This window comes from Sorghum bicolor, chromosome 6 (assembly GCF_000003195.3).
Source record: "Sorghum bicolor cultivar BTx623 chromosome 6, Sorghum_bicolor_NCBIv3, whole genome shotgun sequence".
NCBI lineage: Eukaryota > Viridiplantae > Streptophyta > Magnoliopsida > Poales > Poaceae > Sorghum > Sorghum bicolor.
Genome location: NC_012875.2, coordinates 757,664 through 896,050, shown reverse-complemented (window position 1 = coordinate 896,050; position 138,387 = coordinate 757,664). Strand labels below are relative to the sequence as shown.

Sequence of the window (138,387 nt, the reverse complement as noted above, 5' to 3'; positions counted from 1 at the left end):
CCATGTGATATGGAATTTTCATCTGCTTCTTGGTTCCCTCCAATATTTGATTAGTCATCTCTTAACAAAGTACACACAAGGTTGTGACATGAAATAAAGAGGACCAGATCCAGTGAAGGATCATGTACACACAAGGTAATGCTACAAGCACTCCCTCTCCTCTATAAAACCTAGTTTTAGCTGCTCCATCCTCTCCACTGCAAATTACGTCGACTCCAAATCCACTGTCCCATAATCCCATTGCAGCATGGTACTGGACCATGTCCTGGCCGGCTAACTGCTTATAACAAACAAACATGTCCATTAACCAAAAGGATGATTGCTCTAATGTAAGTAAAAAAAGCTAGGCATCGTTCTAGTTAGACCGTATGCATGCTCTGGCTAGACCTTGTGTCCAGTCCGGATTGCTGCTGTGACTGTGACTAGTGAAGCTGGTGGAATATTTGCACATCCTCTGCTTCCCTCTCCTTGTCGTCTTGGATTTGAATATTTGATCAGCTAGGGACGCATGAAGTGCAAGCTAGCTAGGAATAGAACACAGAGTAGGTCTTCCATCAACACCAACATTCCACCAAAGGGCTGCCTGCGCTGCAATGCATCCCTTTGGTGTGTGATTCTTGTGATTCTAGCATTATTTCTAGCTCCCACACTTCATCTAGCTAGTTGGGTACTTTCTAGCTAGTTAGCATGGAGGTCACTAGCAATTGCAGACACCAACATGCACTGAACTAACAACAATTGAGATGGCTACTGCCAATAGCATACCATTATCCCATGCCGCATCTGTAATTTTTGCTTCCATCATCAGCAAATAAACATCCTTTGTTTTTTGTTGCATTACAGCGGTCGCAAAGGAGCACACAAATTGTGCTTCCGTCTATGGGAAATTCGATCATGCCACTGAAAAGGAGTAATATAATAATAGTTGACTAAGAAACAAATAAAACTAACGCTGAGTTTAGAATGACCACTATGGGAACATATCTAGTGGAAACCACAACTTTCGTGAAAACTCGTGCAAACCACAGCAAACAAATTATCTAAATTCATCAAAAAAATCACACATATAGATGATATGATTATACACAACCTTGTAAAATATCTTGTCCAAATTCGAATTCGTTTGTGAGATATAAAAATAACAAATTTCAAGCCAGAAAGTTGTCCACAGGATCTGTTAGAAATTTGTTATTTTTATATCTCACAAACGATTTCGAGTTTGGACAAGATATTTTACAGTGTTATGTATCATCATATCATCTATACGTGTGATTTTTTTGGTGAATTTAGACGACTTTTTTTGTTGTGGTTTGCACGGGTTTTTACGAAGGTTGTGGTTTCCACTAGATACGTTTCCGACCACTATATGTACATGTGAGGGAACATATGCGTCCATGTCTCACAGTCTCTTCATTTTTAATTAATTTATAAATTTTTTCTAAAGAAATAAAAACAAGATTTTATACTAACAAAAACGTCGATGATTTTATGGATTTCACATCGATTAGTATCGATGCTGCCAGCAACTTCCTCTCTTTCTAGCTAGCTAATATTCTCTTTAGCGTATGTTGTGTCGATAGACATGCATATGCATCAACTCTTTTCGTTTTATTGCAGATCATCATGATCACTATGCCAGACGTGTGAGGGGACAAGCATGCATGTGCCTTGCCTTCAGATATTTTGCTAGAGAAAAACATAATAATGTAGGACATGATCCTACCGAGATTTTATATATATTGACCAAAATATAAGAGCAATTTAATGGCTTTCGCAGGTCTTTTTCACTTTTTATTGATATAGATATTGTTTATCCGTAATTGTGCCACTGCTTAATACACAATGCCACATGCAAGCTAGCACACAAAGCTTGCGAAATACGAAGATGTGTGTGCCCTCCCATCCCATTCATCCCTTTGGCATGCATTTTGGATCAATCGAGGGAGTGTAAGCTTTGTGGCCAGATAGCCGGCATCTTCTCTGCACAATGGTGCGGCCAAGTCATGCATCAACATCACGAAAAGAAAAGCTACCAAAAGCAAGGGAGACATATTGCAATGGTGCGCACGTACTGGCCGTCATTTCCTCTTTGCCAGAACATGTCTATGATCCTAGCATATCTTGTTCATACTTGGTTTGTTTGGGACTTTGATTTCTAACATGGACATTGGATACCTAGTAATCGTTACAAGCGAGCACATGGAGGTAGTTTGATGCTTGGTTTACACTGACCATTGCTAAACAATCATTAATGCACTACAGAGATCTGATAAAACCGTAATATATATATATATATATATATATATATATATATATATATATATATATATATATATATATATATACACTGCTGCATGATCGGGCATTAGCACCGGTCGGGAAGGGCTGTTGCCCCGGTTCCCGAGCCGGTGCTGCCCTTCCGGGACTAAAGGCCCACCCTTTAGTCCCGGATAGGGCAACCGGGGCTAAAGCCCCCCCCCTTTAACACCGGTTGGTAATACCAACTGGTGTTAAAGGGTCCTGCCAGGGCTGCCACGTTGCAGGACCCTTTAACACCGGTTGGTATTACCAACCGGTGTTAAAGGGTTTCTTTTTCTTTTTTTTGGTTTACTTCTTCGGTTCTGTTTATTGTTTATATATAATATATAATAATAAGTTTTTCAATACATGTTTTGCTGATACAATAATATATTTATATTACACGCATATTAAGCATATATAAATGAAAATTATAGGCTTAGCTTAATAATTAAGCTTTGCCTATAATAAAATGAATAGACCACATCAAAAATTAAATAGATATGTAAAAAGATTTATATATATATATAGTTTTATATGTACAAAATTTGTAACACATATATACATCGAGTTTTTTCTCCCAATGTCTACAAACGATACAAATGATCATCGTTGTTTGGAATAAGAGTTTCGTTGTCGTTGAAGTGAAACTCGCCGTTTGGATTGATCACTTGGTCGCGGAGAAATCCTGCTATCGTCTCTTGGATAGCTTTGATTCGGTCTTGTTGTAGGACCTTTTCCCTCAGCCATTCTGTCTTTAATTTGAAATAAATAAAAAAGGTATTAGTTATCTAAGTTATTCAATATAATTCAGGAGATAATGAAAAGAGACATGTAACGTACTCTGAGCGTCTCTGTGGGTGTTTGATTGACTTGTGCCATCATGAATTTGCACAACGTAATATGCACATAGATTGTTCCCCCTTCTTGTCTTAAACACCACTGTACGATATATATATATATATATATATATATATATATATAAAAATATTCACGACCACGACAATAAGAAGGCTAAAAGTTAGCGAAAGTTTGTTAGCTAGTAGAACTTACTTGTGGGTGTATTATGTTAAGCGGCGCTTTACATCCACTGAAATGTTCACGGTCAATGAATCTTTCCCAAACCCTATACACAGCCATTGTCTACGAAAGCTAGTCGGCAGTCTACCTTGGGGTATACCCACGGTAGTAGTTTATCGGTAGACGGTGCGCAAACTACGAACTCGATGGTGACGCAAGACACGGACAAGCTTTTTATCCAGGTTCGGCCGCCGAGTTGGCGTAATACCTACGTCCTGCGTCTGGTTGTATTGATTTGTGCTGAGAGAATATGATGTGTGACCTGTCCTCTAGGGGACCCCTGCCCCTCCTTATATATCATGAAGGGACAGAGTTACAAGCAAAGTATCCTATTTGGTACAAAATCTTGTAGTCTTGCGGTGCACGCCAACCAGTCGTGCGCCGCACGTCTTCATCTTGTGGGCCGAGCCACCTCTGATGGTGCGGCCCATATAGGCCCATGAGGGTATAGGGGTTTATACCCCCACAGCTAGTCCCCGAGCACCATGTATTGTGATGTAACACGCCGTCTTGAGCTTCTTCGATCAGCGAGGCTTGACGTCTTCAATAAACAGGAAAGTCGCCCAAACAGTTGCAACGGTATTTTGACCAACTCAAAAGACAGTTGATCAACATTGACATCAAAGAAGCAGGTTGTTCGAAGAATGCATGGTGCTCCAAATTAAAAAAGATTTCTTTCCTGGTGAAGTGTGCCCACTTTACTTTTCTGAAAAGTATAGTCTTTCAAAAAGCAAGCACATTCACCGCAAGGTGAAGTGTGCCCACTTAGTCCCCGAGCCTGGTAGTAGGTGACGTAGGCACGTGGTGCCAGGGTCAAAAGAAAAGTCCTCAAAGAAATTCTGAAACTGAGATGCATCGCCAGATGCATCGTACCGATGTAGTCCCCGAGCTTGCTGGAAGGCGAAGTATGAGCCTTGTAGCAAGGTCTAAAAAATTGAATTTACCAGTCCCCAAGCATATCATGCTCGTATGCAATTGAATAGACTAATCGACCAGTCCCCGAGCATAGAACGCTCGGTGGTCGGTATAGTCCCCGAATTCTCAAATTGGTGGGCTGGTCGACCAGTCCCCGAGCGTATAGTGCTCGGTGGTCGGTACAGTCCCCAAGCTCTTAAATTGGTGGGCTGGTCGACCAGTCCCCGAGCGTATAGTGCTCGGTGGTCGGTGCAGTCCCCGAGCACGGCGTAGGGACCGATGGACAAGTCCCCGAGCGTGCTCGGTGGTCGGCACAGTCTTCGAGCATAGCATAGAGAGTAGTCGACAAGTCCCCGAGCGTGGTTGGGAACGTAAGCGTGCTCGGTGGTCGGAGCAGTCCCCGGGCACAGCGTAGGGAATAGTCGACGAGTCCCCGAGCGTAGCTTGTCGACTGGGCCAAACCCCTGAAAAATAAATATAAAGAATAGGTAGTACATGATGTATAAATAAACTTTAGATAAAAATCAGTACTGAGATAAGTTTTAGATTTTTTGTTATAAAATTAGCACAAGTAGTTAATTCATCCTAGAGCTTGTACCAGCTCTGGTCTAGCCAACAATCAGCATGAGGTGCGGAACCTAGGCATGCGTAGGATTGTCAGCCACGTCAGAGAGTACTGCCGACCACCCGGAACGCAGAGGGCGGATCTCGTGCACGTGTAGGGAGGAGTCGGAGACAGTACCGGCTCTGGAAAGCTCGTGTAGGAGAAAAAACTAGTGTGGCTAAACAAAAAGTTTTTTTGAATGATAATAAAAAATATTATGCCAAAAATAAATAAGATTTTAGAAGTGTACTTATCTTTGGATGAAAGTCTAGTCGGTGACGACAAAATTGTCCGGCCCTCGAGCTTTTCGACTTGTCATGACGGTGGTCGCTGTTGTCGTAGCGTCGTTCTTCGCGGCGATTATTATTGCGACTGGTGGTCAGAGCAAGTAGGCTAAACAATTTGGTCGATGGCCCGAGCAGGTCGGTGTTGTCGATCTGCCTCTCTTTGTAGCAGGGAAGCGGGTGACGCGTTGTCGGCGTGGTCGGAGACGTTGCTGGAGTAGTCGGAGTCGTAGCCAGCGTGGTTGAAGCCGCCGCCGACGTCGATGAAGAAGTGGTTGGCGCAGATCGGATCTACACCTCCTCCGTGGTCATGGCGGTGAAGTTGTTGAAGCTGACGGTGAACGTGAAGTCGCCCGCCATGGCCGCGAAGTCGGGGATGATGGCCATCTTGTTCGTCGGGAGAGCTGTACGCACACCCCCTACCTGGCGCGCCACTGTCGACGAAAGCTAGTCGGCAGTCTACCTTGGGGTATACCCACGGTAGTAGTTTATCGGTAGACGGTGCGCAAACTACGAACTCGATGGTGACGCAAGACACGGACAAGCTTTTTATCCAGGTTCGGCCGCCGAGTTGGCGTAATACCTACGTCCTGCGTCTGGTTGTATTGATTTGTGCTGAGAGAATATGATGTGTGACCTGTCCTCTAGGGGACCCCTGCCCCTCCTTATATATCATGAAGGGACAGAGTTACAAGCAAAGTATCCTATTTGGTACAAAATCTTGTAGTCTTGCGGTGCACGCCAACCAGTCGTGCGCCGCACGTCTTCATCTTGTGGGCCGAGCCACCTCTGATGGTGCGGCCCATATAGGCCCATGAGGGTATAGGGGTTTATACCCCCACAGTGAACTAATAATTATAGAGTCATATTATGATATTTTTGTAGCTGAGATCGACATTATGTACCTTTGAATAATGTTTACCATTTGTTGATAATTTTCTTGTGGTTTTCTCATTGAGTCAAAGATTATCAACCGGTTCTTGGGAAATTCAATGACCATGAGTATCCAGTGAAAGCTGTTTACACACATATATATATAGTCAGTCCTATAATGTAAAATAAAATATGCATGCACTTAATAACTATATAACTCACTCGAAGTTGAAGGGGAAGAGTATTTTTTGTTTTTCTTTTTGGTTCACAAAGAACCTCATAAGATTGGTGCAGACTTCTATCTCATGATCTGCTGTCCACACTGCCTGCGGAGCCTTGAAAACAATATAAGGGTCAACGAACCCAATACTATTGTCATTTCTCATTCTGAGCTCTCTCATTTGGTGCCTGCATATATACATACAAATTCTAAGTGTGTAAGGATTATATACATGTAATTAAAGAAGTTAGAAGTATAATAAAAAGAAAAAAAATACTTACAGACAAAAGCAGCTGACATCTTGTCAAGAGCGTCGAGGTGGCATAATTGGTGCAATTCTTCGAACTGCACGTATATGAGGTCATCTCCACGGAAGTAGTGATGTTGTCTAATACGAACAGAAATCCAATTCTCTCCCCTTTTAGACGCCTCAATGCGCCATTTGTTTATTGCAAACATTTGTGTGCCGAGCTCGTGTAAACGCTTAGGGTCGAATAGACTCCTGCTCGGTTCATATCTTGCCCTCCATTGATCAACTACCTCGGCTTTTTCAAATGTTTGGCATCCAAGAATGGCTGCAATTTCTTCCATATTTAAACCGCTCTGTCCAAAGTAACGCTCAAGCGAGTCTAGCTCAGATAACGCTAAGGATTTCTTTGGCATCAAGTCTTCATTTGAGTCGTATTGATTTGGCACAATCAAAGGGGGCACCGGTTTTGATACTTCTCCGAGCTGTGGGACCCCCTTTCCTACTCTCTTCTTAGTAGGCTGTGAAGACTTGACCAGAGACCGCTCATAGTCCGAAAGTGCTGGCTTTTTCTGAGCTTCGCGTTGCTTCTTTTGATGGTCCGCCACCTTCTGCCTCAGTTCCGATGGCTTCACATAAAAATACGGCTTTTCTGGGTTAAGCCGTTTTTTCCTATCCTCCTTTATTTTATCAAAAAATTGTTGGACCTCAGCTTTGGATGTAGCAATTACCTCCTCTTCACTCTTTTCGTAAGTTATTTTTTCTGGCGTCTTAGCTCTCTTTGCCGAGGCAGCCTTCTTTGGAGGTGGGACCGATGACTTCGGTCCTTCTTGGGCGGACCGCTTCTTACTACCTCGCTTTGGAGGCGAGGGGACCGACCGTGCACTCTTTGGAGAGGGCGGTGCAGGCGGTGGAGGTGGTGGGGCCGATCTTTTTGGCGTTGGAGACCTCGGTGGAGGAGGTGGAGACCGTGGTGGAGGCGGTGGCGGGGTCGGTGTGGCCACTGCGGGTGTTGGAGGAGATCCAGCATTGTCACTGCCCGCAGCACTATGATGCGCTGGGGAGAGAACTGGACTTAGGTTCGAGGAGTCCCTGCAAAGAAAACAATTACAAGTTTTGTGAGCAAACTTTTTTAATTTCAATACATAATAAATAATATAAGAAGTTAAATCACACACAAACCTATGCTAAGGAATAATTATGAAGCGCTTGCGCCAACAAATAAATGCCTTCTCAGCTTCACCTAAGGTCTTCTCTCCGTCTCCCCCTTCTATGTCTAGTGGCACATTGCCACAACCTTTCTCAACCCTATCAACCGAGACGCTAGCATATCTACTAGGTACTGGTCAATTATGGATTCTTGGAGTTCTCGTTCGGTCGATAGGGTTGACAACAGCGATAGCCACCTTTTTGGTGGCATTCCCATCTGGTACATGCAGCTCACAGGTAGTAAAAGCCTCTGTGACATCATCCACGGGGAAGTGTAGCTTCGTGTTATCCTGAATGGTTGGTACTTCCGTGGATGCGCAGCTGCTTTTCAACTGGCCTGGGGGGCTAACATTGACCTCAGGCTGTGATGTACCTTGCCCTTTCGTCATTTGACTAAGTGCTGCTTGCATTTGCCTTTGAATCTCTGCCTGCATCCATTCTTCACGAGCTTTCTCGCGCTCTTGTGACTGCAGAACAAAAGCTTCCAGGCGGTGGATCCGCTCTGCCTCCTCATCCTTCTTTCTCTGGCGGCTTTTGTAGGTATCTTGATCGGCTTGGAATGATTGCAGCCACGGAACTGCCCCATAGCCTCTCGTACGCCCACCGTGCTCAGGATTTTCAAGCGCATAGGTGAGTTCATCCTTCTCCCTGTTAGGCCTGAACTCACCAGACTGAACCGCCTCTCGTGCACGGACTAGTCTCTCTGCTGCTCTAGAGATTTCTTGGCCCCAAACTAGCGCCCCGGTGTCTGGGTCCACGCTTCCCCCATGACCGTAGAACCAATGCTTGGAGCGCTCGCTCCAATTCTTTGCTATTGTCTCGGGTGTGACCCCCCTAGCAAGCATCTCCTGTTCCATTCGGTCCCACTTGAGAACAGCACTCTTATAACCACCTGATCCCATATGATGGTGGTATGTCTTTTTACTGGCATTCTCTTTGTTTCTATTGGCTCGTTCCTCGCCCTCTTCTGATGTTTTGTACTGCACAAAGTCATCCCAGAAGGCCCTCAGCTTTACATATTGCTTGAGGTTGAAATTTGGAGTCTCGTTTTTCTTGACATATTTATTGTACAAAGACTTCTTCCAATTCTAGAAGAGTACTGCCATCTTCTTCATAGTCCAGTCATAAATTCGCACCTTCAACTCTTCATCGTTGGTGTCGAAAGTGAAAACGTCTGTGACGGCTTTCCAAACTAACTCCTTGTCACGATCAGAGACAAAACTGATCTCAGGAGCACCTCGCTTCTCTCTCCATTCACGAGCACTGATCGGTATTTGATCTCTCACAAGATATCCACAGTGACTAACATATTTATTTGCATGCTCACCAAGTGGTCTGTCTGTAGCTATCTCAAACTCAGAGATTACATAGCGGCCCTCCAACGGCTTCTTTGGCCCTCGTGGAGGTACGCTTCTCCCCGTAGAGGTCAATCCAGAAGGCTACACGTAGATATAGAAACAAAAATACTAAATTAATAACCAAGTAATAAGTCTAAAACCTAATGTAAGAGATGCATTAATTATATATGTTTACATTTACAAACCTCGCCAGTATTTTCTTCTTGTTGCACGACAAGTTGTTGCTCAGGGGCATTGCCCTCTTGTTTCTCACTAGGATTGCCTTGCATGATGTCGTGGTAATCAACAAAGTACTGACTACCGTCGTCGATCATATTTTGAATGGCATCTTCCATATAATCAGGATCATCATGAGGACGGTCAACCATTTCTATGTCTGCAACCATACATATATATATATATTCTATATAAGATAAGAAATACACTAATACTACTACAAATGAAAGTGTTGGAGTGCTCTAAAAATAATACTAGGATCTTTTAAGCCAAGTAATACATTAGAATAAAAAACAATACTAGAATAATATATAGTACAAACAATAATATATACGAAACCCTACTAGACTAGAATTTGGTGGGTAAACACTATTAGAATATATTAAGCCAAGTAATAGACTAGAATTCATAAAGTATATACTAAAATATAATACTACAAAATAATACAAGAATAATATTAATATACTACAAATATACTATAATTTATAACAATTCAAAACACTACACATGTATACTAGCTAGGAGTGCTCTAAAAATTAATACTAGAATCTTTTAAGCCAAGTAATACACTAGAATAATATAGTACAAACAATAATATATACAAAACACTAGAAAATAAAATATGATACAAGAATAATATACAACAAATATACATACATACAAAAAATAATATATATGTGTGTATATATGTGTGTACATACAAAATAATATACATACATAAAAAAAATAATACATATATATATACAAAAAATAAAACATACATACATACTATATATATATATACTAGAATAATATATTAAAAAAATAATACATACATACATACAAACAATTATAATTCATACATACAAACTATATATATGTGTGTATATATGTACATACAAAATAATATACATACATAAAAAAAATAATACATATATATATATAAAAAAAATAAAACATACATACATACTATAAAGGCCTATTTTTTTAGTTTAGGGTTTTTCAATTGTTTTATATACTAGCAAAAATGCCCGTGCGTTGCAACGGGAGATATACAATTTATTGATCCGTACTCATGCTAATTATCACAACCAAAGACACGAAATTAATCAGGCTTAAATATCTTTTTATTCCACTTTAAGATGCTTCACAAAATATACAATCATTCTTGCTTATACAATTATGTTTGGTACGTCAGCCATTAGAGTACTCAATCCATCCCAAATTATAAGTCGTTTGACTTTTTTAATATCAAGTTTGACCACTCGTCTTATTCAAAGTTTTGTTCAATATATCACTTTTTTTTTGTTGTGTATTGGTTTATTAATAAAAGTTCTTCAACAATGACTTAAATATGACTATATTTGCACAAATTTTTTGAATAAGACGAGTGGTTAAACTTGGAGTAAAAAAAGTCAAACGACTTACAATTTAAGATGGAAGGAGTATATAATAAGTTTCACCTCCCTTATCTGACTTGTCCAAAATAAATAGCCAAGCACGTGCACACTCGCAAAACAATATGCATATTAGACCTAGAATTTACAAATACATGATCATCTAGTAAGGAATATTACATTTGAGATTAATTTAAGAATGGACCATTATGAGTTACTAATTGCAGCATAAATGACTAACGGGTGTTCCATAGTATATAGTTTCTGAATTAGTTTGGTCATGTCAGGAACTCTATTTTCAGTAGTAATCATAAAAGGTACATTTAAGATCTTGTATCGTTCATTAAACTGAAAATTAGGATATGAAACAACCCATTAGGAACATCACGACCAGATTTATTGGACTCATCATTGTCCACAAGCTCTAGACCAGGGCTTGATATCACCTCCTGCATGAAACCCTCAACGTGGCTATCAGGTTGTCCTGATCCAAGGAAGCATGCAGGTATCCCATGATTTGCAAGTTTCAGGCACTAAACATGCATTAACTAATCAAGGGTGATATGACCACCATGATCTTTGTTGTTAGTGTAGCTAGGATCTAAAAACAAAGGGACTTTCCTGCCAGTAGAGTTATCCATGTGAGAAAAGGAGGCCAAAACTCCTATTCATGTGGGGGAAAAATAATAAACTACAAAATATAAAAAGGGCATTACAGAAAACACACCTACCTATTCCTGTCACTGCTAGGACGAGACAATCCCTATGAACAAACCAGGCATCGACTTCCTTTATCCCGTACGGCAAGGCCAAAACATGGTCTCTCTCTGAGTACTCGCTAGCTCCGGCGTTGTCGATGTTGCCATGGTTATGCTACCGCTCCGACGATTTGACGTCGAGTAGTACACCCAGCCGTCCGATGCGTGAGAACATGACTCCGGTGGCCTGCATGTTGCCCGCAACTGGAAGCCCCAAACGATGGTTCTTCCTCCACGGCTGCCGGCGGTCGTCCGTTCTTTCTTTGCTTGGAGCTCCTCGGCCCTCTGCGCAAATGAGAGGAGTGGTGGTGAGGCTCCGCACGGACAGGAGGAGCGGCGACCTCGCCACTATGCGCGGACGGGAGGAGTGGCGGCGCTGTGGGCGGATGGTAAGGGGATGTCTCGCGTGCAGCGCCAGCGCGGGACGGCAGCGCGAGATAGGAGTGGTGATGGCGTGGGAAGGAAACGTTGCGGTGGCCTTGGAAGGAAATAAAGAATAGACATACTCATGGCGGACAGATACCTGGTGGCAGAAGAAAGTTTTGGGCAAACTGAAATTTTCACAATTTAGTAGTAGGTATAGATACAGTTTATATTATAAATTGTATAGTAAATTAAATATTTTGCATAATGTTTTTTAAACAGTGACATATATTGTAATTTGTTTTAATGTACACATAAAAATTTTTAAACTTAAATATCTTATTGTATTTTTATAATTTGCAATGATTTTGTAAGAAATTTTTAGTATTTTGTTAATGCAAAAATATATTATACCAATAAATTTACAAAAACTATATCCAATGAACTGGAAATTTATTTTCACATCATATTGACGTAAAACTTTTTATTTTTGTTATTTATTACTAGGAATGCTAGTTGGGTATAATTTTTATCAAATAAAAAATCATATAAAAATATATATCTTGATGAACACACCCTTTGACCGAACCCTAGATTGTCCCAAATGGAAAAGTCATGAATACAAAGTTTTTTACACTCATCAAGTTCTACATTTTGTCTAATGGTCAAATTTTCATTTGGAAAAGTTTGAACCACTGAATTTTGAATTTTCATAGAACTCATAGCCACGCAGCGGTTTCGGAACTCTAGATGGTCTCGAATGGAAAAGTCATGAATATCAATATTGTTCCACTCATCAAAATCTACATTTCATATATAGACCATTTTTGCATTTGACAAAGTTTTGGGAAGCTGTAGTTGAAAATCCACAATTGACACATATAGTTTCATATCGTTTGTGTGGGATACAAGATTTGGTGGGTATTGTTAACTTAGACTTTCTCAAATGGAAAAGTTGTGTATATAAAAAGTTTAGATCTTGATGATATCTAACAACTTGGTATTCAAAAGTTTTTCATTTGAAGTAATTTAGTTTGTCATTTGACCAAGTTTGACCAAAACCCATCTTGGATTTTATAGAAATGTAATTAGGATTGGCTCAAAATTATCCAAATGGAAAAATGGACAATATATAAAATATAGATCTTGATGATCTCTAACAACTTTGTATTCAAACTTTTTTCATTTGAAGTCATCAAATGGGCCATTTGACCAAGTTTGACCAAAGTCAAAGCATTGGTTTTTACAAACACACCCTTTGACCGAACCCTAGATTGTCCCAAATGGAAAAGTCATGAATACAAAGTTTGCTACACTCATCAAGTTCTACATTTTGACTAATGGTCAACTTTTCATTTGGAAAAGTTTGAACCGCTGAATTTTGAATTTGCATAGAACTCATAGCCACGCAGCGGTTTCGGAACCCTAGATGGTCTCGAATGGAAAAGTCATGAATACCAATATTGTTCCACTCATCAAAATCTACATTTCATATATATACCATTTTTGCATTTGACAAAGTTTTGGGAAGCTGTAGTTGAAAATCCACAATTGACACATATAGTCATGACAATTTTTGCATTTGATGATCTCTAACAATTGGAAAAGTCATGAATACAAAGTAATGAATACAAAGTTTGTTACACACATCAAAATTCACAATTCTCAAATATAGTTTCATACAAAGTCAAGCCGACACAACAGTGAACTTCTTCTTGACGTATGACCCTTGGTTATGATCCTGCCGTAACCATGGAGTATCCTCATTGTTTAACAGAATGCTTGGGTCTTTGTTGACTATGAAGGGCGGAATTCGATCATCCCTTTCATAATCGCCTGACATGTCTGACTTGTCCTCAATTCTGACAATGTTTCTTTTTCTAGAAAGGACAATGTGGCGCTTTGGCTCATTGATGATTGAGTGGTCATCATTTTTTCCTCTCTTTGGTTTCGTAGACATATCTTTGACATAGAACACCTGACTCACGTCTGCAGCAAGGACGAATGGTTCGTCTTTGAACGCACTATTGTTAAGGTCCACGGTTGTCATCCCATACTCCTTGTCGACTATTACCCCACCTCCGGTCATCTTCACCCATTGGCACCGGAACAAAGGAACTTTAAAATTAGCTGCATAGACTAGTTCCCATATGTCTTCTATGCGTCCATAATATGTTTGTCTGTTCCCATTTGGATCCGTGGCATCCACGCGTACACCACTATTTTGGTTGGTGCTCCTTTTATCTTGGCCAACTGTGTAAAATGTGTTACCATTTATCTCGTACCCTTTGTATGTGAGGACATGCCATGATGGTTGCCTGGCCAACAAATATAGCTGCTCATCAATGTTTTCATCACCTTAACATTTTTTGCGCAACCAATCGCCAAAAGTTTCCATGTGCTGACGCATTATCCAAGATTCATTCTTCCCGGGCCACTGGGACCGTAGGAAATCTTTGTGTACCTCAACATATGGTTCCACCAATGAGGAGTTCTGGAGAACTGTGTAGTGTGCTTTATTGAAGTAATCGTCTTCCGTACCAATATATGTTTTCTTCCCAAGTGTTCCCTTTCCGCTGAGTCTGCCCTCGTGTCGAGATTCAGGAATGCCAATTGGGTCAAGGTCTGGAATAAAGTCAACACAGAACTCTATGACCTCCTCTGTTCCGTAGCCCTTGGCAATGCTTCCTTCTGGCCGGGAACGACTATGGACATATTTCTTTAGGACACCCATGAATCTCTCGAAGGGGAACATGTTGTGTAGGAACACAGGACCGAGAATACGAATCTCTTTGACCAGATGAACTAGGAGGTGTGTCATGATATCGAAGAAGGATGGAGGGAACACCAACTCAAAGCTGACGAGACATTGAACGACATCATTCTGTAGAGTAGCTAGTTGCTCTGGATTGATTGCCTTCTGAGAAATTGCATTGAGGAATGCACATAGCTTTACGGTGGCTAGACGTACGTGTGGAGGTAGAATTCCTCTTAAAACGACCGGCAGCAATTGCGTCATTAGAACGTGACAGTCATGGGACTTCAAGTTCAGGAATTTCTTCTCTGGCACATTAATTATTCCCTTGATATTGGAGGAGAATCCAGATGGGACCTTGATGCTGCTAAGACATTCAAACATGCTTTCCTTCTCTTCTTTGCTCAGAGTGTAGCTAGCAGGGCTTAAGTAATGACGTCCATCATCTGTCTTTTCTGGATGCAGGTTGTCTCGTTCTTTCATGCGCTGCAAGTCTTGTCGTGCTTCAAGTGAATCCTTAGACTTCCCGTAGACACCCATGAATCCGAGCAAGTTCACACAAAGATTCTTTGTCAGGTGCATCACGTCGATCGCATTGCGGACCTCTAGGACATTCCAGTAAGGTAGCTCCCAAAATATGGATTTCTTCTTCCACATGGGTACGTGTCCCTTAGCATCCTTGGGAATAGGTTCGCTGCCTCGTCCCTTTCCAAATACCACTTTTATATCCTTGACCATTTCGAGTACATCATCCCCGGTTCGATTGAGAGGTTTGGTCTGGTGGTCTGCCTTGCCTTTAAAATGCTTGCCTTTCTTTCGTACTGGTGGTTCACAGGAAGAAACCGACGGTGGCCAAGGTACACGACCTTTCGACATTTTTTCAAAAATACACAGTCAAGGTCTTCATAACAATGTGTGCATGCATTATATCTCTTGTTTGACTGGCCTGAAAGATTACTCAGAGCTGGCCAATCATTGATTGTTACAAACAGCAATGCTCGCAGGTCAAAGTGCTCTTGTTTGTACTCATCCCACACGCGAACTCCTGGTTTGCTCCATAAAAGTTGAAGTTCCTTAACTAATGGCCTTAGGTAGACATCTATGTCATTGCCAGGTTGCTTCGGTCCTTGGATAAGCACCGGCATCATAATAAACTTCCGCTTCATGCATAGCCATGGAGGAAGGTTGTAGATACATAGAGTAACTGGCCAAGTGCTGTGACTACTGCTCTGCTCACCGAAAGGATTCATACCATCTGTACTTAAGGCGAACCGCAAGTTTCTAGCATCATCTGCAAAATCTGGGAATTCTCTGTCTATCGCTCTCCACTGGGATCCATCGGCAGGGTGTCTCAGCATATTGTCTATCTTACGGTCTTCTTTATGCCACCGCAACAACTTTGCATTGTCCTTATTTCTGAACAGACGTTTTAATCGTGGTATTATAGGAGCATACCACATAACCTTGGCTGAAATTTTCTTCCTATGACGTTCTTCACCCTCAACATCGCCAGGATCATCTCGTCTAATCTTATACCGTGATGCCTTACATACTGGACATGCATCCAAATTCTCGTATTCCTCCCCACGGTAGAGGATGCAGTCATTAGGACATGCGTGTATCTTCTGGATTTCTAATCCCAAAGGACAGACAACCTGTTTTGCTTCATACGTAGTGGTGGGCAATTCGTTGTCTTTCGGAAGCATCTTTTTTATGATCTTCAATAACTGCCCAAATGCCTTGTTAGATGTACCATTCTTTGCCTTCCATTGCAGCAATTCTAGTGTGGTACCCAGCTTTTTTTGCCCCTCTTCAGCGGTGGGATATAGCGATTTCCTGTGGTCCTCTAGCATGCGCTCGAACTTGGCTTTCTCTTTATCACTTTCACATTCTCTTTGTGCATCATGGATGGCATCACCAAAAGCATCATCGCCCCGATCATCTTCTGCCGCCACCTCTTCTTCATTATCTCCCCCCATTGCAACATCATTGAAGCCACCGTACTGAGCAATAATATTGGCATGGTCCAATTCTTCTTCTTCTTCTTCACCTTCATCCATTATAATCCCGCTTTCTCCATGTTTGGTCCAACAAATGTAGTTTGGTATGAAACCTGACTTTAATAAGTGTGAATGAAGAGTTCTTGAGTTAGAATATTTCGTCAAATTCTTGCACACGGCACATGTACTTGGCTTCCTCCCAGTACCAACCTGTACATCCGCCGGTACCGTCCCACTGAAATTAAAAGAGAGAATCAAAAGTTTAATTAATAACATTTAAAAAAATATGCATATATATAAGAAAATGTCTGGAAATAACTCACATTACGATCTGGACACTTGTAGAATATACGACCCTTGTTTACTCCCTCTTTTGACACTTTGTACTCCATCAAAATCTTCTGCCCACACTTGCCACAAGTAATGAGAGGGAGTTCCGGACGGTATCGCTTTTGAACCGAAGACCCGGTCACGGTTGCCATCTACTATCCATACTCAATTTTTAAACAATTATAAATTCCACAGTTACTAGTAAACATGTATGAAACAATGGACATTATATGTAGTAATAAAAATAAATCAAGTGATATTAACAAACCAATTAATTTGAACTATCCTACTTTCTAAGATCATAAAAATATACTATAATTCATTCTTGCAAACTACATTAATACTAAATCAACCATGAAATATGATATATATATATATATGGATACTAATTCATGTGAATGATTCAAAATAACAACGTGGATTTGAGCTAAAAATAATGCGAACATCACAAGCCAAAAACAACATGAAAAGACAAGAAAGACAAAAGTTAGTCACCTCCAAGCACGAAGAGACGATGACGGAGTCGAAGAAGATCAACGATGAGCGTTGGAGATGAAGAACAAATGAAGAACAAGCAAGAAGAAGCTCCAAGAACAACAATGGTGCTCTCGGTTTCACATGGGCAGAGGGGAGGAGGGACCGGCCTATAAACCGGAACTTTAGCACCGGTTCAGGGAAAAAACCGGTTCTAAAGGGTTACCCTTTAGCACCGGTTTGTGTTACGAACCGGTGCTAAAGGGTTTACCTCGGCCCGTGGCTCTGGCCGGTGCTAAAGGGTCCCTGCCCCGACAACATCTGTCAGTAGCCGTTGGGCAGGACCCTTTAGCACCGGTTCGTGTTACGAACCGGTGTTAAATGGGTCTTTAACCCCGGGCCGCAAAAAGGCCGAGGTTTTTGGCCATTTTGGGCATCGACCAATGCCTCATTCTGTAGTAGTGATATATATAATATATATGTCACTAATATTTTCATGTTTACTTAGTCTTCATGGTGGAGTCAAACAATTATGTTTACTTTAATTTAACAGCACTAGATCTGGTATATAGAAAATAGTACTATATAACATACTTTATGATTATACATTTTTTTGTCTTTAATAGCTTATATTGATAATTAAGACATATATTTGAGATATATTTTTCTTTTTAATTAAAAGCTTAGGTTTGTGTTTAGATGCAAATAACATGGGTCACTTTATATTGACGATGAAGATTGGAGTATATCAAATTAATAGCTAAATGATTATTGTGAAAACTTTTAGGATTTATTTTTTTCTTAGCATGTGTCTCAATATAATTAACGTGGACGATATATTGTGGAGCTCAATAAGTTATATTATTAGAAGTGCCACCATTTTCACAAAACAAAACAAAACTGAAAATACACTAAATCCCATGTCTAAAGCGGCGGTGCCCAAGCCCTTCTTGATCCCTTCAGCGTGCTCGAGCCTGCAGGAGCCCGCTCATCTTGAGCCCGCCGAATTTTACAAGCTGGATAAACAAAGAAAGCAAAGTACATCTTGCAAATAAAATAAGGAGACTAGTAGTGATGTCGACATTATTACATATTAATATAAAAAGTTAGGGTCCATAAGTTGCTTCAAGGTAGCTAGGAGATTACTACTAGTTGTCCACTAATTAATACAACACAACAATTACATGCATAGATACAATACATAGTCCCACAGACTACTGGCTGCTAATATCACGACAGAGCTAATCGATCGCATTGCATGCAGTTAATACAGATCACATACTTCCGTGATTGTCTTGGTAGGCTCTTCACGCTGGGTAAATAGGAACCAAGGGAGTACAGCACAACAATTACATGCATAGATATAATATATATAGTACCACAGACTACTTGTGCTCGATCGATCAGCTTCCTCTGTTGTCAGGTGCAGCAGCTTACACAGAGGACTGCAAACATATATGAATCCAAATTAAAGCACAAGTTGTTGCATTGTTGGGATTTGAATTTGAAGTGAATATGTTATACTAAATGGTTGCGTTCAAGAGAATTAAAAAAGATGTATGTGCCATTAATTAATTTTACCGTGTAGTTATAATAAGGGTGGCTCAGCCAGTAAGCATAATCTGGCGTAGTTCTGCCGCCATACCTCATCACCATTCCTGTTGTTGACCACCAAGCAATATTTATTCATTTTATATTGAACAAAACAAAAATGCTGCTAATCCTGAACAATACTTTTTTTAACATAAAATCCAGAATTATACTAGCTAGCATATATCTTTCTCTGTATAGTAGGACAGCATTATTATATAATATATATTACTAGTACCTCCGAGCGTAAGATTATTAAGGGTGCCGCGGCCAAGATGGCTTTTGCGACGATGTTGGTAATCTTGCCGGCGTAGGTGCCGCCATAGGTGGAATGGAGGAGGAAGAGAGGGCTGCTCTGAAGAGTTGGTATCTCCCCAGTGAGCACCCTGAGGAGCTCGAGGATGTCCGCGGCCGCCTCCGAGAACGTCTGGGGGACGCCCCGCCTCATGATGTTGCCATCCTCCTCATAGCTGTAGCCGGTGCCCACTGGAGTGTCCTGCAGTACGTGCATACAATAATGGAGGCATTTCAGGTACATAGAATCACAGGACACAGCCACACACCGGCCAGACAGGGTGACAAGCAATGGGGGAAGCATGGAATTAGAACAAGCAACGTACCACGAACAGAAGGTTTGCCTTATTCAGCCACGTCGAGTTGTGAGGTTGCTGGTTGAGGTCCAGCGGCCCAATCCCTTTGAAGTTGCCATGCCCGGAGCTTGCAGGCGCCGTCTGATGACGCAAATCAACACAATTAGACAACACAAGTACACGTGATTGCCGTGACCCATGAGAGAGATGCATGATAGATTATGGTAGCCGTCATATACGCATACCGTGTACAAGACGGTCGGCCATGGCTTCCCCGGCGACGGCACACCCTGGGGACTCTTGTAGTAGTACCAAAAAAGGTACGCACCTGCAATGCAACGGTGAGCTTGCTTCAAATTTCAATTCAGCGCAAGAACAAGCAGCAACAACAAAGTGTCCATATAATTAATAACATTGATGCATGCATGTTATATTACATACCCTTGCGGACTTGCACATATCCCCAGAGCTGTGCACCGTCGGAGCTCCGGTGGGTGAAACTTTCAGCCGCAGAGTCCACAACAATGCAGCACAGCAGGATGCACAGGACTGCGAGCTGCAGGCGAGAGCGAGCCATCCTACCGATCGATCGAGACAGCAGGCACTAGTGTTTCTTGCGGACAGGCAGGCGCTGGTGCTTTTAATTGCAACTGGCCGGTAGGCGATAGCGAGATGGAAGGGTAGCAGCACGCCTGCTGTCCCTTATATAATGTGGAAACCTAGCAAAGCGACGGAGAGAGACAGACAGAGATACGCGACGTATCGACAAGCTGCGTGGGTCTCTCATCTCATCCTCCACGCCACTCCCATCCAAACTCTGTAGCTTAGTAGCCAGATTAAACTCAGGCCGCGTTCAGACTCTAAATCCCCTGTTAATTAGCGCGCGCGCGTCTAGACCGTCCCAACACGCGAGCGAGCGAGCATGTTGTCTGTGAAGCGCATATAGGCCCCCGTTTGGTTACTTCTGCTAAAATTCACATAAGATGTTTAGACACATATATAAACACATATATAAAGTACTAAATATAGATTACTTATAAAACTAAAAATATAGTTAGAGACTAATCTTTAGGATGATTGTTTTAAGTCTGATTAGTCTACGATTAGATACTAACTACTACAGTGACACATATGCTATTGATGGATTAATTAGGCTTAATAAATTCATCTCGCAGGTACCTATAATTTATTTTTCTATTAGTATCCAAATACCCCCCATGGACCACCCCATGTAATATCTAATGTGACACCTATTAAACTTTAGCCCCCACAACTAAACATCCCCTTAATTATGTGCTTGCTCCCTCTTCATTCCAAATTATAAGTTGTTTTGTCTTTTCGTAGTTTTTTATCTGCACCTAGATTTGTTATAGATAATGGAAATAAAAGTTCTGGCTTCATCGTTCCTGAGAGAGCAAGATTCAGACCAATTATTATAAACTCACTCTTAAAATAAAACCAGGATATACCAATCCTAACAGAATATTACTCCTATGCCCCCCTTAAAACTCATGTCTACTTTCTTGGCTCTGAAAATTTTCAACTTACCTATTTATTAGTCTCCAATCTAACTTATCATTCCATATTTGGTCTCTCCGTCAATTTGATGTTGTAACGGTGTAGATGGAAGGCAAAAAGTCGATTTTACCCCTAAGCGTGAAAGCATCGTTTTCCATAGTTTAGATTTCGTTTTTTTTAATATTTTATAGTTTAAATTGTGTATTGTAAATTGCATATATTTTCTAGCATTGTTTTAGATTCTTCTCGTAAATTACAGGTAAATTGTGCATTATATTTAGTTATTTTTATCTATATTTATTGCTCTATGCATATGCCGCAATATTCGATGTGACGGGAATCTTGAAAAGTTTTGGATTTTTGGTGTAACTAAACAAGGCCTAAATTGAGTTCACACATAGTGAGTACATATAAAAATTAGTTGTCACATACACACGCTAGTGCGACACACATGAGAGATCACACGCTAAGCCTTCTCTTACTTCTTGTACTCATTGCCGGGCTAGGCCGAGAAGTTTTGTTTCGTGTGCCCATTGCGGGGCTGTCAAGTATCACCTCTGGTTTCTTTACCTCCTCTTTGCCAAACAATTTAATTTTGAGCAAGAATCTTGTGCCTTGATCGAACCTATTAGTCGAAACAATCGGACATAAGTACGCAAACTTGATTTTTGCATGTCTGCTACTGCAAATGACAAAAATTTAGACTCACCCTTCGAGCAAAATAGTCCCAGATATCCGGTCTCTACACCCAGGAGTGTAGAAAGCCCATTATTACAAAGATTTGAGGATATGTAAAGAGAAAACCATAGTCTCAAAGATCGATCAGGGACGCTAATTCAAACAATACAAATGTTTTCATCCTTTATTGGATATATCTCTAAAGCAATGATTTCTAATTTCTTACTCATCGCGGAGAGCGTAACCAGTACGCTGTCTCATCACGCTGCAGCTCGGCCCAAGAGCGTAACCAGTACGCTCCTCTAAAAATTACCTGCATCATAGAGTTAGATTTTATTTGATTAAAAACAACGTCATTACGGCATCTCTAGATAGCCCAAAACATGGCAGCAACCCCCACCCAAATCAAATTCCTAATCCGTTTGTTCTGATTAGTTAGCCAACTACCAAACATGTGGGAGATTGATCTTGGTTGGATCAGATTAGTAGCAAAGAAGATGATCCTCCAAATCATTTTTGGTAAGGGGACAATGAAGGAACAAATGATTGATGTTTTCATTCCCATTACAGCTAATGCACTTCTGGTTTCCCTTCCAATTTTTCTTGGCGAGGTTGTCTTTGGTTAAGACGATATCCCTTTGCAAGAACCAAAGAAAAAATTTGATTTTTAGTGGGATTCTTATCTTCCAGATCTTCTTGTGCCGAAAAGGTGTTCGTGTATCTATAACATAGAGATACAAATAGCAGATGGAGAATAACCCAGATTTGGTTAAGCTCTATCTTAAGTAATCTAAACCTTCGACCAATTCAATATTAGAAATCCGTGCTACTAAACTAAGCCATTCTGTAAGTTTATAATCCACCAGGGCCCTTCTAAAAGAGATGTTTAGGGGGCTAATAGACATTATTTTTGAGACTATCACATGAGGATCCCGCACTATGTTGTATAATGCTAGATATTTAAACTTCAGAGGCCTATACCCTACCCATGTATCATCCCAAAACCTAGCACTGGTTCCACTTATGATATCGAAAGAACCTTTAGCCAGCACCTCCTCTTTAATACGCATTAGGCCTCTCCAAAAGTGAGAGTCATTGGATTTGGCTGTCACCTGAGTAAGGCTCTTGGACCTTAGGTATTTATTTCTTAGTAAAGATTGCCACATGCCTTCAGTGTTTAGCAAATTAACCAGCCATTTTGCTAGAAAGCATTTATTTTGCAACTCTAAATTTATAATACATAATCCACCTTGGTCCTTAGGACGACAAATGATGTCCCATCTGGTAAGTCGATATCTATGTTTATCTGAAGAGCCTTGCCAGACACTACTACACAACTGTTAACCGTGACGGGTATTTTACATTTACCGCATCGGGCATTGGCGTCCGCCACGAATGAAAGGTCTGAAAGCCCTAGTTTGGTATTGGATAATTGATGAAACCCTAGTACTAACCTCTATACTAAGTGTGTGTAGACTTAATGAGGTTGGTACATGCCAAGTGATGGAGCAAGATATGATCATGGTGATGACCACAAGATGATCAAGTGCTCAACTTGGAAAAGAAGAAAGAGAAAAACAAAACCCTATGGAGATCAAGGCAAAGATATTGCTTAGGGTTTTGGTTTTGGTGATCAAGACACCATAGAGGGTGTGATCACATTTAGGATAGATAGCCGTACTATAAAGAGAGAAATTCTTTGGCTCAAGTGCCACTAGGTGTCATTGTTCATCTGCATGCATTTAGAACCTAGTGAGCTAACTTAACTACTTTGAAAAAAATGATTGTGAAAATACTAACACAACGTTCACAAACAACACCTTAACATAAGCTAATGAATTCTTTTGATCTACCAGGTGATGACCTCCTAGCCGCGAAGTAACCATGTTAACATTGCATTTAACCTACACTTTATACTCCTCACACATTGCACACTAATTTATAGTGAGACCACCCCCTTCCTTACTCTTTGTAGGTACGTGTGATATAACAATCCACCACCCTATGATGGTTTCATATATATATATATATATATATATATATGTATATATGTATCTCCAAGCAAACTAGGCATGTACCAAACATGATGACTATGAATATCGCGTATAATAATCTGTGTGAATAGTTACCCTGTCTGCAATACTTTGTACATACTCACATTCCATATTCATTACTAGGGATGAAAACGGATCGGATACGGACGGATGTCACTGATATCATATTTGTTTTCATATTTTTGGTCGGATTCGGATTCGAATACGGATAATATCAACTATGTCGGATAAGATATGATTGGATGTCGACATCACAAATATACGATTTAAGTATTCGAATACGGATACGGTATCGGATGTTGAATATTCGGACTCGGATACGGACAGATCTAAACCTCTCTAAACGAATTCGGTCTCGAATACGGTCAGAAAATATCCGTACCGTTTTCATCCCTATTCATTACGTACAGTCCCATGTACATGTATATCCACACACATAACATCTATATTATTTTCAGGCAAACGTCATCAGACCCGTACTGATCGCGCGCGCAGGGGCATGCATTTCTTACTAGTAGACACACACGCATTTCTTACTAGTAGACACACACGCATTTCTTACTAGTAGACACACATAAGAAGGGAGTTCGTGAGAAATTTCTGAAACAATTCCAAAAAAAAAAAACCCTAGTCCCTAGTGGATAGGGTTCCATCAATGAACCACAGTCCCATTGACACTCGTGGCAGCTTTGAATCAAGGTTGACATAGTTCCTCATCCTCAAGAGTTTTTTTTTTTTTTGAAAGAAAAAAGATGACCGCATTGATTTTTAAAAAGACTTGGGGCGTTTTCTCTCTTCTTTTTGCAAACTATTGGCTATATTCGTTAATAAATAAATAAATAAATAAATAAATAAATATAAAAGAAGCGGTTTCATCATCAAAAAAAATAAATTAAAAGAAGCTTGAGTTCACTGGGATAAAAAAGTAAGTTTAGCCCAATTTGTCCCACGACGATCTTCTGATCTACTATATCTGAATCCGGCCCATACATGAGCACAGCCAATGAATTGGAACCAAGGAACTGGGCCCTCGATCTGGTCTCCCCAAGCCCAATACATCCATCCATCCATCCATCCATCTGGTCTGGAGGGAGAAACCAGAAAGCCGCAGAAGCTTCCGGAACATCCGCACCGCAGCGATGGGTTGTCTTGTCCCCTGCCGCCCCACCGCCACAGAGACATGAGATGAGGCGAAGGCTCCCGAAGAGCCGCCGGGAAAGCTTGCGAAGACACTGGAACACCTGCGAACTCTCTCCCTCTTCTTGCAGGCGATCCATCCACTGCTTGCTCTCATATAAAGCAAGCAAGCAAGCAAGCAAGCAATCTCCATCGGCGTGTCAGGAAACAAAGCAAGCAAGCAAGCATCGCACGAACGATCCATCCATTCATCGCCTCTCTCTGTCTCTCTTTCAGCAACAAGAAAGTCTCGTAGGTAGAGATCAGAGCAAGCACAAGCAGAAGCAGGGCAATCAATCATGGCGTCTGCGGACGTGCACATGGCCGGCGGCGGCGCGGAGACGGAGACCTTCGCGTTCCAGGCCGAGATCAACCAGCTGCTCTCCCTCATCATCAACACTTTCTACTCCAACAAGGAGATCTTCCTCAGGGAGCTCATCTCCAACGCATCAGATGTATGTATAGTATAGTATAGTATAGTCCATCCATCCTCTGTTTTTATTATTATTTCAATCTCATTCAGCCTGCTCTGTTTCGCGAAATGCTCTGCTGCTTCACTCGGATGAACCAACACCAATCTCATCAATGGCAATGGGCAATGGCCATTGCAGGCGCTTGACAAGATCCGGTTCGAGAGCCTGACGGACAAGTCGAAGCTGGACGCGCAGCCGGAGCTCTTCATCCGGCTGGTCCCAGACAAGGCAACCAAGACGCTGTCCATCATCGACTCCGGCGTGGGGATGACCAAATCCGACCTCGTCAACAACCTGGGCACCATCGCGCGGTCAGGCACCAAGGAGTTCATGGAGGCGCTGGCGGCGGGCGCCACCGACGTGTCCATGATCGGCCAGTTCGGGGTCGGCTTCTACTCCGCCTACCTCGTCGCCGACAAGGTCGTCGTCACCACCAAGCACAACGACGACGACCAGTACGTCTGGGAGTCTCAGGCCGGTGGCTCCTTCACCGTCACGCTCGACACCACCGGGGAACGGCTTGGTCGCGGCACCAAGATCACGCTGTTTCTCAAGGACGATCAGCTCGAGTACCTCGAGGAGCGACGCCTCAAGGATCTCGTCAAGAAGCACTCGGAGTTCATCAGCTACCCCATCTACCTCTGGACCGAGAAGACCACCGAGAAGGAGATCAGCGACGACGAGGATGACGAGGACAAGAAGGAGGGCGACGTCGAGGAGGTTGACGACGACGACGGCGACAAGGACGACAAGGACTCCAAGACGACGAAGAAGAAGAAGAAGGTGAAGGAGGTGACGCACGAGTGGGTGCAGATCAACAAGCAGAAGCCCATCTGGCTGCGAAAGCCCGAGGAGATCACGCGCGAGGAGTACGCCTCCTTCTACAAGTCGCTGACCAACGACTGGGAGGACCACCTCGCCGTGAAGCACTTCGCCGTGGAAGGGCAGCTGGAGTTCAAGGCCATCCTGTTCGTGCCCCGCCGCGCGCCATTCGACCTCTTCGACACCCGCAAGAAGCTCAACAACATCAAGCTCTACGTCCGCCGCGTCTTCATCATGGACAACTGCGAGGAGCTCATCCCGGAGTGGCTGGGCTTCGTCAAGGGCGTCGTCGACTCCGACGACCTGCCGCTCAACATCTCCCGCGAGACGCTGCAGCAGAACAAGATCCTCAAGGTGATCCGCAAGAACCTCGTCAAGAAGTGCATCGAGATGTTCTTCGAGATCGCCGAGAACAAGGACGACTACGCCAAGTTCTACGACGCCTTCTCCAAGAACATCAAGCTGGGCATCCATGAGGACTCGCAGAACCGCGCCAAGCTCGCCGACCTGCTCCGCTACCACTCCACCAAGAGCGGCGACGAGATGACGAGCCTCAAGGACTACGTCACGCGCATGAAGGAAGGGCAGAAGGACATCTACTACATCACCGGCGAGAGCAAGAAAGCCGTCGAGAACTCGCCGTTCCTGGAGCGGCTCAAGAAGAAAGGATACGAGGTGCTCTTCATGGTGGACGCCATCGACGAGTACGCCGTCGGGCAGCTCAAGGAGTACGACGGCAAGAAGCTGGTGTCGGCCACCAAGGAGGGTCTCAAGCTCGACGACGACGACGAGGAGGCCAAGAAGCGCCGGGAGGAGCGCAAGAAGCAGTTCGAGGATCTCTGCAAGGTGATCAAGGACATCCTTGGTGACCGCGTCGAGAAGGTGGTGGTGTCGGACCGCATCGTCGACTCGCCGTGCTGCCTCGTCACCGGCGAGTACGGCTGGACGGCCAACATGGAGCGGATCATGAAGGCGCAGGCGCTGCGGGACAGCAGCATGAGCGCCTACATGTCCTCCAAGAAGACCATGGAGATCAACCCGGACAACGGCATCATGGAGGAGCTCCGGAAACGCGCCGAGGCCGACCGGAACGACAAGTCCGTCAAGGACCTCGTGCTGCTGCTCTTCGAGACGGCGCTGCTCACCTCCGGGTTCAGCCTCGACGACCCCAACACGTTCGCCGCGAGGATCCATAGGATGCTCAAGCTCGGCCTCAACATTGACGAGGATGCTGCTGCCGACGAGGACGCTGACATGCCTGCGCTTGAAGAGGGCGCCGCCGAGGAGAGCAAGATGGAGGAGGTCGACTGATGAGGGGTCTGTCCGTTTGAGGTAGATCCTTCATCCATCCTGCCAAAATCGATCGATCGATGAGGGTGATGCCTCTGCTTTGTGTGTCTCTGCGTGTGGGTCCATCAAGTGTCACTGTTGGTACAGCAGGTCACAGTATTCAGTAGTAGTAGCTTACCATGTCTTGTGTCTTGTTCGTGTCACATTTCGGATCCGCTGTGTCATGCCAATGCTGTGGAACATAATATAATAATAATATACTCCTGTGAGTTCTCTGCTTCCTTGTTGCTTTCTGATTCTGGATCACAGCTTGTAGAAGCCATGTCTTGCTAGGATATGCAATCCAATGATGGACTTTTGAATTAAAAATTGAAGCATAAGCTTACTGCAGATTTGAAACGTCTCAGACCCTGAAGAAATCAAGCAGCTGTCTATATTCCTGCTAGTTCTTGTTTATTAGATGAAGAAAACAAGGCCTCAGTATAATAGGTATGGTTTACTAAGATCTTGTTTAGATGAGAAAAGTTTTTTAGATTTTGGTACGGTAGTACTTTCATTTGTTTGTGGCAAATATTGTTCAATCATAGACTAACTAGGATTAAAAGACTCGTCTCACGATTTACAGGTAAATTGTGTAATTAGTTTTTGTTTTCATTTATATTTAATGCTTAATGTATGTGTCGAAGGATTCGATGTGACGGGAAATCTTGAAAACTTTTTGTTTTTTGGGGTGAACTAAACAAGGCCTAATTCTAGACTGGATTCTGAACATTTATGCATTTGCCACAGCAGCAAAGACTAGAAATGATACAAATCTTCCGTATGCCTTTAATAAACTGAAAATTTTGCATGTCTCACATCGGTGGTTCTTTAAGAAATTTGGTTAGGTATTGAATCTTATTATTTTTGATGCAATGAAATTACACTTAAATTAAATTAAGTATTTTAAATGCTCAAGTAGTCAAGTTTAGAAAATATAAATGTACCTCAAATTTCAAGTTGCCTGCTCTGATGATTCACTCTGAAGTCTGAAAACGATTTGATAAAATTTGACACATTGAGCAGGCGGCGCGCTCCCTGTTTAAAGATTCAACATGGAAACTCTGAAAGTTTGCTGCTGACTCTTCATTCAAATGTTCAGTGAGACGAACTTGACTAGGATAAAGAACTAACATCCAACAAGAAATTTGAGTCTGCACGTACACACTCTCATCACATTTTGGGCAATATGTCCATGCCGTCTGTCTATTTAAACTATGAGTACCTTCCACACATTGAAGTGCTACTATTGCAGTTGTGCCCCTATATATAGAAACCAAATTCAGAGTCGCATGCATAGGTATCAACGTAACCTTCATATTTACATATTTAACAACATACAAAGGAAATGCCAACAAAAAGAAAAGCATGACTTTCAGCTTTGACGCAATTGGGGCAAATCCATCTATAGGTCCTCAACATTCAGGATTATCCAAAAAATTCATAAAAGTCCAATTCTATTGAGTTGGGACAACTGTTGCATGCCATGAAGAAATGCGTCTCCGACAGGGTAATATACTCTGGGAATATATCTAGTGGTAGCCGTTGAGACCCTACACATCAGGTGTATTTTTATTCTTTCAAGCATATTGTCCATGAGTTATGGTTCTCTCCTCTGAATCCTCAGATTCTAGCTATTTAATAAGATCATCGAGGAAATATTCTGATTTGTCCATTTGATAATAGATCTCAGTTTGAATCCTCTGACTCACACTAGTAGAAAATAATACAACGCCGACGCTCCCTTTTTATACCATAGACGGTTTTAGTTATCACGCGCCTGTGATATAAAAATGACGGTGTCAGAACTACCAACCGTCTGTGAAGATGCATTTTCACATGCGGTTTTTCTAACAAAACCGTCTGTAGAAATCATATATTTTTACAGGCGGTTTTCCTAAGGAACCGCCACTAAAAATCGTATTTCTACAGGCGGTTGCTTAAGAAAACCGCCTATAGGAATCATGCATTTCTACAGGCGGTTGTCCTAAGGAACCGCCACTAAAAATCGTATTTCTACAGACGGTAGAAAACCGCCTGTAAAAATAATTTAAAATTAAATTTTTTGAGCTTTTCAAATGACCTCGTTTGAAAAAACTGTCAAAATGAAAGTTGTAGATCTCAAAAAGTTATGAAATTTTGTAGTTGATAATTTTTTCATTTGAGATCATCTTGTCGTCGAAAACAACATTTGAATTTCTCAAATTTGAAATTCAAATTTTGTAAATGACCTCGGATGGAGAAATTACCAATATAAAAGTTGTAGATCTTGAAAAGTTATGAAACTTTCTAGTTGACAACTTTTCCATTTGAATCTGTTTAGGACCTCAAATAATCAATGTATGCTCAGTTTAGGATAATATTTGGGGAACTAAACTCTAGTATAGACACATCTGAGTGATAAGTGGAGTGGTAGAGAAGGTTACACGCGAGGGCGAGGTCTCAGGTTCGAATCCCACTAGCAGTGCGTGATTTTACGCGAGAAAATGCCCCTAGAATTAAATCCATTTTCCTCTATTTTTAAAACGCGATTTCATATTTTCTATAAAAAAATTCACAGGCGGTTACCTAAGAGAGCCGCATGTGGAAATGTTTTATACAGGTGGCTCCTTATTTCTACAGACGGCTCATAAGGAACCGCATGTGAAATTGGTCCATTTCTACTGGCCTCTAGCACAGGCGGTGATGGAAAACACCAGCCTGTATAGTCTGTCTGTGTACTAGTGTCATAACTTAAAGAAAGTTTGTGACACCCAAAAATTTGTCCTTTGGAAATAAAGCTAAATTAATTTAATTTGGTATTTTTGTGCTAACTCTTGCAATTTTCCCCCTCACTTTAGGAGTTGCTTTAGGCTTGTGATCAACCAGTCAGTTTGATCCTGTGGAGAGGAGTTAATACCCGAAGTTTGGAGTTATCTATCCGCTGTTTGATTACTGAAGGTTATCTCTTTTATACTAAGTACGTTATATAATTTATGCATTGTCTTTTGATATTACCCCTTATTTGTAGCTATATGTGAGATTTGACTTCTAAAACTCACCTATAGTGCATATCTGGTTTTGTCCTTAAAATCGGGTATTACAAAGTGGTATCAGAGCAATGCTGACTGTAGGACGCAAGACTAGTTAGAAATTGGCCGTCTTAAGGTTTTGGAATTGTCATAAAATCCTTGCTCTATAAACCTTGGTATTTTCATCCATACTATATCCCTATCCTTGCTATTTGTCTCTACATTGATGCTTATTTTAAAAGTACTTGTTCTCACCCTCACTCCTTGATTTGATATGCTTTTAAACCTTGTCTCACCACTTTCTGGCACAATTGGAATAGGAGTTTTAGGATCTCTACCCTTACTATGAAAGAACGATAGTATCGCAAGTTGAGTGAAGTGTGAACATTCAATGCTTAATTGGTTTGTTATTATGCTTATGCTTGATTTGGATCTTTGTAATGAGTGTAATGATCTTGTGGAGTTTATCTACAACATCATTTAGTCTATAGGCCTAAGGCATAAGGATTAATGAAATAAGTAGTTGGGTTCGGCTATCTCTTGTTTCTATCCCTTGCTGATTTCTGGAGCAGTCTGCGATGATTCTGGAGTATCTCAAGTTTTGGTCATGCAAAGTTTATCAAATTTTTCTGGGAACAAATAGACTTCAAGATCTTTCTCTGACCGCAAGAATCACCCTCATAGCTTTTATGGTTTGTAAGTTACAAAAATCACAAGATGATACATATGTTCTGTCAGGAATCTGAACCAGTTTTGGTTGCCTACTATTTGAGACCAATATAACTATAGAATTTGGAAAAGTGTTCTATAGAAACGATGTAGACAATTTGCTAAGCTTTCCAACGGTATAAGCTGGAACTTATTTGGATAAGTAGAACCTGAGATATGATATTTACTATTGGATGTTTCTGTTCTGTATCAAAGTCTGGACAGTTTTGGTATTCCCTATTTTCGGCCAAGTTGACGTCACAATCTGGGAAAGAGTTATATACGAAAGTTGTAGAGGATTTCATAAGCTTTTAAACAATATAAGGATCATCTGCAGATGATTTAAGGAGCTCTATATATAACTTCTGGAAGTCACTGCACCTTTGCTGAGACATTTTCAGGATGGATATTAAGTTTGGCTGTTTTACTTAAGCTTAAAGACAGAACCTAAGGAGGTCTTCTACAGGAAGGTTGTAGGGAATTTCATAAGTTTTCTAATGGTATAATCTTCAACTCTATTGGATTCACAGAATAAGAGTTATACCTATTTTACTACGCTGGTGTTTTCACAATACGAGAAAAAAAATTTCAAGATATTTGTTCTTCTCTTACACATAAGTGCCATGGGATGTCAAAAGTTCTCAATGTTAGTCAACTTGTGTGGAAAACATGCAAGCTACCTTCCTTGTATTCCCTAGTTGACTCTCTTAAGGGGGGTAGCCCAATTAAAAGAGGTTACAAGGAGAAGGAGTGGTTGAAGATTGGAACATCTATAAGCACATTAAGTGCTTGGTATGTTTGGCTTGTTTCAAGATATCATTCTTTTTGGAGTGTGCTAATACCAATGGAGGTTTATGTCATGGCTGATACTCATGGATTAAGAGCTATGTTTATGAGGATCAGATGACACCAAAGTTTACAAAGTTATAATTGGGATGCGAGAGTGAAACAACTTAACCGAGATAAAGGTACCGATAAATTGGAACTTAGTGATGGAACTAACCTTGGATTAAGAGACTCGGTACAATGAATTTAAAAGACTATGATGTGTAGCGTCCAAAAAGGATAGGAGAATTAATCCCTAATGTCCCCCAACCAACCTCGTCTTAAGGGGGGTAGTACCTTGATATCACGGGATGATGCACTTTAAAACTACCTTGAAGTGATAATTGCCTTCGGAGATATTCCATGGTTATGATCATCTATCCTTGCTCGTGTTAATGACGTTGGTCACTTGATGACAGGGAGTGTAGTGTCCCATGGGTCAGGAGCCCAATATGACACCTCTCATGGATATGTGAGAAGCGTATGATCATCTTGACTTTGAAGGAAGATGTTACGAGTATGACAAAGCGGAGTATTATCTAAATAATAATATTTAAGGGCAAGTTAACATTGAATCAAATCAGAATCCACAACGAGGAAGCCTTTGTTAGTTCAAACCCCAATGGGAGAAATACAGATCAGGTTTGCTCAAATATCAGTCTTGTCATAAGCAAGGAAAACTTCACTGTAAACCTCATTGTGCTAGAGTCACTCGATATTCCTTTGGTTCTTGGCAGTGGATGGTTATGTGCACACAAAGGAGTGATCTATGCTATCTAGTGGAAAATTTTCTTAACCACACCATCAGGGAAAAGAATTGAGTATCAAGGTGGTCCACTCCTACCTGAGGAGGCATATCCATGCTAAGTTACCATGTCTTCGAGTTGTATAAGTCAAAAAGTTGGTAGTCAAGTTGGACCTTGAACAATTACGAATAATAGACATCTTATGGAAGGTTTGTTCACAAGTTGTGATCCCGAGACATGAGTGTTTGCTTTTGGAATACAAGTGGTGAAGTTGAAATAGCTATCAAGATCCTTTTTCCTATCTCTCTTTTGGAATCCGTGCCTCTTCCGAATCTCGAGGACGAGATTCATTTTAAGGGGGGTAGATTTGTGACACCCAAAAATTTGTCCTTTGGAAATAAAGCTAAATTGATTTAATTTGGTATTTTTGTGCTCACTCTTGCAATTTTCCCCCTCACTTCAGGAGTTGCTTTAGGCTTGTGATCAACCAGTCAGTTTGATCCTGTGGAGAGGAGTTAATACCCAAAGTTTGGAGTTATCTATCCGCTGTTTGATTACTGAAGGTTATCTCTTTTATACTAAGTACGTTATATAATTTATGCATTGTCTTTTGATATTACCCCTTATTTGTAGCTATATGTGAGATTTGACTTCTAAAACTCACCTATAGTGCATATCTGGTTTTGTCCTTAAAATCGGGTATTACAAAGTGGTATCAGAGCAATGCTGACTGTAGGACGCAAGCCTAGTTAGAAATTGGTCGTCTTAAGGTTTTGGAATTGTCATAAAATCCTTGCTCTATAAACCTTGGTATTTTCATCCATACTATATCCCTATCCTTGCTATTTGTCTCTACCTTGATGCTTATTTTAAAAGTACTTGTTCTCACCCTCACTCCTTGATTTGATATGCTTTTAAACCTTGTCTCACCACTTTCTGGCACAATTGGAATAGGAGTTTTAGGATCTCTACCCTTACTATGAAAGAACGATAGTATCGCAAGTTGAGTGAAGTGTGAACATTCAATGCTTAATTGGTTTGTTATTATGCTTATGCTTGATTTGGATCTTTGTAATGAGTGTAATGATCTTGTGGAGTTTATCTACAACATCATTTAGTCTATAGGCCTAAGGCATAAGGATTAATGAAATAAGTAGTTGGGTTCGGCTATCTCTTGTTTCTATCCCTTGCTGATTTCTGGAGCAGTCTGCGATGATTCTGGAGTATCTCAAGTTTTGGTCATGCAAAGTTTATCAAATTTTTCTGGGAACAAATAGACTTCAAGATCTTTCTCTGACCGCAAGAATCACCCTCATAGCTTTTATGGTTTGTAAGTTACAAAAATCACAAGATGATACATATGTTCTGTCAGGAATCTGAACCAGTTTTGGTTGCCTACTATTTGAGACCAATATAACTATAGAATTTGGAAAAGTGTTCTATAGAAACGATGTAGACAATTTGCTAAGCTTTCCAACGGTATAAGCTGGAACTTATTTGGATAAGTAGAACCTGAGATATGATATTTACTATTGGATGTTTCTGTTCTGTATCAAAGTCTGGACAGTTTTGGTATTCCCTATTTTCGGCCAAGTTGACGTCACAATCTGGGAAAGAGTTATATACGAAAGTTGTAGAGGATTTCATAAGCTTTTAAACAATATAAGGATCATCTGCAGATGATTTAAGGAGCTCTATATATAACTTCTGGAAGTCACTGCACCTTTGCTGAGACATTTTCAGGATGGATATTAAGTTTGGCTGTTTTACTTAAGCTTAAAGACAGAACCTAAGGAGGTCTTCTACAGGAAGGTTGTAGGGAATTTCATAAGTTTTCTAATGGTATAATCTTCAACTCTATTGGATTCACAGAATAAGAGTTATACCTATTTTACTACGCTGGTGTTTTCACAATACGAGAAAAAAAATTTCAAGATATTTGTTCTTCTCTTACACATAAGTGCCATGGGATGTCAAAAGTTCTCAATGTTAGTCAACTTGTGTGGAAAACATGCAAGCTACCTTCCTTGTATTCCCTAGTTGACTCTCTTAAGGGGGGTAGCCCAATTAAAAGAGGTTACAAGGAGGAGTGGTTGAAGATTGGAACATCTATAAGCACATTAAGTGCTTGGTATGTTTGGCTTGTTTCAAGATATCATTCTTTTTGGAGTGTGCTAATACCAATGGAGGTTTATGTCATGGCTGATACTCATGGATTAAGAGCTATGTTTATGAGGATCAGATGACACCAAAGTTTACAAAGTTATAATTGGGATGCGAGAGTGAAACAACTTAACCGAGATAAAGGTACCGATAAATTGGAACTTAGTGATGGAACTAACCTTGGATTAAGAGACTCGGTACAATGAATTTAAAAGACTATGATGTGTAGCGTCCAAAAAGGATAGGAGAATTAATCCCTAATGTCCCCCAACCAACCTCGTCTTAAGGGGGGTAGTACCTTGATATCACGGGATGATGCACTTTAAAACTACCTTGAAGTGATAATTGCCTTCGGAGATATTCCATGGTTATGATCATCTATCCTTGCTCGTGTTATTGACGTTGGTCACTTGATGACAGGGAGTGTAGTGTCCCATGGGTCAGGAGCCCAATATGACACCTCTCATGGATATGTGAGAAGCGTATGATCATCTTGACTTTGAAGGAAGATGTTACGAGTATGACAAAGCGGAGTATTATCTAAATAATAATATTTAAGGGCAAGTTAACATTGAATCAAATCAGAATCCACAACGAGGAAGCCTTTGTTAGTTCAAACCCCAATGGGAGAAATACAGATCAGGTTTGCTCAAATATCAGTCTTGTCATAAGCAAGGAAAACTTCACTGTAAACCTCATTGTGCTAGAGTCACTCGATATTCCTTTGGTTCTTGGCAGTGGATGGTTATGTGCACACAAAGGAGTGATCTATGCTATCTAGTGGAAAATTTTCTTAACCACACCATCAGGGAAAAGAATTGAGTATCAAGGTGGTCCACTCCTACCTGAGGAGGCATATCCATGCTAAGTTACCATGTCTTCGAGTTGTATAAGTCAAAAAGTTGGTAGTCAAGTTGGACCTTGAACAATTACGAATAATAGACATCTTATGGAAGGTTTGTTCACAAGTTGTGATCCCGAGACATGAGTGTTTGCTTTTGGAATACAAGTGGTGAAGTTGAAATAGCTATCAAGATCCTTTTTCCTATCTCTCTTTTGGAATCCGTGCCTCTTCCGAATCTCGAGGACGAGATTCATTTTAAGGGGGGTAGATTTGTGACACCCAAAAATTTGTCCTTTGGAAATAAAGCTAAATTGATTTAATTTGGTATTTTTGTGCTCACTCTTGCAATTTTCCCCCTCACTTCAGGAGTTGCTTTAGGCTTGTGATCAACCAGTCAGTTTGATCCTGTGGAGAGGAGTTAATACCCGAAGTTTGGAGTTATCAATCCGCTGTTTGATTACTGAAGGTTATCTCTTTTATACTAAGTACGTTATATAATTTATGCATTGTCTTTTGATATTACCCCTTATTTGTAGCTATATGTGAGATTTGACTTCTAAAACTCACCTATAGTGCATATCTGGTTTTGTCCTTAAAATCGTGTATTACAAAGTTACAAGTAAGAATTGTTTGTTGATGCTTCATACTAGTGAAGGGCTAAGCTCAAGGGACTAACAACATAAATTTAAAATGTTAATATTAGAACAATAGAGGGAACAATTACCTTGGACTGCTCCATTTCAAGCCATTAATTCTATAAAGTTATAGACTATAGACCCACTTTACCACATGCAGTGTTACAATTGATAATGACTTGTTTTTTTTTGCACTTATCTAGTGACTTTAGGCTTGGATGTTCACCATCTTCGCCGCTCGGTAAAATATTAAAGGAAAAGATATTAGCCAAATATTTACGTATAGAATGGATGAAATGATAGTGGAACATACACTAGCAAGTCAAACATTTACATATTAGCTCATAAGGGTGAAGCTACATATGTAGTTGTGGGTGAATATGCCCCCCTCATAAAAAAACAAATCCAAATTTAGTGATGAAAACTAAAATTTTACCATGTATGCATTCTCCATGGTTGAAATTAAACACATACAACACGCTTAATTTGTGATTACTTATTGTTTCGAACTTCGACATATCCCGATGACTGGCTGTCATCGGCATTGCTTTTGATGATAGTGGCAGAGTAGCACTCATCATATCACATTGCTCTTGTTGATGGTGGCAGAGTGGCACTCATCATATCAGCGTCCACAAGAGTAGTAGAGCAGAGTAGGAAGCAAATCAAGACAACGACATGTAACTACACAGGAGGAGCAGCGAGAGCCATACTGCTGAGACTTGATGCTGCTTCTTGCTCGAGTGGTTTATTGGAATTAGAGTAGCAGGAGTGAACCCTTGAGTAAGCAGGACACATACTTATTTGCTTCTGCTACCAAGATGGAAAAAATGACTCGGACTATCTTCTCCATGAGAGATTTTTTAATTTAATCTCAACCATAGCTTCTCCATGGGACTCGAGAGATCCCGTAGCCAGTAGCCACATAGGGCCCAACTCCGCTATCAATGCTAGAGCTCACGCGGCCATTGCCGAAGGTCTAGGCTCGCCGGCCCGCCCGCCACCACATCGGAGGCAAGGGCTTGCTAGTGGAGTAGCCCTAGTGGTCTGCTACTCTGTTGTCATGCCACTCGTGGGGTATCAGCGCTGCCTACCCGGCTTGCTGTTGCTGCTGGTGCCTCACCCGCCATGGTCACTGTCGCCTGCTTTGCTTCTACCACCCAGAAGCTGCTGCAGCACAGCCTGCATGCTCCGCTCGTCATGGCTATCCTCGCCTGCTCAGGTCACCACATAGGATGCAGCCTGCCTACTGCACCCACCGAGGACGACCAGCCACTCTCCATGTCAGCCCACGGTGGATCTCTTCCACACCACCTAAGCCGAGCTGTGGGGCTCGCTCGTGGAGACCGCTTGGGACACTGTTAAGTTGAAACTTTTGGCTGGCTACGGTTCGTGCTCCGATCCCCTTTCGTGATTGCTACTATACTGTAACGTTATACTTAATGTGTGCTTACTTTTGTTAATCATGCATGTGCGTATATTTATGTTGTCAAAACATGCGTGGTAGTGTAGTGGTGCTACTGTATTGAAATCCACAGCGCGTAGTGCTTGACGGTATAGAGATATATATGAGTATGTACCACTCATAGCTGGGAATAGAATTTCCACACTGCATGCATGGGAAATGATCAGATCGGTCTGATCCACCAAAGGAGCGAGAGGAGATGGATTGGGTAGGTAGAGTGCATCAGTTTTCAGTTTCTAGCCCGGTGCCACGGCCACATGCATGCATGGTCGCTCCGTGTCTGTGACCCGCACCTTGCACTCGATTCTTTTTTACGTCTATTTAGATGTACTCAAAAATCCAAAAGTTTATAAGATTTCTTGTCACATCGAATCTTGCGGCACATGCATGGAGCATTAAATATAGATAAAAAGAATAACTAATTGCACACAGTTTATCTGTAAATCGCAAGACGAATGTTTTAAGCCTAGTTACTCCATGATTAGACAATGTTTGTCAAATAAAAATAAAAGTGCTACAGTGTCAAAATCTAAAAACGGAAGACTTGGACTCCTCTGGTGGCTCCGCGTTACTGCCATTGGCCGCCCATTATATTCTCCGTGATCACGGTCGACGTCAACGCCAAAGTTCGGTCGTCGGCCTGCCCCATGTGCGGGGGTAGTAGGCGCGAGGCCACCATGATCCTGCGTACCAAGAGGGAAGACGAGAGCTCCGCATGACTGGAAAAGAACCTCCGCCCAACTAAAGAAGGATGGACACACTGGGCCTCCGCATGGTGGGAACCAGGGGAGTTTACGGGGTCGGATTTTGAGCTCGTGGTCCACAAGACCGACCCCTTACTCAAAAAGTGGGAAATTGTTGGGGCAACACCCTCCTCCCACCAGCCACCGGCATAATATGGCGAGCGAAGGTCTCATGCTCTCCAACAGGAACCTACCCGGCGGGAAGGTGCCCCAGTGACCACTTATGGGAACGCATGACCTTTGGCTCCACCGAACCTTCGCACTGTCGATGGCAGAGGTATCAGCCTGAAATGTGACTAACACATTTGAATGATTGAGACTGTAGGATCATGGGAGGGGCAGTTATGGTGAATTTCCCACAAAGCATATCCAAATACCTTCGTCGGGCGAGGGCTAGAGGTTTTGCAAGAGGCCAGCAACGCTGTCGATGCCACGGGGAACTTCGTAGGCCAAGATGCATCGGGAGGCTCAGGCTTGGGCCATAGATGGGCCAGGACTTCAGCCCATCTTAACTCAAGACGTTTGGGAAGGAGAATTACGCACATAACCCTGAGAGAAATAGCCCCAGTAGCGGAATATGCTAGGATATTCTGCCACCGTCATGATGCGTTCTTGTAATAATCCGGTAATCAAGAAGTGTGCCCAATATAAGGGGGTTGTAAATGCCTCATGAATCTTGCATGAGTGACTGACTCTCGTCCTATTTTGTATGTTGAAACCTCCTCACAGTACCGAGCGGGAGGGCTTACTTCCTCGATCTCCTCCACCCCTTAATATGGAGGTCCCCAGTCCCTTGTCAATGAAATCCACACCAACACCCTTAGTTGGACTTTACATAGAATTAGCTAATGATACAATGAATTGATTTAGTTTCCTTACCACAAAATCAGCGGCTGAGATCTAATCCAAGAACTACATCTCTAAGGATGAGGTTCAATGTACCTGCAAGGATGCTTCTTTTTAAAGCAATGCCGAGTTTGGTGGCAAGCTTGCCCCATTTGATTCACCCACTACATAGGTGGGCTACTGGGTTGGAGAGAAAATATGTTATGAGCGATGAGGGTCTTGAGTACGGCGAATAGGTCAGAGATGGCTTTCTCGTCTAACGTTACTAGAGCGCTCACATTCTTGACAAACTGGCACTGAATGGAGAGTCCTACACCCAGTGCGCCATTTGACATAAGAATATAGCTAGCCCGTAGCAAAGAGCAAAGGTGTGATGAAATAATGGAGTGTTCAGTTTTACTCATTCTCACCATAAAGATCAGGTCAACAACCCTAACTCAGGTCTATTTGTGAGACTTAAAATCAACATGTTTTGGACCGATATGCATAAACTTTTGCGCCTAGCACAAGAGTCTCTCTACCCATCCCTGGTGAGTAAGTAATGAGAAATTATTAAAAACCGCTTCTATGATGTGCATGTACAGTTGGAAAAAAAAGTTTTATATTTACCGAAACACTGAGCAGCCACAGGATCGTAGGACATGTCATTATAGGGCATGAAATCCGCTGCGGGCTCTTATACGCTATGTCATCTCTTATTTGAAAAAGGCTATCCTCGTGCTTGGAGGGATTGTCCTTGGTGAAGATTATTGAATGTAGTCGATCAAATATGGTTAGAATTTATATCACTAAATTGTATTAGGGGGCATATGCTCCCACAGCTACATCTCTTATTACATTATATTAATAAGAAAGCAAATGTTGAAGTAATAGAATATACATAGAAGCTTATGTATTGAGAATAATACATTTGTCCATTTGCTACGTAACTCTCAAATTTTAACCTTCACTAAGAATCGTTGCACAAATATGAGTCATATAAGTAGTCTTTGCTACTATAGCCTTGGAAAATTGTGACCTTCACATCCATGGTGAGTAGCAGTCCAACCTATATAATATTAATTTAATGTGTTAGGCACTACAAATTTAATTTAGATGAAATGAAATTATATATCATATTTTTTGGCTTGCCTCTTCGATTGTCGCCTTCATGAAGCTACCTTCGAGGGCATCGTTGGTATCAATGGATGCTTCTTGCTAGTTGCAATCAAAGGATCAACGACAAGTTAGACAACAAAGAACATATTGGGGTATGTGTTGATACTAACGCTGACACAAGAAACACTCACGTGACATTCTTTGGAATGATCTTTAAAATTTTCCTCATAGACCCATATCAGTGTCGATAGTGTTATAGACCGGTGAGGAGTTTATCCTTGTATTGTATGTCGTCAACACCGGGCTCATCCTAGTGTTGAGCAAAAGTTGTATAGACTATGAAATTAAATAGCCAAAAACACTATCATGGTCAAGTAGGCGCATGCATTAGGGTAACCTGATCAACTATTATAAACTACGAATAGGACATGTGAAATGATCAGCACCTATGTATTTACAATTTGCTATGTAATAGGAAAAATATTTGGAATGATCTTTAGCATTATTACCATGTGCCTAACTCCGAGGATCAAAGCTACATATGTTGTGGGTGCATATGCCCCCACCCTCTAAAAAATCCAGATTTAGTGAGAAAAACTAAACTTTTACCTTATATGCACCCTCTACGGTCCAAGTTCATCAACACACATGAAAGTTGCATATGTACCATCATTATACATGCTAATATATGTCTGAGAAGTTATTTTGTCATCAATATCCTTCATCATAGCTCTAATATTCACAATAAATTGTTTCGTACATAACTTTACCTTTGGTTCTCCCCCTTTTTCTATACTATATGTTTAAAATAGGCCTCATGAGTTTGGATTGAAAAAGTTCTTGAGCCTCCATAGGGAGACATTGCATTTCTGTGACACTATGAAATACTATTTGAAGGTGATTAGGACCTATGTTAGTTCATACAAAACTTTGGAGTTCTACTTGATCCTCGGAGCTAGGTTCATAGTAATAATGCGTCAATAATACATACTTTCTAATCTGGTATTAATATGCACGTAAGCTAGCCTTGTCTGAGTTGGATAGGTTGCCAGGTTAGCAACCTAAACCAAGAGTGAGTAGCCCATTGTGGGTTGGTTAATTAGTTTTTGACCGGGCGTGGGGTTTCCAGTGCAGTGATACACCGATCCGCCTCCGTATCCTCTAGTCCCCCCTTATCGTTTCCTTGCCTCATTGGCCCTTGGACAGTTGGGTCATTGGCCTGAAATTGCGCCACGGCCACGTCCCAACCCTCCTCATGTATAGCTATTGCATGAATTTATGCTTGTACTTGTCATTTTCCTATTAGTTGAGCTCTTTGTTTTCTTATACACAGGCACACGGTGAGCTCCTCCTCCTTTGCCAACCCTAAACTTTGCTGCCAAATTAAAATGTTTGCTAGACCGTGCCTTCGTGCCGGCCACCTCGCTCACTTTCGGTCATGCTGCACACAGCACACACATGCTGAGCTCCATCAAAGCCATGCAACCGCTCACTAATAAACAGCCACGGCCACACAATGTCCCAACGATGACTCCACGCCGTGCCCTCTGCCGCACACTGGGACATGCGCCATGTGCACTAGCTCTCCCTTTCGCAGCCACCGCCTCGCCACTCGCAGTGTTGTTTTTGATTTTTGGGTACCGTATTTGATCATTCCTCTTATTTATTTTTTTGCAATAATAAAATAACTAAATTATTATTAAAGTACCTCTAATAATAAATAAGTTATACTAAAATAATTAATATTTATATAAAATTTTTGAATAAGATGAATAGTCAAACAAGATGGCACGAAGACCAAAACGTCACTTTCAGTGGAATGGAGGATGTACATCAGAGCAAGCTGACCATGCACTACTGTGAAACTTTATTGTGAATAGGTATTGCAAAATCATCAATATGCCTGCCATTTGCAGTCTAATAGGAATCTTTGAAATCACTTTGTGAGTTCATCAGGTCAAAATTAAAGATCGGTCCATTAATGTTTTTATAGAGTGCTTTATTTGGCAAACTCCTCCGCCAATGTCTGCACCATTACCATTTCAGCCATTATAAAAGAAATGGAGGCAATAGTAAAAGTCTAACACCAAGAGACGATAGTCCCTGCCGTCGACCAAAAAACAAAAAAAAAAACTGGATCTCCGGGAGCAACATTATTGATAAAACTCACTCCACGGGGCAAACGTTACTGATAAAACTGAACTGAATCCTTGCATCGATCGATTTATTCTTGAGTTGTTAGTAATGCATCGGTTATATACGCTAGCTTATGCAGAGTTAAATATGATGTTAATTGCTGTCTCTCCTCCCTCTGGATCGCTGTATAGCGCATATATAAATATACCTTGGGACCATCTGTGTATAGGCACGCACACTTGCTCTTGCCTCCATTCCAATGGCTGGTCTCTCAAGCACCGTCCCACTCCTGCTCATCCTCGTCGTCCTCCTCCTTGCAGTGACCAGCCCGCCGTCCCAAGCTCATGCTTCCCGGCTTCACCAGGTGGTGGACGTCGTCGCCGATCCACCATTGTCGTCATCGTCATCATCCGTAGAGACTGATGACAAAGTTGGGGCAGGCACTGATGTGCTCATAATCCATACATCCAAGAGAGAGCATGTTGCTGAAGATGGTCACAGCGACCATTTCTCGCTGCAGGCACCCACGCCTTCCGCTGCTCCCGAAGGCGGCGGCCTAGACGGTGACTTGGGGGGATTTTTCGCGGAGCTGAGGAGGAAATTCTGGAGGTACGACGAGCCATACGTACCCCCACACGTGATTTCCGGTCATCGGGCACGCCGGATCTAAACCTTCACTAATTGATATATGGCGCAAGCACCCAGGGGAACATAATATAGCAAAAGCATTGCAGGGTATAGTGTACACGTCTGTGTTTGTGACACTCCATCTGTCACTTTTTCTTTTATGTCTTGCAGGATGATAAATAAATTAAAGGTGCCTTTTGCATGGTTTAATGGAGGTTTAGCTCCTTGTTACAATTTTATAAGAGGAGATCTGGTGATGCCTAAAATAGGGCTAGTCTCGATGAAAATTTCATAGAAGTTTCATACACATTAAATAAAGTAACATGTTAGCAAAAACTACTATTGAAGAAGAGAAAAAGGATTAGAGTTTCATGGGTATGAAACGAGCCAGTGTTGTTTTCCACGTCTTGAAAAAGGGATGAAACCTGCACTGACCACGTTCCTCTCGTTTCATTTGATCCAGTGTGGCCGGCGATGTCATGTGCTTGTCGTCCCCTAGGCTCATACACGTAGTACCCAGAATAGAAGAATTGGCAGTGTGAGTGACAGGCATAATAGTACCATTGCCAACTGTGATTGGGGCTAGCTGAGTAAGAAATAGGGCGAGCAGTGGAGAATTTACCGGAGCCAGAAGTCATATGAGAGGTGGCGCTGGTGTCCAGGAACCATTCGGAGGCTTGGGGTCCGGCGTGGGGGACTCTGGCCATGGCTAGAGCAGCCATGAGCGCTTGCTAGTTCCAGCCGTCGCCGGTGGAGCGTGGTGGAGCAGGCGCCGGTGCATGAGTTAGAGGTTGCAAGGTGGTCAAGTATGCCTGCTGAGGCACACCCAGTCGTGGACTGTGGACGCGGGCTCCGGAAATGTGTTACAACATGCATGGGCCATGCCTGGATCATGCTAGTCCATGGGTTGAACCCCGGAAACCATGGAGTGGATGACAGGCAGTTACTAGCTTGGCCACCGGTGTTGGAAGAACCACCACCTCCACTATTGCTGCCAGGGAAGTTGCTGTGGCCATGACACCGCTTGTTGCCGTGGTTGTTGAAATGTGTGTTGGTGCCCACAGTTGGTTTGGCTAGACCGAGGGACGCCATTGACAGTAGGAGTAGGCAGCGACACGGTCGGAGGACGGATAGCTCCAGCCGCCAGGAGAGCTTGGTGAGAATCCATCCGGGTGTGTTCCTTGTCGTAGCGCTCCTCAAGAAGAAGGTAGGAGTGCGCCGATAGGAAAGTTTGCGATGGTTGTTTGGAGGTGATTACTGGAATGACATGGTGATAGTTTGGATTGAAGACCACAAAGCATATTGGGTACTTGGCTAGTCTCGCAGACCGGTTGCCGAACATCGCGAAGCATGTTGGCGAGGGACTTGAGGCGACCGGAGTACTCATGGATTGTCAAGTTGCCTTGGTACAGGTTGCATTACTCAGCCTCCAGTTGGACAGCGCGGTGGAGCTCATTGTCGCGGAACTCAGCCTCGATCGCATGCCAAACGGAGTAGGCAGTGTTGCGGGGGTGGCGAACGACGTTGAGAACGTCGGTGGAGATGGAGTTGAAGATCCAATTGAGAAGACATTGATCAGCCACCTGCCACTCCGGGTTGCAGCGCTAGGTGGAGGTAAGGGAAGCAAAGACATGTGAGCGGAGGCTAAACTTGTTGATGACGTTGTCGAAGGTGTGCCATTCAACATAGTTTGGGGAGACGAGATCGAGGATGATTGGGACGTGGGACATGATGTTGATGGTTTGAAGAACTAAGGCTGATGGAGTCACGATGGGAACAACATCCTCGATGTCATTGTCAGAGGTAGAGAAAGAACAGGAAGAATGAGACGGTGAAGTCTCAAGATCAGAGAAGAGAGGATTGACATTCATGCCGTCCATGGTGGCTAGAACGAGAGGGCGGAAGGGGGGATGGGTGGCGAGAAACATAGGAGGATCAAGCTGCACTAACTCATACCATGAAAGAGTGAACAATGGAGCCAACAATCTTTACTGTGCTGAATCTGCTGATCTTAGTGTATTTGTAGGCACGTCTGTAGCCGAGCGCATATGTGACATGGTTGACGTCATGGGCGCGTGTGTGGACTTAGGCAATGCGGGAAAACCTCAGCTACACTATTTGAATAAAATACAAGTTACACTTTATCAAGGTGCTCTCACAACCTCAATCTTTTTTCTCGAACAGAGTACGTGGAGTTGAAACCTTTTGGCTGAAAAACATGGAGCGGAGCAACCCAAACACCCTCTAAATATGACCATCTTAGAAATAGTTTGTGTAGTAATTAGAAATCGCAGTCTGAACAGAAGTGATAGAAATGTCCACCAACACCAATTAAACTGATAATTTTTTTTATAAGTGAACACACATATGGTATATATCAACCAGTATTATTGAAGTGTAAAACATTTGCAATGTGTGGTCATGTTCTCAGACGCCATTGTTATAAACAGTCCTTCCATGCATATACTCATCTTAATAGGCCATGCATGCATGCATGCAATTATGAACCCCCAGCATGAAAGATGCTTGCTGCCAAGCTCATGTTTTGCATGCATGAAAGATGCATGCATGCAAGCATCCTGGAATCTTTTCTGGCGCTTGGTGGAAGTGGACCTTCTTGAGAAATTGCTGCCAAGCTCATGTTTTGAATCCTAATTTGCCAGACCCGATAACTATACATGTAGGATCTGAGGACTACTATCGCAGCTGGTACTCATGCTATTGTTTGTGGGAGATGTATAGATCCCAAACTGAAATCCTATATTTTTGTTTTGACAGGATGCTAATAGGCTGCATAAATTGAACATCCTGTACCAAATGCTAACCATGAGGGGGATGAAGGTGATTCTCCTATATCATTCTTGAGAGAGATGAATGAAAGGGAGTGATGCAAAGATGAATGAGACGAATGAAGAGACATAAACTCCTCCTATAAGCTTGCTGCTTAAACAAGCATTATGGCCTTGCTGTATGTGGCACGAAAATGGAACAGATTGATTCTCAAAAAAGAATTCAACAGATTGGATTCTTAAAAGTCCTCTGGATTATTTTTTATCAAGTAACATACGTGCATGGTGAAAAAAGAATCTTGCATTTTTAATGGTTTCTAGTGGCACCAATTTGGTACTGCAAATTTTAATGTCTTTTCTTTAAAAAATCGGTCAAAGTTTAAAAAGTTTGACTTAACACAATTTTAGGAATTGAAACTTTCAAAAAAAAAAAGATGTTGGAAGAAATATGAGCTGTATTTAAGTACTAATTAACAAGATGAATTAACACGGTTGAAAAAACTGTCAAAAAAGGTGAGAAGGAAAAACTATGTAGAATAAAAGGTAGGAACCGGTGAAAAGATATGCTAAAATAGAGAGAGAGAGAGAGAGAGAGAGAGAGAGAGAGAGAGAGAGAGAGAGAGAGAGAGAGAGAGAGAGAGAGGCGCTTATTGAGAGATAGGTACAGAGAAGGGATTCAATAATAGAAGAGCAGGTACAAAGAAGGGGATTCCTGCGTATATGGGAAAGGAGAGGGAATGAGAGGGGTGGGAAATCCAGTTGACCAACGCACGAATCTTAGAGCACGTTTGATGGTGCAAGATAAGGCATGCGGCCGCATGCCGTTGTGGACTTCTCCATTCGCTCGACCTTGTTATACAACAGTCCTTCCATGCATATACTCATCTTAATAGGCCATGCATGCATGCATGCATGCAATTATGAACCCCCAGCATGAAAGATGCTTGCTGCCTGTCCCTCCATCTCATCCACTTTTCGTGCTGCCGGTGCCGCAGTGCCTGAGCTTGATAGCAACCAGTGTGGCCTTGGCACGTACATGCATGGTATAGTGTAGCTAGGTTAGCGACGTGAAAAAAAAAAGAGAAGGCAACAGCGCCAGCCACATATAAATAAATTAAATAAAATAAAATAAAAATAAAAACAAAAACAAAACGTACTGTATATATGTCGTGGTGCATGGCTCTGTCGATGGCCTCCACCGATGCCTGCCGTAGGGCCTCCGTGACTTGGAATTTCACCGCCCCTGCTGCCTCCTCCTCCGCCTTGTCGTACATCGCCGACAGATCCAGCTTCACCTTGTGCCAGTACTCCACTCGCTCCTCGATCCACTCAAGCTCCTTGCAGCTGCTCGTCGACGGCGGCGGCGGCGGCGGCCTTGCGACGGTGACGACAGACTCGCCGAGCGCCACCTGCTCCTGGTCGTCGACCCAGCTCTGCTTATAGCTTCCGCCCACCGCCAGCAGCTCCATCGTCGTCACACCGCCGCCGTCGTCGTTACCCTTCTGCTGGCCGCCTTCCGGCACGTTCAAGTAGACGGTGAACTTCCTCTCTTCGCCCGAGGAGATGGTGCTCATGGTGATCTCGGCGGACTGTTTGTCATCGCCTATCTCGCTCTTGTGATCGTCGGCTGCCGCCGCCGCCGACGACGACGACGACGACTCTATCCTCAACAGAGACACCCCGGGGTGCAGCGATCTGAGGTGGATGTTCACGTCGACGGCGACGATGGACGTGGGCTTGTCGGAGAGCTGGGCCAGCTTCTCGGCGACGGCCATGGTGTCGACGTCGTCGTCTTGGGTGATGGACGTGTAGCTTCCAGAGGTGGCGTCGGCCATGGCTCGTAGGGCTTTGGCGCCGCCGCCGCTGCTGTCTTGTTCCGACACCGACACACCGAAGGCGTGGATTGGGTACTTTATTAGTTTATGTTGGGTCAGCGTCTCCTTCATGTCGTCGGTGTCTCTGAAATAGTGGTCCTGTCCATCGGAGACGAAGATGATGATGGCCAATCGGTCCTTCTCCTCTGCCTTACGCTCATCTAGGATCTGTACGTTGGCGTGCACATACACACATGTTGGTAAATTTTGTTCTAAATCGATCTCAAGACTACCTCAAACCTAACTTGACCAAGTTTACATGATCACTTTTAACAAAAGTAATATGTTTTTTAGTTGATAATATGCAATGTACACATACCGTATGATAATATATATATATAATACTATAATAGGCCTGAAAAGTATTTGCAAATATGCATGTACGTTTTACCTTTGCGGCTATTTTCAAGGGCATCAAATAGTCAGCCTGACCCCCTGGTTTGAGCGCATCCACGGCATTTTTGACGGTTTGTTGGCCTTCCATGTCCATTTCCGTAAGTGGTGTGACCTGTTTCACCACGTTACTGAAGGGCACGACGGCGAGGCGGTTCCGGCGAGCGCCACCGGCGGCCACTGCCGCCGCCGCAGGGCCCAGACTCTGGATGGCTTTCGCCATGGCTTCTTTCGCCAGTTCCAACCTGTGGTTCTCCACGGTGGTGCCGTTGCCGTAGTCCCAGGCCATGCTGCCGCTGACGTCGAGCACCGCCACGACGTCCACCGGGGCACGCTCGTGGAGCGTCGTCGTCGTCATCTCCGCCGGCGCCGCATTCACGCACACGGTCACCGGAAGGTCGGTGTAGCTCTTCTCCCTCGGGATGGACGTCACCTTAGTGAAGGTGCTCAGCTGTAGGGCGGATGGCTTGGCCTTCACACAACATGCATCCATGCATGGAGTTCATATATATGTATATATAACCTAGCTATGTGATGATCTATAGATTTATTTGTATAGTAAAGAATTTCCACGCGTAGATGGAATAGAACATCCATCGTCCATGATCCATATGTATAAAACCTCACCTGTCCTGCCATCTCTGCAACTGTGGCTTATTCGATACTAGCTAGCTGTATGGATCGATCGAGTATATAGCCTCCTCGATCGAAAATTCTAGCTTTTCTCTGTGTCTTCCCTGTGCTCGATCAATGCATGGTACATGATTAATTTCTCAATGCAAGCTAGGAAGTAATATATAATATATATAGACGCGTTGGGTGGACGATGTTCGATGGATGGTCATCGTCGCAGGACCACCGTCGTCTTGATGAAGATATATATATGCCATCCGATCGATCTTAGCGCTGTCATCATCACGATATGCTTTTGCCGTCGTCGTATGCAGCCAAGCGGGCCGTGATTCACGTTGCCGTGTCGTCGTTTATTTGTGGTCATCCATACAGGCCGTGACTTTCAAAAATGACCGAGGAATCAATCGATTCGGTTCGGTACGTGTCTGACCGAATGCCTAGAGTGACTTGCCGTGATTCACGTTACCGTCGTCGTTTGCGGCCATGCATACAGGCCGTGGTTCACGTTCATGTGCTAGATTACAAAATTTCTCTAGAGGCTATATATGCATGCCCAGGACCACGGCAATCAGTGATGGAAAAGAGATAACGAAATCTGTAATGGGCATCAAGCGTGATCCACGATGTTCATTTCTATATTGTTGTCTAGACTCTAGACTACCCACGGTATGGGCAGAGATCGATGCTGAAAAGAGGAAAAGAGAAGATTGGAGCACCAATTTGCACGTTGGAGGTAGCAATTCCTAAAGATTTTTTTTTTTTTTTTTTTTGCCATTGAGGATTGTTCGCTCCTCGATACTTAACTGTGCCTTCAGGGGAGAGAGGAAGAGTAAAAAAGAATACATGTGCCTGTCAACATCTTTTGGGCTATATATGTGTCATGTTTGAACCCTTTAAGGACACATCTAGGGGTCCTCGGCCACACCTAAAGGCCATGTGGGCCCACCTAAAAGGCAGTGTGGCCACATGCGCAAGGTAATCTTTTGGATTGGCTCTGAGAGGAAGACAATGGACTGTGAGTCAGCGGCCTTCAGAGGAAGGCACGCAGGCGATCTAAACCGCATACTTTGGCTGGGATGTGAAAACTGCTAGGGCCTTGTTTAGTTCTGAAAAGATTTCGAATTTCAGAACTGTAGCACTTTCGTTTTTAGAGTAACTAGGCTCAAAAGATTCATCTCGCGATTTACAGATAAACTGTGCAATTAGTTTTTATTTTCGTCTATATCTAGTGCTTCATGCATGTGTCGCAAGATTCGATCTGATGGGGAATCTTGAAAAGTTTTTGGCTTGTGGGGTGAACTAAACAAGGCCATTCATATGAGTTGAGTTTGACTTTGCATTCTTGTATCGATATGTGCTGAAATGATCGAAATGCTCCTATAGATCTAGGAATATGCTTTGGATCTAGCTTAACAGTGGAGGCAAATCTTGTTCACCTAATGTAACTTTGGCACTATAAATAGTGCTCCTATAGAACAAAGCGAGTGCTCTTTATTGTAAACAAAATCTTATCTCACTTGCATTCGCATGCTACACCTCATTGCACTGTCTAAGACTGGTCGAAGATAACACTAGGTATAAACAATAACATCACTTAATATATACGACGTCGATTGTGTCTTCCTTCTCTTCATGTGTGGTTGTACATGATTGTAATTTGTCTCTCTTTTTTTAGTATATGCACATGGAAAACCCATGTTTATATTCTAATATGGTGGTCTATCATTTGTTTGTAGTTTTGTGTGTTCTCTTTTTGAAGATTTTTTTAGACATTGTAATGGATTAATTTGTTCCATCTTCAAATCTCTTCAAGAAGAGGCATCGAAGTATCTGACATTGATTATTACAAGTATGACTCAAAGATCACAATGCGTTGTTGAAATGTGTTCAGAGTTTAGACATGGTAGACTTTAGCATGATAGCAGCACAAAGATCACAATGCGTTCTTTTTTTTTCTGAACTGTTGCCAGCATATTATTCATTCTCAACAACACAAAGATGCTTTAATTTCCTGTCCGTGTTCTTCTCTTCCACGGCTGGTATGTTCTTAGACTGGTGTCTTGGCAGGGTGCAGTGGCGTGGGAGGTGAATTTTCCATAGCGGAGCTGCCGCCGTTGCCACTGTCGCCGCCACGCCTCAGCTTGAGAGCGAGCAGGACGGCCTGCAGACAGGAACGGTCGTGAAGATTACAGTAATTAACAGAAAGATTAATCCAGTACGTAGTAGGTTAAAATTAATTAACAGCTAATAGCAATGTGCTGTGACTTGTGATGAACTGGTATAAACAACTTACGTTGTAGATGTCGTGGTACATGGCTCTGTTGATGGCCTCCACGGACGCCTCCCGGAGAGCAAGAGCCTCCGTGACATCGCCACCGGACTTCGCCCCTGCAGCCTCCGTCTCCAACTTGTCATACATCGCCGACAGGTCCAGCTTCACCTTGCACCAGTACGCCACCCGCTCCTCAATCAAGTCAAGCGCACCACCGTCGTCTGTCCTGACGACGGTCACCATGGACTCGCCGAGCAGCACCTTCTTCTTGTCCATGTCCGAGCTCTGCTTATACACCCCTCCAACCTTCAGCAGCTCCAAGACACTGTCGCCATCATCGGTGCCGGTGCCGTCCTGCTGGCCTTCTGCAGCTGGAACATCCAGGTAGACGGTGAACTCCTTCAATTCTCCGGCGGAGACATCGCCGACGACGACCTTGCCGGACGTTTTGCCGCCACCGATTTCGCTCTTGTAGAATACAAGAGCATCGTTATAGGCCCAAGACGACTCTAGCTTGGATACAACCACTCCATGGTGCAGTGTGGTGAGGTCGATGGTCGTGTCGACGGCGACGACGGAGGTGAGCCTGACCGAAAGCTGGTCCAGCTTCTCGGCGAGCTTCGTCTCGAGGTCGTCGTTCTCGATGGGAGTGTAGCTTCCAAGTGTCTGGTTGGCCATGGCTTTCAGCTTGGAGGGACTGTGTTGTGCTGTGAGACCGAACGCGTGGATTGGGTACGCTGTCGGGATGTCTTTCTCTAAGAAGGTAACGTCATCTCCGTTGGAGACGAAGATGATGAAGCCTAGACTACGCCGTTTCTCCGCCAGACTGCGTCCATCTAGGATCTGCACATCAATTAAACATCGAGCAAAAAAAAACAAACAAAATTAAAAGTAGTTGAATATAATTTTGCCTCCATACATATATATTACTACTAGTATTCTCTCTATCATGTAATATAGTGCGTTCTAATAATTTTAAAATAAATTAAGATAGAACATAAAAAAGTATGTATTCTCATTTTATTTCCTAATAATCAAACGCTATCATCAACCTGATTCATAATGATTGATTGATAAATAAAAAATATTTAATACAAAATTAGGTTTTGTCCTCTAAAATAAGTTATATAATTTAAGGTTAAATTTTATAAATACTAGAATGCATTGTATTACATGACGGAGGGAGTAATCTACAATCTAAATCTAAATCTAGTTTATAAAATTACCTTTTTGGCCTCATTCAAGCCAACAGAAAAGGTGGACGGCCGACCCAAGACTTTCAGCGCATTCACAGTCTCAATGGCACTTTGCTGGCCTTGGGCAGTCATTTCCAGAAGCTCCGTGCTGGTGGCAACCTCTTGGTTGAATCCTACAACGGCAAGGCGGTTCTGGGCGTCGACACCCAGGTTGTCAATCACCTTGGCCATGGCCTCCTTCACCCTCACCAGCCGGTCGTTGGGTTGGTGGCCGTACTTGTCGTCGAAGCCCATGCTCCACCTGAGGTCGATCGCCGCCACCACATCCACCAGGGTGCGTTCGCCTTGGACGAAATCCGGCGGCGCCGCCGTGACGCGCACCGTCACCGGGAAATCACGGTAGCTCTGGTCCCTCGGGATCGACGGCACCCTTGTGAAGGTGCTCAGTTGCACCATGGATACCGCCGCCGCCTCCTTCTTCAAAAAGGAACACAATAACATATATACGAAGCCAAGATGGAAGAGAGTCGTTCAATATTAGCTGCTCACAGCATGTTTGAGTGAATGAACTATATAGTAGAGAACTTTGCATACCTGCTGCCCGGCCATCTCTGCTAGCTGGTTTCAAGATTAGCTGCAAGCTAGTGCAGTAGCTACCAGCAGGCTCTTCTCTCTGGGTGCTCAATGAGACATCGTTATATCTCAAGGTCAAGGGAATATATAGAGACACATGCATGGAATATTTTTAATTCGTTGGGTAGGGTCAGCAACAGAGACGTGTGCATCTATGGGGTAAAGTTTATTTTGTCCTTTAAGTCATGTGGCCTCATTCTCCAACTCATTAGGCCAGTCTCAATGTATGTTTCATAAGAATATCATACACATTAAATAGGGTGTCACATAGCAAAATTGTTGACTTGGCAGGATCATTAAATGAAGGAGTTTCGTCAGAAGAGAGAGGAGTTTCATCCTCATGAAACTCATGTGGCTCGGTTACCCAGTTTATAGTCTTCGTAACTATGTCATGAAACTATGCATTGAGACTGGCCTTAGATTCATATTGAGAAGTGTACAAACATATATCCTAATGCAAAACCATATTGAGAAGTTAGTGCGAATTCAATAGGTAGAAGAGTAAAGGTATATGTGTTTAAAGGCAAAATAAAAAAAAATGTGCCGGACCATCTTCACGTGCATGTATGCATGCATTAGTTCAGATGTCACATCACATCTAGGACATCCAGGTGGATACCACTTAGATTGCAATGACATACCTCACTGATGGAAAATAATTAATCTTTAGCTCTGTTAACTTATTTTATAAATCGTATTTTTTCTATCAGCGAACAGTACTTTCGACTATAATTTTTAGATCAGCAAATAGGCTCTTCGTTGGTGAAGGAAATCTGTGATACTGCTAAAAATGATTTTAACAGGCACCTTTATTTTTCTCTCAGCCATGGTTCTATTTCTTGCCACCCCTGAAAATAGAACGTGCAGATATTAGTGTCCTATGTCACGACCTACAAACTGACTCTAATTAAAAATTAAGTCTTATGGATGGATGGTGTAAAAGGTTGAGGACATTACAAGGCTTCCAACTTTTTGGTGGTCGAGGTTCACGTGGTCTGGTCTCTTTTTATCTGTTTGTCTTTATCAGTTTGTCTGCTACTCTCACATAATATACCTATCCACAGATCTCTCTGGCTTAATACCTCCGTCTCAAAAAAAATATGTGAATCTCGAATATCGAGGTTAGATTAGCATAGAAGTAAAATTACACATATGCTCTCCTATATTCATGTGCTTCTCCTAAGTTTTTTCAGCCGTACGCTGGTTAAAAAAAACATCCAGATGCTTCCACACAAGTTCAGAATGAATATTTTACTCTATCCGCTAATAGCAGCCACACAATAAATTATAGCCGCATTTAAATATGGAGTGAAATGATGAACCGTTCTTTACAAAGTTGATGTCTACAGTATAACTATGAGTATGTTTACATATTTTTGAGAAAAATTTCAAACTTCAAGTTTCCATTATTAATTATGAGACGGAGGAAGTATTTATTAGCTCCCACTTCTTCTCTCTCCCTCGTCTCGTCTCCCATCAACTTGCACTCTTATTCTTCCATAGAGTTCACTGTAAATGCAATAAGCTTTTTGGGTTTTGGTGTTGATGATCACCGGATTAGAGGACTAATGAGGTTTATTAAGATGACTAGCAGGGAATCATGAACGGAGGATGTTGAACAGGTCAGAGGAGCCCCTATTCTCAAAGGAGCGCAGTCCTAAGCTCTTCGAAGGTTTAAATTCATTTATGTTGGAATTTGACTATAAGAAAAGTTGTACTATTAAGAGGGGCACCAGGTCTATTGAACAAATGATGAACCAGATGCTTAAATCTTCATCTACATCCTCAACCCTCAGCCAAACCAGTATGCTTTGCATTCCTTTCTTTGGCTGGTCTAGCTAGGGAGGCAGTGCCGCCGTTAATCTAACCACTGGAAGACTGGGGTATAAATATCCATTCCTCTTGACTATAACGGTCATTGGTGCCATTCACGTCATCTTTCTTTAATCCAACTGTTACAGAACACCAGTGCTCACATCTCTCTCTCCTCCATTGTTACTCCTCAAGCTCCCAAGCAAATCCTTGATTTTCACCATCAAATCTTGAGAGAAAAGGTAGCAAACTTTGATTGGAGAGCATATCCATTGTTTCCCAAAGTCAAAAGAGCATTTGGTTCATGTTTGGCCGGTGGCCTTAAGGTTTGTTAATCTTGGAGCTTGCTCCTAGTTGGCTAGGCGTTGCCCTAGTGCTAGCTAACTTGTGTGGCAGCCAAGGCAAGTTTGTAAGTTCACCTTGCAGCAAAGAAATCACTCCTCCTTCAAGAGGTATCACTCTTATTTGAAGAACAAGGGAAGGACAAGCCTTTGTGGCAAGTCGGTCCTTGTGTGGGTACCTCAACAACGTGGAGCAAGCCTAGCCTGGATGTGGCAACCGCTGAACCACAGGATAAATCTTTGTGTACTGATTTGTATATTACTTACTTGTGCTGTTGAGTTGCTTTTAGGCTTTGAGTTTGATATACCTCGTGGTTGTATTATTGTAGGTTTTGGTGCTTATTCTGGTGTATACTAACTTGTAGGGAGTTAGGAATTTTATTTGATCTAAATTTCCCAAAGTACTTTTTGAATATATTCTTGTTGCTCTCTGTGTGAGGCTGGTAGTGCCGCCCTTCCCTGGTGAAACTGATAAAAGTTGAAGTTTGAGTTTTGATAGGCCTATTCACGCCCCCTCCTCTAGGCCATCCTGGACTACCAGAGATCCTATACTCACCGATGCGGTCGTGTAGGTATCACGCCATGGCATGTGTCTAGTATGAGAAACCTTTGTATAGACGAGCAATTAGGATTTACAAATGTAGCCTTAGCACCCGCCTCTGTAACAATATGACTCTTAATAAGAGATAGCAGAGGTGAGGTTCACACCCGCCCCTAAAAATCGAGTAAAAACAAAAAAAAAATAGTGCACCCATAAGTCTAGAACACATGTTCATAGGTCATCCTCAAGGCTAGCTACCATGACCACTTGATTATTCATGGCTTGCTAACCTTGAAGCCATGTTGCCATTTTTTAGATAAAGGATAAAACATTATCTAGCCTCTACATCCATCAATGTACATAGCCAATTATTACAAAATTCACAGATTAGGAAACGAGCGAGAACCAGAAAGTCTTATACATAGACTATGACACTATAGCAAACGAAAATTGATGCTTCCACCCTCTACATGAAATCTATGCGGATCTTGCCATGTTGTCATGCATGCTACAAATCCATGCGGATCTTGCCAAAGCCATCGTAGCAAAAATATGGGCCTTCATTCCTCCAACAAATCTAGGCCATGCTCACCGGAGCTAGTGTAACACCCAAAATTTTGATTTCAATTAATAGGAATTAATTTGATTTATTTAAGTATTTTTGTGAACATTTGAATCTAGCAAATAAATAATTTTTATGGAAAATAAATAAAATTTATCATAAGACTAGTAACCTTGATTATGCATTCATGCTGAAGCATATTTCATGTTATGCTTGTTGCTTTTGGTTAGAAAGTATTTGCACACAAAACTCGATTTAGAAAATGTTTTGGGAGAAGAAAACAGAAAAGAAAAAAACTTTTCACCCCCGCAGCTCGGCTTCCTTCCCGCGGCCCAGATCACTTTCGGCCCAGCAGCTGGCCCGCGCGCGCTCTGCTGTCCCCTCCCTTCTCCCTTGACTCGCTGACAGCCGGGACCCTGCCTTTCTTCCTATGACGAGTGGGGCCCGAGGAACAGCACCGTCTTCCCCTTCTTCTTTCCCTGTTCATAGCCGAGCAGGACTCCCGGGAGGAGATCAATCCCGCGATTTCTTGCCTAGCGCGTAATCCGAAGCCCTATAAAGTTCCTCGCGACGCCCCGTGCTTTGTTTTCCCTCGTCCGCGCCGAAAAACCAAACCCTAGACGCTCCGCCGCGTCTTCTCTTGATCTCACCGTGGCCGAACCTTTCCTCCACCGCGGCGAGCCCTCCCAGCGCGTTCTCAGGCCGTGTCAAGTACGCAGGTGAGCTCGGGGTAAGCTCCTCTCTCGCCTGGTGCTTTCTCTTTGTTCCCTAGCGCTCGGAGTTGCAAGATCCGCCATCTCCGGCGAGCTCCGGGGTGGCATCCATGGCGTCCGCCGTGGAGCTCGCCGGCGGCCGGCCGTTTCCTCCCCTGAGCGAATCTTGACCGTAGGTTATGAAACCTAGCGCCAGGATTAGAAGTTACTCCTTCGGGGTAACTTTTCCTAAAGAGCCCCTGGACAATTCCATATTAGAACCCGTCGTCCAAAGCGCCTTCCGATTTTACGCCTTTTATTTTGGAAAACGTATTTTTCATCGGTTTGAACTGGAATACGCTTTCTGCTATTTACAAGTTTGCCACTGATTTTATAATGCTTATAAAATATTCATTTTAAATCCGTTTTGGTCCATTCAAATTTCGTTAGATTCGTATTTACGTGCTCTAGATTTATTTTCTATTTTGAAACTTTTTATTTTCGCAGTAGCATTTTATTAATTATTTCTCTATAGGAAATCTTAGAAAATTCATAACTTCTACGTTTTAATTCTGATTTTCGTGAACTTTACGTTTGTGTGATCGTAGCGCTGCGTAGAATATTTTCATAAACTTTTATATTTGTTTTACCACTGTTTGGTGTATTGTTCTAATTATAGCTTGTTTGCTTCATGTATGATTGTCTACATTGGATTGCGTGTTGTTGATTGATGTTTGGGAATAGACGGTGAGCCGTACGTTGGTGATCAAGACCAAGTCTTTGAAGACTAGCAGGCTCAGGAGAGCTTTGATCAAGGCAAGTATAACTTGGGATTATCCTTGTTATCTATACACTTTTAATACATATATCATATGCATGTGTCCATCTTGATGACTTTAGCAAAATCATAGATGATTGTTATCCTGAATTCCTTGTTACCTATTTGGATATGCATTTGGGTAGTTCTTGCTAGTGCTTGATTATTAATCCATGATCTTGTAACATGAATATTTGAATATACAATAAACAATAAAATAAGCTTTCTAGCAACTTGAATATAAAGGGTGGAAAGAACTCTAGCTTTTGCTAGATTGATCTTGACCCTCCATAAGGACTTATCCCTTGGCAAAAGCTGGGACAACTCGTACAACCATGAGGGCTATATGGCTCTGGCTTTAGCTCAGTATGAAGAACTTTTCTAGCTTGTTAGAGGTTACCCAAAAGGGCGGAGGGCTGAACCGTTTTGGGTATAGTGTGGCCTCTATCTGTATGTGTATAGGCTGCGAGTCATTGTGCCATCGGAAGGGGCTCTATATCTGCGCGCAAAGGAAACCTTGCGGCCCTAACATGTTAGACGAACTTTTGAAAGGCTTCATAGTGATCCCTGCCGACCTCCCTAGGAAGGGGGTTAAGAGACTAGCTACCTCGGGCGAAAGGGTAAATCATGACTCATTGGTAAAGATGTACAACCTCTGCAGAGTGTTAAATCTGGTATACTAGCCGTGCCCACGGATACGGGCGGCCCGTTAAACTGACGGAATAGATGGACACAGATGAACATGATTAATGATGATAAATGATGGTTTATTATGTTGTTTATATGTGTTATTCTTAATTCTTGTATACATTGATCATGTGGTTATGGGATTCATTATGCTACCTTGATATTTGCTATCCAATGATTAAACATGCTATCCACTATTAAAAGCTAAATGCAGTTAAACCAGTGTCAGCTATTTGAGCCTCATGAACCCCTGGTTATACTTGTTGAGTACGATATGTGCTCACTCTTGCAATTTCCAAACACCCCAGGTTATGCAAGTGATGATGTTTGGAATGAGGACTACCGTTATGAGTACTAGGTTTGGAGTCAACCAGTCAACAGTGTCCCTGTGTGGAGCTTCTGTCGAGAGCGTTGTTTAATATTATTATCATTTTTGTGTAAGACTATGTGATTTATTATGTTCCGCTATGTAATAAACACTGCAATGGTATATTTGAGATTTGTCTACTTATGTGTGCGACTATTTCTGGGGCACATATGAGTCTTTTATGCATCCTATTTTGTTCTTAAAATATGGGTGTGACAGCTAGTCTCCATCAATACAAGATCTTCCTTCGCCCCATTGCTAATGGAGTGTCCCATATCAACACTGCCATTCATATCACTAACGGAGGGAAGGGTGGGGCTTAGAGTGGTGAGCCACCACCGACACTACCACCCCTTTGTGCCCTCTATCAGACCGTTGTGTCGTGACCTAGAATAGGGCACCAGCCCCTTCGCGTCCGTCGGGCCGTTATGTTGTCAGTTGTAGCTTCTTCACCATGTTGCCCTGCCACACACCGACCTAGCCTTCTCCACCATGCCGCGCAATGTTGAGCGAAGAGAGTCAAGAAAAGAGAGATAAGGAAGACAGAAGACAAAAGGTGAGAAACTAGCATGGCTGAAACTCTAGTGTTGCATTTATATACTCGAGGTTAGCATGGAGTTTTTGGACTTATTTCCTAAGAGCATCTCCAAGAGCATTCTATTTGGGCGTGTGGGGTTCGTCTCTAGAAATAAACTCTATCTTTAGAGACGGACCTCTTAAATGGCTTGTGATGTAAACAGATTTATGTTGTTAATTGATTTTGAATTATCTCTATAAATAGGGTACCTATCTCTAACTAGACATTTTAGAAGATACGGACAATATCAAACCACTTCTGTAAATAAATAAAGTTGTTTCCTAAAATCAATCTAGTGGCAGTCGCCACGAATCGACCGGGCAGTGTCACTCTGCAGCGCCGTCGTGACACTCCAAATCCAATATCATGAGCATCTACTTGTTTCTTGCACAACGAACTACGAGTCAACACGTGATTGGATCTCCTTATGGCATGCGTTCCTTGATTTCTTCTCTTTTCTGCCCTCAAATCTGTGTATGCAGGTCTTGGTCCTCATGTGTCATGCGGACACTGGCCAGATTTTTTCTTTCTTCTTCCGTACATAAAAGTTATATAGAATGACTTATATTAAAAAGTTAAGCTGATGAAACCAAAAAGAGAATGTGCAAGCACTACTAAGTTAGTACTATTAAGTTACTTGTCCAAGTTATGCTCAGGTTAACATTGTTAAGTTATTAGTCGAAGTTGTGTTGTTTGATTCAGTTATCTAAGTTATATGAGGCCGATTAAACCTAAAAGAGAATGTGCGAGCACTGCAAAGTTAGCACTGTTAAGTTATTCGTCCAAGTTATGTTGTCTAGTTCTGTTTTCTAAGTTGTAAACCTAAAAAGGAATGTGGAAGCCTGTTAAGTTATTCGTCGAAATATGCTATCTAATTCAGTTATCTAAGTTATATGCATGGTTCTCAAAAAAAGAAAAAAATATTATGCATGCGATCTAGCAAGAGAAAAAGAAGTGAAGTGAATGAAACCTACTCTGCCAAAAAGAGAAAGAGAAGTAAAATAAAATTAGAATAGAACATGCGCTAAGTAAAGTGAAATTAGAATAGAACATGCGTTGTCCAAAATTAAAAGAGAAAGAGAAGTAAAATAAAATGAATGCTTTCTATTTAGGCAATTTTTATTATCTAAAAATTGTTTGTTGGTATCTTTTTGGATGATGATCAGTGGCGTCCTCGTGACACACACAAATCTCGATAGCTCTTATCACTGGGGATCGACGACGTGACCTTTGTGAAAGTGTTTCGGTTGAATCATGGATACCGTGGCTTTCTTTGTCGAAAAGAACATGCATGCATGAAGTACTTGAATATATTGTTCATCACACGTACGATGTCAAAAATACAAAACTTTGGCGATATGACAAATTTTAGTCGTTCCTTACTAATAGTATTGTTATTATAAATATATTTTTTTGTCTATGAATAAATAGATTTCTAGAGTTGTCAAATTAAACTTTTAAAAATTTAACCGAATCTTTTAGAAAAAAAAAACATCAAGAGTTTTGATAACAAACTAATATCATTAGATGTACTATAGAATGTATTTGTATAATATGTTTATTTTATATTATAAATATAGTTATTTTTTCTATAAAATTAATTAAAATAACGTATGGATTCTAGAAATTAATTTATTTGAGGATAGAGTGAGTAATACATACGACAACTGTGCTTGAGGGAAAGAACTTTTTGCATACAGCCTAGGCTTCCTTTGTGCTCAATGATGACACGTGATTTCCCAAGGGAACAAAAATAATTCCCTGTACTTGAGGGAAAGAACTTTGCATACAGCACATATTGGGTGCCAGAACCATATTCACGTGCGTGCATTAGTTGGGACGTCACATCTCCACGTGTGTAATGCCTAGATTGGAATGATTCTACTAGAACCATATCTTCATGTGCTCCCTCAGCCTCAAGCCTAGATTGGAATGATTCTACTAGAACCATGCGTGCATAACGCCACGTACTCCCCTGGCCTCAAAATAGATTTTTTTTTTTTTTGCTAAACCCAATACAGATCAGGACGAGCGCGTCGCCTATCAATGAAAGAACAACACTCCAAAGGACTGAGTAGGCACCATATGGAAGAACATGGTGCCAATAACTAAATGAATAACGTTGTTAAATCTAAAAAAAATATGAACACCTTTACCAAGTTGAGGATTTAGTTGAGAAAGTTTCACTATAAGGAATATAACCACATGAGCCACTCTTAGTTTGCCTGTCCCAAAATAGATAACCACATGATTCAAATTTTATCCTAAAATACTTGACTTTCTCATATTTTAATACATATTTCTATTTTTCCAGTTTACCTCTCGTTTTCTATATGTATAACGCTTACTAGATACGATGATTGCACTAGAGGATGTCCCATTTCCAATTCACCCACGGAAAAATACATAAAAAACACTTTTTCAAGATGCCTCTATTCCTTTTTTTTAGGTGCCCCTAAAATACAAAATAGTATCCTGGATCATCAACACGTATGTAAAAATTATATTTCTAGATGTGGTTGGTGTTTTAGATGCTGGAGGATCATGTGGGTTATTAGCATGTTTTTCACCCATCCACCAAACTCTCACTTATCCCTCCATCACTCATTTTCACCTATCACTTATCTCTTCCCTTCCCCCTCCCTCTCGTCTCCTTATCTCCTCCCTATAGTTCACCCGCTCAGACATATGAGCAAAGCCACTAATGTGATATTTTATTTTTTATTGAGGTTACAACGCGATGTACTCCCTAGAGATGAAAACGGTTGGGAAAAAGGTCTAGCTGTTTTCAAACACATTTTCTTACGTGAAAAAAAAAACAGAATCGAAAAAAGAAGGTCAGGAAAATGGTACCAGCTAGGAAAATAGGATGTCGGAAAAAAAAAGATCTGCAATTCACCGATAACGGTCGGGAGACGGTAACTCCAAACATAACTGACATAAGTCAACAACGACATAACAGGCAACGCATCATATGCAACCCAGCTTCGTGTATGCAACCACCTATTAAAACTACATGATCTAAATCCAACATCTGAGTTTTTTTCACTTAACCTCTACCTGTGGGTTTAAATCTACAACATAGAAACTACAACAGAAAATAGGAATACCATATGTCCATAGCTGACCTGAGGCAGATCGAGAACAAACACAACAAGAAGTCAAGAACCACATTTCAGCTGTTTCGGATGGAAGCAACAGTCAAACGAATAAGCCTAATGGATTGACTACTTACTAGTCCTGTGAGTTTTTACACTCCAATTCTCAATGTTCTGTACCAATTCAGCTGCTTCAGTAAATCTTGTTTTGTTTCCAGATTCAGCAAACATGTGCAATTGGAAGAGGAGTTCTCCAAAGATGTTCTTAGTCACTAGAAGCTAGACAAAAAGCAATGGGCTCTCAAGCGTGTGGGGCAAAGGAATTTGTTACGACATCGCCAGTAAATATATGTAAGAAATTCAGTTTCTGAAAAATCACAAGGGAACCACGCAGCCACAGGTTACATTCTTCTAAAATTACACTTCCACCAACATGTTGCTTGGACTAAACTTAAATTAAATTTCAGACATCCAAGTTCCAATGACTAACGTGAGCTGGAATCCCCGCTCACCACCCAAAGTCGTTAAAAAATGGCGTGTGACTGAAAAATACAAACAAGATTGCTGATATTGATAATATAATTTAGGTAATCAGCAATCTTAGCCTTAAGACACAAATACATGTAAAACCTGCAATCACAAGTAAAATTTGAATTTAGGCAAGGTTGCATCAAAGTGAGGCAGCCAACAGGAAAATTCATGTTGATCTATTTGCAGGCTAAACACGCATGAATGAGCCAGAAGTAGAAGCACTCCTGTTGGTGGAGCCATCTCCACTCGAGGCGGCGGTGTGCCACTTGTAGTGTTGCCCATAAATGATGCTAGAGAAAGAGAGAAAATGTTTGGGGATCACTAAGCACACTGTAGCATGTGATGTCAATTTAGAGTAGTGTTAGAATAATTAGGAGCGGACCATGTAGAAGCACCGGTGCTTCAAAGACAAGAGAGAGAAATTGTGTTAGGTGTGTGAGAGAAGGTGCGAGAGCTGTCATTTTGTTTTCTTATGGTTTTATTCAACACATTTTGGGGCATCTGGTGGGGGCCACGGTTGCGACTGCATGAAGTGATGTCACATATTGTAACCATCTGAGCAGCCGGTATTTCTTCTTGGTGTGGCCCAATATATTTTACACTTCACTCCACATCATGGAGGACCTAAGGGAGAGGGGCTAGTCGGCCAGATGGGCAACATGCCGGCTTGAGAGAGACAGAGAGCTAGAGAGGGGTGGGGTCAATCGGCTTGGGTTGATCGAGCAGAGAGAGGGGTGAGGTCGATCGGCAAGGGCTGATCGGGCGACAATGGGGTGTCTTTGGTCTGGCGTATAGATGGCGTGAGTGGAGAGAGAGAGAGAGAGAGAGAGAGAGAGAGAAAGAGAGAGAGAAAGTTTATTAAGGTTCAGTTTGGGCCGGGCTATGAGGGAGGAGACAGCTTAAGATTCGGTTCTAGGGAGGCAGCGGGCTGGGCCGCACTAGTCGCTGCCCTGTGCGTTTGAGCTGTTGGGCTAGTGTTGCTGCATATGTCTAATGCGGTATTGCTGCCAGGAAGGTTCCAGCAAAAATATAGGAATTGACAAATGATTGAGAAAAGCAATTCAACCGTTTTCGATCCCGTTTTTGCTGGAGTTCCCTTTTCCATTTTTCTCTATGTAAACGGTATATGATCGGTTCAAGCCATGTACAACGCCTACCGTTTTCAACTCTCTCTTACTCCACCTTAGAGGAAGGAGATCATATCCATCCCTCAAAAACAAAGCTCCTTCCTGAACATTTTGGTGAAAAAATAGCTGCAACAATAGAGAGAGATGGAGAAAGATGTCTCCTTGGATGGGTGAGCTCAAGCTGGGAGAAAGGAGTAAAACGGGTTAGGGTTTTGTATTGTAGCAAGGACACTGACGAGTCAATCTACAACCCAATTGGTGACAGTAATATTGTCCGGCCACAATCGGGTAAAACCATAACCTAGCATTGGCACATATCAGTGATGGGTTGTTGTCGATGTTTCCCCTATCATTGTCAATTTGTGACTCAACCCAACAAAGAGATGGGGCTTCGTCATTGTTGGGTCAATAGGATCCCAATCATTATCTAAATCCTAGCTTACGACTTAGCAAGTTTTAGCACCTTTGTAGTATGATCTAGTAGATATTAAGTGTTCTACAATGATTTATCATTCTTTTGAGTACATTTTGTACAACACTGTTTTTTATCACGCTAATTAGAAGAGCTGTTTGCATTTTTGGCACTAGGGTAAGTCCAGTTTGAGACTGTTGAGATAAGAAAGAGAAGTTTTCTCGTCACCAAGAACTAGAAAATGCTAAGGTGAGCAACTCCAACAACTTGGTTATTCTTGTTGAAGATGCTATTTTAAAATTTGTATATCAAAAAGTAGGCTTCCACAAATGTGTTACCTGATTTATAAAATAGAAAGTTAGTTATCTCTTAATTTTCGGTGGCCAACATATATAGCCAACAATTGGCACTAGCTATCTAATTTTATAAAATAGCAAAGGCTGTTGTGGACCTCTTCTTTTTTTAAATAGTTATCCAACAATTGGCACTAGCTATCTAATTTTATAAAATAGCAAAGGCTGTTGTGGACCTTTTCTTTTTTTAAATACTTATCTATTTTACAAAATAGCTAAACAATAGAATTTGACTACTAATTTTAGCTAAACTATTAAAGTTGCTCTCTTCACTACCTCGAGCTAGCTGGGTATCTACCTAAATTTTAGGATGTTTCTCCTGTTTATAATAAGATAAGAACAATGGACGGAGAAGTTATATATTTTTAGATCGGCAAAGCTTGCTGGTAGCGCGTGAGCAACTCTCACTTTGCACGCACCCCTCCTCCCATGTGGGTTGTGCCAATCTCGCTGCAGCCGAGCGAGATTATGTCTATTTAAACTAATCTGTTAAATCTCTCAATTATTTAATAGTGTTTTTTTCATAATAAATAGTACTTCCAGCTATGATTGTTTAGACAAGCAAACAGGCTCATTGCTAGAAACACGTCGTATTTGTTGCCTGTCTATGTGGCAGCCATCGAAGGTATGGGCGCACGGATGGAAAGTACAATTCTTCCTTCTAGCCCGCCACACACCCACCAGCCCTCACCGTTGCTCCAGACACAGCACGACACTAAGCACAACACGACACGATGGGGCATGGTGGCATTGTCGTGCCGTGCCATGCAGTGACGTACTATAGCCCATTAGTTGTGTCGTGCCATGGTGTCAGGCATGGCAGCCCACACATGCCAGTGCCGGCCCACAACCACATCTTGTGTCGAGGTCATTGCGTCATTGCTGTGTCCGACACCGTCTTGCCGCTAGCCGCTGCATCGCCGCTTCCTATTTCATCCATGCTATGGTGCAGAGCTTGCCCCACCGCCGTGCCGAGGACGCCATGCCATTGCAGGACGGGAGGATGGGCCATGACGGGAGGACATTGCGCCATCGTAGAACGAGAGGGGTGCCGCAGCACTGCAAGATCAGAGGAGACGAGAGGAGTCAGCTGTTAGGACCGGGGAGGAGGCCACGACTTGTGGGGAGGATGGGAGAGTGTAGACGGGGAGGAGAGGCTTATATATTTTCATCCAATGGCTAGAAATTCCCCTAAAGTCATCTAATGGTTAGAAAAGATTGGGTCGCATTGTGCCAACCCAATAACCGTACCGTGCCTAGGCCAACAGTGCAGACCGGAATTGCGGCCCATGATTGAGCCCAAGTACGGCACTACGACAAAGCCGTGCCTAACACGAGCACGACAGCAGTTGGGTTGGGCCGTGCTTCTTAGTGCACTTGGGTTGGCCCATAGTGCTAAATCTATAGGAGGATACAACATATAGAGTGAAAATGGTGATCTTCTTTTCTTTTGAACACTAAAATACTCATCTGATCAAATGTAAAAAAAGATTGGACGTGGCAAATCTTAAAAATAGAGCCTGTAATTGCATCGTGAATGTAAGCTGCATTTGCATGACGCTGACGTCAAAATAATACTACTACTGTAGCTGAACCAAATGAACGCTACTCAATGAATGAACCTCCAAATCAACAAAAGAGTGATATCGACAGTCCAATTTATTTGCAGCAAATATACCCCCAAACACCGTGGCAGTAAACCGTTGTAGTGTCGTCGGTTCAGTCTTCAGAGCGCGACGGGGCTCAGCAGCGGCTTCCCGGCGAAGAAGGCCTCGAGGTTCCCGGAGACGGTATCGAGCACGCCACGGATGGACTCCGTCGTGGCCACGGCCTTGTGGCTCGACAGCACGACGTTGTCCATGTCGAAGAGCTCCGCCGGCACGTCCGGCTCGTTCTCGAACACGTCGAGCCCGGCGCCGCCGATGACGCCGTCCCGCAGGCAGCGCACCAGCTCCGGCTCGTCCACCAGCGCGCCGCGGCCGACGTTGACGAGCACGCCGCCGCCGCGGCCCAGCGCCTCCATCACCTCCCGGTCCACCGCGCGCCGCGTCTCCTCCGTCAGCGCGCACGCCAGCACCAGCACGTCGCTGTCCGCCGCCAGCGCGCGCACCGTCGGGTAGAACGTGTAGGGGCACGGCGGCGGCTTGCGCGTCCGGGAGTGGTACGCCACGGCGCAACCGAACGCCGCCAGCCGCCGCGCCACCAGCGAGCCGATGCTGCCTAGCCCCACAATGCCGACGCGCTTCCCGCTCACCTGCAGATAAATAATGGAGGAATAAATCAAGAACCTTGGCGGCGAGAGCAGGTTTTCGCCGTGGCCCGCCGCCCGCCGCCCAGCCGCAGTGCCGGAGGATGTACGCATCAGCGGCGGCGACATGGCGGAGCACCGCGACGACTAGACCAACGGCATAGTCGGTGGCGCCAGGCGAGTACGTGTCTGCGGCGCCGGCACGCTGCGAGGTCGGTTCCTTTGTTGCCTCTTTTTTTTTTTTTTTGTCGAGCATTGCCCCTACCTCCTCATTGGCCATCTAGGCGAGAGCCACCATCTAGCCTGAGTTCTAGGTTAGGGGCTATCATCCACATGCCTCCTTCTCATCAAGAGACTAAACAGGGAGGCGCTTCCTCCTCGATGGTGCACCCCTTCCTTTGTTCATCCTCGCAATGAATTGAGAGATGCAACTTGTGCCCCTTTGGCCGAGATCCGGCACCCCCTCTCCCACCTGATCTTTTGCAACTGTAGTGGTGGTTCTTCTCCCTAGAATCGAGCATGTCCGTCACGAAAGGAACTTCTTCTCCGTCCTTGTGATTATTTTGGAAGCCGGCCAGGAAAGGAACTTCTTCTCTGTCCTTTGCGATTATTTTGGAAGCCAGCCAGCGATGGGAGAAAAGTAGCAAGTTAATTTTGCCGTGTGGTCTGAGATAAATTATCCCAAACAAGGCTAATGCACAATATGCATATCTAAATGGTATATCATCATATATACCATTATAGACCGTTAACATTTTGATTAATCCTGGGCATAGGGCACTGATGCCCTGATTTCGATCCTGGGCACGGGGCAGGGTTTTGCATGCACAAATCAAGAACCATGCATGCACTATATATGTGTTTGACTTGGTCAATCCATGGATCAAGAATGCAATCGCGTGGCGTGACAATGTCAAGCGGTTACCTTGGTGGCGAGCGGGTAGTCGCCGTCCATGGCCCATCGGCCGCGCCGGAGGTGTGCGTCGGCGGCGGCCACCTTGCGGAGGACGGCGACGACGAGGCCGACAGCATAGTCCGCAATGTCCACGGAGAACGTCGTGCCGGCGTTGGTGACGGTGATCCCGCGGCGGCGGCAGGCGTCGAGGTCCACGTGGTCCAACCCGACGGAGATCGCGGCCACGAGCTCCAGCGCCGGGAGCCGGTCGATGAGGTCGGCGGTCACTGGCCTGAGCCCCGGCACGAACAGGACCCGGGCCTCGGCCGCCGTCGCCGCGTCGGCGTCCGCCGCCAGGACGAACCTGAACTGGCCCTCCATCACCGGTGTTAAGCCAGAGTCCGACGGCTGCGACAGCAGCACCAACGGCTTGGCCCCCGCGCCGGCGGCCGCCGGCGTCATCCTTCTGTTCCGGTACGATTGGATCTGTAGGAGTAGGAGCCAGAGGATTTGGTCCGGAGAGGCAACAACGAACCAGCGACAATTCAGTGGCAAGACATCAACGATGGGTGAGTGGGTGGTTGACAAATTCAGTGATAAGTATAAACCAATCATTTACCCGTTCAGGTGCAAATCTTGTTGCCAAACTCCTGTTACGTGACGGTGCTTACGATGATGACGGCTCGCCTCTGCTCATGTTTTCTTCTTCAACCATTTTGCAAAATAGTGAAGGTTTTATGTAACATTGAATCTTACGGCACAACCATGAAACGTTAAATATAAATAAAAAATAACTAATATTTTGCAAGATAAATCTTTTAAGTTAGGGCTTGTTTGTTACAGTTATGAGCTGTTTTTTTTGCTAAACATTTATTTCTAAAACAGCTTAATGAGTGAAGTTGTTTTTCTTCTCCTCTCACAAAGATATGAGTTGAGATGAAGTTGAAAAAAAGTAGTTTATTGCAGCTCTCTCTCTCTCTCTTATTTTTCTCTCTCATCTATGCATGAAGTAGTTGGTGAAGCTATTTTAATAAACATTTTTTCAAAACAGCTCAACTTCACCTAAAAAGTTGTTCATGAAGCTATTTTCTAAAAAAAAATATCTTTACTAGTAAAGTTAAGCTGTGCCAAATAAATCTTTAATTTGTTTATGATTAGACAAAAATTATCAAATATAAATGAAAATACTACGATACGATAGTACTTTGCACAATTTTTCAGCAACTAAACAGTGGGACAAAGACAAGATGCACTGCCGACCGCTCGTTGCCACGCCCGCACTGAACACGCGAGCTACTCCTAGTCTCCTACCGCAGCAGCCGAGCCGATGGCATCCGCCGCGACGCGCGCGGCGAAGCCAGGGCTCCTGCTCCTGCGCCGCACGGACGCCACCTTCACCGCGGCGCTGCGGGCGCGCTTCCGCATCCACGACTTCTACGCCTCGGGCGCGCCGCTCCCGGCCTTCCTCACGGCCGCCGCGGCGGAGGCGGACCCCCCGCGCGCCGCGCTCGTGCTGGCCGGCGGCGCCATCCAGGTCGACGCCGCGTTCCTGGACGCCGTCCCCTCCCTCGGCTGCGTCGTCACCACGGGCGCCGGAGTGGACCACGTCGACCTCGCCCAGTGCGCGCGCCGCGGCGTCGTCGTCGCCTGCGCGGGCGAGATCTTCTCCGTCGACGTCGCTGACCACGCCGTCGGTCTCCTCATCGGCGTGCTCCGCCGCGTCGCGGCCGCCGACCGCTACGTCCGCGCTGGGCTCTGGCCGGCGCAAGGGAACTACCCGCTTACCACCAAGGTTCGATTTTTTTCTCTATCTTTTTTACGGATCTTGGTTTCTTTTCTTCCCCTCTTCATCTTTCAGTTGATTGATCGATCAGCTCAGCGGCAAGCGCGTGGGCATCATCGGTCTGGGCAGCATCGGCTCAAGGATCGCCAAGCGTCTCCAGGCATTCGGCTGCGCCATCTCCTACCACTCGAGGGCGCCCAAGGCGTCCGTCCCCTACCGCTACTTCCCCGACGTGCACGCGCTCGCCGCGGACTCCGACGCTCTGATCGTCGCGTGCGCGCTCAACGACGCGACGCGGCGTATCGTCGGGCGCCGCGTGCTGGACGCGCTGGGCCCGGAAGGCGTCCTGGTGAACATCGCGCGCGGCGGGAACGTGGACGAGCAGGAGCTGGTCTTGGCGCTGCAGGATGGGAGGATCGCCGGCGCGGGCCTCGACGTCTTCCAGAACGAGCCGCACGTGCCGCCGGAGTTGGGAGACATGGACAATGTTGTTCTGACGGCGCACGAGGCTGTGTTCACCGAGGAATCTGCCGCTGACCTCCGCGAGCTCATGATTGGGAACCTCGAAGCCTTCTTCTCCGGGAAGCCGTTGCTGACGCCCGTGCTTAGTCGTCCATAGTACATAGCATAGCTGATTGATGAGATTGGTACAGTATGAGTTGATTCTATATAATCTTACTGCAATTGGAGTGCATAGCATCTATGTGTGTTGTGGCTGCCAGTGGCAACTTCAGTGCAGAGCAATGCAAGTGCCGGAATGCAGGAATTAGCTATTTTTAGGATCCAGCACACTTAATTGAGTTCAGGTTGAATAAAGCGACACTGATAGTTAAATTCATCATGCATCTTGCGCTAGCTGCTTGTCCTCCTGTTCAGCATCCTGGCTGCTGTCTTAATTTCCTTTGTTTGTCCGACCTTTGTTCCTAGAATTGTGAATAAGTTCATACTTGCATAATAGATTGAGACTGACACATTTTACTCTATCCTAAACCTATTATCCTAGTTATGCTTCAGACTGAAGAGAAATTCCAACTTTAGCACTCTGTTAATGCTAAATTGAGTGGCAAATCAATCTTTTTAAGTGTTTTTTTACTCATATAAAAGAATTGATCTCAGCTGTCGTCCCAAAAAGTAAATTGCCGTTGTCTGTTCTACATTTAAAGAGATTTCCTAATTTTCAATTTCTTTGTAGTATGGTAGTTTACTGGTTAGTGGTGCTCTAGGGAGTCTGCAGTAATTTTCTGCTTCTGTTGATCATCCAAACTTGGTTTGTTTGGTTGTATTTGATCCGGATCATGTTATTTGGTGAGCACGAGAATGGTCAGACAGTATAGGAAGACATGGTCTTTACAGATTAAGTGTTTGGAGAGAATAAAATTCCAATGCATTTGTTTCAATTCCATTTTGTGGTCTTCTTTTCAGTTTTGAAAATAGCATTAATTAGCCCATCTAACAGCAGTGGATGATGTTAGAACTTGAAATGAAGCTTTTTCTCCCCTTGTAGGTCTGTACTGAACTACTGACTATAATGCTTTTGTTGTCGTTGTCAGTTTGTCGTTCCTACTGTTATGCTTTTGATGAAGCCAGATGTCTGTTGTTGGATATGAAGCCAGCTATATGTTATTTGAGGTTGCCAATTTGCGAAGTTTGTGGTAGTTCATTCTCTAATGCTTGTTCTATGAGGTCCTTTAGCAGCATAGCAGCTCAGAGCTACTGTTTGGTTCAGGGCCTGAAGAAAGAAGACCGTGGAAATCCAAACTCTTGCAGGTGAAGTTCTATTGCTGCTCATTTGCTTCATAAATTAAGTTTTATTTGAATGTTGAACATCTTATGTACCTTTGCAAGAAATAATTTAGATAAATAGCTATGTCGATTTCTGGACCATAGAGCACTGCAGTTAGCTTCTGGTGAAGCACAAGTGGATATATGCATTCTTCTTGATACCTAGCAATAGCATGTAATTAGTGTGGTGAGCCATTTGCGCATCTGAATTTACTTTACAACATGATAGGTGAAGATTAACATTTCTAGGATCTGAAAACTTAACTGTCATCACAGAACTGTTTCATGTACATGGGCCTTACATGATTTGTTTCATGCTGTGCACTGTGCAGGTCAGGAGAAGTAAGAAAGCACCAGAATCTGCTTCGGCTATTTTGTTTCACAGTGTGCACTGTCATGGTGCTTTGTCCATAGTGCATAGATGATTGATGAGATGGGTACACAACAAGTTGATTCTATATATCTTACTGCAATTAGAGTGCATTGCATTTGTTTCAATTCCCTTGTGTAGTCTTCTTTTGTGGCCTATAGATAAAATGACGTTTATTTAATTTATTTTTAGGGGAAATTGTTTAATTTGTTGGATGGAGCAGCCCCGTGAGCATCAGGCCCATTAGCCCAGCATGATATAAGTACTGTAGCATGACAAGAGTCTGAAGGAAGCCTAGAATTTCCGGCCCGCCCTTGATGGGTAGTAGGGTCTTGTTTAGTTCCTAGAAAATTTTACAAATTTTTTCAGATTCTCCGTCACATCAAATCTTTAGACGCATGCATGATGTATTAAATATAGATGAAAATAAAAACTAATTATACAGTTTAGTTGGAATTGACGAGTCGAATCTTTTGAGTCTAGTTAGTACATGTTTGGATAATATTTATCAAATACAAACGAAAGTGGTACTATTCCTATTTTGCAAAAATTTTTGAAACTAAACAAGGCCCGGCCTTATGCTTAAAGCAAGGCGGGCAGAGATTGTTCCAGGCCCAAATACCACTGCACTTGATAATAACAAGCACAAACCATTTCTTGAATCTATCTTTGGGAAGTTTGTAAAACGGTAGAAAGTACTATATTTTCAACCAAAGGACCACGATAATATTACTCATAACGTACACACAATATAGTAATGGTGGAAGTTTCAGATGGGCTAGCATCTAGGCTCTCACTCCCTCACCCATCATTACCAAATAAGGTTTACTACAACAATATATAATGCCTTTTATTCTTTAAATAAAATAAAATAAATAAATAAATATTCAAGTTTTCCAAATGAAGTCCATGGGTCATTGCAGTGACCTGTATATATAAATATAATATACAATATGTACTGTATTGCTGATATATATGGAGGTATCGTCACTAGTGGATCAGCTGATATATATTCAATGAATGCGAATGGTAACTGCCGGTATATATATGGAGCTACGGTTAAAAATGTGGTCGGCAAGCACATTTTTACCTCTGGGTGGCAAATAAGGATCCGACTGAAATAAAGTTTTGCAGGAGTAGAAAACATTGAAAAATACAAAGTTTTGCTGTAGTAATCAACGGATTACTGAAGCCGCTCTCGGCCACACGGCAGACTGAACTAAACTAGTGTTATTAGTATTTTGTTGGTCGCTAGAATTAAATCAAGTCACGCGTCGTGCGCTGCCTCTGCAAGTCCCTCCAGGGCCCTCGCCATATTATCTGTCTCTCCCTGGTCCCCTCCGCTATCTGCTGCCATATGCCCATATATATACTACTACATATAAATCAATCATCAATATATAGTACATTATCGTCTTCCTCATCTCGGTTAATTTACCCCTAAAAAACCCTATTGGCTCGTCTGAAAAGACATAACTGAAAATACTATTCACTAATTTATTCTAAGAGAAAAAACATTGTTGATGAATGACCAATAGATTCGGTAGATAAGCTCAAACAAACATACACACATTCTTATTAGTAATATATATATATATATATATATATATATATATATATATATATATATATATATATATATATATATATATATCAACTAGTTGTAGGTAGTACAGCATTTGAATTCGAATTCGGAATATAGTGTATAGTATATTTATTATTAGTACTACGTAGCTAGCTAGGAGTAAGTACAAATATACAACTATATAAGTAGTGTACGGAGTATCTGTTGAGAGCGGGGACACCGCCACCACCTCAAAGGCGCGGATCGATCTCGGCTCCTGTTTCTGCTCCTGTATGTGCGCGGGTAAAGGATCGGAGTACACTGGGTCCTATTTGGTTTTCTTGCTAAAATTTAGCTAGCTAAAATTATTTTAGCAATTCTTAAGTGACTAATAGAACTAAACTATTTAAGTTTTTTTTAGTCAATATGTTTGGAACTTTAGCTACTACAGTGACTAAAGTTTAGCTAGCTAAAATTTAGCAAGAGGAACCAAACAGAGCCTAAGTACGTCCGGCTCGAATAATTCGATGTATTCATGGCTCGGATCCATCGACTAGGGCGCTGTTTAGTTCTTAAAAATTTTCTAAATTTTTAAGATTTTCTATCATATTAAATCTTGTAGCATATGCATGGAACATTAAATATAGATAAAAGAATAATTAACTATATAGTTTATTTATAATTTGTAAGACAAAAATTTTAAACTTAATTAGTTTATATTTAGATAATAATTATTAAATACAAACAAAAATATTATAATAATTAAAATACAAAAATATCGGCAACTAAAGGGCCACCCATGCATCCTCGGCGGTCCAAAAATGGTGGAGCGCGCGCGATAGAGATAGGGGGTGATTGGTTGTCTGAACCAGACCATGCAAAGGGCCATCCAGGTCGAAACGATGCATTTTGCTTGTGTTTGGTTCCTCTGCTCGCACGAAATCGATGCACGAGACCATTCAATGGAGTATGTCCTCATACAGGCAAAGCGTATGCCCAACTCAAGCTTCCCATATGAGCCTGAACCACTTGGTGTAACCAAACACAGATTGGTGTATGGTTTGGGCATGGCTAAAATCAGCCTGAACCACTGCTCCATCCCAGCTCACTGAGGGAGAAGCAACCAATCACCCCCGTAGCGACGCCGACGCGGACATGCCCGCATGAGGCCGGAACGCAAGACACAGCGACAGACAAGAGTGTATGCATGTGCCTGCTGTCGATAACAACAAAACGTTATGCCTGCATGCATGCAATGCAGACGACAAGCGTCACGTACGCACGAGACAGAATGGAACTACTGTAGCACGACGACTGATCTGGCACTCTCTCTCCCTCTGTCTGCACCGCCATGGAGCATGTGTCCCGGCTGCTGCTACCATGGAGCGATCGATCGAGGTAATTAACCCTGATCTGCCTGTATATAAATTAAGTCAGGCCTTGTTTTAGTTCCCAAAATGTTTTGATTTTGCATATTATAGTATTTTTTATTTTTATTTGGTAATTATTGTTCAATTATGGACTAACTAGACTCAAAAGATTCATCCCACGATTTCAGACAAATAGTGTAATTAGTTTTTGTTTTCGACTATATTTAGTGCTTCATACGTGTACTATAAGATTTATTGTGATGGGAGATTTTGAAAAAAATTTGATTTTTGGATTGAACTAAACAAGGCATCAAGCTACTACGTCGTAGTACGTACCTGCGAAGCGGTAGCATGCATTGACGTGTACGAGAGACGGAGAGAGAGACAGTCACGAGACAGTATTATGATTAATATTGGACCACTCGTGGCAGGATGGATGTACGAGTATGTATGTATGTATGCCTGGACCATGCATGCAAGAATGGATGGACCTCATCACCTGGCCGGTGGACCGGCAACGCACCACCCCCAGCGCGCAGGCTCCATCGTTTGGACAGACTCACTGCACGGGTTATTCGTTTGAGATTATCTCTACCGAATTCGTCAGCTATCTCAATAGTGTTTTTCTCTAATAATAAATTAGCGAATAGAACTCATATACCACCGCTATATATGTTGCACTGCTACCTGATGCATGCATGCGTCCTCTACAGTACACACAGCACAGCTGTTGTGGACTTTGCATATATATATATATATATATATATACACACACACTACATGCATGCCGTGCGCGCGCCGGCCGGCCATCACATTCCCATCCGTCGCCTGTGCTCTCAGCTCAGCTGATGCATCCAGCAAACGCCAACGGCCAAGGATGTTTCATCTCTGTCCTACACCGCCCCATGGATCCAACTCACCAATTTATCTCCCATGCTAATACAGTTTACAAAAGTAGTTTTATTGGTTTTCATAAATTAATAAATTAAAATACAAAGGTCTTGTTTGGCACAGCGTTTTCATCACTAGCTTCGCGAGCTATACCGTTGAAGCAGTTTTTTGCTAACTACTCGCGGTATTTTGGGAGACAAGCTAGATCACTGCTTTATGCCTGTCTCTGAAGTCGTTTAATTTTTTGGTCGTGTGGGAGACATATGCATATGGTAATCGGATATGAAACGTTTTGTACTATGTATGTATATCTCCCTCCCTGTAGGATATGTTTGGTCGTTTCGAGCGGAAAAAGGAATGAAATAAATGGTTGGCATGTCAGCCATGCCTGCATCCCACGACTTAATTGTTCATGTGGTTACTAACGTTGACAGGCCGATCGACGATGGGTCACATGCATGCATATATATATGCACACGAGTGATGATATATATATATATATTATATATTACTCGATCCACCCCTTCGTCGTGTTGCACACGTGTACGTGCATAATTAATATGTGCGTGATGGATCGATGATGCATATGACGTGAATGGAACATTTATAATCGCGCTCCGACGTACACGTACGTACACCGTAGATATGCGTGTCAACGATGCATGCATGCATGCATACGTCCTCTTCGATCTGAATTCAAATTTAATTTGGATCAAAACTCAGGCAACTATATGTTTTTTGTGATGCCCTGATGGGCCGGCCATCGTCGTACTCGCATGCATCACCTTTACGCATATATATACCGCATACGGCACAGAGAGAACTACAGTCTAACCAAGGCTAGTTTCGGAGTTTCGTCTGCTTTTCTTCCTTCACTTTTTTGTCTCTTAATTCTATCTCAAGCTCAGCCTGAGCTATAGTTAGTCCCAACCCCGGCCTCCTATTTAATTTTCTTTAAAGAAAAAAACTTTCATGATATTAAATAAGCTGACATAACATATAATAGATGAAGAGAGTTTATGAAAGTTAATTTCATCCGGTGAAATAAGTTTTATAGAGATAAACTTAATTATCTACACTATTTTTGAGTATATTGAAACTTGAAAAATTGAAATATCGAACATCTCATCATTGGGACTGAGTACTAAAAAGATCGTGAATGCATAATATGATGTCAGGTGGTATTGATAGGCGCACTACTGGATCCACCTTCTTTGCCGAGAGCCGAGAGCCCTCGGCAAAGGCCTAAAAGCCCTCAGCAAAGCCTTTGCCGAGAGCCTGCCACGTGGCTCTCGGCAAAGAGTTCTCGGTAAAGAAGTCGAGGCTCTCGGCAAAGACTTTGCCGAAGGCCAGAAGCGCCCTCGGCAAAGCCCACGGCGCCGTCGAAAAACGTCAAAGTTGACGTTGTTTTTGCGGAGAGCCGGGCAAGACGGCGCGGATATCGAAATCTAGTACGAGTACGAGCGCATAAAGCTAGTTGATAGGTTTTCAAAACAAATAATTAAACCTACTTACAGCTCGTACGTACTGCTGTTGTGCAAAAGTCCATCCATCCATATGAGTGTGTTATTCTCGCTTTTCAATGAGTTATAACTTTTTTTTCCATATAACCAATAAACCAAATATATATATATATAGAAAATATTAATATAATTAGCATCATTAAACAGATTGCTGAATATATATATATATATATATATATATATATATATATATATATATATATATATATATATATATATATATATATATATATATATATCTTGATAATAAAATTTATTTAAAAACATGAATGTTGCTACTATTTTATGCAGACTTAGTCATTTTTTTTAAAAAAAATTATGCACGCGATCCCTAGAAACATTCGTTTTGGAGGGGGAGGGACCAGGCAACTAGGTAGGTAGCTAGAGTGCTAGACTCGTGACGACGATGACGATACATATATATATGAGAAGATGTGCATGCTTGCTTTTGCTTAAAAGTGACCAATGCCATGCATGAATGCAACGTACGTACTCCTACGTGCATCCATGTGAAGCCCATCCGTCAACGCTTTCTAGCTGATGCTGATGTACTGTACTACCATGCATATGCATGCACGGGATGGGTAGTCGATGGATACGACACGTAATAAAGCTCCTTTTTAATTGGTACCGTGTGTACTCCGTACGTGCACGTGATAGATGATTTTGAAAAATATACAACTCGATCGTATTTGAATTTCGAAACGGCTACCGATCGATAACTTTTCTTTTCTTTTTTTTAGCATGGCTACCGATCGGAACTAACGCCCCGACAGTGCAAGCAACCAAGGCACATGGTGGGTCCACGAATGTCAGTCACATGTATGCCCTTTATAATTTGTATTGGTACCCTGCTAGCTACTTAATGGATCACTTGTGTTTGAGTTGAATTTTAAAAACATGGGCCCATCTTAATTAGGTGACAATATACATATGTGCATTTGTAGGGTGCTGAAATCCATCGACCGGTGAAAATTTGAAACATGGGCCCATCTTAATTAGGTGACGATTATTCCAGATATATGTGCATTTGAAGGGTGCTGAAATCCATCGACCGGTGAATTTTTAAAACATGAATCCATCAATATGAACAACAGCATGGATAAATAAACATGAGATTTAGTATAGTGTGTACATACACTACCGAAGACAGTATCTTTACCGAGTACCAAGTGGTTTGTTGAGCATTGTTTTTCGAGCACGACACAAGTGTCAAATAAAAAACACTCGACAAATAAGTTTTTTTATCGACTGCCAAAAAAACACTCGGCAATTTGACACTCGGCAAAGAAAATTTCAATACACATTTTGAAGCAGTAAATGAATTTAAATGAAAAAAATTTCAACTACAAAGTTTTACAACTCAACAAGATGTACAATATTTGTTTTGCTCATTTCTTTATATGACAAAGTGAAAGTAAATTTGTTCACAAAACTACAAGAGAGATATATAAGATTTGTAAACAATGTTAGAACCACAATGTCGGATAAACATATGACCAAATAACCAAAATAAACTTTGTATATCTTAAAAACTTATAGAATTTTGTAGTAGGCAACTTTTTCATTTGAATCCATCTTGTCATGTAAACTGTGTTTGAATTTAAAATTTTTAAAATTTGAATTTTTGCCAAGTGCGCGACAAAAGACACTTGGTAAAAGAGCTCTTTGCCGATGGTTTTTTTTTGCTGAGTGTGGCACTCAGCAAAGCCTTTGCCGAGTGTATTATGAGCACATTGTTGTTACTTGATTAATTAATTATCCAAGTGTGTCCAAGGATTCCAAGCGCCAAAATTTGGTTATTGTTTTGATCAAAATTAATTAGCAATCATTTGGTAGGGTGCCCTTTCCATTAATTGGCCAAGTTCAAGTGTCGCATGAGAACTTTACTTTGGTTGAAAACCAAACAGAGGTTATAGTGTCTTCCTGGCCATGACACTTGGATTTATATGTTTTTTTTTTACGAAGGATCCATGCATGTTCACCTCCTCGTCAACTTTTTTTTTTAATTTTAAAAAAATAATGTACTACTCAAAAAACGACAGTGTAAGTTTATTTTGGAACAGAGTACCATTTTGTACAAGCACTTCTTTACATGCATGCAAGTTGCTGTATGTACGTCCTATTAGGATCCATGCATGTACTGAGTAACGTTAATTTTTACCTGCGTATATACTGTACATGTAAAGTCCCAGATTCCGTACTAGTTGCACGCAAATATATATATATATATACGGAGAGAATGATCGTGTCAGGCGCGGACAATGATAAATGCTTCCGGATCGATCGATCGGAGTAGCGTCGATGTCGATGTCGATCCATCCCTGTCGATCATGGCCACCAGCTGTACGTACGCGCGTACGTTGCATGCATGCATGCCTCGATCATCCCAGCAATTGGAAAACGATGCATGCATGGATGCCTCAAAAGTCGGCGCGGCCGGCATGCATGCATGATGCCTCGATCGAGAGAGCCACCAGGCCACGAGTAGTGGAAGCTCAGCGAAATGCCTGCCAAGTCGTTTTCCGCTGCAGCTTGCATTGCATTGCGTGCACAGCAGTAACGAGCGAACGAGCAAGATGGACGACAAGTCTATCTAGGCCTTTTTTTTTTAGTTTACACCCGAAATTAAAAAACTTTTTAAAATTATTTATCATATCGAATCTTGCGGCATATGCACGGAACATTATATATATATATATATGGCAAGGATCTAGTACAAACTCATCTCCCGTGCAAACTGGACAAACTCTAATGTAGATCACAGGATGTTGATCCAATGGGCGCGGAGAGATTGGGTAATTTTGTACTTAACCGCCTGCGCTTAATCATATTTTTACAAATTCCTCCTTCTACCTCTCTCATGCGCCCTCTTGGATCAACATTATGCGGTCCAGATTAGAGTTTGTACAGTTTGTACTAGAGATGAGTATATATATATATATAGTCATGGTATCATTACCTATGCATGCTATATACGCTAGGTTACTTTCATTCGCCTCACCTATTCCAATAATTCATTCCATACCATACGTCCTCCTCTATATTCATCATCATCTGTCTACATTCACAGGTGTCTCAATTTGTTCTCTTTCCCGGCCTGACTAGGTAGTGTGTGTTTCTGTATCACGAGTCGTTGTCGTCGCACAACTCCATCATCATAACATAAGGCAGCAGCAGGGTCAACCACTTGTAGCTTCTACGTATCACATGCATGTCTGTGTTGCATGCATGCATGCATGATATTTTTGTCTTGCATGCCGCTCCATCGCTTGCTAGTTGCCACGTAGTACAGTATATACCTTAAGGCGTTGTTTAGATACACTCAAAAACTCAAAACTTTACAAGATTCCCTATCACATCAAATCTTACGGCACATGCATAAAGTATTAAATATAGATAAAAATAATAACTAACTGCACAGTTTACCTATAAATCACAATACGAATCTTTTAAGCCTAGTTACTCTATAATTGAACAATGTTTGTCAAATAAAAACGAAAATGCTACAGTGTCAAAATCCAAAAACTTTTTTGCATCTAAACAAGGCCTTAGCTTGTTACACGTAAATGAATACTATGAATGATAATGCAGATTTCAGAGCGCATGCACGATCCGCCCGTGACATGCATGCATGCATGCGTACCTCTCTGATCTCTCTCTCTCTCTCTCTCTCTCTCTCTCTCTCTCTCTCTCTCTCTCTCTCTCTGTCAACTGCACCCAAACTTTGTTTTTTTAAAAAAAAACTAATTGGGATCTACTGTTATTTAGCTTGCTAGAGAAGCCCTTGTGTACGTCGTCGAAGGTACGTAGGGTCATTTTTCTACTGTCGTTTCTACTGGATCGATCGATCTTCCGCGCGGGTTGCAGGGCCGTTGCAGCATTCTCTGCTGCTGCCTTTAGGACCAGAAGGCACGCGTGGTTGATGATGATCACGAAATAAATCCTGTCGTAGCTGCATCTGCAGCTACCCACATTCATTCATTCATTCTCGCAGCGACGATTCGACATTCATTATTCATAATGGATTTGAAAATGTCCTGAATTCAGCTGGCAGCTGCAGTGCTGCTCTTCTTCTTGGCGGGCACTGAAGAATTGGCCGACGCCTCGAGCCGCGCGGATCATTCTTCCGCTGCAGCCAGAGCACCATCTTGGGTAGACGGTGTGGAGCCGCGAATTCACTTTTACTGCCACCGCCTCTGCATGCATCTGCATACGTACAGGATCACAATGTGCTAATTGCAAGCTATAAATGTGATATTAGGGCCACTATGGATACACCGAACCAACCAATACCATGCCCACATAACCATATACATACTCCTTCCATACACATAAAGAAAGTCGTTTAGAACAACGATACGGTCTCCAAAGCCTAACTTTGACTCCTTATTTTTATAAAAATATTTATCAAAATATGGTGTATGTATATTTTTATGAAAGTATTTTTCAACACAAATCTATTCATATAGTTTTCACATTTTTAAACTCCATAACTTAAAAATTATTCATAATTTATATTCCCAAAATGCTAAGGCTAAGAGATTAATTTTCTGTGCAAAAAGTGCTCAATGGAATTTCTGAATTCATCGGGGCTAAAAAAAAGATCCCTCAAGGTTTGCCTATCCCAACTCCGCGACGCTTGATCAATTAGATCACAGACCAAGTGACCAACAGTGATTTATTATCCCTTGTGTCACAAATTGGCTACAATAATAAGCTATATCTACATAGCCAAATAATATCCTAGATTCTTGTGGTCTCGCATGTTTGGTCTCGCTTGTTCCAATCCTGCGAATTATGCCCTAGCACAACACTTGTATGACATTGACTATCACTTGCCACACCCTGCTAGATGATGCTGAAGCAATCTTGGCATCTAGAAAGTCTTAGGTATGGAAGTAGACAGCTGGCTTTGAGTGCCCTTGCACTAAGGGATTCCGGTTCCTTCACAACTAGCGAAGCCTAACACACTAGTAGTACTGCTAGGTTGATGAGTTCAATATTTCAGAAACTGAGCCCTCCAATGTACTTAGGTTTTGACATCCCATCCGCTCGCCCTTCCATGCAACCCAACACATTCTATGTTGCCCTCCTTGCTGACCCACCACCAGAAGTCATATACTAGATTGTCAATGTGCTTATACAGACCCCTTGGGAGTTTGAAGCATGACATAGAATAAGGCCCTGTTCGGTTAAGTCGGAATGGGCTGAACGGCGCGGAATAGTTCCCGACTAGTTCAAAATTGCGAACGAAGTCTGCGGCCGAGAATCATTCCCATAAAGCCGAACGAGGCCTAAGTTGGAATGGATTGGGCTACTACATCTTTGGTCAACACCTCCTTGCCACCAGCCCATAGGCATATGCTCCATCCATCGTTTTAGACTTTCTGCAAGACCCTGTCTTTCAAGTATGTGAACGTGCCACTCACCGACGTGTCCATATCCGTCGGCATTCCCAAGTACTTCTCACTTTGAAGCCTCATTTTGGACGTTAAGGATCTCCTTGATCTCGATTCATGAAACAGTAGAGGTGGAGGCGTGGAGCTGTGTGTGATAGGCCCAAAGAGATTTTCTGAGAGACAGTCAATTTACATGCTAGTATTTGGAAATATCATTGCCATTTACAGAGGTGACCTCCGCCCTCTGATGAAAATGAAGTGAGCTAATTGTCTCCCAAAATGAGTTTTATAGTAGGCGGTGGTGTACAATTTCTACTTTCGTAACAATTGTACCGGGCTAATTTATCTCTTTTGGTAGGATAGCTTTTTCAAAAAAAAAAGAAAAAGAAAAATCACCTACCAAGTGAAATAGAAATCAATTCTAATCTCAAATACGCCGTGTATGGGTGATTTAATTTGATTGTAAAAATGAACGCCGCCGTCCTAGGCCTCTGCATGCTCTCTTAATACACAGTGAGAATGGGAATGATTTCGTCTGTCCGTCCATTTCAATTTTTGAATCGGCGTGCTAGTTACTAGTAGTTTGAAATCCAGATCGACGACGCAAATACTACGGCGGCAGCAGCAGCAGCCGCCGCCTAGACGACGAGATCTAGAGAAGATTTGATTAGTTTAACTTATTGTACTAGCAGGTAGATACTGCTGTTCCTGCTCTGAATTAATACTAGTAGTAGTAGGTAATTAAGTTACCGGCAGACGACACGGTGCATATGGGGGCTGGCTAGCTAGGTAGGTTTATACTACCTGCTCTATTACTATTTATTTCTTTATTCATCCGCGGCGTGAATGAATGGTGATGATGTTTCCAAATCCAAATCTAAATCAAGAAATGGAGTAGTAAAAATGTCTGCTACTACTATACTACGATGTGGATCCAGCAGTGATTAGAGTAGCTTTGCTGTGTGGCAGTTGGAAGAAAGGAAGCTTGTTTGCGTCACTGAAAAAGAGGAGGATCACAAACAAGGCTCTAGATTGAGAGGTGAGGACAGCAGGGGAGATGAGGATGGAGATAGTAGAGAATGGTGGAGGTGTCAGTGGGTGTTGTTGGGGGCACCCCACCTGCTTAATTGTCGTGTCAGACAGAGGGAGAGGGAGATGGGAGATTCCTTCTCTCGGATTTTTTTTACAGTCAGACAGTCATACGAGTTGTTACGGTGGGTGCCTCAATTTCAGTGCGGCCAATGGGAGCGCAAAACGTCACCCACACCTCCCATCCGTTATCCGCTAATGTAATCCCATCCCATGGATTAATTATACTGCACGATGATGTCACTAGAGTAGATTAGCATGCCCCTGAGAATAGAATGCCGTGCCATGCCATTGCTGCCTGGGGATCGGATTAAGATTCAGTAACCATGCCATTAATTAATTAACCAAAGCTAGCAAGGCATGCATTGTGGTGGTGGTTAATTAACGAGGGAGGAGAAATGCCTGCATGCATGGGCAGTGGCAGTGGCAATGGCACTGTACGTGTATGGATGGGCCTGGAGGTGGGAGCCATATTTGTTTTTGTCTTTGGAATCATCCTCCTCGGCCGTCCGTCATGTCGTCGTCATCCCCATCCTCCATCTCTGCGGCAGGGTGCAGGTGCAGGGTCGTTCAGGCTGCAAGCATCATCTGCAATAATAATAATAATCTGCATGCCTTTCCGTTTCCCAAAGCTAACCTTATGGGGTTGTTCAAAGGCCGGCCGGGTAGTTGTAAAAGGCAACGTAGTAATAACCTAGCTAATTAACCTTTTGGGAGGCTAATAAAGTAGTAGCGGTGTAGCTAGATCAGCGTGCAGTCTAGATACCTCCCTTTCTTACAGCCTCCTCTCCTGAGCATCCACCATGCATGGCTCTATGGCCACGTGATGGTGAGGTGACTGCTTTTCATTTCTCCTCTCCTTTACATTTACAAATTAAATATACAAATGCATAACAGTAGTATATATGTGCGCATGAATGAATGAATGAATGGTATATACTGCTGCGTGCTGCATCTTTCAAATTGCAACAGCAAATTAACTAAGGCCTTGTTTAGTTCCGAAAAAAATTTCAGATTTCGCTACTGTAGCACTTTTGTTTTTATTTGACAAATATTGTCCAATCATGAAATCAAAAGATTCGTCTCATGATTTATAGACAAATTGTGTAATTAGTTTTTATTTTCTTTTATATTTAATGCTTCATGCATGTGCCGCCAGATTCGATGTGACAAAGAATCTTGAAAACTTTTTGGATTTCTGGGTGAACTAAACAAGGCCTAAGCAAGAGGAGGAGGAGGAGGAGGATGGGGTAGCATAAAGCATATACCATAGCACGTGGTGTGGGTCGCATCGCATGAATGACCCCAGCCAGGCCAGCCTTGATCTCGATCTCATTTTCAAATTTGGAGGGAAACATTTGTATACTGTATATATATATATATAAACACTACTGTGTCTATCTAAGAGACAGTAGTAATATCATATAGTAATACTGTACTATACGCTACACAAGTATAGTACTCCGTACTGGAGTAGTACTCACAAGGCTAGGGGGCCCACGCATGTGTGATTCCAAGACCAAAGACAGGGCCGGAGCGCAGGGGGCCGGGCCGGCTCTGAAATTGAAGTTGATAGACACACAACAGCAAGCAAAGCATACTATATGATAACAGCTTTCCACTGTTCCTTGCTTGATGTTTAGAAAAACAACTGCAGTATGTATGTAGTGTTATTCCTTCAATTGCCCGATCCACACTCTCGATCCCTTATTCACATGATATACTATACACAGCCCAATGCAAAATGCTGAGCTCATCACCAATTTTTTCGCAATTTCATATTCCATCCGGATTTCCGGACATCATCTACTATTCATCTCCCTTCCCCAAGCTTAACTACTTTCCTCACCAAACCACCCGCCGTACTAGTAGTAGCATCTCACTCGCTCGCTCGCTCGCTCGCTCCTCCAGCTTCAAACTCTCCTACATTCCCTCCCTCCCTTGCACATCTATCTACAACTTCAAATTCTCCCTCCTTGTTGCATTGCATTGCATTGCATTGCAGTAGCTTGATCGATCATCTTGAAAAAGCCTAGCTAGGCAGTAGCCATATACCTGCACAACTACTCTTCACAAGCCTACTAGCTGCTGCAACGGTGTCGTCGTCATCGTCGTCGTCATCATCGTCATGGGGCGAAGGACCAAGCAGTCATCGTCGTCGTCATCCTCGTCGTCGTTTTGGTACTCCACGCGGAGACGTTCCACCTCGGCGCCTGCCACGCCGAGGCCGGAAGAACCAGCGACGGCGACGACGGTGGCGGCAGGAGAGCCACCCATCGGGTGCATGTCCATGGTGCACTACCTCATCTTCGCCCCGGGCGCCGGCTGCGTCGGCCGCCCACCCACTTCCTCCTCCAACGCCGCCGTCGTCACGCCGCACCACTGCCACGGCCTCGCCGCCGGCGGCGGCGGCGACAGCAGCCACCGCCGGGCCGACGACAGCAGCAAGAGCGGGTTCGAGGCGCCCAGGAACAGCCTCGACGACCTCGTCGACGCCGACAACCCCAACGACATCCAGGTCTGTCGTCGTCAGTACGCCGCCGCCGCCGTCGTGCTCTTTCTAGCTTATTACCTTTGCTAATTATCGCCTACGTCTTCAATTATTTGTCTGCAGATTGGCGTGCAGATCGAGCCGGTGTTCGACGCCCTGGCCAGCAGGTCGACGACGACGAGCATGCGCCGCTCCACCACCAAGCCCACCGCGCCGTCGTCGGAGGCCGAGACGCCCAGGACGCCCAGCCTCGTCGCGCGTCTCATGGGCATCGACGGCCTGCCGGAACATCAGCAGCAACCGTCTTCGCCGGCGCAGCACAAGAAGACCGGCAGAAGATCAACCACCACCTCCACGGGCAAGGAGAACAGCAGCTGCTGCTGCTCCCCGCCGGCGGCGTCCAAGGTGGTGGAGGAGAAGAAGAAGCGCGTGATCCCGGAGTCCATGAACCGGCGGCGAGAGCCGCTGCGCAGCCTCAGCTGCAACGTCGCCGTCGTCGAGGCACGGTCGCTCCCGGACACGCCGCGCGCGTCCACGTCGGCAAGGGCGTCGTGGGACGGGCCTCGGCTGTCGCTGCAGGCGCTCAAGGAGAACGTCCTCGACCGCGCCGCGCAATACATGTCCATGCCTAGCTCGCCCACCTCCTTCTCCACTTCCGGCAACAACAACAAGAAAAAGAAGGATACTGCCTGCCGCCGCCGCCGCCGGGACGAGAAGGCGGCCGCCGCCAAGGAGCACGCGCGCGAGATCCTTCGCCAGGCCAAGGAGACGGTCGCCAGCCGCAAGTCTGGCAAGAATAACAACGCATCCTTGTCGCCGGCGGCGGACAAGAAGCAGAGCTGCTTTAACAACAAGGAGAACGTGATGATGATGAGTAGTCCTGCTCCTGCAGCAGCTCCGCCTGCACCGGCCATGGAGGACGCCAAGCTGCGTGTCGTGGTTCAAGTTCAACAAACTGCCAAGCCGACGACGACGGTGGCTCCAAAGCCGCCAAGCGCCGAGCATCACAGCCCCAGGGTGCCGCTGGCGCCGAGGCAGCAGCAGCAGCCGTCCCCTCCCCCGCCGCCACCTCAGCGGGCGAAGCCGTCGCGGCCACCGCCACCTCCGCCTCCGCTGGACCCGCCGCCCACCCGAGCGAGGAAACCCGACGGGTGCGAGCGCTTCGCGACGCGGATCAAGAAGCCCGCGGCAGCGTCCGCGCCGACGACGTCGTCGTCGACATCTCCGACGGACGGGTGCTCGGGGGCAGCAGCAGCAGCCGCCGCCCGCGCCCGCGTTTCGTCCTCGCCGCCGACGCTGGAGGAGGACCCCGAGTACAGATACCTACGGACAGTGCTGGAGCGCGGCGGGTTCATGCGGTCGTCGCCGCCGCCGCCGCCTCGTCGGCCATGGCGAGGCCACTCATCAATGGCATCGCCAGTGGACCCGATCGTGTTCCACCTCCTGGAGCTGGAGCTTCCCGCCGACGAAGCACGTCTAGGCGCGCTCCGACACCGGTGGAACCGGAAGCTGCTGTTCCACCTGACACAGGAGGTCCTAGCGGACCTGCTGGTAGGCCTGGACGACGCCGCCTCATCATCATCGTCGACGACGACGACGACGACGGGGGGGTTACCGCCGTTACCGCTGCTAGGGAAGGTGTGGAGAAAGGTGCGGAGCTTCCCGGCGGCGAAGTGCCGGGTGGTGGGCGACATCGACGCGCTGGTGGGCGCGGACCTGCTGGCGTCGTCGAACGTGCGGCGCCGGCGGCTGGCGCGGCGGCACCCCGCGGTGGAGGAGGAAGCGGGCGACGTGGCGGAGGAAGTGGCGGACCGCGTCCTGGACGCGCTCCTCGCGGAGTGCGTGGCGGAATCTGTTTCTCTCCACTCCTGCGCCGCCTTGTCGTCGTCACGTGCGGCGGCGAGGTAGCCGGTGGGGGTGGGCGTATACGTGACGTCACTACGGCAGGGGATCTCGACGGGAACAGCGGGCGGTGCCGGCAGGAGGCAGGAGACCATGCCCTGTTTCTCTGCGGGGTGGGACCGGATCGGGGTGCCAGACAGAGAAGCACGCAGCTTCTCTGTTCAACGGTCGTGATGGGAACGTGGCGGTGCCTGACCACGCCTCGAGATGCGTGCTGCCGCCGCCGTGGCAGGGGCTGGCGGTTTGCCGGCGTATCCCCTGTTCACCTGTACTGTACAACCTCTGTACGTAGTACATCCCTCGGAATTTTGTCTCGTCGTTTGGTTTTTTGCCTAGCTTGGAGTTTGGAGTTTTAATTTGTTGGCCATGCATATGTATCGTACTGTAGTATACTGGTATATATACATGGAGCAGGTAGCTACTACTACTACTACTACTGGTGGTACAGTACGAGTACGGACGACATATGTGCAACTGTGGTCATGTCTCTCTCTCTCTCTCTGGTTTGAAATCTCGTTCATCAATCACTGGACGACTGCTGCAAGATGATCAGGGCACCCTACCTGTCTGGTTTTTTGAAATGTACATACTACTCCATGTCAAGGAGGCAAGGATTAGCTGGCCCACAAGAGAATAATATGTACAGGCACCTTCACAAATGTACTACGCTTAAGTTTATCGGTTGAATCTACTAGTCATTCAGTGGTGTTTTTCTCCCAACAAATCAGCAAACAATACTTTCAGTCATAATTTTTCAGACAAGCGAACAGACTCTATATATGTGCAAGCTAAGGGAACAAACTCAAGACAACATGTTAATTGGTTGGGGAAAAAACAACTCAGATTCTTACGACACACATGTTTATTGGTTGGGGAAAAAACAACAGTAAATTGGATCTCTAGCGAGCAACTCGGGCCTTGTTTAGTTCAAAAAATTTGGTAAAATTGGTACTGTAGCACTTTCGTTTGTATTTGATAAATATTATCTAATTATGTACTAACTAGACTCAAAAGATTTGTGTCGTTAATTACATACTAACTGTACAATTAGTTATTATTTTTATCTATAATTAATGTTCTATGCATGTGCCGCAAGATTCGATGTGACGAGGAATTTGAAACTCTTTGTAAAATTTTTTTGGGAACTAAAGCCTTGTTTACTTCCAAAAATTTTAGCAAAATAAAAATAGTAGCACTTTCGTTTGTATTTGACAAATATTGTCCAATCATAGACTAACTAGGCTCAAAAGATTCATCTCGCAAATTACAGATAAACTGTGCAATTAGTTATTATTTATGTCTATATTTAATACTCCATGCATATGCCGCAAGATTCTATGTAACGGAGAATCTAAAACTTTTTGTAAATTTTTTTGGAACTAAACAAGGCCTAAACAAAGCCCTACTAAGGCTACAAACTCTAGCGAGCAAGATGAGGTGAGTTCTTTGATGTTACAAGTACTCCCTCCATACCCGAAATTCTTGACGTTTAGGATATGATTGTGGTAACCAAGAAGTAATTAATTAGAGAGTATTTTTCCTCCTTTGCCCTTATTTAAATAGCTCTGCAGGTGCAATAGTTTCAAGAAAGCTTTGTAGTTCCGATGGCTAGTGTGTTGGGGTGTGAGCCAATGGTCTTATTCGACGCTTCGATTTCTGCAGCGGAAGGGAGGCCTCATGGGTGGCGTGCGTGCGGCGCTTGGATTTCTGCATGTCTGATGGGCAGCGCTGAGGGGTAAACATGTCTAAGGAGGTGTTTGGGCTGCTCTGCTCCATGTTTTTCAGCTCTGCTCCATGTTTTTTAGGCAAACGGTTTCAGCTCCACGCACTCAGTTCGAGAAAAAAGGGTGGAGTTGTGAGAGCACCTAAAGAGGTACCCCACGAACTCCAGTTTTTTCTGGAGCTGCTCTATAGTGGAGTTTGTGGAGCAGAATTCGTGGAGCAGTGCCAAACACCCTTAAATTATCCTCTGCTACAGTAAACGTTAGGCTTTGCAAAAATATAGTAGGAGTTCAGAATATCTACTTTTTTATAGGTACGGAGAGAGTACAGATTTAGCGAGAGCAAGAGGAGGTCAGTTGTCATCAGGATGTGACGTTGGGACGAAGCAAATGCGCTTGTTTCTTTGTTTAACCCAAAGCCGCATCATCAGCTGTACTTTTTGATGGACTGTCGTCATTTTTTTCCCCATGTGGCACTCGTTAGTTACCATGGTACATAGTACGTCGTACCAATTTGTTGTTACGGCCTCTGCCTAAAATTCGAATTGTTGTGCATCTCCACCCATGCAAAGAACGAAGGAGCATACATACTACGTACCAGTACCAATTTGTTCTTTGTTTGTTTTTGTCCAATTCGAATCGACGGATGGGGCCCCCTCAGTGGATCGGATCCATCCCCGTAACATTCTGGATATGCATGATTGGACAAGTGGGACTAGCATGTAGAGACGAAAACGGTACGAATATTTTCGGACCGTATTCGAGACCGAATTCGTTTAAAGGGGTTTAGATCTGTCTGTATTCGAGTCTGAATATTCAACATCATATACCGTATCCGTATCCGAGTACTTAAATCGTATATTTGTGATGTCGACATCCAATCATATCTTATCCGACATGGTTGATATTATCCGTATTCGAATCCGAATCCGACCAAAAATATAAAAACAAATATGATATCAGTGATATCTGTGCGTATCCGATCCGTTTTCATCCCTACTCGCATGTCAGTTATCGATATATATAATTATATATGTATATACAGTAAGAAAAGTCGGAGTATATGCAAATTGCTAGTACAGCTGATTTGCCTACCTGCGTGCTGACGTTGCTGCGATCAATAATATTCCAGGAATCAATAGGGCCGCACAAGTGCAGACCACACCATCTTCCCCAGCCAGGGACATGGTCAGGAATAGGCCCAAGTATTGGTAGCGTTATTCATGGCTGTTCAAATTACTCCCTTCCTTTCTAACTCCCTCTATTGGAAACTACAAATCATTCTGGCTTTTCTATTATAGTTTTTATTTACTATATATCTATCTAAATACATAATAAAAGATATGTATCTACAAAAGTCACAACAACTTATAATTTAAAGTAAAGTTTTGTGGGTATTTTTTTGTGTGGTTTGACCTGATGCACTCTTTAACGATGAATTTTAACCATTATTTTCTCGTACGTTTTAGTTTTCTCATGATATGAATCTAAAACCATTGGAACATGGTCTTTTTATACTCGTTAAAAAATAATCCAATATGAGTATATTTTGATTCCTTTGTTTCCTTACACAAATCAACATTTGTAATAATGCTTTCACATTATTAACGCACATTTTAACAGTTTCATACCAAATTTGAGTTGGTATTTTGAAATTCCTTGAGTGCAAAAGTGTTCAACATTGAAGCAAAACACATTGTTGGGCCTAAAACAAAGAAAACGGTATCGTTTCAGGGAGATGCCTCACAATTTCGCCTCAACATTGAAGCAAAACACATCACTAACCCAAATTATCTTCTTGGTACCACACACGACCAGGTTTCATTTCAGGAAGATGCCTCATAATTTCGCCGAGAAGACAAATACGTGAGGTCAGTCAGAGTGAAAAAAAGGGTTTGAAGGTGGCGTGGTTCTGGACTCTTGTCAGAGCAGCGCGGTGCGGGTGGAACACGGGAGGCAGTGCCTCGAGGCAGCCAGATCAAGGAATGGCGAGGAGTACCCCTGGGCAAGAGAATGTCCTCCAAATGAAGGATAGTTAGAGGGTCATTATGGGCATTGTAAGCTATACTGACTCATATAAATAGGACCCCATGAGGTCATTAAAAATAGGGTGAATGAAGCCTTAACTTGTCCTCCCTTCTGAAAGCCCAAGTTTGGTTTTGGTAATTAATGACACCAAGTTGCTAATGCCTTTTGTTTAAGTGATTTGAGTTAGGCATAGCAACACATGTGATGAAGGTGCATGGTGGCATGGAAAGGTGGCCACATGATCACAAAGGGATGAAGCATAAAGTGAAGATCATGGTGATAAACAAGGAGCAAAGTTATCTAGGCAAAGGTATAAACATAGGGTTTTACTTTTGCCGGTCTAAGATGAGTAGAGAAGTGATTGACCGGGTTTAGGATAGATAGCCGACTATCAAGAGGGGAAATCACGGTCATCTCTCGAATCAAGTGCTACTAGGTCTACATCTTGAGCATATGCATTAGGATCTAGTAAAGTGCTAACTTAACTCCTTTGGTGAAAATGTTTGTGAAAAGCTAACACTCGTGCACTTTGGTGGTGGACACTTGTTGGTGTTAGCACATTTACAAAGGAGGTGGTTTTCCTAGGGTTGAGAGGGGTGTGGGTTCCTCTCTCCCTCCCGCCGAGCTTGCGAGGCGGGATTCGGCGCTTTTGAGAAAAATAAGAGTATATTTTCTATTGCGCCGGTGGGAAATTTGGTGAAGTCGCGGGAGTGTTTTTCTCTCTGAGAAACACTCACCGGACGCTGAGTGCGGAGGCACCGGACGCTGGCCTCAGCGTCCGGTGTGCTTGACCCTGCTAGGGTTAAGCACCGGACGCACTCTGAGAGCGTCCGGTGGTAAGCGTCCGGTGTGAGGAGTTTTTTGCAACCCTCTCTGCGCACGAGTCCGGTGAGCACCGGACCGTCCGGTGCCCAGCGTCCGGTGAGGTCGCGAGTTTGACACCCTCTCTGCGCACGAGTCCGGTGAGCACCGGACCGTCCGGTGTGGACTTGCAGAGCGTCCGGTGTGTTGCAGGTAGCCGTTAGAAACTAACGCGCGAGATTCAAGTTCGACACGTGGCCAACTCCAGTGCACCGGACGCAGGGAGTCGAGCGTCCGGTGCTCACTTAGTAGCGTCAGGTGCCTCTGTTCCAGCCCAGTGAAAGTGGCCAATGGCTAGTTTCTTTGAGGGGCTTATAAATAGTTGGTGGCCGGCTTTGGGAGGTTCTCTCTTGCACATTTTGATTACTTGAGGCATACTTTGAGCTAGAGAACACTCCCTCCACTCATCTCCTTGCTTGATTGCTCATCCTAGTGAGATTGAGTGAGATTCAAGTGCATTGCTTTGAGAGTTGCATTTAGTGGCACTTGATTCTTGAGTTTGCTGCGGATTTCTTGTTACTCTTGGGTGTTTCCCGACGCCCTAGACGGCTTGGAGCAGCGGTGGTGTTGAGCTCGTGATTGGAGATTGTTTCGAGCCTCACCAAGTGATTTGTGAGGGGTTCTTGAGCCTTCCCCGCGGGAGATCGCAATTGGCTACTCTAGTGGATTGCTCGTGGCTTGGAGGATCCCCATCTTGTGAGTGGATGTGCGGCACCCACTGAGGGTTTGGCTTTGGATTGCCAATTAGCTCGTGATCCATCAAGTGGGTGTATCGCCACAACGAGGAGTAGCTTGCCGGGAAGCAAGTGAACCTCGGTAAAAAATCTTGTGTCATCTCTTGCCGAGGTCTCTCTTGTAATTGTGTACGTGATTGATTGGATATATCTCATCTCTACAACGTCGGTATAACAATCACTCTCCTCTCTTTACATACTTGCTTACCTTGCTAGTTGTGTAGCTTGTTTAGCTTAGTTCTCTTGTTGTTGTGCTTTAGTGTTTAGCCTTGTACTAGTTTGTATAGGTGGCTTGCATAGCTTAGTTGAGCTAGTGCTAGAATTGCTTCGCCTTTTGTTTTACTAACTCACTTGCTTAGTGAAGTTTGTAGAAATTTTAAATAGGCTATTCACCCCCCTCTAGCCATTTGGACCTTTCACCTTCGCCACCTTATGTCTGGTTGATCAGTCTTAGGGCTTCGGCTACTTGAGTGACAACCTGGTGTTCGAAGGCTAAGGCCTAGAATAACACATTGTTCCGTTCATATTCAAGGGAATCAAATCAAATAAAAAAGGCACAAGTGACAACTTTTTGCAGTCAGACATTGCTAAAACCAACATCCTCACCAGGCAGGGACATGGGTTCACCACTATATAGTATATATAGGATTGCATGCCTCCTCATGGGTAGGGTCATTCATCTGGCTGTTCAAAATTACTCCTTTTTTATCTCTTTATTAGATTGTTAGTGGTGCGGGTTGACCTGATGCGTTCTTTTAACTTTGAATTTTAAACATGAGTTCTTCATATATTATAGTTTCCATTATATGAATCCAAATCCATTTGAACCATGGTATTGTTTACAGTTATTTTTTTAAAAAAAAACTTACATGCATATATTTTTATTATTTTGTTTTATAAAAATAAAAAAATTTAGTACTGCTAAAATATTTTAAATCACGAATTTTAGCATATACATACAAAATTCGAGTTGGTGTTTCTAAATTCCCCAACTTACAAAGCTGAGCTACAAGCAAAACACGTTTCTCGGCCTAAAACAAAGAAAACGGCCGGTGGGCCACTTATGACTTATCGTAGGCTGCGATTAGTGGGCCGTAGTAACTGGGCCACAGGAATCGATGAACCTAGCGTATGTGGCCAATGATAGTCTCCGTCACTTTCAGAAAATTTACAGATAAAATAGGAGCAAAAGACTTTCTTGTCTTATTTTCTTCCCTAGTGTTTGGACACCGTCTTTTCACAACATGGAGCCTGATCGCCCATTTATTCTGTTATTACTTCGATTCAGATTATACTATTCCACGAGACCAGTCAAGTTCTTTTTTTTAAAAAAAATAATACAAATGCATGAATTCCTCTAAAGGAAGAAGCAAACCAATTATTACAAGCTCACACCAAAAATAAAAATTAGGTAATCAATCCTAATGTCTGAATCCAAGTGCATGCCTCAACAATGGAAGTCTTGTGCTAATCCAAGTGCTATAATTGAGTTCAGTATTGGAGCCAATATATGTCTACCGGGACAGTACCTGCAAAAAAAAAAGTTTATTTTTTTTTACTTTTGTTAAAAACGAATTCATTTCTTGTGATCTAGATTGCCTAACACAGGGCTGATGCTCCTATCAAAATAAGCAAATTGTGTTTGCGATGACCCAGTTATACCAACCCCTTAAAACACGCATATGTTGATCTATTTTTATATAAACACTAATAAACAAACATATCCGGCATATTATTGAGTGTAACATGCATGATACTAGCAACTAGGATATGCCATTTTATTAGGCCTTGTTTAGTTCCTAAAAATTTTGGAAAATGGACACTGTAGCACTTTCGTTTGTATTTGACAAATATTGTCCAATCACGAACTAACTAGACTCAAAAGATTCGTCTCGTCAATTTCGACCAAACTGTGCAATTAGTTTTTATTTTCGTCTATATTTAATACTCCATGCATGCGTCTAAAGATTCGATGTGACGGGGAATGTGAAAAATTTTGCAAAATTTTCTGGGAAGTAAACAAGGCCTTAGTTTTGTTTCCATCGAAGCCCAGTCAAGTTGGCCACTCTTTTTGTATTGTTTTAGTTTCCCGCGGCGAGTTTGGTATCTTTCCGATTTTATATTTTTTTGGGAGAGGTTTTTATTTTTTTAAAGCTCCCAGACCCAGTTCACTCGATCGGTCCAAACCATGGCATCCGACGCCGTCGCTGCGACGGCCGGCGAGGAGCCGCTGGCTCTACCGGCGCTCCTCCTCATCCGCCGTGTGGATGCACCCTTCGCCGCCGCACTACACCAGCGCTTCCGCGTCCTCGACTTCTTTGCATCAGGCTCGCCGCCGCTCAAGGCCTTCCTCGCCGCCGCCGCGGCTATCCAGGAGCCCCCTCGCGCCGCGGTCGTCATGGGTGGCGGCGGTCCCGCCCGCGTGGACGCCGAGTTCCTGGACGCCCTGCCCTCTCTTCGCTGCGTCGTCAGCACGGCGGCGGGCATCGACCACATCGATCTCCACGAGTGCGCGCGCCGCGGCGTCGCCGTCGCAAACTCCGGCAGCGTCTACTCCGCCGACGTCGCCGACCATGCTGTCTGCATGCTCATCGACGTGCTCCGGCGCGTCACCGCGTCGCAGCGGTTCGTCCGCCGTGGACTATGGGCTTTGCACGGGGACTACTACTGCCTCGGCTCCAAGGTCCGCTTCTTCTTCTTCTTCGTCTCCGACGATCCATCATCCTTATGGTTTTAATTCTTTTCATGGGCTCAGATGATGATGTTTAATTTTCAGCTCGGTGGCAAGCGTGTTGGCATCATCGGATTGGGGAACATTGGTTCGCTGATCGCAAAGAGGCTTGAAGCTTTCGGCTGCGTCATCTCCTACCACTCCAGAAAACCCAAGGATTTGGTCTCTTACAACTACTTCTCAAATGTTCAGGAACTTGCTTCTGAATCAGACGTGCTCGTCGTCGCCTGCGCGCTGAACAAGCAGACGAGCCACATCGTGAACAATGACGTTCTGGATGCCCTGGGGAAGAACGGGGTCGTCATAAACATCGGCCGAGGCGCAAACGTCGAGGAGGCCGAGATGGTGAGGGCGCTCAAGGAAGGCAGGATTGCAGGAGCTGGTCTCGACGTCTTTGAGGACGAACCCAACGTGCCGCCGGAGCTCTTGGCCATGGACAATGTCGTGGTGACGCCGCATGTTGCAGTTTTCACGTCGGAGTCCAGGTCAGATCTGCGTGACCATACCATTGCCAACCTTGAAGCCTTCTTTGCAGGTAAGCAGCTGCTTACACCGGTGCTTCCCTAGAAATTTTAGTTAGGGGTGCAAAGGGGTAACCTTTAGGCCTCCAAACCTCTTTATTAGTTCAAATATTTGTACTACTTTTTAATTTTTTTGGAGAAGTAGTATAAATATTTGAACAAAAGAGGTTTAGAGGTGCACCTAATCATCACTCATTTGCACCCCTAATTTTAGTCTAGAAAATCAAATCAGAGGGTGTCATTAATTAATAAAACTGAAAGAAGGTTGGGAAAACATTTCTTATATACAACAGTGTCATGGTTCAGGCTTACAGTGAGGTACTGTAATTTTTTATGATCATTTGTATTGATCCAAGTGTACTACTTTGCACTTCCGGAACGGACTCGCGTTGCTGTATTGAAAAAATAGGAGTTTTTTTTTTCCTTTTTTGTGTGCATCCTGTATGTCCGGGTACTAAGTGTATATTCAAAAAAACCACGAGTTTCTCGAGGACAACATATCCATAGATTGCATCACATCGTAGTCCCAGAATTAGTGCTATCATCTGTTCATTCAATCACAATTGGTTTCAAAGTCATACATAACATCCAGCAAATACCTGTAGATGTCTGCACAGTTCTTTTCTTTAGTCAATATAAGTCAGATACTCTACTCATATCCAATGTGCATCCAAACAAAAGTACATTGGAGTTCATCTTTTACAACTGTTGCATGCTGTCACCTTCATTCACAGGATCCTGGGAAGAAATCCTGACAAATCTTACAAGTAATTGGAGAATTTGAGGGAGAAAAGAGGGTAAAGTAAAGGGGGGGAAGAACTAGGGTTCTACACGGGAAAAAGAGGAGGAAAACCAAAAAGTGATATCCATATACATCTAAGCTGATTCCAGTCTGGCGCATATCCCTTCCAGAGGATAGTAATTAACTCAGTAATAACTACTGTAAATAAAACTAGGACCATCGGATCACTGCTGAAACACAAGAACGATACACATCATCCATTTGGACACCAGGCTACATTAAGCCATTTTCCACCATCGAAGAGGTGTTTTCAGTTTCTTCAGACTGAAACTAATAGCCATTCTGTTTCAGAATAAGAACCTGACATTCATGCTAGCATGTGGTTAAATTAGCATTTGTATTATTACTGTTTTGTGCTTCTAGGATAGATCTAGTACTGTCATCTGTGTACCCACAGCATCAGGATATATCATAGATAATGTCACTCTAAAGAGCATAGTATAGTATGTCTCTCCAGTTTCCATTCGATTTTTTTTTCTGTTTTTGTGCCATGCCAGATGTAAATGTGCCTGCGTGGCAGCGTGGCACCACACATCCCACCAAGATTGTTGTGGTTCCAATTCAAGATTTGCATGCCATATATATCACCATGCAAGTGTATATCAGAATTACAGATGCAGTGCATGTACAAGCTTATTGGCATGCTTTGTTTTAGTCCACTGATTTAGGAATGAATGATGAAGAGTTGGTTAGCATCTTCTGAAGATGTGAACTAGAGGTACATTTAAATAAAAAATAGGAAGCCAGACACAAAATGAACACCAAAATGCTTTCTCATGGTACAATGGATGTTATGCAAAATCTCTCATAATGTGCATTACTGGAGTGATGCAATGAAACAAACTGTTGTTCTGAGTGTTATGTTAGAAGTACCCCAGACATACATTTTGGTGTCTAGTCTTGAGTTTTGTGTTGATGATAAAGGCAGGACTAGTCTTGAGTTTTGTGTTGATGATAAAGGCAGGACAAAATCTTATAATTATGATCACTTTAGGATAAATTCTGAAAGTTCATAATCATAGAACTTAACAGTGTCACACACCAGCATGTTGCCTATGTATTAAGGGGAAATAGGAGTGAAGTTTCAGCCTCTTTGGAAAATATCTTTCTGCATGACACAAAAAAAAAGTACTATACCTTAATTTAGTAACCATCCAACTACTAGTATAAGAAGTTTATAGCCAAATATTTAAAACATGTTCTTCTAGGTCATAAGCCATGGTTGCAGTGTTTTGTCATTGACAGTGTACACACATCATGGGAACACTGATACTAAAAGGGTTGATGACACCAAAAACAAAATCGTCATCCACCACCTCCTACTTAGAGTGATAAACTTACTTGGCGACAATAAACATGACTAATTCCTCTAGAGTTCATTTCCCACAGAAGATTATATATATATACCTACTCATCATCAACGTTGGTAAGCACGTCAAGTACCTGGTTCCTCAAAGCAGTCTGGTTCAACGTCATCTGCGCCTCCATAGTCATCTGCTTTTTCATTTTGGCATCCAATTCACGTGCTTGTTCGTCGCTGATAAGTTGGAAGGCCCTCTTGACCATTGGCCGCAGCGAGTCGTCGTCCGTGATCCCCTCAACTGCCAAGGCAAGGTTGGGGTACATCCCCTGCAGCTCCTCGACACCCCTGCGCACGCGTGTGCTCGCCGCCGCATTGGCATTGGCACGGGCTTTGGTGGCACGGCTGGCGCCTACTTTCTTGGGGACATTGAGCGGCCGGTCGCCCCAAATCGCCATCGACAGCTCGTACTTGCGCGCCTCATCGCCGCCTGCAGGCACCGGCACGCCACCGGCGGAGCGCAGGTTCGCGTACTTGATCCGGAGCCGCCGCACCTTCTCGTAGATCTCAGTGACGGTGAACTCGGCCTTGTCCAGGCCGCGGCCGTCGAGCGCCGCGTGGAGCTGGGACCGGCGCGGCTCTTCGCCGTGGGCCGCGGCGTACGCGGCAAGGCCCTCGAGGATGCGGACTTCGTCCGCCTCCGACCACACCCGCCCGGTCGCGACCGCCGGCTTCTTGCGGCCGTCAGCTCCCGGCTGGGATGCCACCCATGGCACGAGGAGATTGTCAGCGGACGGGGAATGCGGGGCGCCCGTCGGCGGCGGCATCGTCGGAGTCGAGAAGATTTGGGGGATTTGGGGGGTTTCTATCCGCAGGGAAGGAGACGAGGAGGTTAAGGCGTTCGCAAAAATTTTCAAGATTCCCCGTCACATCGAATCTTTGATCATATGCATGGAGCATTAAATATAGATGAAAATAAAAACTAATTATACAGTTTACCTGTAATTTGTGAGATGAATCTTTTGAGTCTAGTTACTCCGTGATTAGACAATATTTGTCAAATAAAAACGAAAGTGCTACAATGGCCAAAACAAAAAAAATTTGCGAACTAAACAAGGCTAATTAAGACCTTATTTAGTTCCAGAAATTTCCACCCAACACAACAAATTTTTGGATGCATATATAAAGTATTAAATATAGTTTAAAAATAATTAATTATACAATTTACTTGTAATTTATGAGATGATTCTTTTGAATCATATTTGGATAATAACTACCAAATACAAAGTGTTACACTAGCTTATCCTAAAAATTTTGTTGAACTAAACAAGGCCTAAAGGTCTAAAAAGAGGCTGCAGCTGGATTTTTTTTGTTTTAAAATTTGCATACAATTTTTTGGCAGAATATAGGAAACGTGTAAAATTAATGAACCATCATCATGCAATAAACTAAAGGTAAGTAAAATTTTAATGTGAACCTAGTAATGTCAATTTTGGATTACAAAAATCAACTATAGTAATAAATTGTTGCCGGTTTGAGTACAATTTTAGATGGCTACTAGTGTCAAAAGTTTTTAAAAAATGTTTTATACTTTGAATAAATCTAAACACTTTGAATTTGACAAATATATTAGAAAACATATATCTTTTTAAGATGTAACACAATTCTGTCAAGATGGCATATAGATTTCAGTCTTATACTATTATGAAAGTAGGCATTGGGAAGGTGTATCCAACTTACATTTCTTTTGGCTACAAAGCATGGAGAAGGTGTAACCGGTGAAGCCAAAAGTCAGGATGTGCAGCTGATTTTAATATAAGAGCTACAGTGTATGAAGGCGATCAGGAGCCAGAACCGGCCATAGAGCCTAATATTTTAGAACTGAAAAAAAGATTGTATTTTTTCTTCTAACGAACTCTATTTATATCTCTTGTAAAATTAATTCTCGTTAAAAATCTATTTCAACATATTGTTGTGAAACGATGTGTCCTCTGAAGAGACACCTCTTCATCATCTAATCGGTGATCTCATCTGGTGATAGGATTAGCAGTTAGCCTAGCAGTTAGCATGCCATCCGAAGGGGCATGTCCTTTGGCCAAGAGCAGTTGCTCTCCCTGTACTCAAACACCAAGGAGTCACGTCCGTACGACTACGAAGAGACGTCCATACGACGTGATCTCTCACTTGTATATAATCTAACAAGATCAATGAAAGCAGCAGTTGTTCCCAAAATCTTTGTTCCATTTACATTACACTTAACACGTTATCAGACACGTTGCTCTCAGGAACTGACGAAGAAGAACAACGAACAGAGGCAATTCATGCCTCTGTACCGACCACCGTTTCTACGGGGGTCGATCTGATGGAAGAGGAATTATGCCTAGTGGACAGCGGTACCACTAATTCTATTCTTAGGGAAACAAAATATTTCCAAACTCTTACTAAAAGACAAGGAAATGTTTTGACAATCGCTGGGCGCGATGCTACGATAATTGGTTCAGGTCGTGCCATTATCGTACTCCCTATGGGTACCCAAATTACAATTGAGGATGCATTATTGTATCCCGATTCAAAGCGTACCTTATTAAGTTATAGAGATATCCGTCAAAATGGTTTCCATATAGAAACCCTTGCTGACAATAATGAGGAAATTCTCCTTGTTACTAAAAACAATGGATATGGTAAACAAATTGTTGAGAAAAATCCCTCTTTTCCGTCCGGATTGTACTACACATACATCAAACCCGTACCACATGTTGCGTATAAGGTAATTTTCCAGAATGTTGATGCATTCAAAACTTGGCATGAACGCCTTGACCATCCTGGAGTAGGGATGATGCGGAAAATTATTAGCAATTCAAATGGTCATGAGTTAAATATTGCTAAATTTCCGAAATCTTCAGATTTTATGTGCACTTCATGCGCTACAGGAAAATTGATCTTACGTCCATCGCCCGTCAAGATCCAAAATGAGCCACTAAAATTTCTTGAACGCATTCAAGGAGATATTTGTGGCCCCATACAACCAACGTCTGGACCGTTCAGGTATTTCATGGTTCTAATAGACGCATCTACTAGATGGTCTCATGTGTGTCTTTTATCCACACGTAACCATGCTTTCGCAAAAATTATTGCTCAACTTATTAAACTTAGAGCACATAATCCTGAACATCAAATTCAATCAATTCGAATGGACAATGCTGCTGAATTTTCCTCAAAGGCTTTCAATGATTATTGTATGGCTTTAGGAATTCAAGTTCAGCACTCTGTCCCATATTTCCATACACAAAATGGTTTAGCAGAATCTCTTATTGAAAGAATTAAACTCATTGCAAGACCACTATTACAAAATTGCAATCTACCAACTTCATGTTGGGGTCATGCAGTCTTACACGCTGCCGACTTAATTCAATTGCGTCCAACTGCATACCATGTTGTCTCCCCATTGCAATTAGTATGTGGGAATATGCCAAATATTTCCCATCTGCGAAAATTCGGTTGCGCTGTATACGTACCGATCTCACTACCTAAGCGTACCTCTATGGGTCCACATAGGAAACTTGGTATCTATGTGGGATATCAATCCCCATCGATTATCAAATACCTCGAGCCTCTCACAGGGGACTTATTCACGGCCCGGTATGCTGACTGCATATTCAATGAGGACCATTTCCCAGCATTAGGGGGAGATTTCAAGTACCAAAGTGAATGCCAGGAAATCAACTGGAATGCCCAAGGCAATTCCCCCTCAGATCCACGTACTCAAGAAACTGAACAACAAGTTTAGAAAATCATAAACTTGCAACATATTGCAAATAACCTGCCAGATGCATTTACTGATTATAAGGGTGTTACTAAATCCTTTTATCCTGCTCGCAATGCGCCCGAAAGAGTGGAGGTACCAATAAAAACCATTCAACTCCCACTTCCAAAGAAGAGGGGGAGAAGTACGGCCGCTCCTAAGGATAATGCTCCAAGTAAGCGTCCAAGGAAATCGAGAGGTAAATCCTCCAAATCAGTAAATCCAAGCCAACCTCAAGTTGGTAGACACCCAATAGTGGATAAAAATCCAACACCATGACCAAATCCACAACCCGGATCAACGGTGCATCCAAATTCTGACTCCATAGTTTTGGGAAATGTTGAGTCAAATAATGGGGTGAAAGAAATTTCCATCAATTATATTGATTCTGGAGAATCATACGATCGTAAGACTACTGTTGTAGACATGTATTTCTCCGCAGCAATTGCAGAAATCTTTCTCAATGATCCAGATCCTAAGACCATGGCAGAGTGCAAAAAGCGCTCAGACTGGGCTCAATGGAAAGAAGCAATTCAAGCTGAGATAGCCTCACTCACTAAAAGAGGGGTATTCACAAAAGCTATGCCCACACCCTCCAAAGTCTTTCCTGTAGGCTTTAAATGGGTTTTCGTCCGGAAATGGAATGAGAACAATGAGGTGGTGAGATATAAAGCAAGGCTCGTAGCACAAGGGTTCACGCAGAGACCCGGCATTGATTATAATGAAACTTATTCTCCAGTAATGAGTGGAATTACTTTCCGATACTTAATATCATTGACAGTTCAAAATCATCTATCTATGCAGTTGATGGATGTGGTGACAGCATATTTATATGGGTCACTTGATTCAGACATATATATGAAGGTTCCTGATGGAATCCAAATTCCGAATCCAAACGCAAATCGTAACATGTATTGTGTAAAACTACAAAAGTCATTATATGGCTTGAAGCAGTCGAGACGAATGTGGTACAACCGACTGAGTGAATTTCTTTTAAACAAAGGATACACCAATAATGATGATTGCCCATGTGTTTTTATTAAGAAATCTCAAACGGAATTTTGTATTATACCTGTATATGTTGATGATTTAAATATCATTGGCAGTCCAAAGGATATAGAAGAAGCACGCAAACATCTAAAGACGGAATTCGAGATGAAGGATTTGGAAAAGACCAAATATTGCCTAGGCTTACAAATTGAGCACCGTCCTTTAGGGATTTTAGTGCATCAATCAGCCTATATCCAGAAAATATTGGAGAAATTCAATATGGATAAATCATACCCTAATAAAACCCCGATGGTTGTTCGTTCCTTAGAATTAGGGAAAGATCCATTTAGACCACGAGATGTTGGGGAGAAGACGTTGGGACCTGAAATCCCATATCTCAGTGTCATTGGCGCACTTATGTATCTTGCAAATTGCACCAGGCCTGATATCGCATTTGCAGTGAACTTACTAGCTAGGCATAGTGCGGACCCGACTCACCGTCATTGGACGGGAGCAAAGTGTATCCTTAGATACCTTAATGGCACAAAGGATCTTGGTTTATTCTTTACGAAAAATCATGATCCCAATATTATTGGCTATACAGATGCTGGTTACTTATCTGATCCTCATAACGGAAAATCTCAAACAGGATTTGTATTCCTACATGGAGGTACAGCTATTTCATGGAAGTCTTCTAAGCAGACTCTGACAGCCACCTCTACTAATCATTCTGAAATTATTGCTCTATACGAGGCATCACGAGAATGTGTGTGGCTTCGTAGAATGATTAACCACATACAACAGTCATGTGGTATTGGTTCAATTGAATCAACAACAATTATCTATGAAGATAATTCCGCTTGTGTTACACAGATGCAAACATGTTACATAAAGAGCAATATCACTAAGCATATTGTTCCTAAATTGTTTTATCCCCATGAATTACAAGAAAGTGGGGAAATAAACATCTTGCAAATCAAGTCATGTGATAACCTCGCTGACCTATTTACTAAGTCCTTACCAACTTCTGTGTTTCAAAAATTGGTATATGGAATTGGTATGCGGCGACTTCGAGATTTGCCAGAATCAGGGGGAGACATCTCCTAGACGCCACCTGTATCAGCATCATATTATACTCTTTTCTTTCACAAGTTTTACTTAAAAGGTTTCTTGTTAAAATTTTTAATGAGGTAATATTAACATAAGCATGTGTCATATTTTCTATTTTCCCCACCAGGGTTTTTGTTGGAAATATCAAAGACACACATTGCCCTCCCAACTCATCCATGGTTTTTCCTTGAAAAAGGTTTTTCACGAGAGTTATTTCAAGAGGCAATACTTATAGTATGTCGTCATATTTTTCTCCTGATTTTCCCACTGGGTTTTTATAGGAGTTTTAGCGACATATCTCTTAATATAGCTCCTCACATTTTTCCTTATCGGTTTTTAGAGGAGTTATCTTTATGTCGTATCTCCAATATTTTTCCCCACTAGGGTTTTTAATTGGAATACCAATGACATAGTGGTTTGTTTAAATCACACAAGTATATGCTACCTTCTCCTTGTTTTCCTATAAAGGTTTAAAGGAGTTTTATAGCATATCAATATATATACATATTCCTCAGTTTTTTCCCATAGGGTTTTTTGAGGAATCCAAGATTACAGCTACATTGATCTTAAGAATGATTCGATCAAGGGGGAGTGTTGTGAAACGATGTCTCCTCTGAAGAGACACCTCTTCATCATCTAATCGGTGATCTCATCTGGTGATAGGATTAGCAGTTAGCCTAGCAGTTAGCATGCCATCCGAAGGGGCATGTCCTTTGGCCAAGAGCAGTTGCTCTTCCTGTACTCAAACACCAAGGAGTCACGTCCGTATGACTACGAAGAGACGTCCATACGACGTGATCTCTCACTTGTATATAATCTAACAAGATCAATGAAAGCAGCAGTTGTTCCCAAAATCTTTGTTCCATTTACATTACACTTAACACATATAAAACATTCATATCACCCCACTAACTATCTATTTCATCTACCACCAATAGCTATATCATAATACAAACTTTCAACCTCTTAATTGCAAAGAAATTACACATATATCATCTTTACATCAACCACTAACTATCTATTACACATATATCATCTTTACTCAATTTCATTTTTTAAATTCTTTGTAATCTCCACAGCAACGTACAAAGTATCTTCTTAGTTACAAATTACACAGAAAATAAACACAAAGGATATATACATTCTGAAACCCCCCTGACCGCACGACGCAGAATCTTTAGACATGCATCTTGGAGCAAAAAAATAATAAAAAAAAACTCACTAGATGAACTCTGCAGGATTTGGGGACGCAAATATCTATTGCTGATTAAATAGGCAAAGATTACATGGCCACCATGGCCCTTGATCCTACCGAGACACGCACACCACGAGCTCCTATCGGCCACGTACGGACGAGAACGCAGTGAGCACGGTCACCACCTAAGCTAGAACGACGGCATGAACACAGCATGCACCAGGCTGTGTTATTACTCGATTTGGCTACGATCGAGTCCACGATTCTATTCTAAGAATATGTTACCTGTGAAGAACCGGGGTAAGCAGCGGCTTACCGGAGAAGAAGGCTTCAAGGTTCCCAATGGCGACGTCACGGAGGTCCGACCTGGACTCCATGGTGAAAGCCGCGCAATGATGCGTCAGCACGACATTGTCCATGGCGAAGAGCTCCGCAGGCACCTTGGGTTCCTTCTCGTAGACATCGAGCCCAGCTCCGGCGATCCTCCCCTCTTCCAGCGCGCTGACAAGCTCCGCCTCGTCGACGTTCAGCCCCCGGCCGATGTTTATGACGACGCCGTCTTTCCCGAGCGCGTCAAGAACGTCCTTGTTCACGACGTGCCGCGTCTCCTTGCTCAGCGCGCACGCGACGACGAGCACGTCTGATTCCGACGCCATGTCGTGGACGCTAGCGAAGTACCTGTAGGAGACGACGGATTCCTTGGGTTTTCTCGAGTTGTAGGAGATGACACAGCCGAAAGCTTCGAGCCTCTTGGCGATCAGCATGCCGATGTTGCCTAGGCCGATGATGCCGACGCGCTTGCCGCCCACCTTGGTGCCGAGGGGATGGCCATGGGGATGGTGGTGGTAGTCGTTCCCCTGGTGGTGGTGGAGCGGCCAGAGCCCGCGGCGGAGGAACCGTTGGGCGGCGGAGACGCGGCGGAGCACGTCGATGAGCATGCCGACGGCGTGGTCGGCGACGTCGGTGGAGTAGACGGTGCCGGAGTTGGCGACGGCGACGCCGCGGCGCGCGCACTCGGCGAGGTCGATGTGGTCTAGCCCGGCGCCCGTGCTGAAGACGAAGCGGAGCGACGGGACGGCGTCGAGGAACGCCGCGTCCACGCGGGCGGAGTCTCCTCCCACGACGAGCGCCGCGCGTGGCGGGTCGGCGGCCGCTGCGGCGGCGAGGAAGGCCGGGAGGGGCTCGCCCGACGTCAAGAAGTCGAGGACGCGGTACCGCTCACGCAGCGCGGCGTGGAAGCGCAGTTCCCGGACGCGGAACACGAGGAGCGTCGGCAGCTCGGAGGATGCCATTGCCATGGCATGTACCTAGCTAATCCTGTGTGATTAGGTTGTAAGCCCGATCCTGATCCAACTTGCAACAATAAGATATAGCTCGATCCAATCTGATCATTTTTTTTAATTCAAATGTACTAGCAAGCAAGCATAAAACGTCAATACTGACGACGATCCAAGGGCCGGCACATTATTAAAATACAATGGCATTTAATCCTTTGACTGTAAATTTCAGTTTAGATAAGTGATAGATAATCAACAAGGCCAAGTTACATCCAGTTTTGATTACAATGGAATTAGAACAAGCATCAAGCACAAAAGTTGTTCCGCAGATTGATGGTAATCTGTCGAGTTGCTTGGTTTAACCATTTGAAGTGATTGGCTGAAAAGTCATGGATGAAAGTACTACTCGCTGATTTGTTAATAAGAGAGAAAAACACTGCTGAATGGCTGACAGATTCGATAGATCAGCTCAACGGTACAAGGATTTCAACATCCCTAACAGATCAGTACACCGTTTAATATCTATGTTGTGGAAACATTGTCATGAAAATAAACTTTGGTCAACACCATCAAATTAATTAACTTAGAAGATGCAGCCACTTCTGAAACGATTTCACTTATTTACTGCCTGTATAGCTTCTACACTAACTAGTAGTAACAGAACAAAGGCTTACAGAGATTTGGTAATAAGAGTGGGCTAAAACCAGTGTCTATTATAGTGCAAAGAAACTTAAGCTGCAATCCACTTAGACTTAGCAATATATTAATGCAGTGGCTGATCAGTCCAATTCTAATACCTAAAGAATATGCAGTGACGCATGAGTGATTGAAGCAAGTAAATTTCATATTCAGTGGCTCATCAACACATGAGCAAATCACTAGTATTCAGAATATGCACACACTGTACAACTGCTGATCAACTTTAGAATATGCAGTACAGCATTCAGACATCCAAACATTTGCATCCTTGACTATGGCTACTGCCTAGTGACCATGGTTGAACAGCCTAATACAATAAAAAACCAAGCACAAGGACTGCTGCCTTTGGGGACCACGTTCCACAAAACTCAGCTAATTTCCAACAGAACCACCTGAATCAGTGCACAGCTGCTGACGCACACCATATTCTACCATATCTTTTTCTAGGAACATTCCTAGTGAAGCATAGGTTTTGATATCAGAACATCCCTAGTGAACCGACAGCTAGGACACTAACCCGTCAATCATCATCTTCTTCATCTGATTTAAACATACGTTATCCAATCATTGGTTGAATTGGCGTGGAAGTCGATTTTCCTGACGCGGAATAAGAGGAGCGCCGGCAGCAGCTCGGGCTCGGCGGCGGAGGATGCCATTGCCATGACGGAGATGCGGAAGCCGACAGTTCTTGCTGTCCAGGTGACTCGTGATGAGTAGGAGCATTTCTCCCATGTCTGACTGTGCTCCCTTGTTATTTGTCTGTCATCTTCTACCTTGTGCCTGTTCAAGCTCTTAATTTTCTTCATCCGTCTCGTTTATATATATGTGCAAGCTAAGGGAAGAAACTCAAGACAAGATGTTTATTGGTTGGGGAAAAAACAACTCATGTGTTTCATATTCACTTCAAAATTTCTTGTTGAGCGTACAACCCTTTTTGTTGATCGTCAATGTTATCTAAAGATAGTGCAAACATTTATATTTCTTCAAACAAGACATAAAAACAATGACCAGATTATTAACGGAACACGGATCAACAAGCATGTACCTAGCTATAGCTACCCACTGTGCTGATACACTCTAAAATATAGACAGCACAGTGTGCAAATGTTATGGAACATATGGCCATCCAAAGGTAGGTAGACAATGAATTTTCTGGACCATCTAATACACACGAGGCCAGATTATATATAAGGATTATAATAATGCCTTGCATACAAATAATTTGGAACAAAGCATGCTGTGATGTTCTGATGATTACATTTTGCACGGGCCAAGATCAGACAGCGAAATGAAAAGGAAGATCGACACAAGTTTCAACGGATGTTACACTGTTCACTGTAAAGAGTTGGCAATTTGTGAAACATATGTTGTTTACACCTGGGCCTTGTTTAGTTCACCCTAAAAACCAAAAACTTTTCAAGATTATTCGTCACATCGAATCTTGGGGCACATGCATGAAACATTAGATATAGACGAAAATAAAAATAATTACACAGTTTGGTTGTAAATCACGAGATGAATCTTTTAAGCCTAGTTAGTCCATGATTAGATAATATTTGTCAAATAGAAACGAAAATACTATAGTACCAAAATCCGAAATCTTTTCGAAACTAAACAAAGCCCTGGCTTGATGATTAGAGTGGTCTTTTACATACAGAACTTAAAGTTCTGATGATGAGACACTCCCTTTACAGTGAATGAATATAATTGATGTATTTTTTTTTGAGTAATATAATTGATGTATTTTATAAGAAACACAACCCTGCACTTTGCAGCAATGCAATACAAACAACAATTTCAATACCTGTACTCCTCTAGCTCGTGATAAAAATATTGTTACCTCCCAAGTCCCAATAGCTGGACTGAACTAGCCTGCACTGCAACACGACCTACTCTGTCAAGGCAGCAGCACGGGCGTGATCAATGGCTTCCCGGCAAAGAAAGCTTCGAGGTTGCAAATCAGGTGCTCGCACAGGTCCGACCTCGACTCTGCCGTGAAAACTGCTGAATGAGGCGTCAGCACCACATTGTCCATGGACAAGAGCTCTACAGGCACCTTGGGTTCATTCTCAAAGACATCGAGGCCAGCTCCTGCAATCCTTCCATCTTTCAGTGCACTGACTAAGGCGGCCTCGTCGATGTTGGCGCCTCGGCCGATGTTTATGACGATCCCATCCTTCCCTAGGGCTTCCAGAACATCCTTGTCCACAATGTGCCTCGTCTCCTTGTTCAATGCGCAGGCAACGACGAGGATGTCTGATTCAGAAGCAAGATCGTGAACATTGGGGAAGTATCTGTAAGAGACTGAATCCTTGGGTCTTCTGGAATTGTAGTAGATGACACAGCCAAAAGCTTCAAGCCTCTTTGCAATCAAAGAGCCAATGTTGCCCAATCCGATGATGCCCACACGCTTGCCGCCAAGCTGAAATGATCAAATGCATCTGATTCAGAGGGAAATTTCATATACTGGAACGAAATACAGCAGATTTTGGAAGGAAAAATGTGATTCAATTTGGCGTAGCTGAAAGCTTCAAGGCTTTCTTGGAGAGAACAGAGGAGGAAATCGCGAAGCCAACAACAACTGTGGACCTTGGAGCCGAGAGGGTAGCCGCCCTCCTGCAGCGGCCAGAGCCGGCGCCGGACGAACCGCTCCGCCGCCGAGACGCGCCGAAGCACGTCGACGAGCATGCCGACGGCGTGGTCCGCGACGTCGGCGGAGTAGACCGTCCCTGAGTTGGCGACGGCGACGCCGCGGCGCGCGCACTCGGCGAGGTCGATGTGGTCAACGCCCGCGGCCGTGCTGAGGAGGCAGCGGACGGAGGGCACGGCGTCGAGGAACGCGGCGTCCGCGCGGACGGAGCGGCCTCCCATGACCACCGCGGCGCGAGGCGGGTCTGGCTCGGCCGCCGCCGCCGCGAGGAAAGCGGCTGCCTGCTCGGTCGAGGCCCGCGTGGCCAGCTCCAGCACGCGGAAGCGCTGGTGCATCGCGTCGCAGAAGGGCGCGCCCGGGCGGCGGATGAAGAGCACGGCCGGGACCGGGTCCACCCGTTGCTCGCCGCCGCCTCCTGCCATGGCTGAGTTGACTAGCTGCAGTGTGCGCGTTTTGTCGAATAGATTTTTTCATCTTACATTTGTTAACTATAACAAATAAATCTTAACAAAAGAATAGCAATAGTTGTGGAAGGCCTTGTTTAGTTTTGAAAATTGAAAAGTTTTCGCTACCGTAGCACTTTCGTTCGTTTATGACAAATATTATCCAATCATGGACTAACTAGGATTAGAAGATTCGTCTCGTGATTTATAGCTAAACTGTGTAATTAGTTTTTGTTTTCGTCTATATTAAATGTTTCATTCGATGTGATGGAAAATCTTAAAAAACTTTTTGATTTTCAGGGTGAACTAAACAAGGCCGAAGCATTAACCATAATTTAGTCATTCCAGCTCACTAATCAGATCCAAGTTAAGTTCCAGAAAATCCTGACAATCGGAGCATTTGTTCTAGAATCTGGCATGTTTGGTTTCATAATCCCCACCCTAAATACATGGTAAGCATCTAGAATGATCTAAATAGGAGTAGGAGAAAACAACTTTACGTTGTTAACATTAACATAAGCTTTGTCACATGTCGAAGCGTTTGGTGCTCGATACAAATGAACCAAGACCAAGAAACCACCGAGACATCAAAATCCACACTTTCACATTGCTTCACGAAGAATGGTGTGATCCTGACCGTCTCACTTGGAAATCTTAGCAGTGAGCTCCCGGACCAGTTTCGCGGCGACCATGGCTGTCATCCCATCCACCGTGTCACGCTGTGGGTTGAACTCCACCACATCGGCGGCGACAACGTCACCCTGCAAATTCTGGAGGATGTTGAGCACATCGCGGAACGAGAGGCCTCCTGGCTCAATGTGAGAGACACCGGGAGCAAACGCTGGGTCAAGGCAGTCCACATCAACTGAGACATACACTCCCTTTACACCTTCCCCAAGTTTCTGCAGGGAAAGAATAGGTTGAGCACGGTTTTTAATCATGGAAAATCATATGGCGCCCTCATTAGCTAAAAGATTAAAATACCATGTTACAATGTTTCAAAAATCATGTATGTAGTACACCTAAAGTTAAGTGTAGTTGCAACAATTCAGATTGAAATTTATCTTTGATCCCAACAAGGGCGCCAGCCCCCCTGGGCACCAAATCTGCACTCTTTAACCATTAACAATCTGCACATTTCAGAAATTCAATAACCACCTATGTTATTACAGTTCCTTTCAAATTAAGATCGGTGATGGCTTGTTAACTGAGAATATCAACTTAAGTGACAATTTAAACTGATAGTCACATGAAAAAAGGACACAATAGGAAGAATCATATGTCATGCACATCTTATAGGCTGTATCATCTATGTTTTACATTTTGAGTTGATATAAAAGCAAGAAAAATACATCCAAATGATTAAACTAAAGCATGTTACCAGATTCTCAAGCTTCTCTCGGTCCTTTGAGAAGGTTCGCATCTCATACTGTTCCACACCAAATCTCTTCCCTTGCTCACGCCCTTCTTTGGTAATTGATCTCAATCCAACCTGAAGTATGTTGGAATCAGGATAAGGGTGACAGAAACTGGTATTTACACTAGTGACAGGACAGCCATAAAAGCAAAGTCAAGGGCATCAACCTGGAGCCGACTAAATCAAGGAGAGAAAACTAATTGCAGTTGCAGCATGATAAAAACTGCGATATCCAGTACGGCATTATTTAAACCATGCTAGCTCTTGTCCTAGTACAAAATTGATGGATATTGAAAGCTAAAGCCACATGACAGATTTTTCAATGTACAGTATCAACCTAGCAACATTACACTCATTTCATGGAGTAATAGTATTGATATTTTACTTGAAACCCTGAGATGAAATAACACAAATTACCTGTAGCAGTCTCCTGGCATAACCACCTTCCATTATTCTGGCAAATGAAGAGGCATGTGAATAAGTGTTCCCTTCAAAACAGTCATAGATATCTGGATGTGCATCAAGATGAAGAATGTCAACAGGTCCTCCAAGCTTTTCAGACACAGCTCTAACCACTGGATAAGATATCGAGTGATCGCCTCCTAACACCAACGGTCGAAGAGGCTCCTACAAAACAGTGCGCCACACTAAATAAATACGTGAAACAGAACAGAAAACTAGAGCTATTACAATACATGTATCAAAAACATTTTCCAGTTTCTGAAACGAAACTGAAAGTGTACCATTAGTGATACTAAATAAGTAAATATCTTGCATAGTTAACAAAAATTATTATGAGGCACTCATCATGGTATAATATGCTTACCTCCTCCATCACTGTTTTGACAGACTCACTAATTACATGCATCAATCTGTCATCTTCGACGCCACAGTCACGGATCTCTTGAATGGGGACATCTCCAACATCAGTTAGCACCCGAGGATCATTCAATTCTTTGCCTGTTTAACAGGAACATCATATATGTTGAAATGGTTCTTATATTTAATGTATGTTCAGTAGTATTAAATGTACCTTCCTCTGTGCTAGAGTTTGTGCTTCCACACCAAATGGCCTCCCTTATGCGTGGAGGAGCAAATGCAGGGCCTTGTAAAAAGGATGAGTTGTGACCAAGAGGGACCCCTAAGAGCGACGCTGAAGCTTTCACGCCACCCAGAGCACGCAGCAACTCTGCCTGCACAAGAACAAGTATACACTTCAACAAAAGCACAAGCAGCTATTTCTGAAGAAAATCAGGTTGTATATAACTTTCCCTTGTTCCATGTACACACTAATGTGTACTGTTTTGTTCACAGACTGGAACAGAGTGAAGCAATTCGAAAATAAGAACAAGATATTTTCAACTTGTTATGCACCCTTTGTTCAGATATGGCAATATTATGTGTGAGGCTTGCCATTCCAATAGGAACACTTTAAAACTATCAGCTTAGATTCCATCTTCTGAAGCAAATAATAACTCGAAGTTGCGCATGTCAGCTTTGACCATATCTTACTAGTGTCATTATTGAAGAACCATATTATAGATCTTGAAAGGCTCGATTATCAGATAAACTGAATAAGAGTGTCAGAAAAGGCCTCAGGTAGTTTTTCCTACTGGTGAAAAAATTCAACTGTTTTTAGAGGTAGTAGTATGTAACAATCAACAAGAACTGGAACTTCATCACATCATGGAACGGAATGAAGCATGGAAAGGAGAAGACAAATATTATTTTCTGAATTAAGGCCTTGTTTAGTTCGCAAAAATTTCAGTTTTTTGGCTACTGTAGCACTTTCGTTTTTATTTGACAAACATTGTCCAATCATGGAGTAACTAGGCTCAAAAGATTCATCTCACAAATTACAGATAAACTGTGCAGTTAGTTTTTATTTTCATCTATATTTAATGCTCCATGCATACGACCAAAGATTCGATGTGACGGAGAATCTTGAAAATTTTTGCGAACTAAACAAGGCCTAAGATTTTCTTTTCTGCACTCTTCTGTCAGCTACAGAAATTTTATATATGAGGCCTAGTACTTTATATGAAAGACATTTTAAACTATCTGAACATTAGATTCTTTCTGAAGAAAGTACATAAGAGGGCGTGTGTGCATGGCAGCTTTGAGCCTTTGACCATATCTTACTTATGTTGTCAGTAAAGGAATCATATTATTATAGGTTTTAAAATACTCAAAGTGTGTAAGTTGAAAGCAAGCTTCTGCACATCTTGAGGCATACATTGTTTCCCCAATGGTTGAAAAGACATGTGAAAATACAGCACTAAAGTCCATGTATTCGTGAATACTCTCTGAATCACTTTTGAAGGTTCACCACTGTAAGCAGATGGTGTCTGCACTTTACAATTTGCTAATGACAGTTGGACCAAACTGCACTGTGGCGATCACATGGGACGGCGCATGCTAAATGCATACTCAGAAAGTAAACAATTGAGAAATTTGAACTCCCTTATGCTGCCTCTTGCATGTAAAGAGGAGTAACATACAGAGGCGATTCAGTTCTGAATTTTGGTTGCCTTCTGGTCAGTACCTGTTGCAAAATTTTTTGGAACTAAACAAGGCCAGAAAGCAAATATGTGCAATGCATAGGAAGGAGCAAGTAGCCGCAGCAGAAACTGTTGCGACTTAAGTTCTGAAGCACAGGGATTTGTTTACTCTAACCGTATTCCTTACTATTATAATGCAAGCCTGCAGTGGTAGAAGCACCGCTGATTATTAGCCGATTAAGGGATCAATTCGCATCACCCCACATGTGAATGTTAAAAAAAAAGGTTAAAAAAAGTTCATCTGGATTCCTATCGATCCTAACCAGTTCGCATCACCCCACATGTGAAAAAAGAAATAAAAGGAAAAGAAAAAGGTCCTCTGGATTCCTATCGACAATGCTTGTCTGATTATTCGTCGTTGAAGGGATCGAAATGCGGGACCAAACAGAATTCAAATCGCATGTTCGGGTGGAATGGAATATTCAGAAGAACAATTCAAGTACGGGGCAGTATATGTATATTATTATTATAATCTCTAATATTACAGGGAATAATAATGGGAAAAAGGCAAGAAGAGCCTGAAACAGATGAAAAGAGAAAGGGGGGATCTTCAGAGGGATGATGGGCTGACCTTGAGCTTTGCGCGCTCGCGGATGAGGGTGAGTGAGGCGTCGATGACGCGGCTCTGGCCCCGCTCCACCGCCTCCGTCGACACCTTCGCCGCGCTGAGGCGCTGGATGTGGTGGATCCACTTGGTACCCGCCGCCGCGCCGCCCATCTCTTCGGCGGAACCCGACTAGAGCCCTCTCCCCTCGGGCTCACTCTCCCCCCCCCCAACTCTCGATTCTCGATGGATCCGCGGCTGCCAGCGAGCAGGAAAAGAGGCGGCGGAGGACGCAAGAGGCAGCTGGAGGAGACGTGCCGCGGCGGCGTTGCCGGCGGCTCTTCTTCACTCTCACGTAACCCACACGTGACAGGCTCACAGCGTTTGCGCAGCGTTTGGAATGGAGCGAAAAAAAAAAAGAGAGACTAGAGAGCTCATGAATTCGGCAATTATTTGTTCTTTCTTCTTCTAAACTGATATCTGGGTGGTGTTACTTCTGATTCGTTGGGAGAGAAAATGCTGTTCTATTGTTGGAAAATATCAGCACTATTTTTATATAAATCTGCACTATCCGTTGGATGATTAAAAATTCTAGTGCATTCTCTTCCGTTTTTAGAGCCGGAGACTTTTTTACCGCACAAACATTTTGTAAATTTGTGCTTATGTGAAAATAGATAGGGTAAGCGTGGAATTGGAAAATAGATAAGGTAAGCATGGAATTGGACATGAATATCCAAGTTTAGCATGCTTTTTTTTTAAACATCTCCAAAAACTTTATTGATCAAGGATAGTTACATCGTTTGCTAGAAGAGATAGAATAAATGCAGAGGATCATCGTCCCAAATACAATTCATCTTCGAATTCATTGCTTGCCTAGCTAGTTCATGGGCCACTTGGTTGTCTTCTCTTCTTACATGCTCAATTGAAATCTCCTGGAATCCTCCCCAGACCGTATCACATTCATCATATATCGCCGCAGCGGAGTTTGCCGTAAACCCTCCAGCTCTCATTATCTCCACCACTTCCATGCAGTCCGACTGGATGATCAGCCGGTTTGCACCCACATGCTGGGCTAGCATAAGACCTTCCTTAAGCGCGTAAGCTTCTGCCATTTGAGCATCAACCAAGTGAGCTATATAAGTATTTGTAGCTGCTATCATTCCTCCCGTGCAGTCCCTTATAATCGCCCCCGTACTTCCACTTCCTTCCCCTTTATTATAGGATGCATCAATATTTATCGTTACATATTCCTCAGGTGGTTTCTTCCATCCTTGTCGAATTGATCTAGTTGTAGTTCTTGGTTAGAGTCACAATTGACAAGCCGGCTCTTGCAGGAGTCTGTACTCTTTCACCATGGACAATCTGCCTTCTCTCCCACCATAAGAACCACCCACCAGTGAGGATTAGTTCAGCTAAGCCCACCTCCAATCCCTGGACTTGCTCGCCTCTGCGGATGACATCCTGTAAGACCATACATCCTGATCGATCAGTGGCTAGGAGGTCACTGATTTTATTCCACATACCCATCGAGCTCCAGACTGCTTTGGCACGGTCACAACTGAATATGATATGCTTCACATCTTCCTCTCCATTGTTGCATATTGGACATCGTCCATCTTGAATTATATGTCTCTTAGCCAAAACTGCATTACACGGTATTAAGCCTTTTAGCACTCTCCAACCGAAAATCTTGATTTTCCCCGTCACCTTTAGATTCCACAATTTCTTCCACGTCTGAATATGAACTCCGTCGGTAGGTAGCCCACGTTGGCGTTCTCCAAATCTATGTTTCCACTGAACATGGTATGCAGACCGTACTGAAAACAGCCCGTTCCTGTTATGATGCCATGCCACAAAATCCTCTCGCCCTGGTGTGATCGGTATTTGAAGGATCCGATTCACATCTGTGTTTGAGAAAATTGAACAGACTAGCTGCTCATCCCATGTACACGTAATCGGGTCAATTAACTCATCAACCTTAGTCATCAGATTGTTACCTCTTCTTGTTTGGATCTTCATGTTATGACTGCCCGGAATCCAGCTGTCTTCCCAAATATTTATTTGGGTTCCATCACCCACACGCCAAATGTACCCCAGCTTAAAGCATTTCAAGCCTGCTAAAATACTCTGCCACGTATATGAACACCCTGCCTTCATTCTTGCATTCAGTAATCTACCATCAGGATAATACCGGGCTCTAAGTACCCTGGCACACAAAGAATCAGGTGCACTCAAAAGCCTCCATACTTGCTTTGCTAGCATCGCTTCATTAAAAGATTGTAAATCTCTAAATCCCATCCCTCCTTCTCCCTTGGGTAAGCAAAGTTTCCACCACTCTTGCCAATGGATCCGTTTATGATCATTGTCATCACCCCACCAGAACTGTGCAATGGCATTAGATATTCCTTTGCAAATTTTTTTAGGAATTTTAAACACCATCATAGCATAGACTGGTACAGCTTGAGCAATGGATTTAATGAGGATCTCCTTACCACCATAGCTTAATAGCTTCTCCTTCCACCCACTTATTCTGTGGATCACTCTATCAATCAAATGTCTGAAGCAGTCGCTTCAATCAGCTCCTATCAACGCCGGAAGTCCCAGATATTTATCCCCCAATGCTTCAGTAAGAATATTCAGGGCCTCACATACTTCAGTTTTGACATTCACATCAGTATTGCCTGAAAAGAAAATACTCGACTTGGCTTCACTTAATTTTTGCCCCGAGTTGAGGCAATATCTTTGGAGGATATCCTTCAAGCAATCTGCGTTTTTCTTATCCGCATGCATCAGAATGAGAGAGTCATCAGCAAAAGCAAATGGGAGACAACCGGTGCTTCTCTACAGATTCTGACTCCCTCCAGCTCTCCTCTCTCCTCAGCTCCTTGTATCATACAGGACAGCCCTTCCGCAACCATCAGAAAAAGGTACGGCGATAGGGGATCACCCTGCCGTAAGCCCCTTGTTGGAGTAATCATCTCTGTTTCCACTGAATTGAATCGGATTCTATACTTAACTGACTTTACACATGCCATTACTAGCTTCACCCAGCGTTGATCGAATCCCAGCTTGATCATGATTTTCTCCAGAAAACCCCACTCCACCCTATCATATGCTTTGTGCATATCCAATTTTACAGCACACAGCCCTCTCTTCCCCTTCTTCTTTTTCATAGTATAAATACATTCATAGGCCAATAAAATATTATCTGTGATCAATCTTCCCGGAACAAAGGCGCTTTGATGATGACTAATAATATCAGGAAGAATAATTTTCAGTCTGCTCGAGAGCACCTTAGAAATTACCTTGTATACCACGTTACATAAAGAAATCGGCTTGAATTGTGCCACTTTATCTGGATTTTCCACCTTTGGAATCATAACAATCGTGGTATTATTCCACCCCTCTGGTATGGTGGAATTGTTAATTGCGAGCAGAACTTCATTTATTAGATCATCTCCCAGCATGTTCCAAAATCTTTTGAAAAATATAGCATGTAACCCATCCGGCCCTGGAGCTTTAAGATCACCAATGCTAAACAGAGCCTTCTTCACCTCTTCTCTGGAAAACGGCGCCATCAGTAATTGGTTCATCTCAACAGTTACCTTGCGCTCAACATCACCCAAAACTCCTTCATCAACATTATTCACTTCGGATGAAAACAAATTTCCAAAATAATCTTTTACCATTGTTTTCATTACGCCAATGTCCTCGTGCCTTACCCCCTGGTCGTCGACAAGCCCCTTGACCATGTTTCTTTTTTTCTTGTCGATGCAAAGTGATGAAAATAGCTCGTATTACGATCACCATGTTTTAACCAATTAGCTCTAGCTCTTTGAACCCAGGTAATCTCCTCCTGTTCCATGAGTAGTTCTAGCCGCAAAAGAAATTCCTTTTCGGCTGCTATGGCCTCATCTGTCAACGGTCCCCTTCTCACTGCTTCTAGGTCCCGTTTTAGCTTCTTCATACGTTGGACTGGTTTCTTCAATATATTCCGGTCCCAATCATGAAGATCATGGTGCACGGCCTGGACCTTTGACATCAGGTCAGGAGCATGTCCCATAGCTCTTGCTCGAGCCCACGATGCCTGCACTATTTCTTCCACTGTTTCCTCCTTCAACCATCTTGCTTCAAACCTTCTTGTGCCCTCCCTAGGCTGCACCGTCCCCGACAAGTCATCGGTATTAACAATGAGTGGACGATGATCTGATTTCACCATCTCCCCATTGATCAGAACAGCATTCGGAAACATCATATTCCATCTTGTGTCAGCTGCCCCACGGTCCAGGCGCTCCCTGATTTTTCCTCTACGCCATGTGAATTTATCGCCAGAATACCCAATATCTGATAAATCACAATCTAACAGAGCATCCTGGAAGGCTTGCATTTGTGCTTGTGCACGAGGTCGGCCCCTTCCTTTTCATGATGGAATAGAATTTCATTGAAATCTCCTAGGGCCAGCCAAGGCAATGACAGATCATTATGCAACGACCTCAGAGCCTCCCACGTCAAGTGTTTATGATCCCACCTCGGTTCCCCATAAATGCCAGTTAGTCTCCAATCTTCCTCCCCTCTAATCACCACATCTATGAAATATTGCGAGACTTTCTGACACTGTATAGAGACTTCCTTCTTCCACAACATCAGCAAACCCCCACTCCTCCAATCACTTGCATTGATGATGAAGTGGTCGCAACCCAATCTCCTTTTTAGCCTTTCTGCCTTAACTTCGCCCAGATGAGTTTCAGATAGAAAAAACACATCGGGTTTCTCGCGCTCCTGGATCTCCCGCAACGCACGAACTGCCCGGGCACTAGCAAGGCCCTGGCAGTTCCAAGCCATGATTTTCATTGTTCCCGGTCACTCTCCTCGAAGGAGAGCGCTGATTTAATATTTGTGGTTTTCACAGACGATTCCACCTCTCCCCCATTCCTTCTTGGCCTCTTTTTATCTTGCTCTTTTAACGGACTAATAGCTGAATCCACCTGACTTGGGTGTTCCAACCGGTTGACCTGCATAGCCACCCGGCCATTGCCATCTTCCTCCATCAGTCCCTTCTTCAAGACTAGTGCTTTCCCATTGTCCTGCTCATCCTCCATAACAGTGTCCGTAAACTCATCATCATGGTAGCCTTCTCCCCTTCCACCACTTCTCCCTCTTCCCCGACCTCCACCTCTACCTCCTCGCTGATCCTCTCTCCCTGACTGTGGGACGAACGAAACGCGTAACCAATCTCCCCACTGACAGCTTTGTTTTTCATGAGTTCCATCACCACATTCGGTCACTTCATGCCCAATACACCCGCAGTAGAAACAAAAGCTTGGCAGCTTTTCATATTGCACCAAATACTGGATCCTTTCCTTGAGTGTGATCGGCACCACTCTGACCAACGGCTTGTTAAGATCTAGCCAGACCCTAGTACGCAGATAGGGCGTCGGGCTAATTCTCCCCTCATTCACCATCACAGCAATAGGATCACCAACTTTCTTCGCTACTTTCTTAGCTAACTCCCTCTTCTTCATCAGTCCCTCTGGAATTCCTTGGATCCTTGCCCAAACTGGGATTTTATCCAGTTTATAGGCGAGCACATTAGAGAATCCGTCATACTCCTGCATCACTACCGTCGCCCCACGAAACAGCCATGGACTTCCTTCCATCACTCTCCCCCAATCTCCCAGGCAATGGAGTTGAACAAGGAATAAATTTGGCTCCAAAACCTTGAAGTTCACCTCTTTAGCTGCCAACCAGGCGTTCCTCAGCGCGCTGAAAAGTGCAGCATGGCTGAAGGGCTTGGAGGTATGAACCCTAAAAAGGGCTAACCATCTTACTTCTTTCACCAGATCTTCCAATTCACCGGATAGGTCGAGATCATCTTCTTCCTCTCCCTGCAGATTCAACTGGTTCAGGCAATCTTCCAAACTAGGGTTTTGAAACCCTTCCGTCGTCTCCACGCCCTCCCCTTTGTCCTTGGTTTGATCCGCCATGCACAACACCGGTTGAACTCTGACTCCTAGCGGAGGAAAAGTGCAGCACCAGCGAAGGATTTTGGTGGAGAAATCATGTCAATCTTGGTCATTTTTAGGTGGACTCCCGCGTCGCCGCCGGAGGACTTCGAAACCCTAAGTTAGGGGATTCTCCTGACACTAGGCTCACTTTGCCTAATAGTCAATATTCAGTTTGTTTCAAGTTTAGCATGCTTTTGTGGCATAAGAACATGAATCCAAATATCTTCACATATAAGAATATAGAGAGAGTTAAGCAACATGGATGAGCATGATCACTATAAGAAAATCAATGGCTTTGGAACAATGGTGGTAAAGTGAGGAAGACTAAAGGCAACGATCTGTATTTGATTAAGGTGTGGTTATCAAAAGATAAGATGTAGGTCTATGGGGCTAGGGGAGCTCAACCCCCTATTTAGTTGTCTCCATATGTTTAACCTAGCTCCTAGAGCTAAAAATCTTGAACGCCTAGACCCTTGTTGTTTTCTCTGACCTCCCAAGCCACTCATTCTTATGCACTCCTCTAGGGCGAAGCCTCACATCTTCGTTCCCTTTTCAGTCTCATCCACCTCTGAAAGGTCCAAATGGCTAGAGGGGGTGAATAGCCTATTTAAATTTTCTACAAACTTCAACTAGACAAGTTGATTAGTAAAACAAAAGGCGAAGCTATTCTAGCACTAGCACAACTAAGCTATGCAAGCCATCTACACAAGTCTAGCAAGAAAGCTAAACACTAGTTACAACAAGAAAGCACAACTAGAAGCTTGCTACACTCCTAAACAAGAAAGCTAAGCTAAACAAGCTACACAACTAGCAAGGTATGCACACAAGTAAAGGAGATGGGAGTGATTGTTATACCAACATTGTAGAGTAGAAATATAGCCAATCAATCAATCACAATTACAAGAGAATCCTCGGCAAGAGATGACACAAGATTTTTTACCGAGGTTCACTTGCTTTCCGGCAAGCTAGTCCTCGTTGTGGCGATACACCCACTTGATGGATCACGAGCTCATTGGCAATCCAAAGCCAAACCCTCAGCGGGTGCCGCACATCCACTCACAAGATGGGGATCCTCCAAGCCACGAGCAATCCACTAGAGTAGCCAATTGCGATCTCCCACGGGAAAGGCTCAAGAACCCCTCACAAATCACTTGGTGAGGCTCGAAACAAGCTCCAATCACGAGCTCAACACCACCACTGCTCCAAGCCGTCTAGTGTGTCGGGAAACACCCAAGAGTAACAAGAAATTTGCAGTAAACTCAAGAATCAAGTGCCACTAAATGCAACTCTCAAAGCAATGCACTTGAATCTCACTCAATCTCACTAGGATTAGCAATCAAGCAAGGAGATGAGTGGAGGGAGTATTCTCTAGCTCAATGTATGCATCAAGTATTCAATTGTGCAAGAGTTGGTCTCCCAAAGCCGGTCACCTTCTATTTATAAGCCCCCTCAAAGAACTAGCCGTTGGCCACTTTCACTTGGATGAAAACGGGGGCACCGGACGCTACCAAGTGATCACCGGACGCTCGACCCCCAGCGTCAGGTGCTCCGAGGTTGGCCACGTGTCCTACTTGAAACTCGTGTGTCAGTCTCTAACGGCTACCTGCAGAACACCGGACGCTCTGTGTTGACGGTCCTTAAGTATCAAATTTAATTATCAAATAAACAAAGAAAAGGATCCAAATGAAATCAACATCTAGACTTAGGGTTTTATCTGACAGAATTCCACGAGTTTTGGTGTTTGTCTATTTCTGCAGGGGGTTATCAGGAAATAAGGAAGAAAGGCCCACATGTCGGGATTACATAGAGATATCAACCCACCGCGCAATTTTCTACCATCTAGAAGACTCCAGAAGCCACGGGAAGGAAGCGGAGCCCGAAAGGGGCCAGGCCCAGGGCGCCCGCCCTGAGGACCTGGGCGCCCGCCCACCTCTGGACTCCGTTCCGGACTCTCTTCGCACACGACGTTCCACCGACCTATTGGATCCAGAATAACATAGTACCACCTCGCCTATCGACCCAAAAACGCATAGAAGGGGAGGACTATATAAGGAGACCCCCTCTGGCCCCTGGAGGAGACAAGAAATTATCATAGAGATTGAGGGGTGCCCTCGAAGGAAAACCTCTTCTCTAAATAATATTTCTTTTTAGGCTTAGCAACCAATGTAAGGTAGAAATAGATCTTATAGTTTCTACTAGATTGAGAGAGATAGAGTGGAGGTGTGGATCGGAGGAAGGCCGGCCTGTCGGTGTCTACTCCGAGTTGTACCTACGGGATCAAGTCTCCTAACCCGAGGCTTGCTTCTAAGATTCTTCAGTAATTCGACTTCTAATACTAGTAAGTTCTTGTTTTATTGTTCTTTGGTTTATGAGTTTACTTTAATCCTCTTCCGGTTGAGTATTAGAGTAATCACTTGTTAGCGTAAACGTGGTGTTTAGGCTAGGGTACTCATAGATATCCCCTGACTAGCTGGACCGTGGTAGTAGCGAGGAACGTGACATTTCCGAGTTACCTTTGCAGATCACATCTCGTTAGCAGGACGGGTAGGTTTATAGGTGCGGGTCGAACATCCTTTGTGTTGTCTAGATTCCGTGAGCCTCCCCAATAGAACAGTAGATCATTCTTACCAAGGTTAGAACGAGACTAAGGTTGCAGTCTTCTCTATACATCACTCACATCGAGAGACATTCTTTGTAGCCTAAAGGGGTAGTAGCAATAGATTTGGTTAGTCAGATGCACCCTTTCTCCCAGTGGTAAAAATATAAATACGATAACTCTGGATAACCTCCCGGGTGAAATGCTCACCGATATCCGTGCGCTTGCGGATCATTTTCTAATTGCGTTACCAAATATCAACAAGCATTTCTGGCGCCGTTGCCGGGGAGAAAGACGGTTTGCTGAGATAACTTTGAGTCTTGCTATTATCTTGTATTATACTTTTATACTTTTATTCTTTTATCTTTTTATCTTTATGGATAACTCAAATTCCATACCTATTATTGAATTCTTTGCACCTTCGAAGTCCAGCCATAGACCATGGGAGTCAACACGTCCTAATTATGATCTGTGTCCGGAGTTGATTGCAATAGGTCAAAACCAACCCTTTTCTATAGCTGAGGTCCTATCTTTTAATCAAGAAGATAATGCACTTTTAGCTACACCTAGGGAATCTGTTAATCTTTCTATAAATTCTGGTTTAGACCTAGCCCTACAAGACCATGTTTTTCCTAAATATTTTCACATTGGTCTTAATCATATAACCTTTGCTAGAGTCCTTCTTTCTTTATCTATTAGTAAAGGAAGGTATGTCTTCATTCGTGGACATCCTTCTTGCACTAGTCTTCGTAGAAAAATTTTAGAAATAGAGAAGAAATCATCTCCCAGACGAGGAAAGGAAGTTTCAATAGCCGATTTCCAAACATTTCAATCCCATGATTCGGCTATCCATCCCATCCTTGAGCTTAATAGTTTCTACTATGCTCTTCCTCTTGAACCTCCCGATAATCCTATGAATCTTTCTAGACATCCCATGCATAAGAAGGAGGATCGAGAAGAGCAACATCAATGGCTAGAGGGCATTAAAAATCCATGTGCTATCACCATTGAATGGATAGATAAAACAAACTTGAGAGACAATCCTAGAGGAATTTTAAACATTCATGAAGAATCATCCTTGGAGTTTGAGAATGAGAGAAACAACAGTGAGCATGGAAGTTATTTCATAAATACCTCACCCAGTCCTTGCTCATATAAAACATCTCTCCAATCAATTAGTCTCTCCATCCTTATCACATTTGAGATCTCCAACCCCCTCTCCCTCTTCATTTATAAAAACTTTAAAAGGGTGGTTGTCGATGTATATGTCTATAATAAATATTGCAGATCTCGTTGAGTTGATCTTGATATGGGTAGGTGTTGGAGGGGAAACCACTTCACCAACATAACTTGATGGTTTCCCAAGGACAAGCTTAGTGTCCTAAAACAAGCACTTCTAATTATTTGCAACATTGCCTTGTGTATTGAGCATATAAAGATAATTGTAGAAATATTCCTTCGGGTATTCTTGTCACTAACCTTTCCAGGATTGGAGCAAGAAGATCGGATGAATGACAAGCACAAGGTATGTCCAACCAACCATCACACAACATTGAATTCATCCAAACTTGAATTTTGCAAAATTCAAGCTTGGGGGAGTACTTTATATAAAAACATCCTTTGCCATGTTGCTACGTTGGTTGTCCCTACCTTTGAGAGATGCTCAATTTGTTAAGTACTAATTACACTACTTCACCTCCACTTGAGTAGATTGCTATAAATGCTCTCATGCTACCTTTATTTGCTTTAGTATATGTCTAGGTTTGGAGTAGTTTCATTTATCTCTTAAATCAAGCATGGTGCTTCGTTTAGGAATGATGATCTTACTTCCAAAGGATTTTTAAATTAAGCATGGTGCTTAGGTTAAAATACCCTCCTAAATCAAATTAGACATGGTGTCTAGGTTGATTTTTGAGCCGATAGTATGCTATAGTAGATATGGGATATTTTGTTGGACTAACCCCTGCAGGAAAACTTTCAATATCAACCTGGGAAGTCCTGAGATACAAACTCATTGGAGACAAAGGAGACACATAAAGTTTAACAATTTGCACAAGACGGACATAGCTCATTCATCATAAAGAGATGATTTATGGAGGGTGCCACAAACACGATGCACAACCGCTAAGAAAGGAAAGCTTCCACAAGGTGATACTGTACCATCACTCTTCAAGTAAGGTAACATTTTAAGGTACTTGACTATCACTTTTATAAGCTTCTCCTTGGTTCTAGCATTCACATAAATAAAGAGGCAAAACATGTATGATTTATAACTCCAGATTAACCAACTCAATTAATTCAACATGTTTAATCCTTTAATCTTTGTTCTTAGTACTACCTTCGTGATCCCACACTCCTAATTATATAAGCTAAAGTATTGCACATTCAATATTTGGGAAGATATAAACAAAACATAAATATAGATAGATTATCTTTCCATTAGGTTGAACCATCTGATCTGACAAATGCTACACTCATGATCCATCAACTTTGTCTTGCTCACTATGCTTAAGGTTAGAGAAGAACAAATACACTTTTGGTTCTGTTGGTGTTTTCCACCAACAGGGCCCATGCACTTGATCTCTACCTTGTCTCTATGAGCAGGAACACTTCGAGCATAATATGAAGGAGTTTTACAACTCCCAGATTCCACCAAGTGAAGAACTAGGATCTACGAGCACAAACACACTGGAGATACTGGACGCTCAGGCAATCACTGCCCTAAGATGCTTGAGGACGTGAACTACATCAACAACAATAACAACTATTACTACAACCGTCCTCAACAACATCAAGGTTGGAATCAACAGAGGCCTAATTACTCAGAGAGGTGATCTAGGACGCCCCGTCATCCCGATCTCCATCGGCATGGTGGACTTCCCAAAAGCACTCTGCGACTTTGGCTCCAGCGTCAACACTATGCCCAGGGTTGCAGATCGGACACTCAGTTTCCCAAAGGAAATATTGAAGAACCTCTGCGTCCGAATTGGTACCTTGTATGCTCTAGCAGACTTCATGGTGATAGAGACTGGTACTGAGGAGAGGGCACCCATCATCTTAGGGAGGCCATTCCTAAACACTAGAGCTGTCATCTACGCTAATGCTGCCAAGATCAGTCTCTACATCAAGGGGAAGAAGGAGACTTTCCTTCAAGAACAAGACTACACAAACTTCAGAGCAACCCCGACATGAACCAAGGAAGAGGACCAACAGGAGGAACAGGAACAAGCAAATGTGGACCGAGTCAGCTAAGATGGTCACTGCAGTTCAAGGAGGTCAAGATCGTCGACTCAAGTCACCTTTCTTGATCAAGAAGGACGACCCTGGTGTTCTAAGCATTGAGTGCACAATCAACAGATACTCTTTTCAGAAGACACTCTACGACATCGGATCTAACGACAACATAATGGCCGCAGTCACTTATCAGCTCCTGCATGGAACCATGCCCCTACAACCAATATACATTCAGCTATAGATGATTTTCAGGTCATTGACATGGGAGAAGACGAGTATGATCCACCCACCATCCTTGGAAGACAGTTCCTCAGCACTATCAAAGCCATTATCTATATTAGAACCGGAGAAGTCCACATGCGCTTCCCCTCTGAGAAAGGTACGCCACTACTTTAATGATTATATAGTTGAAGATTCTAAGCAGGTCAGGACAAGAAGAAGACAACGCAACTGCAACCAGAGGAGGCAAATCATCAAGGACGGACGGGTAGACTACGAAGGAGAAGTGATAAGGACTGAAGACATACAGCTTGAACAGAACTGTCCTGAGGAGACCGTAGCACCGAGTCACATGTGGAAAGAGAAGATAGTTATACACAAAGAGGAGGCGCCGCCGGAATCACCGACTACGTCATCCAGCGAATCCCAAGACGATTAAGAAAATGGAGAGTCCCGCTCGGAGGACTTAAAAACACCGAACGCCTTGCCAAGAGGTAAACTTGGTAGTTATCCTTTCCCTTTTAATTATTTTAAATAGTTTACTTAGTTAATCATGTTCGTATTATCCTAGAAAGAAAACGAAAAATATGAAAAAAACTGTAAGCCCCATGTGAGTAGACGAGTGGCATAAAACCCATAAGTACATTCACTGTGGTGGCATAAAAATAAAATAAATATTTTTCTGCTTTATAAAAACAAAAATATAAAAACAGGGAGTAATATTTATTAAGGAGTCTCAACATGATAAAGGCTAGATATTTATGCTAACACTTAATCAGTTCCACAAGCTTTGTTGTCTATTTGAGCTCCACAGAATTTAAGAATCAAGAAGACTAGCAGACGGAGGACATTCTAATCGCTGTCAAAATACTGCTGACTTTCAAACACACCTTTGCCACCTGCTAGCTACATCAAGAGAAATTACGTCAAAATTCAGCTTGGGGGAGAGCACCCCCATTTATCTCGATAAGTATTTCTATCTATCTTTATACTTATACTATATTAGAATATAAATACACATAACTATGAAAAACCAAATAAAGATTTTATGCTTATATATATTTTGCTTAGTGTGTTTAATAAATAAATAAAGTGGCTATGCTAATCTGTATCTAATAAAACTTAAGCATGGATATGATGAATAGTTGCTCTGCCTAATTTGCAAATTTGAAGTTCTCTCTCAAGTTTAGATATAACTGTTATAATTTAAGGCTTGCTCTAGACCTAAACTTGTGGGATGAAAACTTGATCTGAAGTCTAAGTTGTTAACGGATACGATATGGGAAGGTTGAGCTGCTGTTTATCTGTTCCTAGAGATGCTAGAATTCTGGAGAATTTTATCTTTGAAAATCTTTAAAATGTTGCATGATGAGTTCCTGTATGATGAGAGTTTAAATTCCTACCACAGCCATATATACATGCTTGCTAGACCTTGAGCCACACATTTACTATTTACTGCTTATGAGCATTGAGTGTGGTCAAGCTGTGTAGACCCTTAGGAGCTTGTCATGTGGTTAAATCAAGATTCACTTGCACGTTCACTCATACATGCTACTTCTACTCCGGAAGTACCATCCACATATATCTACTCATTTCCATCTCCAAAACCACCCAAAAGTATTCTACTCCTAATCCGGGAGAGAATAACCAAAAATATTTCTGTTTCCCCTTGTGAAATAAATGCTCAAGTTATCTTGTTACTACCACTTGCTATATTATCTCAAGAGATGAATGCTCTGAAAAAAAAGAGAAAAAGAAAATAAAAGGAGCAAGTGCTCGGAACCTCGAAAGAAAAGAAAAAAAAAGAGCATCTCATTCTCCTCATAAAGTTTCAAAAGCAAGGAAGGTATGTATCCCCTCAAAGAGCAAAGTAGAATTAGACTGCCCCCACCATTGTTATCACCATCATCACCATACACCATTCATTCGCCACACATGCACATCTTGATTTGGCTTATTGATTTGTTTCTTTGGATCCATGGTTTGACTATGTAATAAATGTCTTGTAAGTATGTATACTTTATCTCCCACCTATGAGCTCCAGATATTAAAGCCTTATTAGAGTAGGGTGAGAGAGAAGACAATGTCACTATGCTTCATACCACAAATACTACATATCTTGAGAGAAGGCATATACCATCACTGCCTTGGTAAGGATCCAAAAATACCACAAAAGAGAGACATGAGAGAATCATACAAGGAATTTCTGAGTTTTATTTGAAAATCTGCAAAAACCCCAGAGCTATAGCTGATCAAGAATAAGAGACATGGCACTTGGCTAGACTGTTCTATCTTTTAACCACTCAAGACAGAAGTGACGGTTACAAGTCCTATGGTATAGGTAAAGTAAGTAAGTTTTAAGTCTTAACAGTTTATTCTAACTCGGAGATGAGATCTTGCTTAAATGCGTGTGTACTTCTAAGAAATGAAACCACTGCAGAAACTCTTGAGTTCATCCTTGCTCAGGGACGAGCAAGAGGTAAGCTTGGGGGAGTTTGTTGACGGTCCTTAAGTATCAAATTTAATTATCAAATAAACAAAGAAAAGGATCCAAATGAAATCAACATCTAGACTTAGGGTTTTATCTGACAGAATTCCACGAGTTTTGGTGTTTGTCTATTTCTGCAGGGGGTTATCAGGAAATAAGGAAGAAAGGCCCACATGTCGGGATTACATAGAGATATCAACCCACCGTGCAATTTTCTACCATCTAGAAGACTCCAGAAGCCACGGGAAGGAAGCGGAGGCCGAAAGGGGCCAGGCCCAGGGCGCCCGCCCTGAGGACCTGGGCGCCCGCCCACCTCTGGACTCTGTTCCGGACTCTCTTCGCACACGACGTTCCACCGACCTATTGGATCCAGAATAACATAGTACCACCTCGCCTATCGACCCAAAAACGCATAGAAGGGGAGGACTATATAAGGAGACCCCCTCTGGCCCCTGGAGGAGACAAGAAATTATCATAGAGATTGAGGGGTGCCCTCGAAGGAAAACCTCTTCTCTAAATAATATTTCTTTTTAGGCTTAGCAACCAATGTAAGGTAGAAATAGATCTTCTAGTTTCTACTAGATTGAGAGAGATAGAGTGGAGGTGTGGATCGGAGGAAGGCCGGCCTGTCGGTGTCTACTCCGAGTTGTACCTACGGGATCAAGTCTCCTAACCCGAGGCTTGCTTCTAAGATTCTTCAGTAATTCGACTTCTAATACTAGTAAGTTCTTGTTTTATTGTTCTTTGGTTTATGAGTTTACTTTAATCCTCTTCCGGTTGAGTATTAGAGTAATCACTTGTTAGCGTAAACGTGGTGTTTAGGCTAGGGTACTCATAGATATCCCCTGACTAGCTGGACCGTGGTAGTAGCGAGGAACGTGACATTTCCGAGTTACCTTTGCAGATCACATCTCGTTAGCAGGACGGGTAGGTTTATAGGTGCGGGTCGAACATCCTTTGTGTTGTCTAGATTCCGTGAGCCTCCCCAATAGAACAGTAGATCATCCTTACCAAGGTTAGAACGAGACTAAGGTTGCAGTCTTCTCTATACATCACTCACATCGAGAGACATTCTTTGTAGCCTAAAGGGGTAGTAGCAATAGATTTGGTTAGTCAGATGCACCCTTTCTCCCAGTGGTAAAAATATAAATACGATAACTCTGGATAACCTCCCGGGTGAAATGCTCACCGATATCCGTGCGCTTGCGGATCATTTTCTAATTGCGTTACCAAATATCAACACTCTGCAGGTCCACATCGGACACGTTCGGTGCACACCAGACTCATGCGCAGAGAGTTCCACAAGCATGCAGGGTCACCGGACGTGAGCCACCAGACGCACCCTGAGCGTCCGGTGCTCACCGGACTTAAACACAGGGAGGGTTGCAAAACGCCCTCACACCGGACGCTAACCACCGGACGCTCTCAGAGCGCGTCTGGTGCTCAACCCTAGCAGGGTTAAGCACACCGAACTCTGAGGCAAGCGTCCGGTGCCTCCGCACTCAGCGTCCGGTGAGTGTTTCTCAGTGAGAAAACACTCCGTGACTTCTCTAAATTTCCCATCGGCGCAATAGAAAATATGCACTTAATTTTCTCAAAAGTGCACCTCTCATCCCTAGGAACTCCACCTCCTTTGCAAATGTGCTAACACCACCAAGTGTCCATCACCAAAGTGCACGTGTGTTAGCTTTTCACAAACATTTTCATAAAGGTGTTAAGTTAGCACTTTACTAGATCCTAATGCATATGCTCAAGATATGGACCTAGTAGCACTTGATTTGAGAGATGATCGTGATTTCCCCTCTTGATAGTCGGCTATCTATCCTAAATCCGGTCAATCACTTCTCTACTCATCTTAAACCGGCAAAAGTAAAACCCTATGTTTATACCTTTGCCTTGTTCACTTTCTCCCTTGTCTATCATCATGATCTCCACAACATGCTTCATCTCTTTGTGATCATGTGGCCACCTTTCCATGCCACCATGCACCTTCATCACATGTGTTGCTATGCCTAACTCAAATCACTTAAATACAAGGCATTAGCAACTTGGTGTCATTAATTACCAAAACCAAACTTGGGCTTTCAACCTCTCACAAAGAACATCTCATACTCATCTTCTCATACTAGGATGCTCATCCTCTTTCTGCTCCTCTCATACTAGGTGCGAGGCATCACAAGCTCAACCATGTAACACCCGGCCCAGGGCTTAATAGGATTAATAGGAGACTCATACCAAAAGTTACAACTTCTTTTTCGGAAGCTCATCTTCAAAGAACTCTAAAGTTAGGCGTGCTTGGCCTAAAGAAATTTAGGGATGGGTGACCGATCGGGAAGTACTTCCCGGATGCGCACGAGTGGGAACAAAGTGTGCAGAAAAGACTAATGTTGGTCTGTGAGGACTGAATATGTCCTAGAAAAGCTGCCAGATATAAGTGGGCCCGGCCTCATGGAGGCGGGATGTTACATAATGGTATCAGAGCCGACCCTCGCGGTTTCACGGGCGCGTGTGTCGCAATTGCGCAGGCATGGTGTGCAAGGCTACTGCGACTTGCGACAGGCATGGTGTGCAAGGCTGGTGTGGATCCAGAGTGGTCACACAACATGGCATATGCACTGGCACTGGATGCACGGACGTGGCCAGGAGGGGACGTTCCTGGCTTGGGGTTAATCGACAAGGACGTCGATCTCTTAAGGGGGTGAGGATGTAACACCCGGCCCAGGGCTTAATAGGATTAATAGGAGACTCATACCAACAAGTTGCAACTTCTTTTTCGAAAGCCCATTGTTGGGTACCATAAAAGGGGATACCCAGATCAGAGCGATAAAAAACGCAAAGGACAAAACAAGTCATCCACAATCACCAGGGCACGGGCCCCAGATCTTCTGACTCCTGAGCCTCAGGGCCAAACCGCGACTCGCCCGACCCCCTGGGCCTCGGACGCAGACACCGTCTCGCCCGATCCCCTCGGCCTCAGGCATAAGTTCCGCCTCGCCCGACCCCCCAGAGGCTCGGACGCAGACACCGTCTCGCCCGATCCCCTCGGCCTCGGGTGTAAGTTCCGACTCGCCCGACCCCTCCAGGGCTCGGGCGCCAAACGACGTTCCACCAGATCAGGGCAAGGCTTCTGACGCACGGCGCCCATTCCCACGACATGACAGGCGCAGTAACTTCTGTATCACCGCAGGGCATGGTGACGACTATTCCAACCACCCTGGACACTGTGGCCTTACCTCTTTCACTATGCAACCTTACCTCTTTCACTGTGGTGTACTGCCTCACAGTGAAAGAGGAGTGGGGAAGGTTAATCAGCGTCACTGTTTGCTGTCTCCTCCCACAGTTAATAGGACAAGAAGCAGTATCACTGATCCGACCCCCATGACTCTTACAGGGCTCGGTAACCCTCTATAGGAGCAGCCATGCTGTCAGCCATCCCTCAAGGACGAGATGGACCAGCTTCAATAGGGTCGGGACTGTGGCTTCACCATTCAACAGAGGAAATCTACTCATGTAAAAACCTATCTTCCCTTGAGGCTATAAAAGGGGAGCCAGGGCTCACAACTAAAGACAGGTTCACAAGGCTCACCACACGCACTCACAGAATAGCAACCAACGCTCTGTCCGCCACAAAGCCGAGACTTGGGACTTAGCCCTCTCTCGCAACCCGCTTGTACCCCCCTACTACAAGCACCTTTGGGTACAAGGTTATACAGACCCCCCGATCTCACTGGACGTAGGGCATTCTTGGCCCGAACCAGTATAAATTCTCTATGTTTCACTTGCATCACCATCCAGGCTTAGGTAGTCACGCAATCTTATACTTGTTTGTGCCTAGACCACAATTCTAGATGCCGACAGTTGGTGCGCCAGGTAGGGGCCTTTTGCGTGGCATTTACCTTTTCCTACCAGGGAAGGCTTGGATGGCAGACGGATTTCACCCACTCCGCCGCGGCACCATCATGATGTTTGGGAGTTTGGAGTTCATGTCCCTAGGCTCCGGCTATGACATGGTCCTCCTCCCGCCACGTGGTGATGTTGAGCCTTGTCCCGAGCCGATCCCACCACAGTCAGTGCGTGGGAGGCGCTCAGGACACCATGCGGGGGGTGCCCGGCGGGGGCGTCAGAGGTCCCGGATCTCTGACGCTACCACTGAGGCGAGGGTCCATCCGGCCCTCCCCCTGCATATTCCTCACCAGATTGCCCACTCCTTCGGCTCGATACGCGCTAGAGGAAGGGCCCGCGGAGCATCAAGCTCCGCTCCACGGACCAACAGGGGATCATCATGACCTCCTGTTCCTCCCCGATCAAAGGGGAAGGCACGGCTCCCGCCCGCTCCCCAGAAAGGGGGCAAAGGGGCCTCGTCATCTCGTCCCCCGCCACCTACGGATGGGGGAGAAACAGCGGCACCTCCCGAGCTCCCTTTCGAGCTCAGGAACGCAGCCGCCACTTACGCCTCTTCCGTGAGCACTTCGTTAAGTGCGTATGCGGACCTCCCAGGGCACCACCTCAGGTCTGCCCTGGACCTCATTACGTCACCGCCTGTTTCGTCATACCTAGAGGATCTCACCTCAGGCAACGACGAGTGGGCCGGCGTCGACTTTTCTGGGTGCGGCGACCCGGAGACCTTCATGCGCTTCTCGGAGGCCAACAACTACTGCCTCGGCTACTCTGACTCCGACGACGGGAGCTATGACCCGTCACGAGAGTGCTTCAACCTTGAGGTCGAAGGAGCGCCCCACAACGTTCAAGGGGGTGTAGGACCCTCTAGGCAAGGGAACGCCACTCCACCGCCTAACCCGACTCCCAGGACCGATCCCGGAGCCCGCGGAGCAGCGTCAGCCCTCGCAGGGGGACATCGCCCTGACCTCGAACAGCTCGATGAACTGGAGGCCAGGCTCGAAGAGGAACGTGCACGCCTCCGCCAACTCCGCGAGGCCCTCGTCCGAGACCCATCCGGCCGCGGAGACGGGGGTGAAGCTAGACGCCGTGCCCGAGACGTCAATCGCCGTATCGTCGAGGACCAAGGGGGAGACGCCTCGGTCTTCAGCACGGCTAGCCAGAATGTAATGGCCGCCGCACTCCTCCTCAGGGCGATGCCCGAGCCATCGACTCCTGAAGGAAGGAGAGGTCGCCAGGGGCTACGTGGCCTCCTGGAGCAGGCCGTGGTGCAGAATGCGGAAAGTTCTGCATCACAATCCCACGACACGAGACGTCAAGAGGACCGACCCCCTCCTAACAAGGCACCAACGGTACAAGGCCCGCCGCCCCCTAACCCGCAAGGAGGCAACAGGGCCCCATCAGTCCACGAGCGTGTCGGGGCTAACGCGGACGTTCGGGCCACCCTCGAGGCCAGGCGGCGTGATAGGGACGAGGCCGAGTCTCGGCGCTATCGACCGCGCCGAGGCGGAAGGTACGACCCCGACCACGACCGAAGCACGTCACTAGAGCCTCCGGGTCCGCGCGTCTTCAGCGAGGCCATACACAGGGCCAAGTTCCCGGTGCGATACCGACAGCCCGCCAACTTAACCAAGTACTCAGGGGAAACCAACCCTGAACTCTGGCTGGCGGATTACCGCCTAGCGTGTTAGCTAGGTGGAGCGGACGATGACCGCCTCATCATCCGCAACCTCCCACTGGACTTGGCCGATACGGCCAGAGTCTGGCTTGAGCACCTCCCTGAGCGCATGATCCACGACTGGGCCGACCTGGTCAGGATCTTCGTCGGGATCTTCCAGGGCACATATGTGCATCCTGGGAACTCCTGGGACCTCAGGAGCTGCAGGCAGAAGCCCGATGAGTGCCTCCGAGACTTCATCAGGCGATTCTCCAAGCAGTGCACCGAGCTCCCTAACATCACGGACTCTGACGTCATCGGAGCCTTCATTTCCGGTACCACCTGCAAGGAGCTGGTACACGAGCTCGGTCGTAAGACCCCCACGAGCACTAGCCAGTTGCTCGACATCGCCACCAACTTTGCCTCGGGCGAGGAGGCAGTTGGTGCAATTTTCTCCGATGGCGTTGCCAAGGGGAAACAGAAGGCCGAGGCCACCGAGGCCTCGGGCTCACGCGACCCCAAGAAGAAGAAGAAGGGTCGCAAGGGGAAGCAGGGTCAGTCGGATGACAACTTAGTCGCCGCGGCAGATCGCAAGAACCCCAAGCGAGCTCCTGCTGGCCCCGGTCTCTTCGACGAGATGTTGAAGAAGCCATGCCCCTATCACAGGGGACCAACCAAGCACACCCTTGAGGAGTGCACCGTCTTGCGTCGGTACTACACCGATCTCATCTCCAAGGAGGGCACCGAAGAGCCCCCAAGGACGATGACCCTCAAGGGGAAGGTTTCCCCAAGATCAGGAACTGTCTCTTGATCTTTGGGGGACGTGCGGCTCGCCTTACTGCGAGTCAAAGGAAGCGCGAACTCCGAGAAGTTTGTGCAGTCAGCACGGCCGCGCCCTCATACCTCAAGTGGTCCGAGAGCGCAATCACGTTCGACAGACAGGATCACCCGGATCGGATCCCCAACCCCGGGAGTTATCCTTTGATCGTCGACCCCATCATCGCCGAGACCCGTCTCACCAAGGCGCTGATGGACGGAGGCAGCGGCCTCAACATCCTTTACGCCGAGACTCCGGCCCTCATGGGGATCAGCAAGTCCTGGCTGAGGAACGACACAACACCATTCCATGGAGTGGTGCCGGGACATCGTGCCCACCCCCTCGGACAGATCGATCTGCCCGTCTGCTTTGGGACCCCCGACAACTTTAGACGGGAGGTCCTCACTTTCAACGTGGTCGGGTTCCCAGGAACCTATCACGCAATTCTGGGACGCCCATGCTACGCCAAGTTCATGGCCGTCCCCAACTATACCTACCTCAAGATCAAGATGCCAGGGCCAAAAGGCATCATCACCGTCAGCCCGACCAGTCAGCACGCCTATCAGTGCGACGTCGAGTGTGTTGAGCAGGCCGAGGCTCTGGCTGAGTCTCTGGCCATCCTCACCAGCCTCGGCGACTGCGACCAAGACGTACCCGACCCCAAGCGTCATGCCGGGAACTTCGAGCCGACGGAGGAGACCAAGCTAGTCTTCCTCGACCCCGGGACTTCTGAGGGTAGGGCGTTGAGGATTAGCTCCAGCCTCGACCCCAAATAGGAAGTGGTGCTCGTCGACTTTCTTCGCGCAAATGCCGACATATTTGCGTGGAGTCCCTCAGACATGCCTGGCATACCGAGGGAAGTCGCCGAGCACTCCTTGGACATCCGAGCCGGCTCCAAACCCGTGAAGCAACGCCTGCGCCGATTCGACGAGGAGAAGCGCCGGGCCATCGGGGAGGAGATCCACAAGCTGCTGGCTACCGGATTCATCAAGGAGGTATTCCATCCTGAGTGGTTAGCTAACCCTGTGCTAGTCAAAAAGAAAAATGGGAAGTGCAGGATGTGTGTAGACTATACTAGTTTAAATAAAGCATGTCCTAAGAACCCCTTTCCATTACCTCGTATTGATCAAATAGTTGACTCCACAGCGGGATGCGAAATTTTATCTTTTCTTGATGCCTATTTCGGTTACCACCAAATCAAGATGAAAGAGTCCGACCAGCTCGCAACCTCTTTCATCACCCCTTTCGGAATGTACTGCTACGTAACCATGCCTTTCGGCCTTAAGAACGCGGGGGCTACATATCAGCGATGTATGCTCCAGGTCTTTGGGGACCTCATAGGCAAAACGGTAGAAGCTTACGTAGATGACATTGTAGTCAAGTCAAGGAAAGCAAGCGGCCTAGTTGTTGACCTGGAAGAAACATTCTGTTGCCTCAGGGCAAAGGGGATCAGACTCAACCCCGAAAAATGTGTTTTCGGGGTCCCTCGAGGCATGCTCCTCGGGTTCATTGTGTCTGAGCGAGGGATCGAGGCCAACCTAGAAAAGGTCTCGGCCATCGCAAACATGGGCCTGATTCGTAACCTAAAGGGAGTACAGAGGGTCATGGGATGTCTAGCCTCTCTAAGCCATTTC

General features: G+C 43.8%; 11 protein-coding genes across 15 annotated transcripts; 4 read left to right on the top strand and 7 right to left on the bottom strand.

The window, feature by feature from the left end:
* On the top strand, window positions 24,971-27,832 carry LOC8057342 (heat shock protein 82). Its single transcript, XM_002447368.2, has 2 exons — window positions 24,971-25,421; window positions 25,578-27,832. Exons 1-2 carry the CDS (start codon window positions 25,266-25,268, stop codon window positions 27,570-27,572), a joined length of 2,151 nt encoding a protein of 716 aa, XP_002447413.1. The 5' UTR covers window positions 24,971-25,265; the 3' UTR covers window positions 27,573-27,832.
* LOC8080247 lies at window positions 46,855-49,278 on the bottom strand. The gene is made up of 4 exons (XM_002445981.2): window positions 49,121-49,278; window positions 48,492-48,965; window positions 47,384-48,268; window positions 46,855-47,250 (listed from the first exon to the last, which is right to left on the bottom strand). The coding sequence occupies exons 1-4, from the start codon at window positions 49,130-49,132 to the stop codon at window positions 47,191-47,193; spliced, it is 1,431 nt and encodes a 476-aa protein (XP_002446026.2). The 5' UTR covers window positions 49,133-49,278; the 3' UTR covers window positions 46,855-47,190.
* Window positions 50,934-53,314, bottom strand: LOC110436137. Of its 3 annotated transcripts, none has more exons than XM_021462385.1 (4): window positions 53,189-53,314; window positions 52,625-53,071; window positions 51,420-52,241; window positions 50,934-51,287 (listed from the first exon to the last, which is right to left on the bottom strand). In XM_021462385.1, exons 1-4 carry the CDS (start codon window positions 53,201-53,203, stop codon window positions 51,174-51,176), a joined length of 1,398 nt encoding a protein of 465 aa, XP_021318060.1. In that variant the 5' UTR covers window positions 53,204-53,314; the 3' UTR covers window positions 50,934-51,173. The 3 variants fall into 3 exon arrangements, with proteins under 3 accessions (XP_021318060.1, XP_021318061.1, XP_021318059.1); XM_021462386.1 differs by having other exon boundaries at window positions 52,625-53,068; window positions 53,189-53,294; XM_021462384.1 differs by having other exon boundaries at window positions 52,625-53,095; window positions 53,189-53,278.
* LOC110436632 (glyoxylate/hydroxypyruvate reductase HPR3-like) lies at window positions 66,616-69,037 on the bottom strand. Its single transcript, XM_021464043.1, has 2 exons — window positions 68,318-69,037; window positions 66,616-67,398 (listed from the first exon to the last, which is right to left on the bottom strand). Exons 1-2 carry the CDS (start codon window positions 68,900-68,902, stop codon window positions 66,871-66,873), a joined length of 1,113 nt encoding a protein of 370 aa, XP_021319718.1. The 5' UTR covers window positions 68,903-69,037; the 3' UTR covers window positions 66,616-66,870.
* Window positions 69,504-70,925, top strand: LOC8080246 (glyoxylate/hydroxypyruvate reductase HPR3). 2 transcript variants are annotated; one of them, XM_021462405.1, is made up of 2 exons: window positions 69,504-70,079; window positions 70,167-70,925. In XM_021462405.1, exons 1-2 carry the CDS (start codon window positions 69,535-69,537, stop codon window positions 70,687-70,689), a joined length of 1,068 nt encoding a protein of 355 aa, XP_021318080.1. In that variant the 5' UTR covers window positions 69,504-69,534; the 3' UTR covers window positions 70,690-70,925. The 2 variants fall into 2 exon arrangements, with proteins under 2 accessions (XP_021318080.1, XP_002447412.1); XM_002447367.2 differs by having other exon boundaries at window positions 69,541-70,079; window positions 70,162-70,925.
* On the top strand, window positions 85,716-88,887 carry LOC8080245 (striated muscle-specific serine/threonine-protein kinase). The gene is made up of 2 exons (XM_021462655.1): window positions 85,716-86,579; window positions 86,676-88,887. The coding sequence occupies exons 1-2, from the start codon at window positions 86,190-86,192 to the stop codon at window positions 88,458-88,460; spliced, it is 2,175 nt and encodes a 724-aa protein (XP_021318330.1). The 5' UTR covers window positions 85,716-86,189; the 3' UTR covers window positions 88,461-88,887.
* Window positions 95,926-101,443, top strand: LOC8057341 (glyoxylate/hydroxypyruvate reductase HPR3). 2 transcript variants are annotated; one of them, XM_021463687.1, is made up of 3 exons: window positions 95,926-96,481; window positions 96,575-97,064; window positions 100,912-101,443. In XM_021463687.1, exons 1-3 carry the CDS (start codon window positions 95,987-95,989, stop codon window positions 100,932-100,934), a joined length of 1,008 nt encoding a protein of 335 aa, XP_021319362.1. In that variant the 5' UTR covers window positions 95,926-95,986; the 3' UTR covers window positions 100,935-101,443. The 2 variants fall into 2 exon arrangements, with proteins under 2 accessions (XP_021319362.1, XP_002447410.1); XM_002447365.2 differs by lacking the exon at window positions 100,912-101,443 and having other exon boundaries at window positions 96,575-97,361.
* Window positions 99,152-100,153, bottom strand: LOC8057340 (STOREKEEPER protein). The gene has a single exon (XM_002445980.2). The coding sequence runs from the start codon at window positions 99,977-99,979 to the stop codon at window positions 99,260-99,262; it is 720 nt and encodes a 239-aa protein (XP_002446025.1). The 5' UTR covers window positions 99,980-100,153; the 3' UTR covers window positions 99,152-99,259.
* On the bottom strand, window positions 105,881-108,260 carry LOC8057339 (glyoxylate/hydroxypyruvate reductase HPR3). Its single transcript, XM_021463688.1, has one exon. The coding sequence runs from the start codon at window positions 107,545-107,547 to the stop codon at window positions 106,531-106,533; it is 1,017 nt and encodes a 338-aa protein (XP_021319363.1). The 5' UTR covers window positions 107,548-108,260; the 3' UTR covers window positions 105,881-106,530.
* Window positions 109,827-111,368, bottom strand: LOC8057338 (glyoxylate/hydroxypyruvate reductase HPR3). The gene is made up of 2 exons (XM_002445978.2): window positions 110,815-111,368; window positions 109,827-110,647 (listed from the first exon to the last, which is right to left on the bottom strand). Exons 1-2 carry the CDS (start codon window positions 111,295-111,297, stop codon window positions 110,123-110,125), a joined length of 1,008 nt encoding a protein of 335 aa, XP_002446023.1. The 5' UTR covers window positions 111,298-111,368; the 3' UTR covers window positions 109,827-110,122.
* On the bottom strand, window positions 111,640-116,287 carry LOC8057337 (arginase 1, mitochondrial). Its single transcript, XM_002445977.2, has 6 exons — window positions 115,868-116,287; window positions 113,769-113,928; window positions 113,562-113,695; window positions 113,153-113,362; window positions 112,700-112,810; window positions 111,640-112,220 (listed from the first exon to the last, which is right to left on the bottom strand). The coding sequence occupies exons 1-6, from the start codon at window positions 116,012-116,014 to the stop codon at window positions 111,960-111,962; spliced, it is 1,023 nt and encodes a 340-aa protein (XP_002446022.1). The 5' UTR covers window positions 116,015-116,287; the 3' UTR covers window positions 111,640-111,959.

Bases quoted from the DNA above. Each gene is read 5' to 3' on its own strand.
- LOC8057341 (XM_002447365.2), top strand. From the start codon at position 95,987: ATGGCATCCGACGCCGTCGCTGCGACGGCCGGCGAGGAGCCGCTGGCT. The intron at 96,482-96,574 runs GTCCGCTTCTTC...TTTAATTTTCAG, and splicing joins ACTACTGCCTCGGCTCCAAG to CTCGGTGGCAAGCGTGTTGG.
- LOC8080247 (XM_002445981.2), bottom strand. The intron at 48,269-48,491 runs GTAAAACGTACA...GCCAACGTACAG, and splicing joins CCTTGAAAATAGCCGCAAAG to ATCCTAGATGAGCGTAAGGC. The intron at 47,251-47,383 runs GTACGTTTTGTT...GTACGTGCCAAG, and splicing joins TGCACCACGACATATATACA to GCCACACTGGTTGCTATCAA.
- LOC8057342 (XM_002447368.2), top strand. From the start codon at position 25,266: ATGGCGTCTGCGGACGTGCACATGGCCGGCGGCGGCGCGGAGACGGAG. The intron at 25,422-25,577 runs GTATGTATAGTA...TGGCCATTGCAG, and splicing joins TCATCTCCAACGCATCAGAT to GCGCTTGACAAGATCCGGTT.
- LOC8057338 (XM_002445978.2), bottom strand. From the start codon at position 111,297: ATGGCAGGAGGCGGCGGCGAGCAACGGGTGGACCCGGTCCCGGCCGTG. The intron at 110,648-110,814 runs GTCCACAGTTGT...TGATCATTTCAG, and splicing joins GCTACCCTCTCGGCTCCAAG to CTTGGCGGCAAGCGTGTGGG.
- LOC8057340 (XM_002445980.2), bottom strand. From the start codon at position 99,979: ATGCCGCCGCCGACGGGCGCCCCGCATTCCCCGTCCGCTGACAATCTC.
- LOC8057339 (XM_021463688.1), bottom strand. From the start codon at position 107,547: ATGGCAATGGCATCCTCCGAGCTGCCGACGCTCCTCGTGTTCCGCGTC.
- LOC8080245 (XM_021462655.1), top strand. From the start codon at position 86,190: ATGGGGCGAAGGACCAAGCAGTCATCGTCGTCGTCATCCTCGTCGTCG. The intron at 86,580-86,675 runs GTCTGTCGTCGT...ATTTGTCTGCAG, and splicing joins ACAACCCCAACGACATCCAG to ATTGGCGTGCAGATCGAGCC.
- LOC110436632 (XM_021464043.1), bottom strand. From the start codon at position 68,902: ATGATTGGTTTATACTTATCACTGAATTTGTCAACCACCCACTCACCC. The intron at 67,399-68,317 runs GTAACCGCTTGA...ATTTATCTGCAG, and splicing joins ACTACCCGCTCGCCACCAAG to GTGAGCGGGAAGCGCGTCGG.
- LOC110436137 (XM_021462384.1), bottom strand. The intron at 52,242-52,624 runs GTAATTTTATAA...ATTGATGTGCAG, and splicing joins GCTTGAATGAGGCCAAAAAG to ATCCTAGATGGACGCAGTCT. The intron at 51,288-51,419 runs GTAAGTTGTTTA...TCCTGTCTGCAG, and splicing joins TGTACCACGACATCTACAAC to GCCGTCCTGCTCGCTCTCAA.
- LOC8080246 (XM_021462405.1), top strand. From the start codon at position 69,535: ATGCACTGCCGACCGCTCGTTGCCACGCCCGCACTGAACACGCGAGCT. The intron at 70,080-70,166 runs GTTCGATTTTTT...CGATCAGCTCAG, and splicing joins ACTACCCGCTTACCACCAAG to CGGCAAGCGCGTGGGCATCA.
- LOC8057337 (XM_002445977.2), bottom strand. From the start codon at position 116,014: ATGGGCGGCGCGGCGGCGGGTACCAAGTGGATCCACCACATCCAGCGC. The intron at 113,363-113,561 runs GTAAGCATATTA...ACTGTTTTGTAG, and splicing joins TCAAAACAGTGATGGAGGAG to GAGCCTCTTCGACCGTTGGT. The intron at 112,811-113,152 runs GTAATTTGTGTT...AACATACTTCAG, and splicing joins ATGCCAGGAGACTGCTACAG to GTTGGATTGAGATCAATTAC.